The sequence below is a fragment of the Adiantum capillus-veneris genome, chromosome 30 (genome assembly GCF_014529385.1).
Source record: "Adiantum capillus-veneris isolate H3 chromosome 30, ASM1452938v2, whole genome shotgun sequence".
Taxonomy (NCBI): Eukaryota; Viridiplantae; Streptophyta; class Polypodiopsida; order Polypodiales; family Pteridaceae; genus Adiantum; species Adiantum capillus-veneris.
This window is the reverse complement of record NC_140960.1, coordinates 98,974,149-99,118,327: the sequence shown is the minus strand read 5'-3', so window position 1 is coordinate 99,118,327 and position 144,179 is coordinate 98,974,149. Positions and strand designations below refer to the sequence as shown.

General features: G+C 45.4%; 1 protein-coding gene and 1 pseudogene across 1 annotated transcript; one reads left to right on the top strand and one right to left on the bottom strand.

The window, feature by feature from the left end:
- Positions 1–18,001: 18,001 nt before the first annotated feature.
- Positions 18,002–21,359, bottom strand: LOC147418492 (uncharacterized; annotated as a pseudogene).
- A 38,194-nt stretch (positions 21,360–59,553) lies between these two features.
- LOC147418491 (uncharacterized) lies at positions 59,554–115,235 on the top strand. Its single transcript, XM_086506761.1, has 6 exons — positions 59,554–59,689; positions 59,786–59,801; positions 60,245–60,314; positions 60,401–60,487; positions 114,364–114,454; positions 115,147–115,235. Exons 1-6 carry the CDS (start codon positions 59,554–59,556, stop codon positions 115,233–115,235), a joined length of 489 nt encoding a protein of 162 aa, XP_086362887.1.
- Positions 115,236–144,179: the final 28,944 nt, after the last annotated feature.

Genomic DNA, 144,179 nt, shown 5'->3' with positions numbered 1-144,179 from the left:
TAAAATGTTCAGGAGCCGTATGTAAGTCAGCAGGCTCTTGTCCTGACGGTGACGGAGACCTTTCTTTTAGTTCTGCCTCCTTTTGTTGTTGTGCTAACTCTCGATTTTGACGTCTTCTTATAGTTCGACTCAATTTCGGCTCTGTAACCTCCAATTGAGCGAGGTCAGTGGGTCACGATCTGCACCACATGACACTGTGGAGATGTTCACCCCAATTGTCTACTAGCTTTCGATGAGCATCACATGCCCCTAGATAACTAAGCCATTCTGCAGTAGATCTTTCCTTGTTTATCCTAGCTCTCACATTTGCTCGATATCGTCGTCTCTTATATGACCTTTGTTTCTTGTTAAGACGGTGGTCCAAAGTTTACAGGCGTGGCCCTAGGCATAGGGGGTGCCTGATATGGCATGTTATTATTAAATGGCATGGCTCCACCTGTATAAGAGCTTGGATAATTCCATTGTGGATTGTAAGCTCTTGGAATAATCGGAGGTGTAGGAGCTACATGAGGCTGAGGTACGACAGGTGCACATGATTGATACATACATGTAGGTATAGTTGGGGGCACTGTCCTACTAGGCATCGGCGCCGTGTTAACAAATGAACTCCATGGTGTACTTCTTGTCATGCTCACCATTGGGATATGTATGGTAGCCGTAGTGTCATTAAGAGAAAGATGAGCTAGATCTAGGAAGGTAAAGCTGCCACTTGTGGGCTCAGATTGTACTGAGGCTCCTGGCGAAACAACATATGGAGGATCAATGGGGCTCACTGAGGGAGTCTCCATTTGTGACAGGGTTTGTTGGTTGGCCTTTCCCGTATCCAAGAATCTCATTAGGCCTGTTGAAGGCATGTTGATCCCTGTGTTCTGTCTTTCTGCCGACAATCCTATGGAGGACATCACAGACTTTCTGTTGTTGCTCATCTATGCTAGTAGCACCCGATGTGGATTGTAGAACATCTAACCAACCCACATGATAGGTGTGTCCTGTGTATCGATCAGTTAAAGCTTCTGCTTGTAGGTCATACTCCCAATTTTCGTTTAGGAATATCCCATCTAGGCCTGGCGTGCTGGAGGTTTCCCTTGAAGTGGAAGCATTATTGCTCCCCATAGCTTGCCCCTCCGTGACTGCTACCTTGGGAGCACTCGGTTGCTCGCCTGGCATGATTGTTTCCATAGGAGCCTTTGCTTTCAGGGCTCGACTTTGTTCTAGCCTTCGTAGGTTCTCAATTTCCCTCTCCCTTGTTGCTTGCATATAGCGTTCGATCTCTTGCACTTCGGCAAGACTCCTACCATCGGGTAGTAAAACCTCAGAGGGAGATAGTCCTAAAGGATCAGGAGGTGCAGTGGATGGAACATTTCACATGCACACTCTCAAGAAGCATAGGGTCCATTTTAGGCATGAATGACGAATTTACTTCCCCACTCCCTTCATTTATTTCATTAACCGCATGTTCGGAGCGAGTAGCTCTACTAAGGGTCTCTTTTAAGCGGCTAAACACGCTGGACCCGGGCCGTGGGCCCATGGCATGCATGTCTTGACTTGAACTATCAGGGTTTGGTGTAGGATACCCCTCCATGACTTCGTAGTCAGAGGAAGAATCACTAGACGCGATATGAGGATCTTGGGTCGCGCTACCTTGAGTCCCGGCCGAAGGTCCAGAACCTAGGGTGGAGGAATAATGGGTGCCCGCATAAATGGAGGCACTACCAATATGCTCGTGCTCTAACACTCGTCCATAGCGTAGGTTCATATGACTTGGATCCCCTAGAAGTGTCAGTGAGGGCCCGTGAAGGCTGCTCACCTAGTAATTTTGGGTGTTTTGCAACCCAAGTCTTTTCTTATTTATTTATTTATTTATTTTTTGATTTTTTGGTCCTTTTTTTTTTACCCAGCTATAGAATAGAACGTATGATAGCTCAAAACGAGCATCTCGGTCAGAGGGACGTGCCGTGCTTTACAGCCCTCCGTTTGGTCACTTTATGCCCTCGGAATCCCTAAAACCATCAATTTCTAGTAGGGAACTAGGCCCAAATTAGAAAGTCTAAGGGTGCAAGTGGGAAGAGAAGGGAGGAGAGTGGAGGACTTGCCCCACATGCTCTCATTCCCTCTTGAGGGAGTAGGGTATATATATAAGAGTGAGTCTAGTATATATCATAAGACTGAGGCTTGAGGCTTGGGCTTGGGCTTGGGCTTGGGCTTGGGCTTGGGGAAATGATCTCGATCCCGATCAAAATTTTAGTGTGGCCGCCCAGTCACTCACGCTTAAATATTTTCGGTTTTTTTATTATTATTATTTATTATTTTTTTTATTTTTTTTGGTGGCGACGACCGCGCGCGGTTTTGGTGACCCTTTCTTGGCCACACACACTGTCGCCTACCTAACCTCCCAGTCAACAACTCACAGCTCACAGACAGCTCACTACCTTATCTACTTACTAACAATGCTGCTAACCACTAACTAATCTACTAACTAATCTACTAACTAATCTGTTAACTGCCTACTGACAGTGAGCTAACTGTCCACCTACTTCCTCTCTCACTACCTTACTGTGCAAAGACTGTGTGCAGGCAAACCTTGACAGAAACTGTGTGCAGACTGTGTGCAAGCAGAAATTGCTAACTACCTTCCTACTTATTCATTCACTGGAAACAAGCTAACGACTACTAATTGTGCAAAGACTGTGTGCAAACAGAAAACACAACATTATGCAGAAATCACAGAACTTGCAGACAACACAGAACTTGCAGACAACACAGAAATTAACAACTTACAGAAAAACAACTCATTCCTCTTCCTCTTCCTCTTCTTTCCTACTACAAACAACTCATAGGAGAAGCACAAAGTGCCTCTTGGGCTTAGTGCAGGGCGATTCTCTGGCAGCAGCGCCAAAAATGTGCGCTCCTTGCCGCATTGTCGAAGCAAGGGACTTGCCGATACACCGTGTGCGAGCCACAAATGGCTCCAAGCACACAACAAGACTAATCTAGCAAGCTCAAAAGAGGGCAATGGTGTGTCACTCACCGCTCTATGCTCCTGCCGTGGAGGATTCCTCGCTGCGATGAAGAAGAAGCTGCAGTCGTGCCGCGCTCAACCGCTTCGCCGCCGTCGTGCCTTCGTAATGCTCGATCGCACACACACTCTCCCTCTCTCTCTCTCTCTCTCTCTCTCTCTCTCTCTCTCTCTCTCTCTCTCACATGCACACACACACAAGGAGGTGAAGAAGAAGAAGATGGAGATGGAGATGGAGCAAGAGCACTCTTCTATTGCACAAATGAGAGAATGAGTGAATTTTAGGTTTAGTTGGCTTTTATATGAGCTCACCCCATTCACACTTGGGCGCCCATGCTTAGCCAACTAATCCCTTGAATGTCCCACTTAGAGTGCGCCTCTCATCGGCGATCACTCTTACCCTTTTTCTATTGGTCCGACAAGCCCGGTACCTGACTCTACCAAATACATAATACACGTCCGTCATAGGTGATGGGGTGTCCGTGAGCCGTGAGGGTTAACAGTTGTGCATAACCCTTTGCAGCAAGTCGAGCCTTATGGAGATTGATCTCACCATCCAGCTTGCATTTAAAATTGTAAACCCACTTCGTACCAATGGCCTTTTTGCTAGAAGGCAAATCACATAAAGTCCATGTGTCATTTTCTATAAGTGAATCATATTATGATTGCATGGCAGCCATCCAATTTTTTGAATTATGTGCTTCATCAAAAGACAGAGGCTCCTCAACATCATGTAAGCTAGACACAGCCAAAGCATAACAATCTGATGCATAAGATGCATGGCGAGAGCTTGAACAAGTACGACTAGACAAAGGTGCATCCAATTTACTATCACGCAATGTATGCACCAGCCATTTTGGCAGACCTATAGCCTGCTCATTTTCAGCCCTTTCCTTATCAAGTACATTATGTACATCTACATTAGTAATAGGCTGATCTGTAACATTTTTGGAAACCCCCATAGGCTGTACATTTGCCTCATTAGAATTTACATTTGTCTTTCCACCACTGAAAAGAGGCAACAAAGTGTCATAAATGTCATGTGAGCTTACATTATTGTCTCCAGTACATGACAATAAGGGCTAAACAGAATCTTCCACAACCACTACATCCCGTGAAACCAAAATACGCTTTGCTTGCATATGATACAACCTGTAACCTTTGCTTTCAGCAATATAACAAACAAAAATACATTTGACAGCCTTATCATCCAATTTTTTGCGTTGTGTTTGTGGCACCAAAGCATATGCCAAACAACCAAAAACTCAATAGAAGGCTTTCTATCATGCCATGCTTCATATGGAGTAATAGACTGCAAAACTTTTGTAGGACGCCCGTTTAGTACATAAGTGGTACACATGATGGCCTCAAGCCAAAAAGAATGAGGCAAAGCTTGACTTTCGACCATATATTGTGCCATTTCCGTAAGTGACCTTTTTTCCTCTCAGCAACACCATTTTGCTGAGGTGTATAAGGCACTATACATTGGTGTTTTATCTGATGACTAGCCAGAAATGCATTAAATTCATGAGACATATACTCCCCCCCTTGATCGAAACGGAGGGTACCCATAGTACATTTGGATACATTTTCAGCCATAGCCAGAAATTGTTTGAAGCACATAAAAACTTCGGACTTCGCTTTAAGCGGAAATACCCATGCATGCCTGGAGTAATCATCAATAAAAGTCACGAAGTAAAGGTAATTGCCCAAGGACGGAGTTTGCATGGGCCCACAAACATCATTATGCACGCACAAGCTGCAACCTGCATGTGGCCCGAACTGAACCATCCTTTGGAAACTTAGAACGCTGCATCTTACCCAAAATACAACCTTCACGAACATGTTTGACAGGTACTTCAAGAGGCAGCAAAGAAGCAACCATATCAGATTTTTGCAACGCAGCAAATTGGCTAAATCCAGATGACCAAAACGTGCATTCCAAAGTTTTGCATCTGAAATAGCCATTGAATTTGCAACTGCATTTGCAAAATTTTGTATACGCTTGTCATGCAAAGTGAGCTTATACAGCCCACGGCACAAAAGCCCAGATGCAACAAATTTATCACCAAAATTGAGATCATGAACTGTATATCTATCATCCATAAATTTGACTACAAGTCCAAGTCTAGCAAGTGCAGATACAGACAAAAGATTCTTCTTGATCCCACGTACATAAAGTGCATCAACAAGTGTGAAAGAACTACCATTTGCAGCAGTAACCACAATCTTTCCAACTCCTTGAACCGGATAAGAGGCATTGTTGGCACAAAGTGATTGAATTCCCATGAGGAACAGACTCGAGAGAGGTGAACAATTCACGATGTGAGGTAATGTGCTTTGTAGCACCACTGTCGAAATACCACACATGTGAATATGTAGCAACTGACATGCATGCATCATGGACAACAAGATTGTAAGTGCACTCTGTACTAAAAAGCCCATTCTGCATCAACATCAGCATCACAGTCTCCTTTCACAGAAGACTCAACAATGGCTGCATTTGTATTGGAACCAGCATTTGCAGTGGGACCACCCTCTTTCTTCTTAGCCTCTTTGGCCTTTAACTTGGGACATTGCTTGATCAAGTGATCATTAGCTTTAGAATAATGGCAACGCATCTTCTTTTTGCCCTTATCACCAGAATTTCCAGACGAAGTGCTACCAGACAGAAGCATTGGGACAAAAGTTTTGCCACTCGCAAAACCATAAGAAGTGGCTGCATTGCTATTACCACCCTTTCTTTGAGAAGCAATAAAAGCATGTTCAACTGCACGCTGTCTAGTCCTATTTTTTTTGGAAAGTGACTCTTATAACAGCAATGTGCATAATGCATCAAACTTGACAACTTCAGTTCCTCGAGTCATAAGTCTCCAAATAGTAGCAAAAGTCTGGTAAGAATTGGTAAGGCATCAAGAACAATCTGCACAAGGGAATTGTCTAAAATGACTTCACCTGTAGAAATAAGTTGCTCATTGATATCCTTGACACCAGCAAGGAAAGTGTCCATATCATCTTCCTCATGCATATTCTTCGACTCTAGCTCTTTACGCACATCAAAGCAATTTTAGCCTCATTGCGGCTTGCATAAAGACCTGCTAGAATATCCCAAGCCTGTTTTGCAGATTTTGCTGAACGAATGTGAGGAACAATGGTGCGCTTCACAGACAACGCAATCAATGCATGAGCCTGTGCATCCTTTACATCCCAACGAGCTTGTTCTGTCGTAGGCAAAACAACAGCAAGACCTGCAACATCCTCAACATAGCCTACATCCTCAGAACTAGGACAAACATCAATGCCCTACACAATATTCCAGACGCCCTTTGACACAAGAACATGTTGCATCATATAAGCCCACATAGGGTAATTGTCCCCATCCAACCTGTCCTCAGCAGCATACATCTTGAACACATTTGTGTTGTTGTCAACCATGGTAAATGTTGCACCTGATGTGAAAAATACCCGAAAAGAGGAGAAACGGAGCAAAAACAACACGTTCTATATAGCACAAACCGTAGAAGAATGTAAGGCACCTGTTATGCAGAAAGCAGCACTGACAAAAATTCTGCACAAAATGATGAGATTGCGTGTGCAGACCTGTCTGTAGTGGAAACGGAGGCCGAAATGAGCCCGATTTAGAAATCTGAGTAGACTAAGCTCTACGAACTTATCCGAAATATTTGTTGACCTGTGAACGCAACCGAAGAAAGTGAGCAGGCGTGTGCTGGAGCAGCTGGCGACTAAGCCTGGGAGGATGCAACTTGCTCTGATATCAATTGTTGGAATTAGGGTTGCAGAGAAACGCACACAGGTTGGAGAAGACGAAGGAAGCTCAAGGCACACAATAGAGAGTGTGTTACTTAGTGTGCAATGGAAAGATATATAGCCCTAGAGTGATGGGCGTATATACAATGCACGGGGGGGAAAACCTCTTAAAGACGGGAAAAATGCCCCGGTGGTCCTACTGTGTTCACACACATCACTACCACATGTATATGGTAACAAGTTCCTCATGAGAAACAACCATTTCATGTGAACAATCAACAACTATTCCTCTTTGTGAATTAAGAGAAAGCTCCTTGGATCTTACAAACCCTTGGTTTAAACTTTTTAATTCAATCAAGGTAGAGAGCAAGGTGGGTCCTAACATTGCCCATTTTGAAGCTAACTTAATTCTTTCGAGCTTTTTGTATGCTCAATAGTGGTTAAACCAAAGGTAGCCCCCTTGATCGCACTCAAAACTCGCATGGTGTTTAAGTTGCAGAATACACGAGTTAATAGATCCCAATACTCAATTACAATGGTTAATTAAAAGTTTTGAACTTTCATGCTCGATCTTAGAGCTTTCCTTCCTTAAAAAAGAACGAAATAACTTAGATATGTTATGATACCAATGCTAGAGAAGTGGGATTAAAGTGCCAAAAAAATTGATTAACTATTCAATCATTTGTGTAATATTGAGCATATATGAGCATGACAATTGCAAGGCAAGCATTAACTTAGACTTAACCACACATCATTTACATGTGCCGAGAGAGGGGAGGGGGGGGGGGGGGGGGGGACTTTTTGGAGCCGACCCCCCTCTAAAAGGACATCGTATTACTTAATTATTTCTCTTTAGAAGATCTTTTGATCAATATAATTGGCTAATAGCACTTCTAACTGCACAAATTGAAGAGATTAAAGCTCTAAAATTTGGTAGAGGTTGTGATTAGACTTTTCACTTAAAACACCTCATTGAACTCAATCCGAAGGCCCTAAATACCTCGTGGATGATAGGATATTTCGTTATGTAAGCAGTAAGAAGTAGTACCTTGTATAGTTAATTATGTAAAAGATTGAGCAACCATAGCTATGGGGGGGGGGGGGGGGGAGAGAGAGAGAGAGAGAGAGAGAGAGAGAGAGAGAGAGAGAGAGAGAGAGAGGAGATGATGAGCCTTGAGAAGAGCATGAAGATCTTCCTTTTGGCTAAGGATTTCCGAGAGCTTTAAGAGCCAAGAAGATAGAAGTTCCCTTGTTCTCTCCAATGCAATCCCGAGGAAAAACGAAGAAATCTCCCTTTTGCACTTCTCAAATGAAAAAAATTTGAACTAGAAAGTTGTTCGTCTTACCTTTTGATAATCTGAGCGGGGTTTTTTTTCCCAAAACATATTCTTTTTTAGCTATTCAAAAAATACTTACCCTAGGTCCTGTAAAAGTAGTTTTCTAATTTTAGAACTACTCTTCTTACCTTCTCGTTTACATGGAAGGCTTGTGGACCACATCCTTTATCTCCACATAGATTTAGATTGGCATGTGTGGATAATAACACCTTGGCTCCCTTTTCTACCTTTTGGTTAGCCATACTGCCCATTTTTAGAGGCTTTCAGGATCCATTTTCGACTCTTTTGGACCCACAAATATCTTGTTTTCGTCCCATAAAGTCTCGATTGAATCCTTATCGGATTTCGTTGGCACTTTTGCAAAATGCATTCAAATTTTGGAAACTCTAGTTCAAGAACACATTCATCTGTCCATTGTACATAATTTGCCCTTCTACTGTTCTTATTTCCTCTCACTAGAATGGCTAAGTCATTTAAGTAGATCAAAAAAGAAATTTGGTGATATTTACCTTCCCTTTTTTGGCTGACACCAATGCATACCTCAAAAACATCTTTAATAGGCTTTTACTCTTTCTTTGGAATCAACTCTATCTTCGCCCCCATATGTAGTGACCTCCATTACATAGATGGCATGATTGGTTGACATATAACTTCTGCATACCCCCTTTACCAAAGTTAGTTCCTATTGGAAAATCTCTCCCTAAAATGGATCTTCTTATCCTTGAAAAACACAATATCTCTTTTCAAAGCATCAATGAAGCTATCACAATCCCTTTTGTCATGGTATATGCTATCACACCGTATACATATGTGCACAAACCCTTCTTTGCTTTGGAATTTCTATCCAAAGGCATTCGTTCCCTTTGTCTTCAAGCCTCACCAGCTTTAACTTCACTTTTTGCATGCCCTTAACAAGATCATCAAGCTTAGAAATATTACGTTTGGACTTACAATAATAGGCTTTGTTGGAATTTTTGGCATACTAGAGGTAGAAGTAGCACCATTCACCACCATCTCTTGTCTCTACAACCTTGCCTCTTAGGAAGCAATGAGACCACATCCTCAAGCTCTTTTTACCCAGCCTTTAGATCATGTTATGTATCTTCAAGAAGGAGCTATGACTTTTCTTGGAGGTCAGGACTCCAACTTGAAGGAACGATTTGGTATTTTCACTTACGGGATTATTTGCAAAAGAGTATAAGGATTTGCGAGGAGCCAAGGGTGTTGACCACAAAACAATCCTCAAGGAAGGATACAAGCCTAAGGCTCATAAGCTAAGGAGATTGGGTGAAATTCAAAAGGAAGCCCTTTGGCAGGAGATCGGTCAATTATTGGATGTATGTATTATATACCTCGTGAAGTGGTCAGATTGGGTTTCCCCGGTGGTTATCATTAAAGATGGCTTAAAATCAAAGAGCGTTCATGACAGGAAAATAAAAAACCCTCTTTCTTATTGTGCTTGGAATGTGCTTGTTTTTGTAAGCGAGTTCATAATGAAAGGATCACAAAATATACTTAAAAATAGTAGTGGAAAACACTTACATTTCAGTCATGAAAGCTCAACTCGCATAAATCTCATTCAAAACCCAAATCTCTTTCATGGAACCTTGTAGCCTCACATCTAATTACTTCGTAACTTCAAACTATTGAAAGGAAATCACGAGGTCCACCTTCACATCGATCATCTTTTTATTTTGCAGATATTTAGGAGCTTTCCTATTGAAGCACACACAACATTTTGATGAAGGAAAACCCTAATTCACTCTCTCACAAACTTATATACAAGGTAGTAGAGAGGTGGGATTGCACTACACATTCATACAACAACCATGAACTGAATACACATAAGAAAATCACGAGTTCCACCTTCACATTGATAATTTTTTTATTTTGCCGAGATTTAAGGGCACGCACCATTTTGATGAATGGAAACCCTAGTTTACTCTCTCACAAACTCAAATACAAGATAATAGAGAGGCAAGATTGCACTACACATTCATAGAGAAACCATGAAGTGAAAACACTTACGTTTTAGTTATGAAAGCTCAACTTGCATAAATCCCATCCAAAATTCAAATATCTTTCATGGAAGCTTGTAGCCCCACATCTAATTACATAGTCGTAACTTCAAATTGTTGAAAGAAAATCATGAGTTCTACCTTTACATTGATCATTTTTTTTATTTTGCAAAGATTTAAAAGCTTCCATATTGAAGCCCACACACCAATTTGATGAAGGGAAACCCTAATTCACTCTCTCACAAACTTAAATACAAGATAGTAGAGAGGCAGGATTGCAGACATTCATAGAGCAACTAGAAAGTGAATACACAGAAGGAGAAACATTGGAAGTTTTAAACCATGAACAAGCAGTCCCCTTATTTAAAAATACATGCAAATTGTTGATGTGTGAATTTTTGAGCTTTTTTTCTTAAAAATGGCTATTTTTAAAACCATTTTATGCCATTTTTGACCCAAAACGACCTGAAAAAAATCCTTATTATAAAGAAAAAAATTTATTGAGCTTAATTACATACTAACCATCAATTTTTCACTTGTTATGATCACTCATCACATTTGTGATGGTCGCATGTGCTAGTTACTAGTTTGGGTAATTTTTGTCTGCATCAAACTTTGCAGATGAAACGAGTGTGCCACCATGGAACACTTGACATATGTACATTTTCAAACCAAATTAAGCATGTTATAAAGTGAGAAAACATGTAATGACATCACATCCAAAGCCACGACTCCTTAGATAGATATGTACATGACAATGATTGCAGGAAATCACTTTCGCATATATCAAAATATGTAACTTATTTGTTTTATTCTCATGGATAAATAAAAATTTATAAAAGTGATGTAAATGTTTTTATTTCACATTGTGTACGTTCCATGGCAGTGAATCATGACTATATAACACATAGCATTCAAAGGGGGGGGGGGGGGGGGGTAAGGGGATCAAGGGCAGGGAACTGGATGGGGGCTTATCGAGGGGATGTGGGTCGTGCATACCTTTAAAAACTAAACCTGGACACGGGGGGGGGGGGGCTGACCAAATTCAAGCGGGATAAACCTGAGGGATGTGCCATGTCAGCAGGGTGAAAGGGGGGACTGGGTAATTTGAATTTGGGACGCTTTTGAGGGGGGTCAACATGTGGAGAGGCCATTCTGTTGGGGTTTGGGCAGAGAGGCCACGCATTATCTCTAAGAGGCAGGAAGGTAGAGGGAAGAAGCAACAGGTATGGAGAGCAGACAAATGATGGACCTCAATGTACCTTGGGAGGCAAAAGAGTTATGCAGTCCATTAACCTAAATGTAACCTGGGAGGCAGAGGGAGATCGAGGGATGCAAGGCAGGATGGAGGCACAATTGGATGCTTTCGAGGATGGGGAGAAAGAAAAGCAATATTGTATATTTGATTTGAATGAGGAGTTGGAGGAAGGCAGCTCGTCATCAACGGGCTCAAGTAGTGCTTCCATGGAATCGGGATCCCATTCTAGTGGTGGTGACCAGGTAAAGGAGTTTACCAAAACCCCTTCAACCTTCCTTGTAGATTCAATCCATAGGAGGAAACCTGTGACCCAATCTTTTGACCTAGAGTTGCATGTTTCTCACCATTTCTTTAGCTTTTCTCCGGAGAGCTATGACCTTATGCTATTAGATCTTCAAGGGATTTGTAAGCCAACATTGGGTATGCTGCACAATGTCAGCATGCATGATGTAAAACGGTAAAACAAGATGAAGGACAACATTGTGATCCGAAAATCCCCTCGGCATGGATCAATTAGGATCTTCTTGAAGGGTGTCCCTCCCAAAGCCATTGCACCAAAGGAGGAGTGGACAACCATTACATAACAATGTCACGTCAACCAGCAAGGGGCTCACTTGAGCATGTTGGAAACTAAATTGCATGGTGCACAGATATCAAAAGGCATGGCATACCTACTTCATTCATTAGAGATGCGATTAGAAATTGTCAGGTATGTAAGAAGGATCCTATCCTCCAATCTGAATCGCTTATGTTTCAGAAGGTTGGAGGAAAGGGCAATGCCGATGAGAAAACTCCGACTGAAAAAATTATTACAGATAGATTTCATGTGTGTGATGTGCTAGAGAGTATTATGATAAACCATAAAGTCAGGCTTGTTAAGATAAGATCAGCCAAGGTAGGCAAAGGTAAGGTAGAGGACTACTATGTCTATCATTGTGGTGGTTCAAGAAGGCATCATGGAGCAAACAAGCACGGAGAGAGGAAAACAAAGAAGTGGAGTTCTCCTTTCAAGGCAGAGGTGCAATTCAGTGTGAGGGAGTTCATGAGGTCACCATTTTGCTTCGTGCTACGCATGAGGGCCATGTTCCTGGCTCTTGGGCTGACTTATATCATCTACCTGTTCATCCAAGTGTGCTTCAATGCTGCATGGAGGATTATTTTGATGTTGGAACATGTCGCCATGTTGCCAAAATGTCATTTTCAAAATAAAAATTCCACATGCAACAAGCATCCTTGTTAGATTGCACAACTTTTCGATTCTTCATGATATCAAAGGAGGTCCAACAATTGGCATATAGCCTACGGCATGAAGGTAGTAAGATAATTTTCTTTTCCTGTCACCCCTTTAATTTCTTAACCATTTTGTTTTTCTCTAGGATGTGTATCTGGGAATGATTGGTCTATGATGTACATGGAGGCTCTGAAGTTACAAGCTGCAGGGAAGGTACTTTGGAGTGCCTTACCTTCATTTTTATGTTTTCCTTTTTCTTGTGTCCTTGTTTAGTTTCTTGTTCCTTTTGAAAAGCCGCACATGTGCAACCATACAATCCAAATGCTTTGCAAGACGTCAACAAGCCGTTTGTCATCATCATTCAAGATGATTGGATGCTTCAGATGTGTATTCGATGCTCACAACATAATACGTGGGCCGTGGACAACACATTCAAGACAAACGTTTATGGCCATTGTATGCAACTGTTTTGCCAAATCAAAGCGGTACAGGGATTCCACTGTAGTTGATGATGTGCGCAAGTGACTCTGGGACATGTCAAGAGAGCGTTGCCCTTGAATTGACCATCCGGATGATATTCTCGAGAATGGGCAGCATACAACTGAATGCAATTGTGATAGACAAATGCCCCCAAGATTGGATGCCATCTTGAGAGCCATCAAAGATGATCTTGCTTGTTGGGCTGAACACAGTGAAGGACAACGAGTCCAAGTAGCATGTCATGTCCTGGTTTGTTGGTTTCAGGTAAAAAAGGCTACCTTTTGCCGCAGGTGCCAAGACACATGCAAGACCATGTTTATTCTTCAATGTGTAACTTGATGCACTCTAGATCTAGGATGACTTTGAAGCTTGCTTTCAGTGCCTCTTGCTGGACTATTCCAATCATGCAAATATTCAGTGTTATGTCTCCAATGGATGGTGCTCGAAGTCATGTGTATGGCGTGAACATTGGCCGAAGTTTGGACGCCTTTTTCCCCATGGCAATGTGGACACAACAAATCTAGTGGAAAGACTATGGAAATATGTCAAGTACACTCTCTTGGATGCAAGGATAAATAGGTCAGTCTTGGATCTACTACATGCACTTGTTGGCAATGCGAGGAGCGGAAGCTGAATGGGAGGAACTCTCTTGGAGTTCTTCAAGAAAAAGCAAGAGCTAAGTGAGCTATTGTCCCACTCCTTGGACTTTCTCTTTGATCTACCTCTTAGTAAAGTTCATGGCATGTTCATTGACAACGGATTTTGGACAATTTGCTGTGTATGGTTCAAGCAAGAGTGCAACAAAGGCACTAGTTGCTGAGGAGAAGCTATGTCAACCATACAAGACCAATCCTGAAACTCTTCGGGTAGTGAATGAATCTACATTACTCTTCAAGATTCAAAGCATGACATCGGACTCTTGGTACCATGTGAGCATGCAATCCTCGTACTGTGATTGCCCAGACTGGTCCTCCCAATGCAAGCATCTATATGGGCTTCGGCTAATACTTCAAAGCTATTTTCCAATGCTTCATGCAATTTTACCTATTGTGGATAACGTGCATGCAATGGCTGACCTTGCAACCAACGATGGAATGCAACAATGTGCCCAAGTCTTGGAAACACTGAGTGGATGTGATGACAAAGCACTGGATACTGATATGAATGGCATTGGACCAGACTGGAAATAGATTGACATGGAGATAGTCAATTGTATTGACAAATCTAGGGAGTTGTTGCGACAATTGGCTGATGTATTACCACAATGGACATTGCAGCAAAAGGAGGTTGCTCTTAAGAAATTAAAGATCTCTATGGAGAACTTAGAGAATCTCCATGAGCCAGAGGAGATCAGCTTGCCAAGAAAGGGTAGCATAAAAAAAATACAGGAAAATGTCACACAAACATGGCTTGGGCATGGCAGGCTATTGTGTATCATTGATGGCATAGGTGAGGCAGTTGAAGGCTATCCCCAACCAACAAAAAAAACAAGAAACATAGGTTCCTTGAAACGTAAGCACCAACGAGGGCGAAATCGGGTGCGCTTTGAGAAATTGCGACGTGTTAATTGCTGGCATTGTTGTAGCAAAACCCTTCTTGTTGATGGCTCAAATATAGTATGTTGCCATACATGCCATGCTTTTCTCCCTCTGTCTCAGAAGCACTTGTCTACAAATTCAACTTCCCAGACCATGAACCACCTTGTACAGTTATGGGATGGTGAGAACCCGGCCAATGGTTCTATCATAGCATGTGACCACGAGGTATCACATATTGACTGTGAACGGCATCTCACTGTGAAGCTTGATGATGGACGTATATACGAGAAGGTCTATGCCTCGCACACGAATTACTTTTATATGACTTGCGTGCGGTTTAGGGTCATCCTCATATGTCATGCCTCATTGGAACTTTGCAAGCTATGTATTTTTTGTGAACATGACTTGGATAATTACAATATATGTGTTATTGTAACATTTCGATTGATATGATGTGTAGTCCTCAAGAAGCTAGACTAGTTTGTAGATATCCTAAAGTTCATTTGGGTTGTCTTAATCTGGTTGTTTGTTCTTTATCACTCTTAAGTGGTTGCAACAATGAAGTGTTGTCTCTTTGATATCACCAGCAAAACGAAACCATAACACATCAACACAAGGCTTTTGCTAGGTGGTTGGCAACAAGCTCATGGGCTGAGTTTTCTTTAGCTTTTCCCAGGTCTTGCATCTCTATATAGGGCTGCAGGTTGAGCCCAAAAGGGTCATGTGTCAACTGCTCTTGATGGCGATTTTGCTAGGTTTTAGATGCGTGCACATCAGCCATGTACATATGCTTTTACCAATTTTGGGATTCTTATTTTGCTCTCGCTTTTGCCAGGTCTTACATCTTCCAGATCAGTCTCAGAATGGTCCTTATAGTTTCCATACACAGTGGGACCTTGCCATAATCTCGGACATGACCATAAACTGATTGCCAAAAGCTCACACACACCCAGCATGACTTCACCATAAACACACACACATTCAGTATGACAGTAAAAACAAACCTCGCCATAATACCATAAATGCAGAGTCGCCACAAACACCAATCGAACCTTGTCATAAACCCTAGGCCGCGCCCGTAAACTCGACAAAAGCATGGTAACAACTTGGCCTCGCCCATAAGCTCGAGATCATGCCATAACAACACCAACCGGACCTCACCATAACACCATATACAAGACCTGCCATAAATTCAGGAGAAAGTAATATTGAACCTCGCCATAAACATCAAATTGAGTGAGCCATTTGTGTTACATGATCATTTATAGGAGACTCGAAATGGAATGCAACCTTATTAAACTTGGAGCCAAACTAAAAACCAAAAGATTAAACCTTGACTGTCCAAACTCGCCATAAGTCATATATACATGAGTAAAAGGATAAATTTTGGTCGAAATGCATCAGTATAAACAAAGGTTGCTGAATCACTAATATGCACATAAACATTGGCTTATCAGAGAGTACCACATCCATATAATAACTAAACCCGGACCTCGCCATAAACCTGCAAACATAAATGAACATGGCAGTTGATCACTAAACGCGAACGTAGCCATAAACCTGCAAACAGAAATAAACATGGCCGCTGACCATACATCCAAAACTAAACCCAGACATAGCCCTGAACATGCACTAAGCCAGTAAACCTAGACAACACACGGCCGTATCTTGGACATAGCCATAATGAACACGCCCAAAACTGATGAGCACCTAGACGTTTATACTTGGCTCTCGGACATAGCCATAAACCAACCCAAAACCGAGCACATAGACCATAAACGTGGAACATTGCACCAAATACTTGCCACAAATACTTTAGTCGACACAAACTGAGGACATTGCACCAAAAATTGGGATTATTGCACGTAGGCATCCGATACAAAACCACCCCAATGTACGTAGGCCAATACAAAACCTCGCATAAACCTGGTCATAGATAAAAGTTTCATGCCATAAAAGACTGTTACAAAACTGAGCCATGGCCATAGACGTGGTTCCCTTTACAGCAAAATGCAACACATAAAACCAACCATCATCTCATTCCAACTTCATAACACCAATAACGAGTCGCCATAGACACAACCAGACTATACAAGACTGCTCAACAAAAAATAGTAATCGAACCTCGCTATAACACCAAAAATCGGGGAGTTGCCATAGACACAACTGGAACTTGCCATAAACTCAACAGGAAATAATAATCAAACCTCGGCATAAACATCGCAAAAATCATGACCATAAAAATTGATTGAGCCATTTGTGTTACACAATCCGCTATAGGAGACTCAAAATGTATTGAAACCATAAGCCATACATACAAACATACAAGCTTGCACAAAGGTTGCTAGATCGATGATGAAAACAAAACCACTAAAGCTAGGGTTGTCGTCGAGGAATTTAGCTGGACTAGATGCATGTCCAGAAATGGACGAGGAATTTGGGGTTCGAGCTCAAGCATAAAACTTTGATGGAAACAACCCTCCTACTGAAAACACTCCTACACAGACAATCCCGTGACGGATCAAATATACGTCCCCTTACAACATAAACACTGGCCACTCTCCACATACATCTAACTAAACCCATACGTGAAAATAAACCTGCAAATATAAACAAACATGGCCACTGGCTCCACATCTAACTAAACCCGAACGTAGCCATAAACCTGCAAACATAAATAAACCCAGACGTAGCCATAAACCTGCGTGTATACATAAACATGGCCACTTCCCACGTACATCTAACTAAACCCAAACAATAGTCCTGAACCTGCACATAGCCATAAACATAGACAAAACATGGATCTCGGATGTAGCCATAAACAAGCCCACATAAACATGGTCACTAGCCAATGGTTTACTTTCTTTTGAACATTGCACCAGAAACGTCAACATCGACCTGAGGACATAGACCATAAACATGGAACACAACATTGCACCATAAAGCTCCCCATATAAACTTTAGTCAACACAAACCCCGGACATTGCATGTAGGTTGATACAAAACCATTGTGCGTAGGCTGTCACAAAACCTCGCCCTAAACCCGGTCATACATAAAGTGTCATGCATTAAAGGTTGTTACAAAACGGGCCATAGACCTGGCTCCCTTTAGCGCAAAATGCAACGCATAAAACCAGCCATAATCTCATCCCCCCCCCCCCCCCCCCCACTACGTGTTTAAGCACCAACTATGGAGGCTTTGCTTCAATGCCAGCACATCATCGTGTATGAACCATGTCTTCTTCACCTGCACAACATCGACAAACACAAGAGGATTGGAGGAAATTAGAAAGGAGATGAATATCTAGATGCATATGGTAGAAAGCCAGCACTCGACACACACACACTAGCATACCTAGCTTTTGCTCTTCTGCTACAAGCAAGACTGAATTATGTAGCGAATAAAAACCATGACAAAAAACCCACAATCAATCGCATTTGGTTGAATTGGGCCCTGCAACATGAAACCATTAACATGACTAACATGCCCTAAATTTTCCAAGCATGAGAGAGCAAGACATACTTTCAACACTTTTAACTCAAATTCGGTGGTAGGTTCAAGCAATGCATGTTGGACATCATGAGCTTTTACTCCTTGGGCCATCGCCTCCATAGCACTGCATTCATAACATGCAAGATAAAAAGCCATTAATAGCCATATCGACTTGTTTCATATACCGACCTCCCCAAGCTGTGATGAACAAAGTCAACCCATGTACCTGTGCAAAAAAGGTACAATATCCATCATGGTTATGCACCCAAGTGGGTCATAGTAGAGAATGTGGCTCTTTCTCCCACGTAGCCCTGCAATCTTTGCATGTATGGCAAGATACATAACACAACATGTCCAGTGTTCCCTGTTGCAAAGGGAGACAACATCATCATGTCAATGAGAAGCCACAATGTAGCAACCTAGCAGTCCTTTGTCCTCTCCTTACAAACCACCTGCAAATGATTGGAAAAAATGTAAGCACGCATTCACCAAAGTCCCTCTCCCCGAAGAAGTTATGTAAGACCAGCATGGAATCTCGCTTGCCCATAGTAGCATCCACAACAAAATACCACATAGAGTCCACAAGCATCACTTGCATGAGGACATCTGAGCCTAGTGTGTACTCCAACCACCTGTAAAAGTGTGTATGTTAAGCATATTGCTGCTCACCACAATGCATACCAACTCAATAACAAAAACATGGCGGTGATTACATTGCAAAAAGATTCATCGTGCGCATGGATTCTTTATTTGATAAGATGAAGCGTAGAGCCTGATCATCAATGTCCACTCATAGGCCAAAGCGAAGAGATTTGAGCGACATAGGCACATGTGAAGAGAATCTACATCCAACATGCCACAATCATGAACATAGTGAGTATCAAACAATCAAAAAACTGTGAACATAGGGATGGTTGACAAAATCCACTTGTACAAGGCCCAATTACTACGTGTCGGAGTGGCAGGGCTGATTTCATGGCCTATTTTTTCAATTGTCAGGTGGTTATTACCGACATAAAATAGGAGAGCCGACAAAGAGTTATCATTGGGGGAGCCTATTTCAATAGCTTTCTCTCGTGTCTTCCCTCTTTGAATCGAAAGCTTTTTCTTTTGTTGGAGTTGCAAGAAATGTAGGCTAGAAAGGAATGCACATTTACTAGAACACATCAACATGCTGGAGTTTTTTTCACCGCTCTCAACACCTAAACAAAATTACTTATGCACAAAAAAGCAAAAGTTACAAATCCTAGACACATACATCCTCATGGAGCTTACAATTGCTTGCAAGTCCTGGGCCCTCTTCTCTCTTGTCTTCATAATTCTCATTGTCGTCCTCTCCTTCGGGAGCATACTGGAAAGGGTCCTCATTGTCAGTGTCCTCCAAGGCTGCCTCAAGCCAAGGAGGAATATCATGCATCCTCTTCTGTGAATGTCCATAGCATGGTAGTTAGAGAATTAGTAGAAATGAATTAATCAAACATGGTGTGCAAACATAATATAAAAATTGATGATAAAAGAAAATCGAATTAGACAAATCGGAAACTTACATGTGCATTGTAACCTTCATCAATGCGCTTTTGCATTTTTGCTAGTCGGAGAGCCTTGGCTGCCATGTAGTCTCGCATCTTCCCAGTCACAAATTCCTCAATAAAAGCGGTCTTTGACATGTGCTTATACTGATTTCCGAGGTCCTTCCATACTTGGTGAGATCCTATGCGCATATGCACATGATGCACTGATTCCTTTTACAATTTTGCCTAAACTTCCTATCCTTGTCGCCAAATATTTTTAAAGCTACTTTATGCCAAGCTTTCACTTCCGGATTGGGCATGAGGTTTGCTCTTCTCTCAGCTTCTTTGTGGAGAGGGCGACCTCAAGGGTGCTTTTCAATCTCTACAGTGATTCCATGGAAAGTCTTGAGATGAGACATCATCCACAGTCTTTTGAAGACGAAGGCCGATCGCTTTCGGCAATCCGCACTTGCATGGCATTGGTGTGCTAGCCGTCCATCAGGGAGCTCAATCTCTAGATAGACTTTTGGATCTTGGATGCTGGCTGCCTCTTCTTGCTTTGCAAGATCCTCAAATACCTCCTGTGCTTCTCCCTTTAATGCATCCTCTGCCACTTTCTTGGCCTCAACTCCACATTCCCTTGAGCCCACCAACTTCTTTCGCGGACGGACGAGGGTGTGCCCATCTGAGGCAAGGTGTGCTTCCGTGGACTTCTCCTTGGTTGAGAAGTAGCCCCTTCTACATGAGGAGATGTGGGAGGAGTAGTGAAGCTCTTCTCATGACACAAGGGTCCCTCTTCTTGTTGTTGGGCTATGTCCACCTTCTTGAACTTCTCCGCATGCTAGACCTCCTCCCCACTCTTTGCCTTTGGTGAAACATTGGACTTTCCTACTTCCCATTCACGTGTGCTTGCTCTTGTGATGCGAGAGCAACCACCCCGTTTCCATGTTCTCTTCCCCTTTTTAGCAGGTGAGCGAGCCATCCCCTAGGTACTATATGTCAAAAAATGACACAACCTCAAGACAAATTAGCTCATCAAATGTGGGAAACCATAAGCATGACAATAATAAGAAATTCAAAGTTGCAACCCATGAACTTCTGATCAACCAATTCATCCCCTTTGAATACTTTAGCTTTTGGAAAATGCAGGGAATAACCTCAACATATTGTGACAAAGATTGCTAAAAGAATGTAGGGGCACACTCATCTCAGGTGTGTGGGCTGACGCTCATTGCTTTTCCCTCTATTTTCCTCTCTCTCTCTCTCACACACACACACACACAACCACACAACGGACTCCCTTTCCCTAACTAAGGATTCACTCAATGCAATTGCAAGGCAAACCTTTTCCCCATTATGGATTTTCAAGAATGGCATGGCCAAGCTCGTGCAGGACCCCATGGTCGAGCCCATCCATGTTGGCAGAAAACATGCATGGAACCACACACAGAAGCTTGCATGCATCCAAACCTTCAGCGAAAGAAAGGATTGCGCTCACCTTCGATGCCTGCTTGTTCACTTGGGCCTCAAACGATGCCGAGCTTGAGCGATGACGGGATACCAGTAATTTGTTGCATGTAACTCGCGCAAGATTCTGTAAGGCCCTTCTCCCCGCCAACCGCCGTATCCCCTCCACTCGCAGGCTTGCCATGCAACCAACCAATACTCGCCACGCGTCCCCTGGTCCAAGTTTTGAATTTGGCTAGCATGCCCAGACCCCCCACTGTCCAGGTTTAGTTTTTAGTGGTATGCACGGCCCAGATCCCCTCGATAAGCCTCCATCAAGTTCCTTGCCCTTGATCCCCTTACCCCCCCCCGGTCACTAATTGACACCCTCATTTTTTTAGAGGGGATCTATGACTAAAAAGCGATGTCGCTTTTCGGCAAAGATCACAACCGTTCATCCCGAATGTAAACTAGATGTCAACTCGAACAAATGGTTCATCCCCAATGTAAACTAGATGTAAATCCGAACAAATGTGAACTCGTTGTGAATTTGCATGTAAACTCGAAGTAAACTAAGTGTGAACTAAAATCATGACGGACAGCTAGGACTACACATTATAATGCTATCATTCTCCACACCTTTCAAAACGCGTGGGGGAGGTGGTGAGGTCGAATCCCACCACACCCTTCTTTTTTTCCTCCATATGAATCGAACAGCTTACAATAAACCTGGGTTCGTAGATTCCCTCTTAAAAATGAGGGTGTCAAATAGAGACGTGGCCCCCCTGCCCCCCCTTTAAACGCTATGTGTTATATAGTCCTCAGGCTTGACCAGCAGTGATAAAGTTCTTCACTCGACTGTGTTGCAGCAGCTAAAGTGGGTCTCTTGGAATTGATCGTACGGGTAAAATTCTCTCTTCCTTACCCTTGCGATCGTTGGACCATTGCGATCCGTTCGAGGATGTAAAACGTGTTGGTTTCCAGAGCCGCAAGGAAGACCGTTTTGCCGCTTGCTGCTGTTGCAGCGGGTAATTGGCTCGCACGAGAGAGAGAGAGAGAGAGAGAGAGAGAGAGAGAGAGAGAGAGAGAGATAGTTTTTTTGTTTTCATTGTGCTCATTACGTGCTGCAGGTGGTGAGAGAGTATGGAGAAAGTGGTGGTAGATAAGTCTATGCGTTCCTCCACACCCTTGCACAAAGCCAACGCTAAGGAGTGGCGTCTATTCATGGTATTTTTGAGAGAGAGAGAGAGAGAGAGAGAGAGAGAGAGAGAGAGAGAGAGAGAGAGAGAGAGAGAATGAAATGTTATATTGAACGTCTTCAAAAGCCTATGAGACCAAACTGATACAATCCTTGTGGATCTAATCCAATGTCCGGGACAAAAAATAAAATGAATTGAAGTAAAGTGAAAGACTTAAACTAAAAGACTAAAAGGTCAGATTGAAAATCATCATCTCATCATCATCCATGCTCGAGGATGCTTGGCATTAGGCGTTGAGAAAGTATTGCATTGGTCGTAATCTCATCATCATCCATGCTCGAGGATGCTTGGCATCCGGCGTTGAGAAAGTATTGCATTGGTTGTACTGGGCGTCTTTCATATCGCGCTATAATAGTCGTGATTCTTTGGTGGAGCCTCCATCGATGTCTTGGTCGTCTGCGTAAACGTAGATGTCTCTCGAGCTTAGTGGCTTTGCCCACTAATATACCTCTGGTAGTAGTGGGCTTTGAAGTCTGTTGTGAAGCATGCTAGTCCAACTACTGAGTCCCTGCTCTAAAGAAGTTAGTGATCTCTCTCTGTGAATGTCTCCCACCACTTGGTGTCCTCAAGAGACTCTCCTTGCGTTTACGCAGCTCTAGCAAAAACAACCTGAGACATCTTTGATCGTGATATCTCATGACTCCAGCCAACGGTCCAAAGCCCTCTCTGAATAGACAATGGAAGTGTCCTCGTATCTCATAGTATACCTGACAATGACAAATGTGATGTAACTCTGTCTTTGGCTCTATATGAAACAACTGGCATATCCTGGCTTCTGTTGGTACTCTCCTAAATCTTCCAGTTTCAATCTCTAGCTGATGCGATGATTTGCGCATCTGACCAATAGCACATCGTATCCCATAAGATAAATGAGTGTCCATATAGGCCGGTCTGATCACATATCCATCCTCTGTTAGTTGGAGGAGATGCTCTCTATAGCAAGCCATCTTCGTGTCCAACTCTTGTACCGGCTGTATCCATGTGCTTCTGGTATCTAGTTGAATCAAATCCCGACATATAAGTCTAGTGGTCTTTGTCCGCGTGAGAGAAAGGGAGGGTGCTTCCAAGGAGTACTCGAATGGAGGCAATCTATCTATGCTGAAGCCATGCGACTGAAACCATGAAGTCATTTGCCCATACCAACATGTTGTGTCCCCTTGTAGCGCTAGCTGTCGGGATGACTCAAGGGCTAGCTGAGCATATCTGTCTCTGGGAAGGTCCCATAAATTATGCATAAAAGAAACTGATCTAGTAAGGGCCTCAACTACGAGAGAGGGGCAACTAGCTCAGCTCGAATTATCTCATGTGGCATTGAGGACTTAGTGTTAGGTGCAACGGAAGAGAATAAGGATTTTGCTCGTATCTAGTATTCCGCAGACAAACACAAGGGTTGTTGTACTTCACTTGAAAGAACTGAATGGAATTGAAAGAAAGAGAGAGACACAAGAGAGAGAGAGCAGAGACGACAGAGGGATGTCGTGTTCCAACCCTTCAAGGCCCCCTCGCTCTGTTGGCAGAGCAAGGTACTTTCTTTATTCTTGCACAGATGCTACTACAATGACTAAATGCTGAGATGTTGATGCTAATGGGTACTGATGCTGGGTACTTGGTATTGAGGTACTGAAGGGGTACTGAGGTATTGAGGTTCTATGTCGAAGACGATGATGTTGACGACGAGGTGCTGATGGTCTATGTAGAAAACGATGATGTCGATGACGGGTACTGCTGGTTTATGTCGAAGACGATGATGTCGACGACGACGACGACGACGACGATGCTGACGACTACGACGACCGTCACGGACACGACATTGTCGCCACGTGATGATGACGACGATGCGAGGCTAGGGCTGAAAGCTGAAAATGCTAGGGCTGAAAATTGAGATCGTTGGGAAGCAGCTGCGATCGGGTACTGTGCCGCTGCCCCCGCCGACGATGTCGATGACGATTGCTGTTCTAAGGGCTGAAAACTGAAAACGTTGGCTGATCTGTAAGGTTGAGAATTGGCGTTGATGTAAGGACTGAAAATGCGGTACTGTGTCGTGGTGATGACGACAATGGGATTGTGACGATGACGACGATGGGTCATCATCAAGTCCGCGACCTGCGACGACAACGACAGTGTCGACGCTGAAAAACGCTAAGGGTGAAAACTGAAATCTGTTGCGATGGATGGCTTTCCGGCGAGGATCTGCTACCGGGAATTGAATTGTGGATGTGACAAGGCTAAAGGGATGGTACTGTCGCAAAAACGCTGATGGCTAAAATCTGCTCCAAAAACGCTAGTGCTGTAGACCACCTACCGGGTGCAACACTTGGTGCACTGCCTGCTGCTGCCAACTCTGCCTCTACTGGGTTTTCTTTATAGTTTCTTAGCAATTTGCCTTATCTACTTTTCCAACAAAAGTCACTTATCAATAAATAAGTGAAAAATGTGTACTTTGGCAAAAAGGGTTCTATGCTCTGGAAAATGCTCACGCTGAAATGATTGAAAATGCTCATGCTGAAATGATTGTACTGTGCAAGAGAGGGTATGCAACTTTGAGTGGCCTGGACATGCACGTCCTGCTGCTCTCAATGAAAACGTCGGTCCACTAAAGACTACGCACCAAGATAGGTGTATGCATCTGTATACTCCGTCGTCTCCTGGCCATATGTAAAAGTAGGTGCTGACCTCATGATCCATTGTGAGCATGTAGTTTTAGGTTAGAGGAATCCAACGAGCCATTCCTCATGTCCATTGGATTTGTGGTTGGGCAAATGTGCGCAGAGTTTCACCCAAAAACTAACTCACTGGCCAAACTTATTTGTTGGGTTTGGTAGACAGTTTGCCCTACCTAGCCCTTATCAGATTTATAAGTCAATTTTCAGCCGTATAAAGGGAATTGGGCAGCCAAGCTTTGGAGCAGATTGCAGAGCACTAGAAGGAGGAGCAAGGTAACCCAGTGTTTTTGCAATTCAATCCTAGCGTTTTAACTTTTCAGCCCTGCAGACCAATGTTTTGGACAATAGCCATAGCGCTACCATCCCAACAGTAAATCAGCCAGCGTTTTCAGTTTCAGCCTAAAGTTGCTGGAAGTGCATGGGATGTGCCATTGCTAGCCTCTTCGTTGCGGTCCGGTATCTCGGCAATCCATCGAGTGTTCCCTCGGTAGTGAGTGCTCCACTGCTGTCGTTGGCATCGTTGAGATCTGCATTTTCAGCCTTACTTTACTCGAGAGATCTGCTGCGTTTACGCTTCAGATCTGCGTTTTTGCAGCCAGCTGTCAGCGCTTTATTCCTCTCACATTGGGAGCGCAATTCAGCCCATATCTACCCCTTGGTGGCCATCAGCAATCCCACATCGAGAAGGATCCAAAGGTGCATCAAATCAGCCTCGGAGGTGCCTCATCTTGAGGAGTTACCATGGCGACAATCATCATTTGAGTTAGTAGAGTCTGCACTTGAGGTATTGCATGTGTGTACATTCCATTTACCCAATCTAATACCACATCGGAGACGGTGTGGGGGGCCGTTGAGAGGGTTGGTTGGGACCCCATTGGGTGTCATTCTCTCTCTCTTTCCATCTACACATCTCTACCGCACTCTCATTCCCTCTCTCCAGGGAAAGCTAAAAGGAACCATTAATGCAAGGAAAGAAAGATATTCACCACTTCAATTCCGTGCACTTGACATCTCGTATGAAAAGCATCAAGTCTAAAAGCATCTGGTCCAAAAGCAAGTGCACTCCTTTCCACAAAACGTGGACTTTCTATACAGTTACCACGTCAGCCCCTTCTCTACGCGATTTCCGTGTGTGTGTGTGTTGCTTTATTTTAATGTTTAGGCCCCATCAGCCAGGAATCTGTAAGTTGTTGGGTGTATCCTAACCCATTTTAATTTTGGGCCACTCGACCAAAGTTCATAAGTTGGAATTGCTGCTATTTCTTCTTCTTCTTCTAGGTTTTGGGCCCTTGACGAGGATCTACAAAACTCAATCAAGTTAGGATAAGACCCGAGGGTCACTCAGATGTTCCTAGTGCCACACAAATGATTACTTATGCAAGTATAGGACATGAAAAGGAGAGAAGATCTGATCATGGCCTAGAGGATTCTGGCTCTGAGAAAGAGATTGGCATGTACCACCTTTCTAGGGAGAGAGAGTCTGTGACTAGCCAAATGAATGCAATGACCAAATGCGTCTATGACCTCGACGCAAAAACCCTAACCTTAAAAGCCATCACACTAAGTCACATATAGAGCACGCTTCAAATCTTGCGGTATTTGAAGAAGTCCAAGTCATTCTGGCATATGGTATGCAGCTGGAGGTACAGATTTCAGGGTCATTCTTTGAGGATAGAGCGATTCAGATTGGGGTGGAGATCCAGATGGATGACATTCGATCATAGGTTACACCTTTTTATTTGGCACATGAGCGATTTCATGGAGCAGCAAGACGCAGCCTACAATTGTCTTATCATCCACAAAGGCCGAGTATCAAGCTGTTACAATGCTACATGCAAGTTAGTGTGGTTACAGAGGCTACTTTCAAGGATTGGCTTGTCGCAGCAAACAACCACGATCTACTCTAACAACTGGAGTTGTAAAGACATTTTGAGGAATTTGGTTTTTCATGCCTGGACTAAGCATATAGACATATAGTACCATTTTGTTCGTGAGAAGATCATGGATGATTCTATTTAACTAGAATACTATTCTACGTCAAATAACCTTGCTGATATGTTCACCTCTACCACCGGCCACATTATCCGTTCATGCTAGCTCCCTTGGATTGGTTCCTTGTCTAGGAGCTAAGAGGTGGTGAGAGTTACATCTTCTATGCGGTGGTGGCTCCAATATCTCCTAGGAGCAGTTCACAGAGTGAGGACTGTTTTGTGGCTATGCCCGGCCATATCTGAGGTAGATGTACCTTCTTGGCGGTACTAGACATGTGTTGTGCCCACCCGATTGGCTGGCCTGAGGTGGGGACCGTGTTCCTAGAGTTTTCCGGGGTCAGTCTCTCTGTCATCTGCAACTTTCCCTTTCTGTGTCTGGTTGGGGACCAGATTTGGTCCCCTGGCTAGTTGTAACAGACTTGGACACCCCAAGTCGGAATTCTGGCACGTACACACGAGAGAATCACTTAAAAAATTTCGCAAACTTTATCACGGTTAAATAGAGTTGACACGGCCTGGCGTAGATCTGTGCCCAGAGGTATTGGCCCCAAAGTCTGGCGCCCCTTTCGGTATTTATTTTTATATTAATGCTTGAGCAAAGTTACAGAAACTTGAAAGCGCGAAGCAGAAGGTGCCGATAGGTGCACGTCGCGATGTAGTGCAGGATTGGGGCAAGAAGCAGGAGGCGGAGTGCAACAGAGAGGAAGTGCTAGGGATTGAAGCAGGGAGAGAGAGAGCTCACGTTTTTTGGGGAAAACTCAATAAGTGAGTTTTGGGGTTTCCCACTTTTATTTAGAGTTACCCGGAACGCGGAACGGGAACGGCGACGGCCCTCCCTGCGGAACAGGGAAACGGGAATGGGCCTGGAACGGGAACGTGCAGAACGGGAGGCTAAAAAAACACCCAAATATTGTTTTTTTTAGCGTTATGTGTTTGAATACAAGTAGTACTAGGGTCCTTTGACTCTAATACCCACAAAAAACACGATTCGAAGACCATTCAACCTTATTATGATTTGATTGTGATGTGCAACGCCCAGAGTACATAGCACATATACAACATTCAGCAAACACAATGCCCATACACAATGCTCTCAAATAATTGCAAGAGTAGTCGTCAGAGATAACACTTTGGAATTAATTATGGCTAACAAGCCTCAAGGGTCGCCAAGGTGCTACAAAAATTTAAAAAACCAAAGGGGGGCAAACCAATGACCACAATACCAAAAGACTGAAGGTGACAAATACCATAAAGATGCTAGTAGCTACAAATGGCAAAGAGGGCAAGGCTCAAGCAGCCATACAAAAAGGTAAGGATAAATGGCAAAGACTCAACACTCAAGAGCCACTAGCATGAGAGGCCTCCCAATCCGTAGTAGCCGGCTGTAAATCATGCACATCCTCCCATTCCTCATCATCGAGCTCTAGGCCCGCCTCGATCTCAGCCACAGATGAAGTACCTGGTGTTGATGGATGTGCATCTCCACCTGCCTGAGGAGCCTCTTGTTCCATCTCCCACTATGTAAAAGGATCTGTATGTTTGTCTGTACTCTTGCAAAGCATTTTCAAATTTGCGCTGACGAAGACAAGATCATTAGCCTTCTCCACTCCAAGCCGATTCCTCTTCTTGGAAGCAATGTGGCTAAAGGTACTCCACAATTGCTCCAAGCATGAGGTACTAACTGACTGGCTGAGAATGCGGATCACCAATCTCTGAAGCTCAGGGCCATCATAGCCATAGTCCTCCCACCATAGCACTGAACCTATCTTCCTGCGATCAATCTGAGCATCTAGATTGCCAAATGACCCCCGCATCTCTTTGTACTGTCTCAACTGATCTCTGACAATGCGTCGCCCATTTCTGTCTAGAACCATCTTGTTTAAGATCTCTATAAATTGGTTCATGACTTCCCTATCTGTCTCTTGCCCTGCACCTTGGAACTCTGGATCCACCATGTACGCTGCCCCGTGTAAAGGAGAGGCATATGAATTCCACCTCGAGCTGCAAAGCGCATGGATCTCCTCATATCGCTCTGCGTTCGGCTCAAGCTGTGCAAGCTGCTCAATCATGCGGTCCATTGCCTCATAAATCTTGCCAATGCAAGGATCCATGCCATCCAGAACTGGAAGCAAATGAACCACCGGTTTTACCTGTGCGTCTAGACTCTTGAGCTCCTTCCAGAACTCAAGATCCTTTGCCTTATCCTTGCACAAAATCCCTGCAACTGTCTTTGCATAGGGGGAGGTGGTGAACTCATCACTGATGAAGACCTGTCGGACCGCATTTTGACATTCAGACAGCTTGCGCACAAGAAGAAAGTTGAATGCGAAGCGGGTGTCTGAATACTTTAGAAGCACTTTGCCGCCCGACCTCTTGAGGTACTCACTCCGAACCAAGTTGTGATTGTTGATGAAAGTAACAATCTTCACTGCATCAGCAATAACTAGAGCGATCCAGTCTAGCTAACTGACGTTTCTAGAAGGTTGTTCAAGCAGTGTGCCATGCAAAAGCACACTGTCACATGCGGATAGTGGCCCTCTATAATAGCTGCTGTTGCCCTGTTTGATGCCTCCCCATCTGTGACAAAGGCCACCACGTGTTGCTCACCGATTGTTTCTATGGCCGCTATCCACTCTGTAGAGAGGACATCAGCGGACTTGCCACTCTCGGTGGCATCATGAGAGTGCACAAAGTACATCTCTCTATTCGAGTATGCGACGAGACCATGGATAGATCTCTTCCTTGTATCGCTCCACCCGTCGGCAATGAGGGAAACGCCATGTTTTGCCCAAAGACGTTGAATATTGAGGGTTGCTTGCTCCACGATAGCCTTCTCTCAATCGAGCAAAGTGGTTCGGAGAGCCTCTGAAGATGGCGGCACATAGCCGGTGCCATACTCTCCTATCCGTTGCACCGTGTCTTTCCAATACTCCGATCTATTTCGATCAAACATAGAAGAGGTTAGTATCAAAAAGGTGGAAACGACGATAACGGAAGAAATGAGAGAGAAGATTGATAAATCATAAAACAATGAACATACCTCGCCGCGACAAATGGGATATGGTCGTGATAGAAGAATCGGGCCGCATCCACCTCTTCCTTCTTCTTTGGGTCCCAAGAGGTGGCAAGGGTCCTTTGGCGACGAATTGGACCTCGTGAAGATGCACCAACACCTACACCAGGTAAAGAGGAAGAAGGGAAAATGAGGGTCTTTGGATCAATACCTTTGCGTGCGGGCTTGGCTTTATGGTTGAATTGCCGATCCTTTTCCTCGAGCTCCTTCCTCTTCTTGATGGTTACGTTGGTGCAAAATCTCACCTCATGTCTCGGCACTCGAAGAAAGTGTGCCCTCACTTTGTCATGCCCCCCTTTCTGCGTGTAAGAGCATAGCTTGCATGCCCATGCACGAGAACCTCCCGCCACCGACAAGGTGCCCTCCGAGGTCACTTCATCCCACCACGACCATTCCTTCGCCTTTTGAGTGTTGCCCGCATGAACGGAGGGGGTTGTACGAGAAGAAGAGGCCATGGATTATCCGTGAGAGAGAGAGAGAGAGAGCTTGAGAGAGGGCTTGAGAGAGAGAGGCTTGAGCCTTGAGCCTTGAGCAATGAGAAGTTGAAACTTTAGATAGAGAGCTTGAGAGAGAGGCTTCACCTCTTGAAAGTTGAGACCGAGAGAAGGAGAGCTTGAAAGTTGAGCCTTGAGCCTTGAGCCTTGAGGGTTAGCCCAAGAGAGAGAGAGAGGTGGAGAGCTTGGCCTTCAACCTTGATGCATTTGTGAAGAATGGGGGTAGAAGCGGCTATTATATAAGCTATGGAGGTGGGCACTGTAAGTGGACGTTGCTGCCCCAAACAGTCAAATTTTTTAAAACTCAAAAAAACAGCCGTTGGCTGCCGTTCCGGCCGTTCCGATGCGTTCCCGGTCGTTCCTACTCTGCGTTTCTAGTCACAGATTGCTTGCCGGAACGTCCGTCCGTTCCGGAACGTTCCGTTCACTCCCAGCCGGCTGGAACGCTGTTCCGGCGTTTCGAGGCCTCTAGAATCCGTTCCCCGGTAACTCTGCTTTTATTAAGTGACTTTAAAAAAATGTGATATTGATGTATCCTCCTACAATTCCTTGTGCTACCTTTTCATCTGTAGTGAGCTTAGGTTTAGCAATTGTGTTAGCCTTACCCTTAGATTCATTGGAAGAATTCTTTTTTGAGAGACTGTCGGAAGATTGGTTAGAAGAGTTACCATTCTTACCATTCTTACCGTCCTTACCATTCCGAAGGTAATGAGAAGTCTACGGGGTACTTGTGGAAGTCTTGTTCTCCTTAGGCTTTCCCTTGTTGTGCTTCATCTCCTGTGCGAGAGCAATCGCTACCGCCTTGTTGAGATCGATTGGATCGAGCACCTTGACATCGTACTTGATATACTCGTCCAATCCATAAAGGAATGCCTCTTTGCGTTCATCATCCGACTTGCGTAATTGGGTACCTAGCTGCAAAACACGATTAGAAAAAGACATAACCGGCATACCATTTTTCTTGAGAGCGCGCCAATCGTCCTTCAATCGTGCGAGGTATTGAGGTAGCATAAACCGCGCCTTGAGCTTGTCTTGGAAATCAACCCAATTGAAAGAAAGGGGCGTGAATTCGTCGGCTCCCTCTAGGTGCGCGGCTTACTGTGCCTCTTGCCATGCGTGGTACCAATTGATGGCATCACCGGCAAGGTACATGGCTGCCGTCAAAACTTTGCTATTTCCTGTCTTCTTAGTTGTCGCAAAATAAGCATTAAATTGATGCAACCAAGAATGAATAAGCGTAGCATCGATCTTACCATCATACTTACTGAAAGTTAACTTCTCTGTGACTGGATGGTTGGAATCCGCATCATGGCTTGCGCTACTTGAGGAACTCCCACGATCTTTGGCTGGTTCGGATTCGAGGCAAGTACTTGTCGAATCAATTCTTGAGTGCATAGTTCTCTTTGAGCCTCATGCTCGATCTCCAAGGCCACTCTTTGAGCTTCACGCTCGGCCTCCAAGGCTGCGCTTCGTGCTGCCGCCGCCTCCTTTCTTTGTTCTTTTCTTTCTTTTCGTTCGTTGCGTTCGCGTTCCAAAGCAATGCGAGTCTCTTCTTGTTTAGCCATCATGCTAATGCGATTTGCTTCTTGTTGTGTGGCAATTCTTTTGTTTCTTTCGTTGCTCTCGCGGTCGTTAGCTTCTCGTTGTTCTGCTTTTCTTGCTAGTTGTGCTAGCGCAACTCAATTCGTTTCTTGTTGTGCCATCATGTCCAACATCGGTCTCCTCCATAAAAGTTGGTACAATTCGTGGCGTAGATGGCGAAGGGGGAGGGTCGGAAAAATCTCTTGGTGGGGAAAACTCTTCGTCGTCTCTCTCATGCTCACCACCTGTATGCAAAGTATCCATTCCGCTCCGGGTGATTACCATGCACTAGGGTCTTGGGTTCTTGAGAGTCTTGAGGTTCTTGAGGTTTTCTTTCACTTGCAAACCGTATTTGAGAAGGATCTTCTCTTCACCCAAGTTCTACTCCTTTCCGTGGGCGCACCCCTTGGCGGCCTTGCGCTCACACCAAGGTTGCTTTTTCCCACCTCACGTCGATTGGCCAGCCACTAAGTGCACGGTCCGCTCTCAATGAGTGAAAAGAGACACAAGGGGAGGCTGGACAAGCCCTTCTTTCCTGGGATTCCTGTCACTCTTCAAAAACACGATTAGGAATCGACACGCCAAAGCGAACTTGGGTTTGTGCGACCTCAACAAGCAAAAAAAAATAAATCTGTGGCTCTTTCCTTGAGTGATACAGAACACTGCCAAAGCTCTGATACCAATGTTAGGTGCAGCGGAATGAATGTTTGCTCTTTGCTCAAGATGAGTGCTCCGAACTGTGCTCAAGGTTCCTTTTGTTCTTATGGAAGGTAGAGCCTTCCGTTCTTAATGAAAGAATGCTATGATCACAAACAAAGTGAATGGACACTGTGCGTGCAAGGGTATGAGACTGAGAGATAGAGAGAGAAGAGAGATACGACACCAGAGACGACGTAAAACCCTCCTCCAAAGGCCCCACTCTCGTCGGCGAGAGTGGTCTACTTATGATCGCACAATCTGGTACAAATGGAATCATGAGACTGATGCAAGTCTAGGCTATGTTGGCGATGATGACGTTGAGGACGAAGTCGACCTAAGGGCTGAAATCTGCAATCTTTCTATTGCTGTCCAAAAACGCTATGGGCTGAAATCTGTGACTAGTCCAAAAACGCTGATTGGGGGGCTGTTTCTGTGGGTCTTTGTCGCTGAAAATCTGCAGGTTTAGGGCTGAAAACTGAGGTTTCTTTAGGCTGAAAACTGATGGTCTTTCCGGGCTGAATCTGCTACTTATGGCTGAACTTGAAGGTCTTTCTATTGCTGAAAATCGCCAGGGCTGAACTTGCAAAGGCTGGAATCTGCAAACGCTAGGAATGTCAAAACGCTAGGGCTGCAGACTTCAGAAAACGCTAGGCTCTGGGATATCCAAAAACGCTAGCTGATGGGGGGTTCCTGTGGCGATGGTTGCTGATGCAAAAACGCCAGGCTTGGGCTTGCTTGCGTCGAGGATCTGTTGTTGCAAAAACGCTAGCTGATGAAAAACGCCAATGGGGGGAAAGGTTCTTCTTACTTGGAGGGGGAAACCGCCAAGGGGTCTTGTTGAGAAGTTGCCTGTTGAGCTTGGCTCCTATTGCCTCTTCTGCCATTTAGTGCTAGTCTAGGTTTGCTTATATACAAACTTACTCAATTTGCCCTACTGTCACAAAGTGATGACGTGGCTACGGACAGCAGAAACCCGAAAAAATCTGCAAACCCTAATTTCTGCCACAAACCCTAATTTTCGGAAATTGCGGAGGCGGATTTTTTTTTTTGAGCGACGCAAATCTTGCTTTTTTTCTACGCAATGAGAAAGAGAGAGAGAATGCTTTTGCTTTCAAGTTTTGACTCTCTGTGAGAGAGAGAGAGAGCAGTTGCTTTTGATTTGAAGCTTTTGGGGCTCTGCTTTTGGCATCCCTTGTAAACATTTAAATAAGTGGTTTGGGCCTTCACTTCTCAGAGCATCTGGACGCAGAGTCTGAGAGTGAACCCCGAGCCACTCTCTTGTACTTTGAATTGATTAATACAAAAAGAAATACCGAAAGGGGCGCCAGTCTTTGGGGCCAATATCTCTAGGCACGGAACTCCGCCGGGCCAGTGCAAATCTATTGTGATCTGTGAATTGTTTGAAGTGGTTATTTGGTGCTGTCGCGATTGATTCTTGACTTGGAGTGTCCAAGTCTGTTACATTGGTATCAGAGCACGGCCGATTTCTCTTCTACGGGAAATCCGATCCCCAATTTTTTTTCCGCGGCACCTATGGCTTCACGCAAGGATCAGTCGACTCCCTCTGCATCTGGAGATGCGGGCAGGGATCACAACGAAGATTTTGATAGAGAGTATGGCCCGCCTCAGCCTACTTAGGCGGAGCAAAGAGAGATGAAGCGTCGTCAATTGATCAGCGATGCAACAAAGATGATGCTCAATATTGCGAAGGATCCGAAATTGGCAAAATATATGAGCGAGACTTCTTTTCAGGAAGTGCATGCACAGTGGCAGAAAACCACTCCACCACCCCTGAAACCCGCTCTCAAGAAACCTTCTGATCACAAACAGTACTCAGAGAAGGAATTACAAGAGGTGGTTGACGCACGGATTGCTCAGCTTTTTGACGCGCAAAAGAAAGCCAAAAAGCACGGCAAAAAGCAGAAGAAAGGCACTGACTTCCCGGGATATTTGGGTGGTCAGTCGACATTCGACAAGGCAAAGAAACAGAAGAAGGGTGTTCGATTTGAAGGAGTACCCAGTTCTTCTTCTTCTTCTTCTTCTTCTTCTGACAGTTCTTCTAGCTCTTCAGATTTGAGCGAAGAAGACAGAAAAGGTATAAAGCGAAGCAAGAAACAAAGCTTCGGAAAGGGCAAGAAAAAGGCAAAGAAGGCTAAATCTCGCCCAGAGACTGACAGTTCTACTGAGGACTTGTCTACAGACAGCTCAAATTCTGATGATGGAAAATTCTATGCGAACAAGAAGAATTTTCACAAAGCCAACCACTATGACTTTCTCGAAGATAAAAGCAAGAAAGTCTAAGAGTTTAAGGAAGGTGGCCACTCGATCAAGTTCGATACTTTTTCAGGATACTCAGATGCTTCGAAGGCTTTGTCTTTTATACAACAGTTTGACATTGCTTTCGCGGGAGGACGCTATTCAGAGCACTCCAAGATTCGGAGAGCTACCTCTTACCTTAAGGGGAATGCTCGTACTTGGTGGTCCACGCTTCTTTTAAACAAGACTGCGCCAGTTAAATGGTTGAAATTTAAAAAGCTTTTTATTTCTTCTTGGTCCACCTTTTACGGGTCACCGCGGCATTGCTACCACCATGAAGGGGTAGAGAGATACTTCTTTTGGCCGAGACTCAACAAGGATGTGAAAGAGTTTGTGCGCAGTATGCCAGAAGGTCAAGTTTGACAGGCATAAGGCACAGGCATTGTTACAGCCTTTACCCATACCCACCCGTCCCTGGGAAAATATTGAAATGGATTTCATTTTTGATCCCGAGAACACAGAATGATCACAATGATTTTCCGATTACATGCCACGTATGAGATGATTGTCTCCGACAGAGACCCCAGATTTATGAGTTTGTTTTGGAAGGCAATTTGGGAGAACATTGGCACGCGGTTGCAGTTCTCGTCATCGTTCCACTTGCAGACTGACGGACAATCTGAGATTGCCAATTCAATGGTTTTAGATTATTGAAGTCTTGTATCTCGGATCAGAAGACTCAATGGGAAAAGAACTTACCTTTGGTGGAATTTGCCTACAATAACAAGATACACTCTTCGACGGGGAAGACGCCATTTGAGATTGTTGAAAGTGCTGCGAAGGTTCCATCCTTGCTGAGCACAAAAGATTAGATATTTGAAGCGGATGAATATTCACGAGATTTGGATACGGCTTTTGCCAAGGTTCGCGAGACTTTGCACGAGTCTCAAGAACGACAGAAAAAGGCAGCGGATCGCCATCGTCGCGACTTGAAATTGAAGGAGGATGATTGGGTGCTCTTACGTTTTGAGAAGGCACGCCTAAGAAAGAAAAAGGGAAAGGAGAGGCTTTTTCCAAAGCTTAGTATGCGATACTACGGACCTTTCCAGATTACTGAAAAGATAAATGATGTCTCCTTTCGATTGAAACTGCCAGATACTTGGAGGATTCACAATGCATTCCATGTGGGTCTCTTGAAACCTTTTAAGGGTGATGTGCCTGATGATGGGGACCTGATGAGCAACCCGAAGTGGAAGAAAACGAGGAGATCCTTGTTCCTGAATAGATTTTGGCACATAGGGATACGAAGAAAGGTAAAGTCCGAAGGCGGTTCTTGGTTAAGTTCAACAACTTTCCTACATTTGATGCGAAGTCGATGGAGGAGGAGGACCTAGTAGATACTCCTCGGATTGTGAAACCTTACCTTGATGTTTTGGTTTAGCATAGTCTACTCCAAACGGAACCCAGAAATTCAGCTTGGCCGAAGATCTGGTGCAGTGGGATGCAGAAGAGGGGAGTTACTCCGCTCCTTTGTCAACAGATGCCTTGATTTTGATACTAAAGTCATTGATGTCTCTTTGAGCTTCAGGGATACTGAGAGCTAACAGTATTTTGCTGGATGACTTTATGAAATGGAATTCCTGATAATGATACCGATTTGTTCTTGACTTCTTTTGAGTGCAGGAACTGATAGACGAAATGACTGCAGCATTTTGGTCTGATTGATCTCGAATAGACATGGTTGCAATAGGGGTTAGTCAATCGGACATCGATGAGGTCCTGATTGGACCTAGATGTGATTGCTAGCTACATTGCCGATAAATCATGGTCTAAGATCCGAATGAATGTTGAATGTCATGTGATGTCCTGTGATGTGACAGTCGATTTTGTACATGTGCTAGATGTGTGTTCCTAGTACGTAGGTACTAACAGTCAGTGTCTGCTAAGACGGTTTATGGCTTTTGTTGGTTTTGCAGGCGTAATGGCGGTCGATTACAATGCTTTCAAGAGGGGGGTAAGTGATGACGTAGCTACGGACAGCAAAAACCCTAATTTCTGCCAGAAATCCTAAAATTCCTGTAAACCCTAATATTTGCCAAAAACCCTAATTTTTGGAAATCGCGGAGGCGGATTTTTTTTTTTTGAGCGACGCAAATCTTGCTTTTTTTCTACGCAATGAGAAAGAGAGAGAGAATGCTTTTGCTTTCAAGTTTTGACTCTGTGAGAGAGAGAGAGAGAGCAGTTGCTTTTGATTTGAAGCTTTTGGGGCTCTGCTTTTGGCATCCCTTGTAAACATGTCAATAAGTGGTTTGGGCCTTTACTTCTCAGAGCATCTGGACGCAGAGTCTGAGAGTGAACTCCGAGCCACCCTCTTGTACTTTGAACTGATTAATACAAAAAGAAATACCGAAAGGGGCGCCAATCTTGGGGGCCAATATCTCTAGGCACGGAACTCCGCCGGGCCAGTGTAAATCTTTTGTGATCTGTGAATTGTTTGAAGTGGTTATTTGGTGCTGTCGCGATTGATTCTTGACTTGGAGTGTCCATGTCTGTTACACCTACATACTTTCCAACAAAAGTCACTTAAAAATAATAAGTGAAAAATATCAAAAATAGATAAAATAGTCTAAATGCACTGAAAAATTCCCCTAACTGATTTTAATGGATTTTGATGGGAATGCTTATGATCATGCTGTGTGCAACCAGAGGATATGTATCTACACTAAGTGACTGGGCATGCACGGTCTACGAATAGACTCACAAAAGTGCCAGATCACTTCTAAATCTAGACTGACTGGACTGATTGAACCCTGATCATGCTGTAGCTCGTCCACGGACACATAGGGTTGGATGTGTCACTGATATCTCAGCCACATTATTAGAAGACGGATTATAAGGGGCTGTCAATTCCCTTTTAATCCCATTTTCATCACAAAAACGTTGAAATTCAGCAGATACATACTCTCCATTATCAGATCTGAGACATTTAAGCTTAATACTCTTTTGCGTAGTGACAAAAGTATGAAACTTCTTAAAAGCATTAAAAGTCTCACTCTTACTTTTCAACAAATGCACCTATCCTTTCCTAGTACAGTCATCAATGAATGTAACAAAATACAATGCACTACCAAAAGACTTAACATGCATAGTGCATACATCGGAGTGAATAAGATCAAGAGGATTAGCTTTGCGAGAGACACCAGAGTAATAAGAAGATTTCTTTTGCTTTCCATAAAGACAATCATTACAAAAATCCAAGTTTTTGCCTTTTACATCAACCCTCTTCAGAGAGGAAAGCACATCAATACCCTTTTGGCTCATATGGCCAAGTCTCTTATGCCACAATTCCGTGTGTGAAGCAACTTCAGCAACAGCAAGAAACTTGCTAGGCAAAGCTTTGCGTCGAATGTCACGTGACACATCCAACCCTATGTGTCCGTGGACAAGCTACAGCACGACAAGGGTTCAGTCAATCCAGTCAGTCTAGATTTAGAAGTGATCTGGCACTTTTGTGAGTCTATTCGTAGACCGTGCATGCCCAGTCACTTAGTGTAGATGCATATCCTTTGGTTGCACATAGCATGATCATAAGCATTCCCATCAGAATCCTTCAGCAGAATTTTCAAGTGCATTTAGCCTATTTTACCTATTTTTGACATTTTTCACTTATTATTTTTAAGTGACTTTTGTTGGAAAGTAGGTAGGGTAAATTGAGTAAGTTTGTATATAAGCAAACCAAAGCTAGCACTAAATGGCAGAAGAGGCAGCATGAGCTCCATCGCTCAACTGGCAACTTCTCAAGCAAGACTCCCCAAGTGCTAGGCGATTCCCTCTTGCAGGCATCCTTGGCGTTTTTCAACAACCCCAGACCAACATAGCCCTAGCGTTTTTACCCCAAAACGCACCAGCATTCCCTAGCGTTTTTACCAACAAAATGCAGTAGTTCTCCTAACGTTTTCAACAGCCTGCAAACACCAGCGTTTTCAGCCTTGCCATCGCAACAGAACCCTCATGCCTAGCGTTTTTGGTCATAGCAAGCTTCAGCCCTAAAGAGTAGCAGATTCAGCCCGGAAGGACCAGTAGTTTCAACCCTTAAGAAACCTCAGTTTTCAGCCCTGAAACCTGCAGAATTTCAGCGACAAAGACCTACAGAAACAGCCCCCAAAATCAGCGTTTTTGGACAAGCCGCAGATGTGATCATAGCACTCTTTCATTAAGAACGGATGGCTCTACCTTCCATAAGAACAAAAGGAACCCTTGAGCACAGTTCGGAGCACTCATCTTGAGCAAAGCGCAAACATTCATTCCGCTGCACCTAACATTGGTATCAGAGCTTTGACAGTGTTCTGTATCACTCAAGGAAAGAACCACAAGAATCACAAGAATTTTTTTGCTTGTTGCGGTTGCACGAACCCAAGTTCGCTTGGGCGTGTCGATTCCTAATCGTATTTTGAAGAGTGACAGAAATCCCAGGAAAGAAGGGCTTGTCCAGCCTCCCCTTGTGTCTCTTTTTACTCATTGAGAGCGGACCGTGCACTTAGCGGCCGGCCAATCGACGTGAGGTGGGAAAAAGCAACCTTGGTGTGAGCGCTAGGCCGCCAAGGGGTGCACCCGCGGAAAAGAGTAGAACTCGGGGGAAGAGAAGATCCTTCTCAAACACGGTTTGCAAGCGAAAGAAAACCTCAAGAACCTCAAGACCCTCAAGACCCTCAAGAACCCAAGAACCCAAGACCCACAAGAATCCAAGTTCCTCGTGAACTTAAGAACCAAAGATCAAAGTGCATGGTCCTCACCCGAAGCGGAATGGATACTTCGCATACAGGTGATGAGCATGGGAGTGGCGAAGAAGAGCTTTCCCCACCAGGAGGTTTTCCCGACCCCCTTCCCTATCTACGCCACGAGTTGTACCAAATTCTATGGAGGAGATGGTCAAGTCGATGATGGAGATGATGCCATAACAACAAGAAACGAATCTAGTTGCGTTGGCACAACTAGCAAGAAAAGCAGAACAACAGGAAGCCAAGGACCGCGAGCGCGAAGAAAGAAACGAAAGAATTGCCATACAACAAGAAGCAAATCGCATTGCTTTAGAACGCGAGCGCGATGAACGAAACGAAAGAAAAGCACAAAGAAAGGCCGAGCGTGAAGCTCAAAGAGTGGCCTTGGAGGTCGAGCGTGAGGCTCAAAGAGAACTATGCACTCAAGAATTGGTTCGACAAGTACTTGCCTCGAAGTCCGAACCAGCCAAAAGATCGTGGGAGTTCCTCAAGTGGCGCAAGCCACAATGCGGATTGCAACAATCCAGTCACAGAGAAGTTGACTTTCAGTAAGTATGATGGTAAGATGGATGCTACAGTTATTCATTGCTGGTTGCATCAATTTAATGCTTATTTTGCGACAACTAAAAAGACAGGAAATAACAAAGTTTTGATGGCAGCCATGTACCTTGCCGGTGATGCCATCAATTGGTACCACGCATGGCAAGAGGCACAGTAATCCGCGCACCTAGAGGAAGCCGACGAATTCACGCCCCTTTTCTTCGATTGGGCTGATTTCCAAGACAAGCTCAAGGCGCGGTTTATGCCACCTTAGTACCTCGCACGATTGAAGGACGATTGGCGTGCTCTCAAGCAAAATGGTATGCCGGTTGTCTTTTTAATCGTGTTTTGCAGCTAGGTACCCAATTACGCAAGTCGGATGATGAACGCAAAGAAGCATTCCTTTTTGGGTTAGACGACTATATTAAGTTTGATGTAGAAGTCTTCGACCCAATCGATCTCAACAAGGCGGTAGCGATTGCTCTTGCATAGGAGATGAAGCACAACAAGGGAAAGCCTAAGGAGAACAAGACTTCCACAAGTACCTCGCAGACTTCTCAAAACCCTCAGAACGGTAAGAATGGTAAGAACGGTAACTCTTCTAACCAATCTTCCAATAGTCTCTTAGAAAAGAATTCTTCCAATGAATCTAAGGGTAAGGCTAACACAATTGCTAAACCTAAGCTTACTCCAGATGAAAAGGTAGCACAAGGAATTGTAGGAGGATACATCACGTCGGAAGAGCAAAGCACTTATTTTTCTAAGGAAGGTCGTTGTTTTCATTGTCACATTAAGGTCACATAAAAAGAACATGTCCTAAGCTTGAATCGAATGAATCTAAAGAATCCACAGAACCCACTTCCTCTGTCAATACAATTACTGATAACACGAGTGTGCCCCACGTTTCTCTTGACCCTCCCATTGATGATTCTCTCATTAAATGTTATGGTCAGGTGTCGGGGCAGTGTTTTGTCATATTGTTTGACTAGGTAGTATGCATGATGTGATCTGTCCCTCTCTTGTTGAGAGAGCCCGCCTAGAAGTTAGTCAGAAATCTCCTCTCGAGGTCTCTGGCTTTGTTCTCGGTATGGACTCTCTCATCACGCAGGAATGTCTTGGTGTGTTGTTTAGAATTCAACAAGCTGCCTTCACTAGAAGATTTTTTGTCTCTCCTCTCTCAGGATGTCATATGATTTTGGGCATTCGATGGTTTCGTGATCTTAACCCTCTCATTGATTGGGAGGCTAACACTTTCACTCTCTATGCCAAAAGTAATTCTTCCATTGTCATTCGTGGATCATTCTCCCTCTCTCATTGCTAATATGCAGGACAAGATTGAAAGGATTCAGGAGAAGGAGACTCTCTCAGTCTCTTCTTCTCCAAAGCATGACACACAGGATTTGCATGATTATGAGAAGCATGATGATTTGGATGTTCATGATGAGCATGATGATGTGCATGATCAAGATGTGATTTCTCACAAGCATGATGAGTTGCATGAAGAAGATGTGGTTGTTCACAAGAAGGATGAGTTAGTGGATACTTTCTCTAGTAAAGCTAACCTCATTGCAGATTCGATCACTCACGAAGAACCGATCTTGGCTCTCGAGCCTAGGTCCAAAGCACCCTTACAGGAAGTATTATGTGTTTGCATGATTGATACGCACGCATTGTTCGAGTGTTTCATTCGTGATCGTTTCTTGTATTTTAGTCAACGTCTTTATGTGATCCCTTTTCTTAGGTATGACATATTGTACGTTGAGCATGTTTCACTCATGAATGAGCATGAATGTATGCGATTGTTCATGAAAAGCTGAAAAGTATGCATTCAAGGAAGTCACATTCCCTGTCTCTTCCTTGGCACGACACAGTGGTAGAAAGAGCACATGAAAGTATGAGCACCAAGCATGGGCATTTCCGTTGTGAATTGCCACAGTTGATTGCTCTAGATCAAAAGAGGAAGATTCGATCTCATTGTTTGCATATGTTTGGTGAACGGTTTATCACTTCGTCTCTATGTTCATCTACATTGCATACACAGTCTTTGGAGGAGACAAGATTTTTTCCACTCACTTTACATGGAATGGGTATGTTCATGGTTTTGTGTTGGAAATTGTTTCAAGAATTTTTCAGCCATGGAGATTCTTGAAGAAGAAAGAAGCATGACTCTCAACGAAGTTGAAGCATCAAAGGAGCCACAAAAGACTGTCGCTTTCGGCACGGCCCAAAGAAGCAAGCGTTGTAGACCTTTATGAAGTTCAAGTACCGCACGACCCAGACATCAGAGTGGGCCGGCGAAGAGTCCCTTCCAGGATTCCGGATGCTATTGGCGATCTCCCTCGACGCCATACAGTTCGGTACCAGTACCTCACTTTGAAAAGGAGGGGATGTCACGTGACACATCCAACCCTATGTGTCCATGGACAAGCTATAGCACGACAAGGGTTCAGTCAGTCTATATTTAGAAGTGATCTGGCACTTTTGTGAGTCTATTCGTAGACCGTGCATGCCCAGTCACTTAGTGTAGATGCATATCCTCTGGTTGCACATAGCATGATCATAAGCATTTCCATCAGAATCCATCAGAATCCTTTAGGGGAATTTTCCAGTGCATTTAGCCTATTTTACCTATTTTTGACATTTTTCACTTATTATTTTTAAGTGACTTTTGTTGGAAAGTAGGTAGGGTAAATTGAGTAAGTTTGTATGTAAGCAAACCAAAGCTACCACTAAATGGCAGAAGAGGCAGCAGGAGCTTCACCGCTCAACAGGCAACTTCTCAAGCAAGACTCCCCAAGTGCCAGGCGATTCCCTCTTGCAGGCATCCTTGTCGTTTTTCCCCTTGTCGTTTTTCAACAACCTTCGACCAGCATAGCCCTAGCGTTTTTACCCCAAAACGCACCAACATTCCCTAGCGTTTTTACCAACAAAATGCAGTAGTTCTCCTAGCGTTTTCAGCAGCCTGCAAACACCAACGTTTTCAGCCTTGCCATCGCAACAGAACCCTCATGCCTAGCGTTTTTGGTCATAGCAAGCTTCAGCCCTAAAGAGTAGCAGATTCAGCCCGGAAGGACCAGCAGTTTCAGCCCTTAAGAAACCTCAGTTTTCAGCCCTAAAACTTGCAGAATTTCAGCGACAAAGACCTACAGAAACAACCCCCAAAATCAGCGTTTTTGGACAAGCCGCAGATTTCAGCCCATAGTGTTTTTGGACAGCAGATAAAAGATTGCAGATTTCAGCCCTTAGGTCGGTCTCGTCGTCCCCGTCGTCATCGTCGACATAGCCTAGACTTGCATCAGTCTCATGCATACAGTTTGTACGAGTTTGTGCAATCATAAGTAGACCGCTCTCGCCTACGAGAGGGGGGCCTTCGGAGGAGGGTTTTACAACGTCTCTACTGTCGTATCTCTCTTCTCTCTCTATCTCTCAGTCTCATACACTTGCACGCACAGTGTCCATTCACTTTGTTTGTGATCATAGCACTCTCTCATTAAGAACAGAAGGCTCTACCTTCCATAAGAACAAAAGGAACCCTTGAGCACAGTTCGGAGCACTCATCTTGAGCAAAGCGCAAACATTCATTCCGCTGCACCTAACATCGAAGATAGTACAAAGTACCTCTTTTAGACCCTTTTGCAACAAGCATAGAGCCCTTAAGCAACTTCCATGAACCCCCAGCAAAGATGGTAGTATAACCATGTGCAATTGGCCAAGAGATAGCAAACTTTTCCTAATGCCTGGTACAAACCTGACATCATTCAACACAAGCTCTTGACCATTGTTAAGAGCCAAACGCATAGTACCCATTCTCTCAATATTGCAAGCAAAATTATCACCAAGGTGCACCTTGCCATAATTGCCTGCAGCATATGTAGCAAAACACTCCAAAGATGGAGTCACATGGAATGAAGCACCAGAATCGACTATCCATGATTGGGATAGGCCATCATTAGCACTGAGCAATGCATCAATGACATCTTTCTTCGAGATAAGCATGTCTTCTGCATTAGCTATCACCAAATCTGAGGGGCATGAAGCCGCAACCAAGATTTCCTCAATGTCTGACAACTCTTCAATGACCACACTAGAGGATACATTGCATTCTCAGCATCCCAGGAGGAATCACCTGCTGATTCTTTTCCTTTCTTCTCATCTTTCTTCTTCTTATCTTGCGTTTCCTTCTTCCTTTCCTGCTCTTTCTTGAAATACCTGCAATCGGGTTTCTTGTGACCCTATATGCCACATTGATAACAAGTGACATCCTTATCATTTGTCTTGCTCTTACTTTTATTTTGAGTCTTGTTGCCCGCATTACGCTTTTGATTTCTACCTCTTGCATTGTAGGCAGAACTGCCATCTTCCCCACTAGACTTGCGTCTAATCTCTTCATTGAGAATAGACCCTCTCACACCGTCATATGTGAGGGTGGGACTGTTGCTCAAAGAGACAACCAAGGTTTCCCAAGTATCTGGCAATGTCATAAGCAAGAAAATAGCTTTCAACTTATCATCGAATTGCTGAAGCCCACTGTCCTGCAATTGACTCAACACACCTGTAAAAGCACTCAAATGCTCAGAAGCTGACTTCGAGTCATCAAGCTGCATATTCACCAACTTTCGCATCAAATGCACCTGGTTCACAGGCGTGGTGTTTTCATAATTGGACTTTAGCTTTTGCCATATTGCATAAGCAGAATCCAAACGCTTGATGTCCGTCAAAATGTCATCATTGATAGCCATTTTGGGTGGACCAAGCCGTTGCCCCCTAAGTGTACTGTCGAGCCGTGGAGAGAGCAGGCATCAGCCGAAGAACTCGTAGCCACACCTGCTGGGCCGAAGGACAGTCCCAAAGACAGTGACACTGGCTCTCCACCAACTGGTCACAGACCACTATGCACAAGCCAGCTCCCTACTGCTGTGGCTCTGTGTGCAACCAGCAACTGGAACAAAGTGACGCGCCTCGGCTGTCTGGAGTCCCACAGCCTCTGCCAAAAAGCTGCCAAGAACTCGACTGTGAGGCCCTTCTCCTGCCAATGATGTGCTGCAGCGGGGCGGGCCTCTCTGTGTGCTGCAAGCATGTGACGTCCAAGCCGAACAGTGTACTGAAAGAAGGGGACTCCTGGGCGGTCTGCAGAAGAGAAAGGGTCCCTCCATAGCCACTCACCAAGATCCCACTGTACTCATGCCAGTGGACAATGCTCCCAAGCCCATAGCCTCCAGTGTCCAGTCTCAAGAGCTGCTGGGTTAGGGTCTATGACGCAAGTCCTCCCATAGATGCCCACAACTCGGATCCTCTGGAAACAACACTTTGCTACCTGCGGGGCCTCTACTGCAACTCGCTGTAATCGTCCCCCACCATGAAGCTCGAAGAAGAGGGCTGGGACAGTCTCTGAGCAGGCCCTGACTGAAATGAGAACCTCCAGTCGTGTGAAGGCTCCCATCCACCGGGGTGCTACTGGCTCGAGAGGCGTGAGCCACTCAATTGGAACTGACTCTGAGATGTCCTGACACATGCTCTGCACCCCTCTCATGCCCTGTAGCTGGACACCTTGCACCTCCTCTGACAAACCTGTGAACTCAAGCCAGTCACCTAGAGAGCGTGCTGGACCTGCTGCCATGGGACCCCAAGAAACATTGGACCGACTCCCAACCAAGTGGCCTCTCTGAGTGCTAACCATGGGGTTCCAGACGAGGGGCTGCCGTAGGCGCTCCTCCGTGCACGTCGGCTGTCCCTGCTCTAGGCCACGCCGTAAGAGCTCCCAAGATTGAAGCAGACTCACAGCGAATCGGTCCTCCAGTCTCGTGCTCAAACCAACTCGGCGCAACTCTGTAAAGATCCATCTGGTCGAAGGTTGCCAAGGGCCTCCTGACAGAGGCACCCTGGCACGAAGCCTCTGCAGCAAGAACTCCTTCTAGGGCTCCTCACCTGGAAGAAGTCCTCTCCAAGCCCTCCCTGAGAACAAGGAAGTGTGATGACCGACCAAGCCACCTTGGCTCGGGCAATCTGAGTGTCATGACCTGACCAAAGGTAGTTCCTGATCAGCCTCTCTACCTGGCTGATACAAGAACTCGAGAAAATCCAGCAAGAAGTGATGTACCACATAGTCGCCAACAACACCTGGTTGGCAACTACTACTCTACCAGCCAGCGAAAGTCGTGCTGAGCTCCAATGTAACAGCTTTCTCCTGATGGACAGGAGAAGAGGAGCAATCTGCTGCTCGGGGGACAAATCCAAACCAACCTGATAACCCAAGTACCTACCTGCAATCCTTGGAGGAATCCACCTGAAACCCTCTCCTGGCATCCAATCTGGCAGAGGAGCACGGCCAACCGAGAAAGCCACTGTCTTTCTCCAGTTGATCAGTGCGCCCGATGCACAGCAGAAGGTCGCCAAAGCCTGCTCACATCTGTGTAGATTGGCCTCCTGGCCCTCTAAGTACAAGGCCGAGTCGTCGGCAAACTCAGCGTCCAGAAGCTCATCTCCCCGTATAGGGAGTGCGAGGCCCCTCAGACCAACCTGCTGTGACACCAAAAATCTGCCTATTGCCTCCGCATAGAACAGAAAGAGAAAGGGGGCAAGAGGACAACCCTGTCGGACCGAACGTGTGAGCATGAAGCGCTCTCCTCTACCTCCTGCCAAAAGCACCTGACTGTGAGCCTGTCTGTACAAAGCTGACACCCCTCTGATCCAAGCATTTGAGATGCCCATCCTGTGTAGAGTGCCCTCTAGAAAGTCCCACTCAACTCTGTCGTATGCCTTCTCAAAATCGAGAAGGAGAATCACAAGGTCCTCCCCACGGAGCCGTGCTAGGGCAAAAGCCTCCCAAAAAGTGAAGATGTTGTCAAGGATACTGCGTTCCTTGACAAAACCTGTCTGAGTCCCATGTATAAGGCTCTCCAAAAGTGGCTGAATCCTCAAACTCAGAGCCTTGGCAAGAATTTTGTAGGCTGAGTTGAGGATGGTGATGGGGCACCACTGTCGAATCTCATCCAAGGAGCCACCCTCCTTTGGAATGAGGTAAATCAGGCCCTCACTCATGCTATTCGGCATCACTCTTGTGTGCAAAATGTACTGAAAGGCACTACAAAGATCTGGGCCAAGCAGGTCCCAGTAATCCAAGAAGAAACTGGGAGTCAGCCCATCCTCACTTGGACAGCTACCACGAGGTAGGGCCCTAAGAGCCGTGTGTAGCTCCTCAAGCTGAAGAGGCATCTCTAGCCTCTGGTGCATCTCCTCAGTCACAAGACAAGGCATCTGTGCCCAAACCTGCTCTCTGCATGCATCCTGCCGCTCTGACTGGGGCTCAGCTGACAGTAACTCACGGTAAAAGTTAGTAGCAACTGCACGCATATCCTCGGGCTCACAAACAACTGACCCATCGGGTCTCCTCAACTGATTGACCTTGGCATGCGAGTGCCGAGGTCCCACTGTCTCAAAAAAAACACCTGTCACTCTGTCACCCACCTGAGTCCACTGAGATGCCTGTCGGTGAAAGGCAAACTCATGACGCCTCTCCTCTGTGCAAGCAAGCTCCTGTCGAGCCTGCTGTAACTGCTCCTCCAACCATGGACTGTCTGGATGCTGCTCCTACATCCTCTGTAGTGAAGCAATGCCTCGTTTGAGACGTTGCTCCTCCTCTCTCGCTGCAGCCCGTTGAGCCAGAGACTCTTGGAGAAAAAAGTGGCTAAGCTGAGCTAGGCCTAAGGCCACTCTGTCTGCTGGTAGAGCATGGCTCTCCATTCCCTTTGTCCAGAGAGCCTCTACCCTCTCTCTGAGTGCTGAGTCCAACAAGACCCGCTCTGGGATGTGAAGCATCGTGCTTCCACTCCGCTGCCTGTCTGCCACTGTGAGGATCACTGGTGCATGGTCCGAAAAGGATGTCTCTGCTAGAATGCCCACTGATCCCCCCAAGTCACTGAAGTGGTCACTAGTATAGAAGCGATCTATTCGCGATAGATTCACTCCTCCCACTCTGCGGTCCGACCTAGAGAAGGCAAGACTCTCTGGAGGCCTCACAAAGCCAGAGTGCTGCCATGTATCCGAGACAGTCCAACCATGGACTGTCTGGATGCTGCTCCTACATCCTCTGTAGTGAAGCAATGCCTCGTTTGAGACGTTGCTCCTCCTCTCTCGCTGCAGCCCGTTGAGCCAGAGACTCTTGGAGAAAAAAGTGGCTAAGCTGAGCTAGGCCTAAGGCCACTCTGTCTGCTGGTAAAGCATGGCTCTCCATTCCCTTTGTCCAGAGAGCCTCTACCCTCTCTCTGAGTGCTGAGTCCAACAAGACCCGCTCTGGGATGTGAAGCATCGTGCTTCCACTCCGCTGCCTGTCTGCCACTGTGAGGATCACTGGTGCATGGTCCGAAAAGGATGTCTCTGCCAGAATGCCCACTGATCCCCCCAAGTCACTGAAGTGGTCACTAGTATAGAAGCGATCTATTCGCGATAGATTCACTCCTCCCACTCTGCGGTCCGACCTAGAGAAGGCAAGACTCTCTGGAGGCCTCACAAAGCCAGAGTGCTGCCATGTATCCGAGACCCTCAGAGTCATACAAAACCTCTCCCAAGCTGCCAACTCGACTCCATGCATAGTAGCATGGCTGCCACCAATCCTGTCAGAAGGGTCCTCCAACATGTTGAAGTCCCCCCCTACACACCAATGGTCAGCCTGTGGCAAAGACTCAACAATCTGTGACCAAAACTCTGCACGAGCACTCGCCACATTGGGCGCATAGATGTTCAGGAAGCCCACAAGGCCACCCTGAACCTGCATAGTAATCCACTGAGTCCTGCCTGGCACAATAATCCCTCTGCCCACAATGGCTTGCTGCAATGAGTCTGCAATAGTCATACATACCCCACCCTGGATGCCTCCAGGTCCAAAAGCAGCTGACCAAAAGGTATCATATCGTCCACGCAAAATCTGACCACATCACCGAATGCGGCTCTCAGACAGATGGTGCTCCTGTAGCATAAGGAGATCAATCTCTCCTCCCACAAGGCAACGCTGAAGCTCCTGTCGCAACCGGCCCGGCTGTCGCTGAAACTGGGGCCCACCTAGTCCCTGCACGTTCCACGAGACGATCCTCATGGGGAGCGAGAGAGAACAGATGCTGCCGCAGCAGCAAGACGGGCTATCTTCGAGGCTGGCTTGGATGGGGAGTAATCCGCATGTGAGCGTCCTCTAGATAGGCGAGACTGTAGGGAGTGCCTAGTCCAATCCCAAGCAGAGCGAGCCATACGTGAAGCAACCTCCTCTGTCCAGGAGTCCTCATGAATGTACACATAGCAGGGCAAACACTGCGTATCAGCAAAAAAGTACACCACAATGTGCCTACATCCTGCTGAGTCTAGGGGTGTCACTGCAAACTTGGCCAGTGGCCACAACGTCTGCAGTAGATCTGTAACTCCAAGTTCTCCCATGTGGTGAGAGAACTCGAGAACCTGTGTATGCAACCATCCCACCACTGAGTTGAGGGACCACTCTATCTCGGGCCTACCACAGAGGGGAAAGGAGAAACCAACTGCTGAGTCCAAGGCCTCTGTCCCCCTAGCGGCGAGGAACAAAGCATGGACCCTGAAGCAGGCTGCCTCGTGGTCTGCGGCGGAGTCGCCGAGAAAGCGAGTGAACCCGTAGTCGAAGAAATCCCAGCGGTGTCGGAGGTCAATGCTCGTCAGACCACGAGGGATAGCTGCAAGGGAAGATGTCTGAATCTGCAGAGGGGGCTGCAAGAAGGGTTGACCCTCTCTCGCTAGGCGACTCGTGGCAAAGGCGCTGCCAAGAGATCTCCTAGCCGCCGGCGAGGGACCAGTCTCCCGAGTCGACTGTGGAACTGGAGCAGGAGGGGGGGGAGAAGGAGCTGGAGGGGGCGGGGGGGAGGAAAAGAGGGGAGGGGCGAAAGAGGAAGAAGGGTGAGGAGGTGAGTGGACGGGAGCAGAGGGCGGGGGGGGGGGGGGGGATGAGGAGCAGGGGAACTCCGAAGGGGGGGCGACTGGCGAGGGTGAAGCGGAGGTGGAGGCTGGTGCAGGGGGCTCCTCCTGCTCAAGAGGACCAAAGCGGTTCCCCGTGGGAACCCACTGCTGCTGAGTAGGCACCTGAGGGCCACTCTGAGTGTCAGGCTGTCGCTGTGGCCCTTGGCGTCGACGACCCCGGGCCTGCTGCCTCCCCTCCTCCGCTGGAGCCCCAGGCTCGGAGGGTGACTCTGAATCTGTGCGCTGTGCCGCTGGCTGTGGCTGCGGCCCAACCTTGGCAGACTGAGGCTGAGGCTGAGGTGCAGGTCGTGGCCTCCTCTATGGGCAGGCCTTCGCTATGTGGCCCATCTGTCTCCAAATGAAGCACTGGTTCGGAAGACCCGAGTACTCCACACTCTGTCTAAACCAACCCCCATTCACCCGAGGCAGAAGGATGACCTTCGGGAGCGTGTGGGTATCTTTGACCAAAACTCGAACTGAGGGGATGCCAGCCGCCTTGGCAGCTACTGATGCTGCCGTACGAGGTGTCTCCAGGACAGTCCCGATGGCGGAGCCAATCCTAGAGAGAAGTGGTAGGTACTCCCTCCGTAAACCCGGAAAGCAGACTGAGATGGGGATGTCTGCCTCCTCTACTAGCACATCCGAAGACGGGTCAAAACCATGACGCCACTGTCGAAAGTGGGCGCGTGATGCTCGGATGGCCAGTGGACTCATAGCTAGGACCTTGGAAGCCATCTCGGAGGTCTCGAACTCAATCTGGTAGTACCCTCGTCCGAGAATCTGGACATCCAAGATCTTGCCCACCTCTGCGAGAAGGCGGGCCTGGAGAAGGTCACGCAGCTCTCCTCTGTTGGGTCGGGTGCCGAGAATCTTGCAAATGACCGAGGTCGCCTGCAGACGCTCTACCTCTGCGGCTAGGCTCGCTTGCTCTGTCGGCGAAAGAGCAAGTCGAATGGTGGGCTCAGCGGAATCGGGCGAGGGGGCTTCGGAGGAGTCCCTCTGGGGCGGAGCATGAGACTCCATAAGTGTCTGCTGCTCTGAAGGAGAAGGGCGGGCGTGAAGGCCAATGCTTGAAAGCTCGGCAAGGAGAAACCAAATGAGAATCCACTGCCAAGCAATTTAAACGAGGCCTTCGGAGGAGGGGGGGGGGGTGAGGATATGGGGCTGGAGCGGCGAGGGCAGCGGGCAGCGAACAAGAGGGGTGGCAGTGGGCGGGGCTGCGCGCAGGCTGGGTGCAAGCACAGCAGCGCGCGCAGACAGACAGCGCGCAGGCAGGGGGCAGCGCGAGGGCGAAGGCGGAGGGGGGGGGGGGGGGCTATGGCGCAGGCGGGGGGGGGGGGGGGGGGGGGCTATGGCGCAGGCGGGGGGGGGGGGGGGGGGGGGGAACGCGCAGGAGCAGCAGCGAGCCCACGACAAGATCGGACCACAAATGACTTCCTGAGGGAAGAAGCCATTTTAATTCAACCACAAGTGTGTATACAAGAGAGATGCAATAGGCTGAAAATTTCAGCAAATATGAGCAACCACAAGACTTTGCATATGATAGACCACAATTTCTTTACATGAAACTGTCCAAATCTGAAATTTCAGCTGAAAAGTGCAATTTCAAGCACTTGTACTCAGCGTTTCACTCAATTTGTCGCGACAAACATCAATACATGTGATCCCACAATTTTGGTACACCTGCGTATTGCTGTTTCGACCTGTTATAACTTGTAAATCACCTGTTTTGACCTAAAAACAGCCTTTTTTGGGTTGTTTTGGCAGTTTTGGTGACCTTTTCGAATCCGGAAGCAAGGGGCTTCGCGATGGAAGCGAAATTGATCGCGGGAGAGCAATTTTAACTCGTTGTCCAGTAGACTGCGCAGGGCTGTTTTGAAACCCTAAGGCTCTGATACTAGTTGAAAGCGCGAAGCAGAACGTACCGGTAGGTGCGCGTCGTGATGTAGTGCACGATTGGGGCAAGAAGCAGGAGGCGGAGTGCAACAGAGAGGAAGCGCAAGGGATCAAAGCAGGGAGAGAGAGAGAGAGCTCACGTTTTTTTGGGAAAACTCAATAAGTGAGTAAGTGAGTTTTGGTTTTCCCACTTTTATTATAAGTGACTTAAAAAAATGTCATATTGAACCTGGACAAAGTATAAAAATGTACAAAAAGGGGTTATTTAGGCCTTTAACCCAACAAAACCGAGGGTTCTCTTTGCTCAGTGCTCGTCAGCCAATTTGAGTGCAGAAGGCCCTCTCGATACATATTTAAAGACCCCAACGCGGAATTCCGCACGCTGTCACGTCAGCACCTGTCAGCGTGATATGCGGAATCCGTATAGCCAACAGTCAACACGTTTTGCGGCGTTCGTATAGCCTGCCATGAGGGGATTTAATTTGTCTTGTGTCCCTTGGGCAATGTCGGAAGGTACCCATAAGTTGGAACAACTTATAAAACGATTTTCATTTGCTAGGAGGTGTTCGGGTGGTCATGCCACGTCATCACTTTGTGACATACCCCCCTCTTGAAAGAATTGTAATCGCCCTCGATTACACTTGCAAATTTAGACATAGGCCATAAATAGTTTAGTAGACACTGACTCTAAGACACAAATCCAGCACTTGAATAAAGAGGACAGTCACTGAACATTCACATCACATTCAAATTGTATCACATAAAAATCCATCGAGATCTAGGACCGTGATTCCTGGCAACATGTTTAGCAAACGCATCTAGATCCACACCATCGGACCTCACTGATGTCGAATTAACTAATCCTTATTTCGATCATGTCCATAGAATCTCAAGACCGAAATGCTGCAGTCATTTCGTCTTTCAAACTTGCACTCAAACACAGTCGGATGAGAGAGCGCCCACAATTCAGATTCATTTTCGGGAATTCCCATTTCAAGGTACTTCATTCATAAAGTCATTAAGCAGAATACTGCCAGCACATCAGTATCCTTGAAATTCAAAGGAAAATCTGACTTTATTCCATCTAGGAATCTGTGACGAAAGAGCAGAGTGACTCCCCTCTTGTGCAGTCCCGTCTGCACTAGATTCAACCCTGCTGATCTGTGGGACCTCTTGGAATAGATGTAGCTAGACCGAAAGCCTCAAGGTAAAGTTCTAATATTTGAAGAGTATAGCCTCAGTATCTGCTAGGTCCTCCTCCATCCATTTCGCATCCAATGCCGGATAGTTCTTGAATTCCACTAAGAACCGGTGTATCACTTTACCTTTCACTTTCCTTTCCTTGTGAACCAGTATGTGTTCTTGAACGAGTATCTCCTTACTCTCTTCTACTTTAGGTTGCTCCTCAGGCTCGCTATTGACTGGCACCTCACCCTTGAAGGGTTTCAAGAGACTCACATGAAAAGCATTGTGAATCTTCCAAGTATCAGGCAACTTCAGTCTAAAGGATACTTTATTTATCTTTTCTTGAATCTGGAAAGGGCTATAATATCGCATACTTAGCTTTGGAAAAAAAGCCGCTCCTTTCTCTTTCCTTTCCTCAGGCGTGCCTTCTCAAATCGTAAGAGCACCCAATTATCGTCCTTCAACTGCAAGTCGTGTCCATTTTTTTTTTCAGTTGCCTTCTTATGCTGTGCTTGAGACTTCTCAAGAGCTTCGTGAACCTTGGCAAAAGCAATGTCCAAATTCCTCGTGTATTGATCCGCTTCAAAAATCTCGTCTTTGGTGCTTAGAAATGGAGGAACCTTCGTAGCACCCTCGATTACTTCATTTTGATCCGAAATGTAAGACTTCAATATATCCAAAACCAATGAATTTGCTATTTCAGACTGCCCGTCTTTTTGTGGGTGGAATGAGGACGAGAATTGCAACCGCGTGCCAATGTTCTCTCAGATTGCCCTCCAAAACAAACTCGTGAATCGGGGGTCTTTGTCAGAGACTATGGACTCAGGCATGCCATGTAATCGACAAATCTGTGAGATGAACAATCTCGCCAAATGGTCAGGCTTAACTGTCTTCTTTACTGAAATGAAGTGAGCCTGCTTGCTAAATGTGTCAATGACTGTCTAAATGCCATCATACCCACTTTGGGTCTTGGGAAGATAAAAAATGAAATCCATAGCAATGCTTTTTTAGGGACAGGGGGAAATGGGTAAAGGCTGTAGAAATCTTGGTGCTTAATGCCTATCAAACTTGACCTAAGCAATTGCGTACGAACTCGTCGACATCCTTTCTGAGCCTCGGCCAGTAAAAGTAACGGTCAACACCCTTCAAGGTGGTATCTGTGCCACGGTGGCCCGAAATGGTGGACAATGGCACTTTGTCAAAACCTTTTTCCTCAAAGGTTGTGTAATGCACAACATTGTTTTCCTCATCAAATAGCCGTCCCGTTTCACCCCAGTCTGTATGTGGTGAAAGATGTCTGCAAAGTCAGAATCCGGGGCGTACTGATCTACCATATCCGCGAAGCTTCGATGTATCGCGGAAATCGCTAGAAAAAAGGGTTTTCAAGACAATGCATCTGCCACAAAGTTTTGTCCCTGAACATGGACTATCTGGAAGTGGAACTGTGACAAGATGTTAGCCCACCGTATCTGCTTTTTCGAAAGCTGCTTCTGCGACAAGAAATAGCATAAACTCTGATGGTCTGTGAAGACAGTAAAGTCGGCTCCGAGTAGATAGCATCGCCATTGCATAAGAGCATGGTTCACTGCCAACAGTTTTGTCTCGTAAATCTGTAGTCAACTCAGGACCTAAAAACATCCTGCTCTTGTAAGCAATGACATCGCCTTCTTGCATCAAAACTGCCTCCAGACTGTGACCACAAGCATCACAGTAAACTTCGAATGGCTTTTGCAAGTCTAGTAAGGCCAACACTAGTTTAGTAGTCAATTTCTCCTTGAGAGTCTGAAAGGCTGCAATTTCTGTCAGTCCCAAAGTAAAAGGAACTCCTTTATCATTTAACATATGCAATGGAGAAGCTATCTCTGCAAATATCCGAATGAACTGCCGATAATAAGAGCATAAGCCCAGAAAACTTTGGACTGCATGAAATTTTTCAAATCAGGGCAATCGTGAATGGTCTCGACTTTGGCCGGGTCCATCTTTACCCTTTCTGTTGAGACAATGTGTCGAAAAAGTGTATCTTTGGCAAGAAAAACTCGCTCTTTTTCGCATTTATAACCAATCTATGTTTTCGCAGTGCTTGGAAAACCTATAACAGATGGTGTTGATGTTCTTGGAGAAGACGATGATGTCATCAAAGAAAGTGCCTACAAATGAGTGGTGCTCTCTAAAAATTTTGTCCATCGTACGGTTGAATGTAGCCGGTGCATTTGTGAGGCCAAATGGCATCACCACTATAGCAGACTTGGAGACCCCAAGTCGGAAATCTAGCACGACACATGAGAGAATCACTTAAAACAATTCACAAACTTTATCAGAGTTAAATAGAGTCGACATGGCCCGGTGTAGTTCTTTGTCCAGAGGTATTGGGCCCAAAGTCTGGCACCCCTTTTGGTATTTATTTTAATATCAATGCTTGAGCAAATTGACAGAAACCGAGGGTCCTCTTAGCTAAGTGCTCGTCAACCAATCTGAGTGCAGGAGGCCCTCTCGATACATATTTATAGGCCCCAAGGCCTCTCAAAAGCAATACATGAAAAGCTTCAAACTCAAAATCTTCTGGCCCAAAAGCTGCCAGCGGAAAACGCGGAAATTCGTACGCTGCCACATCAACACTTGTCAGTGTGATATGCAAAAATCCGTACAACCAGCAGCGAGCGCGTTTTGCAGCCTCCGTACAGCCTGCCACGTCAGCCACCAGGTAATTTAATTTGTCGTCTCCCTTGGCCCTGTCGGAAGGTACCCATAAGTTGGAACAATTTATAAAATGATTTTCATCTACTAGGAGGTGTTCGGGTGGTTATGCCACGTCATCACTTTGTGACACCAGTCTATTATCACTTACGATGATGTGCCATATCTATTAAGGGCGTCCCCATTTATCCAGGTCTTGGGGTGTAGGGAGGTGAGTAGGGCAACTTTGGGGAGTCCCTTTCCACCCCCTCACTTGAGTCTATTGCAGGTTGTTTCTGCACTATTTTCTTGCATGTGTTGCATTGGAGGCCCATACAGTGGGTGGTTGTTGCATGGAGGATGATACAAAGGAGATTTATCGTGGAAGATTGAGACCCAGAGGCGACCCGCTCTCAAGAGGAGGTTGGCTCGCAGTAGCAGACTTGATCATCACCTGATTCTCCTTTTGAGTTGCATCTTTGACACTTCCTATTTTGAGAAATTCGTTTGAGAGCCTTCTCTGCCATTGCGCTATGTTCCACACCCCTTGGATTTATGAAAGAAATTGGTTAGTAAGCCTTCTCTGCTTGCGCGCTGTGCTCCACACCCCCTTGGTCACCTTTTTGGATTTATGAAAGAATTGGTAAGTAAGCCTTCTTTGCCTGCACGCTGTGCTCCATACCCCCCTTGCGCACGTCCTGCATGTGCACCCATTGCACACCCCTTGCATTGCTTCTGAATACACCCTGCATCCTGTTAAATTATGGTCTGGATTGACCTAATATATTAAATGGGTGGCGATCACGCTTAAGACTCTGGCCTTGCACATGTCATCAAGAGGGTAATTTGTTGCTGCCAATGCTTTATACATGTTCCCATAGTCATCTGGGCATTCCCAGATGCAATCTTATGTGGTCTTGTATGCAAAAACATTATATTGTAAAAACATCTTCATTCATTTGCTCAAACTATTGTGCAAACTACAATTGCATCTTGCTTGCTACTATTCTTCCCATACTGTGGAATATTCTTTACTAAATTTTATCAATAGTTCAGTGCTTGAATTCAGAATCAATATTTGATCAGCTAAACAGCTATCAGAAAATAGCTAAATAGATGGTGTTTACATCGAGGATATGTTTTTGAGCATTTGTAAAATTGCTCTTTCTCCAAGTAAAATTAAGACTTGGAAGATATTATGCAACGTACTATCTAAGCAAGAGGAAATTCATTTATGTACGAAACTGGTGGAGGTCAACTTTTGTTTATTTTTGATATGATCGGTTCCATGCAACACTTAACTCTATTTCAAAAGTAGACGGCAAGTTGTTTGCGGTCTTTAGTGGTGATCTTGATTCTAGTTTTTGCTGCAATCTTGTGCATAATGTAATGTGCAGCAGAAGTGATTGATGGTGAATGCTCAGTGTGTACTCAAAGTTCCTTTTACTTCATGAGAGATGTGCAAAGTCTAAAGAGTGAAGAGAGAATGATACTGTGAGTGAAGGAGAAAGAGAAGACTTACAACACATGGGGTCCCAAACCCCCCTCCAAGGGCCCTCCTCTCTATCGCTATAGAGGTATTTTCTTAAGATTGCACACATGTTGATATAATGGTCCTAAATGCTGAGAAGCTGGTGGGATCTTAGTGTAGATGCTTGGATCTACAAGGCTAAGGGCTGAAAATGCATGCTAGGGATGCTGAATGGGATCTTCAAGCTTGATGAGGCTATGGACTGATTTGCTATGGCCGACGTCAAGGATGGGCTGAAAAAACATTGACTGATTTGCCGTCTTGGGCTGAAAACTGAAAACGATAATGCTGATGGGGTCCTGTAGGCTAATCTAGCGCAAAAACGCCATAGACCTCAGTGCTGAGGTCTATGGCTATTGTAACAAACTGATGACGTGGCAGTTTCCGAAAATTGCGTTGACATGATGACATGGCAGGCTGTACGGATTTCCGTAGATTGCGCTGGCAGCTTTTTGGCTTTGCTTTTGGACCAGATGCCTTTGAGTTTGAAGGCTTTTCACTGTAATTGCTTTTTAGGCCAAGGGCTTTAAATATGAGGTTAGGGCTCATTCTCTAGCATGCTTCTTGGAGAAGGTGCAGAGTCTGGAGTATCGGCTTGTATTGTGTTGATGCAATATAAAGAAATACCGAAAGGGGGGCCAATACTCTCTGGGTGGAATTCCGCCACTCCGTGTCGCGTGTCGTCTCTCTCTTTCAGTTCAGGTGTTATTGAAGTGCTAAAAGTCTGTTTAGTCTGTTCTTTTCTAGTGGCAGGTGGTGCCCGTCTTGTGACAGCTACTTGGTGCTGGTACTGAGGGTTCTGACTTATGCTGAATTATGCCTTAGAAGTGATCCGTAGGGTCACTTATGTATGGAATTGAAGTTTGGTCGGGCAATGCCACTAAAAACCCACGATTTGGTAATTGCTGGCTAAAATGTCACTTATTAATAAGTTGGACTACTAATAAGAGGTGCTTCACATGCAGATAAATACCTAGGCAGGGTACCAATGCAACTGTATGGGAACACTCTTTAGTGCCTATCCCTAGCAGACACTGGCTGTGGGTATGCAGCTACTGTAAAGTGCCTGGACATGCACGTCCTACGTGTAGGCTCACAAGGGTGCTAGAACCCTTCCTAGGATGTCCTAAACCGTAGAGATAGGAGTTAGCTTGTCACATGCACATAGGGTTAGATGTGCACGTGACAAACTCAACAACATGGAGAGCTGTCTATGTGGGTGGCATAGTAACAAGAAATGGAGTTTTTTGCCCAAAGAAATTGACCTCTGTTTTCCATCATTTTGGACCAGGAGAAACGGTGTTTCTGACCTCCTTTTTTTTGGGGGGGGGGGGGGGGGGGGGGGGGGGGTTGTCCCCTTTTATTCTGCAATCAATTATCTTTTGGCGTGCATATCATTTTTATGCGTCTGCATTTCTTTGTATGCAAACTCTGCACTAAGTGTGTACTGCTCTCTCCTCTGGCTCTGTGGGTGCCTCTCTACATGTTTTAAGTCTTATAGTAGTTTGTACACCAAGTTAATTTCTTAATTGAAAGAAACGCCGTTTCTTGACCTTCTGACAGTCCAGTTTTTCCTTTGCTGTTTCTGCCGTTTCCATTTCTTGAGGTGACTATGGTGAGTGGTTGTGTGACTAACTGAACCTCAGTGTATCAAACCATTGGAGACTGTGACTAGGTATCAGGGTTTGGGCAGGAGAATGTACTCGCCACTTGCATTTTCTTGTTTTTGTTGAAGGATCTGTGGGGCTTATTATGTAGAACGTCTATGTCCTTCATTCAAGTGGCAAATCTTCTGTTTTGGGCTAACTGAAGCTAAAACTCACTGTGACAAATGGCTGCCTGCTAGAAAGCTCTGTTTAAGCTGTGGCCATGAACTGTGTGATTCCTGTTTTGATTAATATGGAAAAAGACATCTTGAACATGTGCTTGTTGGCTCTTAGGTTAGCCCTTGCTGTGCAAAGATCTTGCTCAGGATTGTCTATCTTTATGCTTGCAGTCTCCAAGAGTTTCAAATACTCTAAGCAATGTGAGTTCTCAGCGATCTGTGAGCATGGATAATGAAGAGAAGCTTCAAAAGGAGGAGTTTGACAAGATTTTTAAGGAAGTAGAGCAACTAGGTAATTTCTAGAACACCAACTCAGTCATATGTAATAAATATGAACGATGCCTGAGGAAAGGATCTGTCTTCTGACTATATCGTTTCAAACTTTCATTAATGCTGTCTTTTTTAAAAATCTTTGAGACTTTTTAATATAGTGATACTCTTGAGGAAACCGCATTCTGAGTAGAGGTCCAACATCAGTAATAACAACAACAGAGTCTGGAAAAACCATGATTTGCCAGAACTTAATTTGCATTATTTATTGAGCAGAAGCAACTCACAATGGGCTGGCTTAGACAGACATTTAAATTAAGCTCATTTGTTTTACACGTATACATGAAAATGGAAAATATCTGATTTAGGAGTCAGCAACAAATGAGGTCCTAAGTTTATCCTGGTTGTGGTTTTCTCCTGAGACCTTACAATTCATAGTCGCAAACATTTGTTGTTTTGGTGTAGGAACTTCTCAAATGAGTTGGAAAAGAGAAAGGAAATTGAGACACAAAAGATGATTGCTTTGGGATCCAAGGTAAAGGATTTTTACTTGTTTTCTCTTTCAGAATCCAAATACTGTTGGTCTGAACTCTAAATTCCTTTGTGTTGAATGTTTGTTAGCCAAAGAAGGGTCAAAAGATGCCTATTGCCGTGGGCAGGAACATCAAGAGGAAGAGGGATAGACTGGAAGAGAAAAAGCTACAAGATGTATGTATGATTGTAACTAGGTTCTTCTCTTTCGAGCCCACACAGTAATGAAATGCTTATTTACGTCTGCAGAAATTTATATCATTGTTTTATGAGTTAAATGTCCGTATAGAAAATTTAAGGTAAAGCCTGCTAAAATGTGAATTAGTAGAGCCACAGCTGATGGCCTGTCTGCCAAAGCCTTTTGGAGTTCTTCTTTAAAGCATCCCTTTTGGAGTTCCTTCTTTCTGCTATTTAGTGAACAAACCATATAACACTGGATGTATAGTCAGATGGCGCATCACACATTATTTGTGGAGCTTTGAGACTGCTGCAGCCCACAAATGTATGGGCCATAGAAACAATGAGTTGCTAGTAGCAAGACTGTCATCTTTGGAAACTGAGATTACTGCATATATGTGTCGATGAGAAATGTTGTGGCAACGCAAGCAGTTTTTATTGAAACTATATGCTCAGGTATGCAAATGCATGAGGAGGGGACAATCCTACGTTATGCTTTTTATCTTCAGTTAGCATTGTGGTGGAGTTAAGGTGGGAAGGTTTTTAGTTAGGCAGATGCTTTCTCCAAAGAGCATATGCTCCACCTCATTACTGTACTAGATTTTTGTATTTAATGCTTCGTTTAGTGCTAGGCTTCATTATGGCTGAGTTTGCCCTGCTTCTCTAGAGTTATGACTGAAACTCAGTACAAAGATCTTCGTATTGAAGTATGCTTGTGTGTGTGTGTGTGTAAACCTGATAGCGTGAGCTCTATCTCCTCAAGCTTCTTTGCAGCGCCCACTGTGTTGCCAGAATGTGCGTGCGGGTGGGAGGGGGGAGAGAGAGAGAGAGAGAGAGAGAGAGAGAGAGAGAGAGAGAGAGAGAGAGAGAGAGAGAGAGAGAGAGAGAGAGAGAGAGAGAGAGAGAGGGGAAAGCAACCCGCAAGCCCTCTCTAAGATATGGTGTCTCATTGCACCAATTGCAGACCTCAGCTTGTTTACATTGCATTACCGATGCTGCAGCTTTGACACCCCAAATGCGCATAGACATAGGAAGCACCACATCTGAGGATACATGAATGACCATAGGCAATGAATAGCAAGCATAAACATCACTCCACTCCATAGCACCAATACATGAAGGGTAGTGAGGAGACAAAACATTAGGAGCGGAAGTAGACAACCATAAATGAAGCTAAGCCATAGTCTGTGCGTGCACAAAATGTAGAACCTGATCCTCGGACCATTCCTTAGCAGCGTGGAATGGAAGGAAAAAGGAATGGGTAGGCTGAGAGCGACTGCCTATTAAAGAGGGAACACAACCTGTCTTGTGATGCATAAGGTAGAGCTGCACCCACAATGGCCCTTCTGAGTCACTGCACATCTCAGCCCGATGAGTGCCCCAGGAAAGAGGGCAAGAGCTGAGAAAACTGCGTGGGACGTAAGTATGAGCTGCTGAGGGAGGGGGAGGACCAGAAGGTGGAGGGGGGAGAGTAAGGGCGAGAGGAAGAGGAGGAGAAGGGAGAGGTAGTAGCGGTGAATGATCCATCTGCATGGGAACAGGGACCTCGGGAAGAGGGGAAGGAGCGGGCGGGGGAACTGCAGGTGAAGGAGGAGCTGGTAGCAGAGGTAAGTGATCCTGTGTCGAAGAAGAAGAAGAAGAATGGCGAGGAGAAGCAGGGGGTAAGGGGGGTGGTGGAAACTTGAGAGGGAGAAGGAGAGGTAACATTGGGGGCTGCATGCGTTGTTGGTTGCTGACGAGGACGGAAGGAATGGTTACGACCCACTGTTTGCCATGCTGCCTCAGTGGGAGCTGAAGCGGAGGGAGGAACATGGAGGGTCGGAGCTCGAGGAGCACCTGTAGGCTGTTGAGGTGCTCGAGTAGTAGTAGGAGGAACCGGTTGTTGACGCTGACCACGTGGCTGAGCATGAGTGCCACGAGCCGGCTGTTGTTGCCGCCGATGGCGTGGCAGGGTGGGGCAATCACCCCAAGTGTCCCATCTCGTGACAGCGTAAGCACTGTCCTGGGCGGCCAGTGACTACCATTCGGAGAGAGTAGTCTCGATCGCGCACAGCCACAGTAACTGTATCTGGTAATGAAGTATCCCCAACACCAAGACCTGAATGCGAGGTGGGCCAGATGAGAAGATGCAGGATCCTGGAACTACCGTGCCAAAATGAGCAGCAATCATTTGAAGGAGATGCTCATCAATAAAATGGAGAGGCATATCCGGGAAGGAGAGCGTCAGAGGGAATCTGGGAATAAGGTGTTGACTGTCAAACTCCTCAGTAGTAAATTCGGGATACCACCTCGTCAAGTATATCATCCTGCGATCAGAGAGTATCGGAGAGCGAGCCAGGAGAGCTGAGGCAGTAGCGGGATCTGAAAGACGTACCATGAATATGCCCCTGCCAAGGAATGTAAGCTCCGAGATCCGTCCCTGAGTAGTGCCCAATGCAGTCTGACACCAATCACGTATAAAAGATCGAGGTGGAGACTGTCCAATCATCCGGCCAACCAAGGCATGCTGTGCCAAGTGTTGTACTTTGGAGTCAATGCGTGTCAACAGGTCGCCAGTGCAGTCCACGCGACAGGCAAGTGGTGACGGAGCGCCGTGTGTAGCACTCGAGACTGGCAAAGCCGCCATGAAGAATGGGCGAGACTGACAAACGGTAAAAGCAAGACCCGAAGTGAAGCTTGGACTCTCTCTTTCTCTCTCTCTCTCTCTCTCTCTCTCTCTCTCTCTCTCTCTTGCAGACAGTAGAAAGATGCGCGCAGAGCACAATTAGGGATTCTCACAGTTAGGGTTTCGGACAGTTAGGGTTTTTCGGGTTGTTAGGGTTTCGCGCAATTAGGGTTTCACAGCGTTCATTTTTCGGGCTGTTAGGGTTTCGTTGCGGCAGCAGCAGGTACGCGCAGGCTGCAGAAGGTACGTGCAGGCTACTTGCGACTTTTAGGGTTCGCGCAGGCAGCGTAGACAGGCAGCAGCAGGCAGGTACGCGCAGGCAGTAGTAGAGGTCGCGCGTGGCAGCAGGGCGTAATCGCGCAGCAGGGCAGCAGGCAGGTCTGCGCAGGATTTCTCACTTGGGGATCTGTCTCATGGTTGATGCCGATGCCCGGCCCGCATCTTTTCTACGAGGGCTCAGACACAGATCCAGCCTTTATGCTTACCTCGACTGGTTATCGGTGAGGGACTTTGGCTATGCTACCACAGATTGCTTGGCAGGGGGATCCTCAGACACGTGATGAAGTTTTTTCAGTCATCACTAGCATTACACTATGGAATGTTTGGAGAGCTCGTTGTCTTCACATTCTAAGTGCGGCTCCACAGCTCCTTCAGGATACCCTCACTGCCATTTGGCTGGACATCATTCACACCCTGATATGGCAGTGGGATTCTTCCTCAGGTACATCTCGAGCAGCCGAGGCTCGTCGATTTGCCTTCCTTCGGCGTTGGGTCCGATCCCCACTCTTCTTCACCCTTACAGGTGGCCAGATTACATGGCATTATGCCCCTCCTTGGTGGTTTCTCCTCCACTCATCACACCGACCACCATGAGATTGTTCTAGTCGAGTTGTCACTATAGTGGCTCTCATCCTTGCATTCAGCTTGTACACCCCACGTGATAGGCTATTTTGGCATCCGCTGGGGATTATATTGTACTCAGTAATATATTGCCCTGACTTTTCTCAAAAAAGAGAGAGAGAGAGAGAGAGAGAGAGAGAGAGAGAGAGAGAGAGAGAGAGAGAGAGAGAGAGAGAGAGAGAGAGAGAGAGAGAGAGAGAGAGAGAGAGAGAGAGAGAGAGAGAGAGAGATGAAATGAAATGTTATATTAACGTCTTCAAAAGGCCAAAGTGACCTATGAGACCAGAAAGTTACAATGCGGTGTATGTGATACAAAGTCAGATTAACAAAATAAATTAAACTAGGATAACAAAATATAAATACTGCGGAAACCTAAACTAAGCTGATAGGTGTGAAAGGTGAAAGGCGTGAAATGTTTTAACTAAGCAGTACAATGTGTAGACAATATGGGAGGGAAGTGGAGATCCATCTTCATAGAGATCCATCTTCATCTGCACTCTGGACGACGAAAAAGTATGGCTCGAATCCTTTGCTGTAGCCTCCTTCGAAACTATGTAGCTCCTCTTCTCCATCGGGGTCGTTTAGATCTCCCTAGCTCCAATGCTCGGTCTATGAGAATGCCAGTAGTGCGGGCAGACCTCTCCACTGTTGGCTGCTCCTCTGTCTGTTCTTCTGGGTGTACAATATCTAGTGTAAAGAAATCTGTGATCTGTCTCTTGGGTTGTCTCTCTTTAGCTCTCCTCAGTAAAGTTTCTCTATGCCTGTGTAACTCAAGTAGATATAGCCCAAGACATCTCTGATCCTCATAACTCATGACCCTAGATAGAGGCCCAAAACCTTCTCTGAATAGACAATGAAAGCGGCCTCGTATCTCATAGTACACTGTGCAATGACATATGTAATGTACCTCTGTCTCTGGCTCTAGATGGCATAAGCGGCATATCCTGCTATCTGCTGGTGTCCCTCTGAATCTGTCAGTCTCAATCTTGAGCTGATGTGAGGACGTGCGTATCTGGCCAATGGCACAACGCAAACCATGAGAAAGATGCGTGTCCATATAGCTAGGTCGAATCACAAACCCATCCCCCGTGAGGTGGAGAAGATGCTCTCTATAGAGAGCCATCTTTGTGCCCAACTCCTGTATCGGCTCTATCCATGTCCTCCTCGTGCCTAGCTGGATCAAATCTCGACTAATGAGTCTATTAATCTCTACCCGCGTCAGAGACCTCAAGGGTGCCTGTAGAGAGTATTGAAAAGGAGGCAACCTGTCCATGGTGAAACCATGTGTCTGAAACCATGATGCCATCTGTGCATACCAGCATGATGTATCCCCATTAAGAGCTAATTGTCTGGAGGACTCTAGAGCCACCCTGACATATCTGTCTCTGGTAGTATCCCACAGACTGTGTGCAAAGGAGACTGATCTGGTAAGCGCCTCAATCTCCATAGGGGGGGTAGCTAATTCCGCTCAAATGATATCATGCGGTACGGAAGCCTTGGCTCTGTGAGAGAGAGAGAGAGAGAGAGAGAGAGAGAGAGAGAGAGAGAGAGAGAGAGAGAGAGAGAGAGAGAGAGAGAGAGAGAGAGAGAGAGAGAGAGAGAGAGAGAGAGAGAGAGAGAGAGAGAGAGAGAGAGAGAGAGAGAGAGAGAGAGAGAGAGAGAGAGAGAGAGAGAGAGAGAGAGAGAGAGAGAGAGAGAGAGAGAGAGAGAGAGAGATGAATGAAATGAAATGTTATATTAACGTCTTCAAAGGCCAAAATGAGAGAGAGAGAGAGAGAGAGAGAGAGAGAGAGAGAGAGAGAGAGAGAGAGAGAGAGAGAGAGAGAGAGAGAGAGAGAGAGAGAGAGAGAGAGAGAGAGAGAGAGAGAGAGAGAGAGAGAGAGAGAGAGAGAGAGAGAGAGAGAGAATGAAATGAAATGATATATTAACGTCTACAAGAGGCCAAAATGACCTATGAGACCAACTGATTACAATGATGAGTCTAGTACCAAGTCTGGGTACAAACAAGAAAACTACAAACAAAGAACTGATAGGAGTGCTACCGACTCCTATGGGTGGCTGGTAGGCTGAGCAATGGTATCATGCCATAAAGGTACAAAGTGGGGATAAGTGTCACCATGATACAATATAGTAGTAGCATGAAGCCTATCCCGATCGACATTTTGGGTGTCGTGCTAGAATCCTGTGGATCCTCTGCCGCAATCTCCGCCGGTGCTGCGTGGCTCCCCTCCTCAGTCGCGGTCGTCTCGATCTCCCTAACTCTATAGCTCGATCAATGAGAGTACCGCTGATGTGTGTATGGGTGGGAACCGAGCTCTCTGGTGGTGGTGTCCCCTCTAACTCTGTGGTACTCAGACTGAAGAAATCTGAGATGCGTCTCTGGGACTGTCTCTGTCTTTGCCCATTCAATAGAGCGTTTCTATGTCTCTGAATCTCAAGTAGGAATAATCCGAGACATCTTTGATCCTGATATCTCATGACTCTGTCTAACGAGTCAAAACCATCTCTGAATAGACAATGAAAGCGTCCCCGTATCTCATAGTAGACTGTGCAGCGACATATGTAGTGAAACTCTGTCTCTGGCTCTGCATGGCATAACTGACATATCCTACTATCTGCTGGTATGCCTCTGAATCTACCTGTCTCAATCCCAAGCTGGTGTGAAGATGTGCGAATCTGGCCAATAGCACATCGTAACCTATGAGATAGATGTGTGTCCATGTAACTGGGCCGTGTGACAAATCCGTCTGTCGTGAGTTGAAGAAGATGTTCTCTATAGAAAACCCTCTTCGTACCCAACTCCCGTGATGGTTCTATCCATGTCCTCTTGCTATCAAGCTGAGATCCTGCCGAATGAGTCTAGTAGTCTCCATCCGTGTAAGAGCCAAGGATGGTGCATCAAGAGAGAGAGAGAGAGAGAGAGAGAGAGAGAGAGAGAGAGAGAGAGAGAGAGAGTTGAATGAAATGAAATGTTATATTAACGTCTTCAAAAGGCCAAAATGATCTATGAGACCAAAAAGTTACAATGCGGTGAATCTGATACAATGTCCGAGTACCAAAAAGTACCAAAGATAAAAGGTATTGAAATATAGAATCCTAAACTGCTAGATGCGAACTAAGTAGCTAGCTGGAATTATGTAGGATTTTAATAGGGGGGTGAGAGTAGTGAATGAGGGCTAATACAACACAATGTGGGTGTATCCTCAAAAAGAGCTAAATTACAGGAGATCCATCATCAGTCGCTGGCGGATCTCATCAATCTCCTCCATGGTCAGTAGTTTGACCGTGTGGCCAAAGTGATCCGAATCTCTGATGCATCCTCCGTCGATACTGTGTAGTCCTCTGCAGTCGTGGGAGTTTGGATCTCCCTAGCTTGGTCGCTCGATCGATCAGTGTGCCTCTGGTGTGAGGAGAATGAGCTCTGCTGTGGTGGCTGCTCTTCTCGGTGCCTAGTGTCTGCTCTAAAGAAGTGTGTGATCCGTCTCTAAGGCTGTCTTTCCTCTCCTCTCATCAGGCTCTCTCTGTGTCTATGCAACTCGAGCAAAAACAGTCAGACATCTCTGGTCCTCATACCTCATGACTCTGGAGAGGTCCAAAACCCTCCTTGAACAGGTAGTGAAAGCGGCCTCATATCTCATATTAAACTGGGCAGTGGCATGTGTGGTGCAACTTTGTCTCAGGCTCCATGTGACATAGGGGACATGTCTTGGCCTCTGCTGGTACTCCGCTGTATCTACCAGTCTCTACCTGAAGCTGGTGTGAAGATGTGCGTATTTGGCCAATAGCACATCGTATCCCATCAGATAAGTGGGTGTCCATGTATCTGGGCCTCATCAGGTAACCATCCTCAGTAAGGTGGAGAAGATGCTCTCTATAGAAAGCAGTCTTCGTGCCCAGCTCTTGTGCTGGCTGTATCGAGGTCCTCGTGGTATCTAGCTGAGTCAGGTCCTGGCGGATGAGCCTGGTGATCTCAGACTGTGTAAGAGTCAGAGAGGGTGCATCCAATGACTACTTGAAGGGGGGCAATCTGTCAATGCTGAACCCATGTACTTGAAACCATGATATCATCTCCCCATACCAGGATGGTGTATCTCCTTGCATAGCTAATTGTCGAGAGGACTCAAGTGCTAGGCGGGCATATCTATCTCCTGGGAGGTCCTATAAGTGGTGTATAGAGGAGATTGATGTGGTGAGCACCTCAACCACTAGTGGGGATCAGCTAGCTTTTGCCATGACCCCCCAAATCAGCTCTGTGGGTACTCCCATCTCTTGTAGTCTGCGCATCATCCGTCTCCCATATGATCTGCCCTCTTCAATGATAGCTCCGAGTGTCAGAATGTGGTCAAGAGTAGAAAAACTTCTCCTGAACCCTGCCTGCTGGCTGCGCGTATCTTCCTCTTTGTCCATCTGCCCAACTGCTGCTCAAGAATGGATGTGTACAATCGTGCCAATGTGTGTCTAATCATGTTAGTGTGATAATTCCCAAGCTCCATTGGGTCTCCTGACTTGAATATAGGTACAATAGTAAAAATCCAAGCATCGGACAGACCCTCACACATGGCACGGGTGAACATCGCTGCCAGAAGCTTTGCAAGCAAATCCCTGGCATGTAAAATGCTCAGCCACTAAGCCATCATGATCATATGCTCTCCTTGTCCTCATCCTATCAATGGCCTCCTTCACCATCTCAGCGGGTGTAAAAAGCACGTGTGTGGGCATGGCTCAGGGGGGTCTGGAAGAGGCAGCTGTCCAGGAATTGTGTACAGAGATGATGCATATTGGCCCCAGGCCTCTGTAGAAGTAATGGCAGGAGGGGCGGAGTGCTCATGAAGAGTCTCCATGCCTCACCTGAGTCCTGATACTCAAGAATAGCTGATATAGATCTTGCTCTAGTCGAGCCAAGAATGCCCTCTTCTTCCGCTACACTAGGCGTCGAAAGGCAATTTGATTGTCTGTGAGTGATGTCTTACAAAGGCACCTATCTTTGAAGTCTGACTCTCGTCTCGTGGCACTCCTCATCATACCGGCTATTTTGGGGCATGCTCCCAGAACGCCGTCTTTGCTCAGGCTGGGTGTGTGGGTATGCCTTTGCTGCTGCATCATGCAATGTCTGTGTCAGTATAGTAGTAAGCTCCTCCAGAGGTGCACAGGCGTCTACAGATCCCATCTATGTGGAGAGAGTTCGTCTCTCGTGTAAAAGTGTAGCGAGTAAGGGCTGCTATTCGTGGCATGTGTGCTATACTAACGTGGAAAGAGATGGTCATCGACACAAGGGCATGATCTTCTGCCACACCAACAGGTCTGGGTCCAACTGTGAGGTCGTGGATACTAGAGATAAAGCTCGATTGTGCCATGACATAATCCACTGTGCTGGCTCCATGTCTGTGTGGAAAACATGTAAAACCTCCCGCAGTGGGAAATCTCTTTAGGCCATTCAAAATGGCCAATCCATGTGCAATCTCCATGTCTATCAAGTGTACTTGGAGGAAAGTAGCAATTAGCAATGTAGAGATATTTGCCTGTCTCTGCCCTCAATCTCACCCACATGTACCTAGCCTGCTTAGCACTGTGCGGCTATATGTATCAATGGCTGCAACTCTTCCTTGAATAAAAATACCCCCCCCCCCCCCCCCGTCCATCCAGTCTCGTAATCAGGGTGTAAGACATGATGCATGGGTGGGTGAGGTGTGAACAATCCCCGTAGGATGGCGGCTGGATCTGCAAAAGCTCGGATGCGTCTCTCCTCTAGAGATCTGTAGTAGCGCTCCTGGATCTCCTGGATCTCTCTCTGGTGAAGTCGGGGTGCCCTACGTCCATGGGGACGTGGACGTCTGTGAGCTCGGACCTCCTCAGCCTGTTGTAGAGTCACTCCTCTCTGAGTAGTCTGGGATGGTGGTACTACTGCGCCCCTCTGGAAGAAATCTGGAAGCTGTGTCTGGCGCTCGTCCCTCATGACTGATGATGTCTGAAGGAGAGAGTCCCGGTGCTGCTGTGCCTCTATGAGGAAGCGGCCGAAAAGTCGTTGGTCTGTGGACTGAAGAGCCAGTGAAAGTCACCCCCAAATATACATATGAATCAACTACCTCAACTTGTCCACCTTCTACCATGAGCACTGCTCTACTCCGGACTGTCCCGGAGGTGTGGAAGATCATGACCTTGGTCTTGCCAAGGTTCACTGTGAGACCTCCATGTGTGTAGAAATCATCCAAGGTGTGTAGGTGGCTCTATAGTCCCTCCTGTGTCTCAGAAACTAGAATAATATCATCTGCATAGAGCATAATATGGACTGGTGTACCTGCCAAGTCGGAGCCTGCCCCGCCTGCTCGTAGGATGTCATCTGCTATCTCGTCGATGTAGAGGCCAAATAGGGTCGGGGAGAGGGGGCATCCTTGCTTCACACCAATGGTGCTAGCAATGGGGTCCGATACTCCACCTGGGCACCGCACTCTACCTATGACCTGTGCATACAAAGAATGAATGGCCCATATCATCTCAGATGGTATCTGTAGCTCCTGGAGACGCTGAAAGAGTCTCTCCCTAGGGATGGTGTCAAAAGCCTTGCGGAAATCCACAAAGCAGCAGTAGAGTCGTCTCTTCCGTGCTTTCGCTCCGTCGATCAAGCAGCGAAGCATGAAGATGTGATCGATGGTCGAGAAAGTGCGTCGAAACCCTGCCTGTCCTGGTGCACGTAGCCCTGATGCCTCTGCGTATGTGCTGAGCTCTGCCTCAAGAACTGCCCCATATAGTTTGGCCAATGTGTGGCCAATCATGATAGTCTTGTAGTTCCCTGGGTCCAAGGTGTTGCCAGATTTGTGGATCGGCACAATGGTGTGCATGGTCCACTCCTCTGGTAGTCCCTCAACCAAAGCGCGGTTGAAGAGACGTGCTATCAAGGGGGAGAGGGTGTCTGCTGCAAAGATGAGGTGCTCGCTCTGTAGTCTAGTGTGGTCTGCTGAGCGGCCACGCTGGAGGCGTCGAATAGCCCTCTTCACCATACTAGATGTGAAGAAAGTCGAGGTGGTAGGTCGAGGGTCGGGTGGCTCCAGGATCAGTGGCTGCCCAGGTATTTGGTATAGGTGCTCGGCGTAATCATGCCAGATCTGAGGATCCTCCAGGGGGGTGGTAGGACGTGGCTCTCTGAGAATCCTCCATGTGGTGGCACAGTCTGTACTCATGAGAAGGTGGTATAGCTCAAGCTCCTGTTCCTCTTCGAAGGCCCGCCGTTTACGGCATGTGATGGCCTTCATCTGTCGCCGGACCTCGCTCTCAGTGATCTCCTCCAAGGCTCGTCGAGCCCGTAGCTGCCTGTATAGATCCCTACACTCCTTGTCGTACCACCGCTTCTGGGGCATCGTCCCAGAGGGTGGAGGTCTACCAATGTGGGTAGTATGTGGAACGCAGCTGAGGGCTGAGGTCTGTAGAACTACGGAAAGCTGGCTAGTGAGTGTAGAGAGTGGTGTATCTGGGTTGAGAGTGTAGATCCCCTCGTAGACATGTGATGAGTAAACTCTGGCTAGCTCATGTGTGAAATGTATGGTGGTGTGTGGTGTGAGTGTGGGTGGTGTGTGTAAGATGGGTGAGCCAGTGAAAGAGAGGGCAAGATATGCATGGTCAGCCCCAATAGGTAGTGGTGGGATGGTGAAGGATGTGAGCAGGTGAGCTGCCTCTCTGAAGCTGATGATGTAGTCCACTGTACTGCCGCCGCTAGGTACTGATGGTGGTATGCAAGTCAGGCCTCCAGATGATGGCCATTGCGCCATCCCGTTGTAGATAACGAGATGGTGTTGTGATCCCAAGCGAAGTAGATGTCGCCCGTATGGTGTCGGTGTGGTGGTGTCTTTGGAAAACCTCTCTGCCTCTGTGTTCTCCATGGTGGAGAGTAGCTCTGGGTCGTCAAAGTTGTAGATGTCACACTGTCTACTCTGTGTCCTGGCGTTGAAGTCTCCCGTGAGGAAAACTTCTCCAAGCCTGGAGTATTCCATGATCTCCTCCCTGAGACATGCATATGGTGAAAGTGTATCATCCTCCTCCTCTCCGCCCTGCGTATGAACCTCATCTGTCTCTCCTCCGCCTGTCTGTGCAAATCTAGAACCACTGGGTGCGAAGTAGCAAATGGAAATGTAGAGAATGTGTTCATCAGAGAGCTCAATCCGCACCCACATGTAGCGTGCTCCTGGGTCACGGGCTACTATCCGTATCTTGCTATTGAGTGAGCGGCGGTAGAGGACTGCTACTCCACCAGATCCTCTAGTGGTGTTGTGCTGTGTGCACTTCCTGTGTGTAGACTCCCACTGATAATCTTGTACTCGTGGTAGACCTCTCTCTGAGCTCTCATGTGTCTCTGTGAGTAGAATGATGTCTCTGTCATGCATCACCTCCTCCAATCTCCCTGGGTGTGTCCACAGAGAGCCGTTGCAGTTCCAAACTGCCATGTGTATCTCCTCATATAGTGTCCCATAGGCTGCGAGTCCCTATGCTACGGCCTTGCCATCGATGATGACCCGGCCGTTGCGATAGGAGGCTCGTTTTCCTTCATTGCGTGCTTGTTGGATCCGGGGCATGCATGCTCTTCTATGCTCCACTTGCATTTTTGTGAGGTCGTCATCTAGGTAGATGGGGGGGCCCGTGAGACCGCGTAGGATTACCCTCTTTCGGATGAAAAGGGTGCATGCTTCTTCCCATGGGAATTGGAGTATAAGAGGCCTCTTCTTGGTGAGGTCTTTGCCGGCTCGCCAAGCTTTGGTGAAGGGGGTTGGGTCTTCTACTTTGTAACCAAGTGTGCTGCATAAGGTTTTACCATCTTCCTCGGGGGTGTTTTCCTTACCTTCTTCAATGCCCGTGACTCGTATATTGGGGCGACGGGCATTCCGCATCTTCTCCTCCTCAAGGGTGGTGTGTACAAGGAGAGATTCTTCCTTGTGGGCGTCCTCTTTCGCTTCTTTCTTGAGGTTCTTCTTGTGGCTTCGGGCTTGTCTTCCAGGCTCTCGGTAATGGCTTTAGTGAGTTCTTCTTTGATGGCCTCCTTTGTGTCCTTATTGATTTCCCCTTCCTCGGGGGTAATGGATGCGATTGAGGCCTTGAGGATGGCCATTTGCTCATGCATCTCTTCCTTCTCTTTCTTCCATCCCTCAAGCTCCTTTTTGTCTTCCTTCTCCCTTGCCCATTCTTCTTTCTCTTTGTTCAAGACTTCTACTTCTTTCTCAAGTTTGGAGAGGCGGTTGATGATAGTGGTGATGGCGGAGTCGGTCAATTTCTTGTTTTCTTTGATCGTGGCGTGTAGCTTGTCCTCCATCTTGGCCATTTCATCCTTTGTGGCCCCTTTTGCCATAGCCGTTCAGGGCAATTCAAGGGGAGTGACTCAATGGGTGAGGTCCTTTTGTATTGAAGGTTGAAAAAGGTGAGCCGTGGGAACAGGCGGGTATGCTGGGTGGGGGGTATCTGTTAATTGCTGGCAGATTTGTTTGTGGGCAGACCTGACTGGTTCAGGTGGGCAGACGGGAGAATACCTGACGGGTAGGGGCAGTGGGAATAGACTCCAGTGCGCAGGCAGGCCCAAAACGAAAGCTAAAAAAAAGGCTGCGCGCAAGTAATTAGGCGCGCAAAACAGGCTGCATGTAGGTAGCTGGGCGCGCGCAGGCAGTGCAGCAGGTCATGGCGAGGGTGTAGCAGGGCATGGCGCGGAGAGAGAGAGAGAGAGAGAGAGAGAGAGAGAGAGAGAGAGAGAGAGAGAGAGAGAGAGAGAGAGAGAGAGAGAGAGGAGAGAGAGAGAGAGAGAGAGATGAAATAATATATTAACGTCTTCAAAAGGCCAAAATGACCTATGAGAGAGAGAGAGAGAGAGAGAGAGAGAGAGAGAGAGAGAGAGAGAGAGAGAGAGAGAGATGAAATAATATATTAACGTCTTCAAAAGGCCAAAATGACCTATGAGACCAATCTGTTACAAATTGGTGAATCTGATTTCATGTCTGGGTACAAAAAAGAGATAATAAATTACTAAAATGAGTCTAGAAGTGTTACGAGCTGGAAGTGTATGGGGTATGTGTGACCACTAATACATCAGGTTCCCAATACAAGAGGGTGCTAATGAATGATGAATCCGTCTTCATTTGTATTCTCAATGTCGAGATAGTATGGCTCGAATAGCTACGTCCCTAGACATCAGAATGGGTGCTTGCAACTATGTCCGGCCAATGTGAACTTGGCCCTTTAGTTATGAAGTCCTATAAATAGGACTTGAGCCTCATCTTGTGTGATCTTCACACTTGGACTCTTGGCCCTTGGTAGCTCTGCTCGCACACCCGTACTGGTGTGGGCTTGGTGGTATGGGACACCGGCCCTTGTGGCAGAGGCTAGCCCGCTTGGCTGCATGCTCCCAAGCTCGGGGGTGAGCCTGCATTGGCTCTATGGCTCGGAGGTGAGCCTGATGTTCGCTCACTACGTGTCTGTGCCATGTCATGTGTGTAGGATGGATTCCGGCCAAGGACTAACGTTGGTATGGGCGGACCACCATTCTTTGAAATATATCTGTGATGAGAGATATTTCAAAGAATGGCCTTGAAGGTTTGGCACCATTACCCCTTTGGTGCCCACTTCGTGGTATGGACGGACCACCATTCTTTAAAATATCTCTGTGATCAGCCTGACCTTCGTAGTGAAAGGCAAGGTGGGCGAACTCATGCAGGAGTACGACTTTGAGACACGCTATCGTAAGGGTGCTACCAATATGGTAGCCAACGCCCTTAGTAGAATTCTGGAGGTCAAAACTCTTTCGTTTGTTGAAATTTCGACTGACTTCTTTCTCTCAAAGGGCGTTGCCGAAGTGATCGTCACTTTGGTGCAATCTGGCAACGAGTCCAAGAGGGAATGCGTAGCTCGGGAAGCTATGGCGGTCTGGACGCCTCTGAGCTGGCTATGGAGAGAAAGGTAGCGGAGGAGTATTCCATTTGTAACGAATTACTTTCCAAACAAGGCAAATTGTGTGTGCCCGTAGATGAGGATATCTGCAAGCAAATTTTGTTCGAGTGTCATGATGCACCAAGTGCAGGGCGCCCTGGCATACACCGTACTTTGGCCGTGGCTGGCCGGTATTTTTATTGGCCGCACATAAGCTTTTGTTGGAAAGTATTTGCGGGAATGCGCACAATGTCAGCTCAACAAAGCTGAACGACAAAAACGCGCTGGGTTGTTACATCGTTTACAAATTCCCGATAGCAAATGGACAAGAAATTTTTTGGATTTTGTAGTTGGATTACCCCGAACCAACCGTGAGCACGAAAATGGCGCGATTTATCCCTACACATTCCACCGTAAAGAGCCGCGAGTTAGCTTAGCTTTTTTTTTTCTCCAAGAAAAAGATCCTTCTATTAGTTAATGAAAACTGCCCATAGGGCTACAACCACCTCTGCAAGAGAGGGCTACAACAAACATGATGGGGAGACTCTCCCAATAAAAAAACAACATATATACAATGAGGCTAAATCAAGAGATGGGAGGAGGGAAGAGCCACACAGGTGGACGGTCGTGCCATCTGAGCACACCCTGGACTATGGTGTAGAAAGGCCCAGGGCGCCAGAGTCGAAGGAAAGCCTTCCGGCGCTCTCGTATGCGGTCGGAGCTGCCCTGTAGTCCCTCAAGCTGTCCTCTGAGAGTATGGATGAGCTCTAGCCAAAAGTCACGAACAGTCTCTGCTGGTGGCACAGGGCGAGCCTCAAAGATGCGGAAACAGCGGGCCCGCCAGATGAACCAAAGTGTCAGGCCACTGATGAGCTCCCAACACTCCTCTCTCTCACTGCACCACTCCTGTGGAGTAAGCTCTGTAGCAGGCTGGAGTGTAGGTCGACCCTCCTGCATCACTATCATCCTGCTGGTGGAAGATAGCTCAAACTGAAGTGCCGGGCCCGTGAGGGTGGACCAAGCCGCTGCCCCCCAAGTGTACTGTAGAGCCGTGGAGAGAGCAGGCATCAGTCGAAGAACTCGTAGCCATACCTGCTGGGCCGAGGGACAGTCCCGAAGACAGTGACGCTGACTTCACCAAATGGTCACAAGCTGCACATGCGGTCGAGAGACCACTATGCACTAGCCAGCTCCCTACTGCTGTAGCTCTGTGTGCGACCAACCACTGAAACAAGGTGATTCACCTCGACTGTCTCGAGTCCCACAACCTCTCCCAAACGGCTGCCAAGCACTCGACTGTGAGACCCTCCTCCTGCCAATGACGTGCTGCAGCGGGGCAGGCCTCTCTCTGTGCTGCCAGTATATGACGTCCCAATCGAACAGTGTAATGAAAGAACGGGACTCCTGGGTGGTCTGCAGAAGAGAAGGGGTCCCTCCATAGCCACTCAACACTCCCAAGCCCACAGCCTCTAGTGTCCAGTCTCAAGAGTTGCTGGGTCAGGGTCTATGACGCAAGTCCTCCCACAGATGCCCACTACTCGGATCCTCTAAAAACAGCACTCTGCTACCTGCGGGGCCTCTACTGCAACTCGCTGTAGTCGTCCCCCACCCTGAAGCTCGAAGAATAGGGCTGGGACAGTCTTTGAGCAGGCCCTGACTGAGATGAGAACGTCGAGTCGTGTGAAGGCTCCCATCCACCGGGGTGCTAATGGCTCGAGAGGCGTGAGCCACTCAGCTGGAACTGACTCTGAGATGTCCTGACACATGCTCTGCACCCCTCTCATGCCCTGTAGCTGGAGCCCCTGCACCTCTTCTGACAAACCTGTGAACTCTAGCCAGTCACCTAGAGAGCGCGCTGGACCTGCTGCCATGGGACCCCAGGAAACATGAGGCCGAGTACCAACCAAGTGGCCTCTCTGAGTACTAACCATGGGGTTCCAGACGAGGGGTTGCCGTAGGCGCTCCTCCGTGCACGTCGGTTGTCTCTGCTCCAGGCCACGCCGTAAGAGCTCCCAAGATCAAAGCAAACTCACAGCGAAGCGGTCCTCCAGTCTCCTGCTCAAACCAACTCGGCGCAACTCTGTAAAGATCCATCTGGTCGAAGGTTGCCAAGGGCCTCCTGACTGAGGCACCCTGGCACGAAGCCGTTGTAGCAAGAACTCCTTCCAGGGCTCCTCACCTGGAAGAAGTCCTCTGATGATGAACTTCCCAAGAAGGGCTCTGCTCTGCTGTGCTGGATCAATGATCCCAAGCCCTCCCCGAGAATAAGGAAGCGTGATGACTTGCCAAGCCACCTTGGCTCGGGCTATCTGAGTGTCACGTCCTGACCAAAGGAAGTTCCTGATCAGCCTCTCTACCTGGCTGATACAAGAACTCGAGAAGATCCAGCAAGAAATGATGTACGACATAGTTGCCAACAACACCTGGTTGGCAACTACTACTCTGCCTGCCAGAGAAAGTCGTGCTGAGCTCCAATGTAACAACTTTCTCCTGATAGACAGGAGAAGGGGAGCAATTTGCTGCTCGGGAGACAAGTCCAAACCAACCTGACAACCCAAGTATCGAACTGCAGTCCTTGGGGGAATCCACTTGAAACCCTCTCCTGGTATCCAATCTGGCACAGGAGCACTACCAACCAAGAAAGCCACTGTCTTTCTCCAGTTGATCAGTGTGCCCGATGAACAACAGAAGGTCTCCAAAGCCTGCTCACACCTGTGAAGGTTGGCCTCCTGGCCATCTAAGTACAAGGCTGAGTCGTCGGCAAAATCAGCATCTAGTAGCTCATCTCCCCGAATAGGGAGTGCTTAGGCGTGTAGACCAACCTGTTGTGACACCAATAACCTGCTCATCGCCTCCGCATAGAACAGAAAGAGGAAGGGGGCAAGAGGACAGCCCTGTCTGACCGAGCGTGTAAGCATGAAGCGATCACCTCTACCTCCTGCCAAAAGTACCTGACTGTGAGCCTGTCTGTACAAGGCTGACACCCCTCTGATCCAAGCATTTGAGAAGCCCATCCTGCGTAGAGTGTCCTCTAGAAAGTCCCAGTCAACTCTGTCGTATGCCTTCTCAAAATCGAGAAGAAGAATCACAAGGTCCTCACCATGGAGCCGTGCTAGGGCAGAAGCCTCCCAAAAAGTAAAGATGTTGTCAAGGATACTGCGTTCCTTGACAAAACTTGTCTGGGTCCCATGTATAAGGCTCTCTAAAAGTGGCTGAATCCTCAAACTCAGAGCCTTGGCAAGAATTTTGTAGGCTGAGGTGAGGATGGTGATGGGGCGCCACTGTTGAATCTCATCCAAGGAGCCACCCTCCTTGGGAATGAGGTAGATCAAGCCCTCACTCATGCTGTCGGGCATCACTCCTGTGTGCAAAATGTACTGAAAAGCACTACTGAGATCTGGGCCAAGCAGGTCCCAGTACTCCAAGAAAAAGCTGGGAGTCAACCCATCCTCACCTGGACAGCTACCACGGGGGAGGGCCCTAAGAGCCGTGTGCAGCTCCTCAGGCTGAAGCGGCATCTCTAGCCTCCGACGCATCTCCTCAGTCACAAGACAAGGCATCTGTTGCCAAACCTGCTCCATGCATGCATCCTGCCGCTTTGATTGGGGCTCTGCAGACAGTAACTCACGGTAGAAGTCAGTAGCAACTGCACGCATATCCTCGGGCTCACAAGCAACTGACCCGTCGGGCCTCCTCAACTGACTGACCTTGGCATGCGAGTGCCGAGGTCCCACTGTCTCAAAGAAAGCACCAGTCACTCTGTCGCCCACCTGAGTCCACTGAGATGCCTGTCTGTGGAAAGCAAACTCATGTCGCCTCTCCTCTGTGCTAGCAAGCTCCTGTTGAGCCTGCTGTAACTGCTCCTCCAACCAAGGACTGTCTAGATGCTGCTCCTGCATCCTCTGTAATGAAGCAATGCCCCGTCTGAGACACTGCTCCGCCTCTCTCGCTGCAGCTCGGCGAGCCAGAGACTCCTGAAGAAAAAAATGGCTAATCTGAGCTAGGCCTGAGGCCACTCTGTCAGCAGGAGAATCCTGCCTGTCCATGCCCTCTGTCCAGAGAGCCTCTACCCTCTCTTTGAGTGCTGAGTCCAACAAGACCCTCTCTGGTATGCGAAGCATCGTGCTCCCACTCCTCTGCCTGTCTGCCAATGTGAGGATCACTGGTGTATGGTCCGAGAAGGAGGTCCCTGCCAGGATGCCCACTGACCCTCCCAAGTCACTGAAGTGGTCACTAGTGTAGAAGCGATCTATCCGCGATAGATTCACTCCTCCCACTCTGTGGTCCGATCGAGAGAAGGCAAGACTGTCTGGGGGCCTCACAAAACCAGAGTGCTGCCATGTATCCGAGACCCTCCGAGTCATACAAAACCTCTCCCAAGCTGCCAACTCGACTCCATGCATAGTAGCATGGCTGCCACCAATCCTGTCAGAAGGGTCCTCCAACATGTTGAAGTCCCCTCCTATGCACCAATGATCTGCCTGCGGCAGAGACTCAACAATCTGTGACCAAAACTCTGCATGAGCACTCGCCACATTGGGCGCATAGATGTTCAGGAAACCCACTAGGCCACCCTGAACCTGCATAGTAATCCACTGATCCCTGCCTGGCACAATAATCCCTCTGCCCACAATGGCCTGCTGCAATGAGTCCGCAATAGTCATACATACCCCACCTTGGATGCCTCCAGGTCCAAAAGCAGCTAACCAAAAAGTATCATATCGTCCACGCAAAAGCTGACCACATCGTCGAATGCGGCTCTCACACAGATGGTGCTCCTGAAGCATAAGGAGATCAATCTCTCCTCCCACAAGGCAACGCTGAAGCTCCTCACGCAATTGGCCCCGGTGACGCTGAAACTGGGGCCCACCTAGTCCCTGCACGTTCCATGAGACGATCCTCATGGGGAGCGAGAGAGAACAGATGCTGCCGTAGCAGCTAGACGGGCTATCTTCGAGGCTGGCTTGGATGGGGAGTAATCCGCATCCGAGCGTCCTCTAGATAGGCATGACTGCAATGAGTGCCTAGCCCAAGCCCAAGCAGAGCGAGCCGTGCGTAAACCAACCTCCTCTGTCCAGGAGTCCTCATGAATGTATACATAGCATGGTAAACACTGTGTATCAGCAAAGAAGTAAACCACAATGTGCCTACATCGTGCTGAGTCTGGGGGTGTCACCGCAAACTTGGCCAATGGCCACAAAGTCTGTAGCATGTCTGTAACTCCTAGTTCTCCCATGTGGTGAGAGAACTCTAGGACCTGTGTATGCAACCATCCCAACACTGAGTCGAGAGTCCACTCTGTCTGGGCCCTGCCGCAAAGGGGGAAGGAGAAACCAACTGCTGAGTCCAAGGCCTCTGTCCCCCTAGCGGCAAGGAACAGAGCATGGACCTTGAAGCAGGCTGCCTCATGGTCTGCTGAGGGATCGTCGAGAAAACGAGTGAAGCCGTAGTCGAAGAAATCCCAGCGGCGCCGGATGTCAATGCTTGTCAGACCACGAGGGATAGCTGCAAGGGAAGATGTCTGTACCTGCAGAGGGGGCCGTAAGAAAGGCTGACACTCTCTCGCTAGGCGACTCGTAGCAAAGGCGTCGCCAAGAGATCTCCTAGCCGCCGGAGAAGGCCCTGCCTCCTGGGTCGACTGTGGAGCTGGAGTAGGAGGGGGGGAAGAAGGAGCTGGGGGAAGCGGTGGTGAAGAGGGGCGGGAGGGGGCGACAGAGGTAGAGGGGCGAGGTGAAGAGGCGGCGGGAGCAGAAGGCGGGGGGGAGGAAGAGGAAGAGGAAGAGGGGGGACCTCTGGGGGGGGGAGAGGCTGTCGAGGGTGAAGCTAGGGTGGGGGTTGGAGCAGGGACCTCCTCCTGCTCAAGAGGACCGAAGCGGTTCCCCGTGGGAACCCACTGCTGTTGAGTAGGCGCCTGAGGGCCACTCTGAGTGCCAGGATGACACTGTGGCCCTTGTCGTCGTCTACCACGGGCCTGCTGCCTTCCCTCCTCCGCTGGAGCCCTAGGCTCGGAGGGTGGCTCTGCATGTGTTCGCTGTGTCTCTGTCTGTGGCTGCGGGCCAGCCCAGGCAGGTTGGGGTTGAGGCTGTGGTGTAGGTCGAGGCCTCCTCGTGGATAGGCCTTCGCTAGATGGCCCATCTGTCGACAAATGAAGCACTTGTTCGGGAGGCCCGAATACTCCACACTCTCTCTAAACCAACCCCCACTCACCCGAGGCAAAAGAATAACCTTCGAGAGCGTGTGAGTCTCTGTGACCAAAACTCGAACTAAGGGAATGCCAACCGCCTCGCAGCTACTGATGCTGCCGTACGAGGTGTCTCCAGGATAGTCCCAATGGCTGAGCCGATCCTGGAAAGAAGTGGTAAGTACTCCCTCCGCAAACCCGGAAAGCAGACCGAGATGGGGATGTCTGCCTCCTCTACTAGAACATCCGAAGCAGGGTCGAAACCATGTCTCCACTGTCGAAAATGGGCACGTGCTGCTCGGATGGTCAGTGGACTCATGGCGATGACCTTGGACGCCATCTCAGAGGTCTCAAACTCGATCTGGTAGTAGCCTCGTCCGAGTATCTGCACGTCCAGGATCTTGTCCACCTTTGCGAGAAGGCGGGCCTGGAGAAGGTCACGCAGCTCTCCTCTGCTAGGTCGGGTGCCGAGAATCTTGCAGATGACAGAAGTCGCCTGCAATCGCTCTACCTCTGCGGCAAGGCTCGCTTGCTCTGTCGGCGAAAGAGCAAGTCGGATGGTGGGCTCAGCGGGGTCGGGCGAGGGGGCTTCGGGCGAGTCCCTCTGGGGCGGAGCTGGAGCCTCCATCTGTGTCTACTGTTGTGGCGAAACGAACGAGCGGTGGAGAAGGTCTGCAGACGAGTGCCGAGCACTTGCCCAAAAGGACAAATGCTACACGAGCCAATGTGCAGGAAAAAAAAGGGGGGGGGGGGGGTGCGGGGAGTATGGCAACGCGCAGGCAGGCAGTAGGCGGCCCGCAGGGCAGCGCGATACCAAGAGGGGGGACAGCGGGTGGCTGTGGGGCAGCGTGCAGGAGCGGCGGGAATGGGGGGGCAGCGCGCCGGGGTAGGCGGGAGTGGAGGCAGCGCAGGGGCAGCGGGGAGGGAGGTCAGCGATGGCGCAGCGAGGGGGGGGGGGGCAGCAGTATGGTTTGCCCAAAGTGATCGTGATCCAAAATTCATAGGCAATTTTTGGCAAACGGTCTTCCAAAAATTGGAGACCCGTCTGTGCATGTCGTCCTCAGATCATTCTGAAATTGATGGACAGACCGAACACACGAATCAAACTATGGAGGACATGCTACGAGAGTATGTCTTCCGACGCCAATCTGACTGGGAACTCTATGTCCCATAGATTGAGTTCGCTTATAACAATACAAAGCACTCAGACTCCTGGCTATAGCCCGTTTATGCTTATGTATGGTTATGAACCGAAACCGCCAATTCCCTGGATTCAAGGGGTCCGGGGATCAAGATGTATTCGGTAGCCATTTTCTTACATGATATGCAAGAAATGCTTCAGATTGCAAAGGAGAGCATCAAAACGGCTCAAGATCGTGCTACTTTTTATGGTAATCAGAATCGGCAACCCCGCGAACTCTAGGAGGGCATGTGGGTGTACCTTAGGGTACCGAAAGATTCTGAAACGATCCGAACTGGCCAATGCTCGAAATTGGCTTCTCGTTATTGTGGTCCGTTTCAGATCAGAAAGAAGATAAGTGGGGTGTTTTATAAGTTGGACCTGCCTCCAAGCATTGCTTTTCATCTTGTGTTCCACGTGAGCCGTTTGAAAGAACGACTGGGGCAGGATGACTTAGTAATTCCTCTTGAGCAAGTCCCGAACATAGCAGACACAACCCATTATATTCCACTTGAATCCAAATCGGTTCTCGATTAAAGGGTCCGCAAGTCTCGCAAGTCTTCGTACCCCGAATATTTGATCAAGCAGAAGCATCATCCTGAATCCCAAGCTACTTGCGAGTCAGTTAGATCGTTAAGGAATCGTTTCTTTGGTTTTATAATTGAGGATATTGCTGAGAACAACAATTAAAATTGAGGGGGGAAGTGTTACGTCCCCAGACATCAGGTTGGGCGCCTACAGCCATGTCCGGCCTGGGTGAACTTGGCCCTTTAGTTATGAAGTCCTATAAATTGATTTTGAGCCTCATTTTGTGAGACATCTTGTGTGATCTTCACACTTAACCTCTTGGCCCTTGGAAGTTCTGCCCGCACACCTGAATTGGTGTGGACTTGTTGGTATGGGACACCGGCCCTTGTGGCAGAGGCTAGCCCGCTTGGCTGTAGACTCCCAGGCTCGGGGGTGAGCCCGTATTGGCTCTATGGTTGGGAGGTGAGCCTGATGTCTGCTCACTACGTGTGTCTAGGACCTAGGTGTGAGTTTGGCTTGTACCATGTCGTGGGTAGGATGGATTCTGACTAGGGACTAACACGAACCCTATGCTGTGGTCTCCGTTGATGTTGTGAATGTAACAAACTGCTGACGTGTCAAAGCCTAAAGAATGGAGCCAACTTACAGATGCCGGCCGAGGGGCCTAAACCCTAAGAAGAACAAGTAACAGAAGAAGTGTCACAAAGTGATGGCGTGGTTGTCCGAGAGCAGAAAACCCTAACCCTAATTTCTGCCAGAAACCCTAGCTGCTGAAACCCTAATTCTGGAAACCCTTACCCTAAAACTTGCAAACCCTAATTTTGCAAACCCTGATCCTAAAAATTGCAAACCCTAATTTTGGAAACCCTAACCCTAAAATTGCAAAAACCCTAACCCTAACCCTAACCCTAACCCTAACCCTAAGGACAGCGTGGTAGATTCCGAAAATTGTGCTGGTTGATGACGTGGCAAGCTGTACGGATTTCCGTGATTTACGTTGATAGCTTTTTGGCTTTGCTTTTGGACCAGAAGCTTTTGAGTTTTGAAGGCTTTTCACTGTAATTACTTTTTAGGCCAAGGGCCTTTAAATATGAGGTTAGGGCTCATTCTCTGGCATGCTTCCTGGAGAAGGTGTAGAGTCTGGAGTACCGGCTTGTACTTTGATGATGCAATATAAAGAAATACCGAAAGGGGCGCCAAGGTTTTTGGCCAATACTCTCTGGGGTGGAATTCCGCCACTCTGTGTTGCCTGTCGTCTCTCTCTTTCAGTTCAGTTGTTATTGAAGTGCTAAAAGTCTGTCCAGTGACCAGTCTGTTCTTTTCTATTGGCACGTGGTGCCCGTCTTGTGACAGTGATATCAGAGCATCAGGCGTGTGCTTTTCTGAAAGCATACCGGTCCTACAAAAGAGCAGACAGAGCTATTGGAATTTTTATTTGGGGTATTTTCGCCCTTCAACCCAAACTTATTAGCCACTCCCACCCTTACTTCATCGTGCATCAGGCGCGCTCCCGTCTTCACCGCTCATGTCTTACAGGGCATAAGCCAATTGAGATCACTTGCAAGAGAAGGATCCAGATTTGTTTGAAGTCACTGTTTTTTTTCTCGGAAGCAGTGCCATGCAGATGTTGATGTCTACAGCTACCAAGCAGCATACTCCAAGTACTTGGCAAGCTTTGAAGAAAATTTTTGCCCGAAGTTATATGGTTTCTGACATCTTCCTTCGGAGTGCAACTTCTGGCAGAGTGGGGTATCCTGAAATGCTTGCCATGGAAACCCTAGCAGATTATAACTTGAAGTTCCTCGACATCTCCCAGTAGATGTCTCTTCACGATCAAATAACCTTGGAGGTCCAGTGCGATTGCTATCTTGGGACTACCATCGCCGCCAAAGAAACATTGTCTGTCCAGGAGCTGATGGACCATGTTGTGCTCGGCTACGACCTTATGGAATGAACCTAACCCTAATTTTTGGTGCAGGTTTCAGGATGGAAAGTCAGTCGACTTTTCGAGCTCAACTGATGTCGAGATTGCTTTTTAAGTTTGAGTTCTGTTTGAACTTGTTTGGTGATCCTGTTTGGAATTTGTTTGAAATAGATGGTATCTGTTTTGAACCTGTTTTGGTGCCGATTTAAATTGTTTGACTCTAGTTTGATATTGGTTTCAATGATTGGTGATTTTACTCCCGGGTGGAGAAGTGAGAAATACTGTTTTTGGTTTGAACCTCGGAACGACGCAGGCCGATGCCTCGGGAGCGTTTCGTTGTATGTTTGAAAACCTCTGAACGACGCAAGCGGATGCCTGGGGAGCGTTTGGTTGTATGCTTGTAAAATAATTGTTGTTGTGACTCCCGGCCCGGACTTGCATGGTTATTTACGGGGGGAGTATTAAGAAGTCTGAGCAGTGGTTACTCTCAGTACCTCTAAACGACGCAGGCTGCGGTCTGGGGGGACGTTTGGTTGTAAAAGGCCTCTATATCTCATGGCCCGGACCTTTTAGGTTATTTGCGGGAGGAGTGATGAGGGAGTCGTTGAACAGCTCATGGCCCGGACCTGGATGGTTATTTGCGAGGGGAGTGTTCATCGGCGGCCTTATGTTTCTATGTCTTGTAACATGCATATGTGAGCATTTGTGCTGCATTGTGATGTGCCAACCACTGAATATTCCTAATTAGATGAGATTGCCTGGGGCATCAAGACACCCGTGGAAGATCAATACGGTTTGGGTGTGATGGCTAATTTTACTATGCCGGAATATCAAGAGTTCCGATCTGGTCAAAAGGAGAAGCTAACTCCTTGATCAAAACAGCAGAAAGGAGAAGCTAACTCCTTGATCAAAACAGCCGAAAGGAGAAGCTAACTCCTTAATAAAAAGAGCAATTTGATTGTCCCTCGGAATGACCCTCGGAATTTTTGAGCTAACTTGAGTTGTTTTGCAGATATGCTGTAATCGCGGACGATTACTCTCTTTCAAGAAGGGGAGATGTAACAAATTGCTGACGTGTCAAAGCCTAAAGAATGGAGCTAACTTACAGATGTCGGCCGAGGGGCCTAAACCTTAAGAAGAACAAGTAACAAAAGAAGTGTCACAAAGTGTTGACGTGGTTGCCCGAGAGCAGAAAACCCTAACCCTAATTTTTGCCAAAAACCCTAACTAATGAAACCCTAATTTTGGAAACCCTAACCCTAAAACCTGCAAACCCTAATTCTGGAAACCCTAACCCTAAAACTGCGGAAACCCTAATCCTAACCCTAAGGGCAGCGTGGCAGATTTCCGAAAATTGTGCTTGCTGATGACGTGGCAGGTTGTACTGATTTTCGTGATTTATGCTGACAGCTTTTTGGCTTTGCTTTTGGATCAGAAGCTTTTAAGTTTTGAAGGCTTTTCACTGTAATTGCTTTTTAGGCCGAGGGCCTTTAAATATGAGGTTAGGGCTCATTCTCTGGCATGCTTCTTGGAGAAGGTGCAGAGTTTGGAGTACCGGCTTGTACTTTGATGATGCAATATAAAGAAATACCGAAAGGGGCGCCAAGGTTTGTGGCCAATACTCTCTGGGGTGGAATTCCGCCACTCCGTGTCGCTTGTCGTCTCTGTCTTTCAGTTCAGTTGTTATTGAAGTGCTAAAAGTCTGTCCAGTCTGTTCTTTTCTATTGGCACGTGGTGCCCGTCTTGTGGCAGTGAAGCTCCTCTCCTCAGTCGTGGGCGTCTCGATCTCCCTAGCTGCAATGCTCGGTCAATGAGAGTACCACGGGTGTGAGTATGGGCTGAGCTTTCTAATGGTGGTTGCTCCTCTATCTGTCCAATGTCTGGTGTGAAGAAATCAATAATTTGTCTTTGGGATTGTCTCTCTTTAGATCTCCTTGGTGTTTGCGTAACTCAAGTAGATATAGTCCATGACATCTTTGGTCGTGATAGCTCATGACTCTAGAGAAGGGTCCGAAACCCTCTCTGAATAGACAATGAAAGCGCCCCCGTATCTCGTAATACACTATGCGCTAATGCATCTCTATCTCTGGCTCTGTATGGCATTGGCAGCATATGTGGCTAGCTGTTGGTATCTCTCTGAATCTACCGGTCTCAATCTAAAGCTGGTGTGAAGACGTCCGTATCTTACTGATGGCACACTGTAACCCATGAGATAGATGCGTATCCATATAGCTGGATTGAATCACAAACCCATCCTCTGTGAGTTGGAGAAGATGCTCTCTATAGAAATTCATGTGCGTGCCCAATTCTTGTGTTGGCTCTATCCATGTCCTCCTGTTGTCCAAATGGGTTAGGTCATGAGACGAATGAGTCTAGTAATCTCCACCCATGTGAGAGACAGCAATGGTGCATCAAGGGAGTACTGGAAGGGAGGCAAGTTGTCCATGTGTAAGGTGCAGCGGAATGAATGTTTGAACTTTGCTCAAGATGAGTGCTCCGAACTGCGCTCAAGGTTCCTTTTGTTCTTATGGAAGGGAGAGCCTTCCGTTCTTAATGAGAGAGTGCAATGATCACAAACAAAGTGAATGGACACTGTGCGTGCAAGTGTATGAGATTTAGAGATAGAGAGAGAAGAGAAATACAACACCAGAGACGTTGTAAAACCCTCCTTCGAAGGCCCCACTCTCGTCGGCGAGAGTGGTCTACTATTGATGCACAAACCGGTACAATGAGGATGCATATGACTAATGCAAGTCTAGGCTAGGTCGACGTCGACGATGGAGATGGCGAGACCGATCTAAGGGCTGAAAACTGCTGTCCAAAAACGCTAATGGCTGACTTCTGCTGCTGTTCCAAAATCGCTGATGGCTTAGATTTATTGTAAGGTGCAGCGGAATGAATGTTTGCACTTTGCTCAAGATGAGTGCTCCGAACTGTGCTCAAGGTTTCTTTTGTTCTTATGGAAGGGAGAGCCTTCCGTTCTTAATGAGAGAATGCTATGATCACAAACAAAGTGAATGGACAATGTGCGTGCAAGTGTATGAGACTGGGAGATAGAGAGAGAAGAGAGATACGACACCAGAGACGTTGTAAAACCCTCCTCCGAAGGCCCCACTCTCGTCGGCGAGAGTGGTCTACTTATGATTGCACAATCTGGTACAAACGGAATGCATGTGACTGATGCAAGTCTAGGCTATGTTGACGATGACGACACCGATCTGAAGGCTGAAATCTACAATCTTGTATCTGCTGTCCAAAACACTATGGGCTGAAATCTGCGGCTAGTCCAAAAACACTGATTTTGGGGCTGTTTCTGTAGGTCCTTGTCGCTGAAAATCTGCAGGCTTTAGGGCTGAAAACTGAGGTTTCTTACGGGCTGAAACTGAGGGTCTTTCCGGGCTGAATCTGCTCACACCAAGGTTGCTTTCTCCCACCTCACGTCGATTGGCCGACTGCTAAGTGCACGGTCCGCTCTCAATGAGTGAAAAGAGACACAAGGGGAGGCTGGACAAGCCCTTCTTTCCTGGGATTCCTGTCACTCTTCAAAAACACGATTAGGAATCGACACGCCCAAGCGAACTTCGGTTCGTGCGACCTCAACAAGCAAAAAAATTCGGTGGTTCTTGTGGTTCTTTCCTTGAGTGATACAAAACACTGCCAAAGCTCTGATACCAATGTAAGGTGTAGCGGAATGAATGTTTGCGCTTTGCTCAAGATGAGTGCTCCGAACTGTGCTCAAGGTTCCTTTTGTTCTTATGGAAGGGAGAGCCTTACGGTCTTAATGAGAGAATGCTATGATCACAAACAAAGTGAATGGACACTGTGCGTGCAAGTGTATGAGACTGGGAGATAGAGAGAGAAGAGAGATACGACACCAGAGACGTTGTAAAACCCTCCCCTGAAGGCCCCACTCGTCGGCGAGAGTGGTCTACTTATGATTGCACAATCTGGTACAAACAGAATGCATGTGACTGATGCAAGTCTAGGCTATGTTGACGATGACGAAGGGGATGACGACACCGGTCTGAAGGCTGAAATCTGCAATCTTGTATCTGCTGTCCAAAAACGCTATGGGCTGAAATCTGCGGCTAGTCCAAAAACGCTGATTTTGGGGCTGTTTCTGTAGGTCCTTGTCGCTGAAAATCTGCAGGCTTTAGAGCTGAAAACTGAGGTTTCTTACAGGCTGAAACTGAGGGTCTTTCCGGGTTGAATCTCCTACTCCTTAGGGCTGAATATGCAGGTCTTTCTACTGCTGAAAAACGCGAGGGTTGAAGGTTGTAAAGGCTGAGATCTGCAAACGCTAGGATCTCCAAAACGCTAGGGTGCAATCCGGAAAACGCTAGGTGTGCAGGGACTTCTGCTGGTGATTGTTGCTGATGCAAAACGCTAGGGCAAGGCTTGCTTCTGGCGATGATGCTGATGGAGGAAACGCTAGGGGGAGATGGTTCTTCTTGCTTAGAGGGGAGAACCGCTAAGGTCTTGTTGGAGAAGTTGCCTGCTGAGCTTGGCTCTTGTTGCCTCTTTTGCTATTTAGTGCTAGTCTAGGTTTGCTTATATACAAACTTACTCAATTTGCCCTACCTACTTTCCAACAAAAGTCACTTAAAAATAATAAGTGAAAAATGTCAAAAAATAGTAAAATAGGCTAAATGCAATGGAAAATTCCCCTGAAGGATTCATATGGATTTTGATGGGAATGCTTATGATCATGCTGTGTGCAACCAGAGGATATGCATCTACACTAAGTGTCTGGACATGCACGGTCTACAAATAGACTCACAAAAGTGCCAGATCACTTCTAAATCTAGACTGACTGGATTGACTGAACCCTTGTCGTGCTATAGCTTGTCCATGATCACATGGGGTTGGATGTGTCACGTGACACCATGATAAAGCAATGTATCTGGAACCATGATGACATCTGTGCATACCAGCATGCAATGCTGACCAAAAACGTTTTTAGCAACCAATGGAAAAAAGGAGAGCATGGAAATTTCCCAGTCTAACTGAAAATTTCGGTTTTTATCGGTTTTTACACTAAAAGCCTTCAAATTTAGCCAGTTTCCATCAAAGTCATCCTCCAAACTAACTGAGAATTTTCCAATTTTTGTGAATACCGCTACCATGATGTGTCCCCCTGTAAAGCTAACTGTCTAGAGGACTCAAGGGCCAATTTGGCATATCTGTCTCTAGTAGTATCCCATAAGCTATGCATAAAGGAGACTGATCTGGTGAGCGCCTCTATCTCCATAGGGGGACAAATAGAGTAGGAGACAATGGATAACCTTGTTTCACTCCAATAGTGGAATGAACTAAATTAGATATCTCCTCTGGAGTGGGTACATGTCCCATTACTAAATTGTATAGAGCCATGATTCCCCAAATCAACTCAATGGGCACTCCCATCTCCTGTAGTCCGCACATCAATCTGGCTCTGGGCACTATGTCAAATGCTTTGTGAAAATCCACAAAGCTACAATAAATCCGTCTCCCATGTGCCATACCCTCCTAATGATGGCTTTGACTGTCAAAATATGGTCCAAATTGGAGAAGCCTCTCTTGAAACCGGTCTGTCTCGCTGCTCATTTGCCCTCACTCTCTGCCCATTTGCTCAACTACTGCTCAAGGATAGATGCATACAACTGTGCCAATGTGTGCCCAATCATAATAGTACAGTAGTTTCCAAGTTCAGTAGAATCACTTGCCTTGAAGATAGGAACAATAGTAGACAATTTCCAAGTCTCAGGTAGACCCTCACACATGACACGATTGAACAACACTGCAAGAACTCTGCCAGCATATCTCTAGCATGTATAAAGTGCTCTGCTACTAGACCATCACGATCGTATGCCCTTCTGGTCCTCATCCTGTCAATGGCCGTGTTTACCATCTCAGTGGTAAAGAAGGTGCTCATAGATGGGCATGGCTCAGGAGGATCTGGCAGGGGTGTCTGTCCAGGGACCATATATAAGGATGTTACATATTGACCCCACACATCAGGATAAGTAATCACCGGGGGAGGGGAGTCTCATGAAACAAACGCCATGCCTCTCCTGAGTCTCTACTCAAGAAAACTGGTACAAGTATCGCTCCATCTGAGCTAGGAACGCTCGCTTCTTCCGTCACACAAGGTGCCGGAAGGCTATGCGAGACTGTTTGTGATTGATGATCCCTAGGAGAAGATCCCTTTGAAGCTGTGCTCTCGTCTCTCTACACTCCTCGTCATACCAATTGTTCTAAGGCATGCTCCCAAAACGGTGTCTCTGATCAGGCTGAGTGTGTGGGTATGCCTCTGTTGCTGCATCATGTAATGTCTCGATCAGTAAAGTGGTGATCTCCTCCACAGAGTCCTGGCCTGGCTGTTGTACATAGACGACTATAGATCTTCTCTGTATAAACAAAGTCGGTCTCTGGTGTAAATGTATAGCAGGTATTTGTCCTCCCTCTTGATACCTGGGCTGCACTGTACTGAAAGGAGATGGAAAGTGTCAAGAGAGCATGATCCAGTGCTACACCCCTGGTCTGGGTCCTACTGTGAAAGCCTGAATACAGGGGATGAAGCTCGGCTGTGCCATGACATAGTCTACTGTGCTGGCCCCATGCCTCTGTGGAAGAAAGCATGTGAATCCAGCCGCTCTAGAAAAACGCTGTAGGCATTAAGTATGGCCAGACCATGTGTAGTTGCCATCTCCGTGAGATGTCTTCCATACTTTATCTGCGTGAATTCTGTCAAGCCCCAAATCTCCTATATCCAGCTCTCTAAACATCTCCTTTGAAGTGTCAAATCTCCTCTGAGCATTGCCCGTCTGGGCATTGAAGTCCCCTAGGAGGATGGTGTCCCATCCTTGGAAAACTCCCATATGTCATCATCTAGTACAAAGAAAGGTGATCGCCCTCTAGGCCCAGCATAAACTGATGTACTGGGGGGAAAGTAGCATATGGCAATGTATAAAAATCAACCTGTGTCAGCCCTCAGCCTCACTAACATGTATCTAGCATGATCATCTCTTTGTACAATGTGTAGAAGTGGCTACAACTCCTCTTTGAATAACAATGCTACTCCCCCCGATCCAATCTCGTATCAGTCCCGCAAGCTATCTCCCATCTATATCCCGTCACATGTGGCATCATCTGTCCAAGGGCCGGATGAGTCTCATAGAAGAATATAATGTCCCCGTCTCGAAAGCTATTCTCAAAGGCGCCCACATCCAACTTGTAAGATCCATCACAATTTCAGGCTGCCATCTTCAATATGGTCCATAGGTCTTTACACCATCATGTAGAGCGTCACTCTACAATCACCATCCCACCATCTCTATAGAAGGCTATCTTTCCCTTCTCCTTTGCTGCTGTAATCTCTGGCATCACCTCTCTCATGTGAGCCAGCTATGAGAGAATGAGATCATCACCGAGAAAATTAGTTGTCTTCTTAAGAGTTGGCCTCTTCCTCAAGAACTCCTCCTCCTCCAAGGAGGGGAAACGTAGTATGAGTGCTCTGTCCTTTGAGGACTCTCCCAGGCCTTCACTCCTCTTGCCCACCCTCCATGCCTTTGTGTGTAAAGGCTTCTCCATCCCCATCATAGACATGAGGCTTGTGAACTCTTTTTCAACACTGTTGACATCCTTGAGGCCGGTGACCCTCACATGTAAGTCACGTACCCGACTTCTTTGCTCTTCTTCAAGGGTCGTGTGTGTGTGTGTGTGTGTGTGTGTGAGTGAGGCATGTATGCTACTCTTTCCTACTCTTCCTCTTTCAGTGTGTGTGTACCCTGTGTGTTCACTCGAGTTACGAAATAGATGTGTATTAAGAGGGAAAGGTGTGTCAGTGTGTGCTGATATATTTCCAGAAAATCAGAAAATCTCTGGGTTCAATTCTCAGGATATCTCCCTTTAGTGTATGATGGATTCCACCACGCCGACCATCTCCTCTTACAAATGCAGGAAACAGATGGCCGCAGAGTTCTCAAAATCCGAGCTTGCTTATTGGAGAATTTTCAAGATGCGCGGAGTGCCTAGGAAGGTCAGGAACCCACCACTGAGGTGCTCATTCAGTTCAAGCCCTCAAGCCTGTCGGCACGTCCGCTTTCCATCGGCAGTTTTCCACAAACGGTTTTGGGCTTTTGGCATTCTCCCAACTTCCCTTCAACGGTTTGTGGTCTTCTTCACATGGGCCAGATTCTGGTCTCTATGGTCTTTGTGGCTCCAACGCAATTTTCGCATGTTCCATCAGCATGATGCGGATCTCTTTCCTTCGTTCAAGATTTCGCTTAGTTAATCCTTACATTTTGCCCTCTTATGTTGGGGACATATCCCGATTCCCTGGATATCCTACAACTCTCCTATGTTTGCTTTTAGAGCTGTCACATGTCTTTGTTCTTCCCTTTGTATCGGATCTTTGTGATGGGTTTTCATCACCTTTCCCACTTGTAAATTAAGAAAATAAGATTTACAAAAAAGATGTGTGTGTGGGTGTGTGTATCTTTGGTAATGTTCATGCTAATGATTTTGTTTTCTCGCACGTGTGTGTGTGTGTGTGAGAGACGTTTACACCTTGCCTTTGTGTGTGTGTGTGTGATACGTTTTCTACACCTTGCCTTTGTGTGTGTGTGTGTGTGTGTGTGTGTGTGAGAGAGAGAGAGAGAGAGAGAGAGAGAGAGAGAGAGAGAGAGAGAGAGAGAGAGAGAGAGAGAGAGAGAGAGAGAGAGAGAGAGAGAGAGAGAGAGAGAGAGAGACCTGCTTCTGATTGCTCGCGCGAGCTGTAGCTCTTCATCGTGTTGTCCAGCCTTCGTACATACGTTTTTAAATCCTTCGTTATTTTTAAGTTAACTAGCTTAGTTTATAAGTATTTTGATCTCTAGAAATCCATCGCCATCGTTGTGTCCTCTGTTTACTTGTTTTTTGCTTAGTGAGTTAAACTGGTACAGAGCTTGGTCGTTCTCTTTTTGAATGTGTGTAATCGCTTCCAACGACGTGTCGGATGGAAATCAGAGAGATGAGTGCAACTTCACACTTTAATACTTCAAACACTTAATATCTGAGAAGAGACGACACGGTGCGGCGGAGTTCCAGGCCAAGTCATGTTGGCCCCAAAGACTGGCGCCCTTTCGGTATTTCTTTATTCATTGATCTGCAACGGATACAACTCCCGCCGGAACCAATTTTTCGGCTCTGCGTTAGGATCCCTGGAAGAATGGCCCTCTAGGCACTTATAAAGAGTACAAGGATTGCTAAAAGCAGAGCTCACCTCAGAAGCATAAGGTCTAAAAGCACTTAAAAGTATCTGTCCTCAAAAACTAGCGCTAAAACTTGCTAAAATCAGCCAGCGTGATTTGTGGAATTCCGCACAGCAGTGCCATGTGTCACTTCAATGCAAATCGCGTAGATTCGTACTGCTGCCACGTCAGCACGTTAGCGCAAATTGTGGGATTTTGTATGATCGCCACGTCATCAGCTTGTCACAATATGTGTATTTTGTGTGCACATATCCCAAACTTAAGAAAATCAGAGTGCTCGGTTTTCAGAACATCTCCCTTTAGTGTATGATGGATTCTGCCAAGCCTACCATCAGCTCTTACAAATGCAAGAAATAGATGGTTGTAGAGTTGTCGGAAATGGGTGAAATCCGAGCTTGTTTATTGGAGGATTTTGAGGATGTGGGGAATGCTTGGGAGGGTTAGGAACCCACCATTGAGGTGCTCATTCCAGTTCAAGCTCTCATGGACTCAGTGGTGCAGTATGCTCTCAATGTCGTTATTTTATTCTTTCTGGGGTAGATGCCTAGTGCGCAAGACGTGGGCGAGTGGGTAGATTTTCTTCTTAAATGTCAGGTTGTCAGAGGGGTCTAGGTTGGTGCCAGATTCTATGAAGTCTTGTTGGCAGACACTGACGCCCGCAATATGTTGCTTGAATTATCCCCATCGTTTTTTGGTACTCAGATGACACTGGTATTGCTCTGGGCTCTTACCAAAGACTATCAAAGCCTCATCCGCCACATGTCAAGTATGGGTGGAAATAGTCGACTTTCCGCAAACCTAGCGACTTTTTCTTTCTATGCTTTCTTTTCACATGAGGAAATTGATATGTCCTCCCAAACTTGATGCCTATACAAATCGGTTTTGTGTGCTTTGGGACACGGATGTTCCCACCCTTGAAGGAATTCCTGTTAACTTGGGGGACTCACTCATTGGGAAATGCCCCTTCAAGCTCAAATGGGGGGAATTTGCAACTTCAGGCTTTCGCTGTGGGAAATTTGGACAGATGCAATTTGAATGTCCTGAACTTAATTTGCAACCTCCTCCTCTATCTGTTTCTCAGCTTGCTATTTCCAATGAGAAAGAGGTCTCTAACCCTAGATCAACCTCTATTGGGGCCTCTACCTGTAGATAAAGGCAAACTCACATTTGCTAGTTTCCGAAACACTTCGAGCAAGGGAAAGCTTGTAGCTGCACATGGAACGAGGAATAAGGGAAAGAATGTGGATTTGGGGGAAGGATCATATACAATCATATACTTCTTGCTGTGAAATCTGCAGTGCAAAAACCTCTTCCTTGTAACGATAATTGCACACTTGTGGAGGCATGGAACAAGGTGATACATTCTTACAAAGATGCAATGATTCATGGGGCTTCTTCATCACTTGAAGGCTTTACCTCCTCTGATGTGGGCATGCATGATGCTGTAGTTGTCACAAATTGACGACGTGGTAGTGCCTGGACACACACTCACGGACGTGCTGACGTGGCCTGATTGTATGGACGCCCGGAATATGCGCTGGCAGACAGTACGGAGGCCCAAAAAAAACAACGCGCTGATTGGTTGACGTGGCAGTTGTACGGATTTTTCGCGTTTTCCGTTGGCTGCTGACGTGGCCTGCCTATACGGATTTTCGCAATCAGTGCCGAGTGCTTTTTATGGAAGATTTTAGCCAAGATGCTTTTGGGAGCTCATGGATTTTGAGTTTAATGCTTTTGGGGCTTTGCTTTTAGCATCCCTTGTAACCTTTATAAGTGACCCAAGGGGCTCATTTCTCAGGGCATCTGGACGCAAAGTTTGAGAGCGAGCACCCGCGGGCGGTTGTACTTTGCTCAAAGGTTAATATAAAAGAAATACCGAAAGGGGCGCCAGTCTTTGGGGCCTATCTCCCTTGGCATGGAACTACGCCGGGCCGTGTCTACTCTTAAATTTGTGAAGTGTTTTGAAGTGAATCTTTGCTGTGTCGCGACAGAATCTTGACTTGGGGGTGTCCAAGTTTGCTACACTGGTATCAGAGCACGACCGATTCCTCTTCTACCGGGAAATTCGATCCCTTTTCTTGCGACACTTATGGATTCCGAAAAGAACCAACCAACCTCTTCAGCAACCGTTGAGGCGGGAGGAGGCAACACAGAAAATTCAACGACTTAACAGAAGATGAGTACGGGCCACCTCGGCCTACACAGTATGAACTTTTGGAGATGCAACGTCGGCAATGGGTTGACGAGTGCACAATGCAGATGCTTCAGTTTGCTAAAGATCCCCAGTTTGCAAATTTTTTGGCTCAGCAATCCATGGTTGAAGTATATACTCAGTGGGCAGAAAGCCACTGAACCACCAATCAAACTGGCAATCAAGAAACCTCCTACTCCGAGGATGTTTACAGAAGAAGAACTTCAAGAGGTGGTTGAGAACCAGATCAGTCAGCTTTTGGACACAAAGAATCAATCAAAAAAGCAATTAAAGAAGCGCAAGAAGGGGACTGACTACCTTGGTTACTTAGGCCGTCAATCTTCTTTTGCATGTGCGAGAAAGCAGAAAAAGCGTGTACGTTTTGAAGGACTACCCAGTTCTTCCTCCTCTTTTTCTGACAGTTCTTCTAGCTCTTCCGACTCGAGTGAGGAGGGCAGAAAGGGCAAGAAGAGAAGCAAAAAGCAAAGCTTCAGAAAGAAGAAGAAAAAGGCAAAGAAACTTAGATTCTGACCAGTTTCTGATAACTCTATGGAGGAGTTATCCTCTGACAGTTCGGACTTCTATGACCGCATGTTTTACACGAAGAAGAAGCATTTTTATAGAGCCAACCAATGTAGGACTTCCTCGAAGATGAGAGCAAGAAGACAAAGGAATTTAAAGAGGGTGGACTATCAATAAACTTTGAATCCTTTTCTAGATTCCGAGATGCTCCGAGGGCTTTGGCCTTCATCTAGCAGTTTGACATAGCCTTCTCTGGAGGGCATTACTCAGAGCACTCCAAGATCAAGAGGGTTGCATCTTTTCTAAAAGGAAATGCTCGAACATGGTGGTCCACTCTTCTTCTGAGGATAGAAGCCGCGGTCAAGTAGTTGAAATTCAAACAGCTCCTTATTTCTTGGTTGACCCGGGAGTACGAGATGTAGAACCGCTTGGAACCATCTTCGGATGACCAAGGGAGATTCTTTGGATGCATATTGCGAGAGGTTTTGGGATTCTTTTCTACCGACCTCTTTGTTTAAGAAGGTCACCTTGAAGGAACAGATTGAGCGGTTTTGTTGCGGACTCCCTACAGAGATCCAAGATTAACAAAAGTCGGACTCTTTTCAAGAATTAATGGGTCATGCGAAACGGGGGTTCTCGATACATTTGGGGAATTTGACTACCCCACTGATGAAATCTTGAGTCAAAGGACCAGACAGACTTCGAACAATGAAAATAGAAAGAAAAAGAGTCCCCACAAAAAGAAAGATACACAACCTTGAGTGACTCTTAAAGAAAGGGCTAACTATCTCAAAGAGGGGAAGTGTTTTGGTTGCGGGGAACAAGGGCACATCTTCGTAAAGTGCCCCAAAAAGGCACAACAAGAACAGATTGAAGACAGGCCAAAGAGTTCTAGAGCAGCAGAGGAACGTGGCAAAAAAGGCAAGATGAAAGCAGGACTGGTACCGGATTGCATGGGAATTGACCCAAGCGAGATAGATGAAAGTACAAAACTTTGCCGAGCTTGGGGCAAAGTGAAAGATCAGGAAGCGCTTATCTTTTTCGATGGAGGAGCCAAGGCCAACTTCATTTCACCTGAATTGGCGGCGCGCCTCGAGATTATGGCCGACAGGATGGGGCCACCGGCAGAGGCAGTTCTAGCCGCGCCCGGACAGGATGTAGCCATTACGCCTGTCATTGGCAAACTTCGTTTGCATTGTCAGGAGTATTTAGGGCATGAGGACTTTTACATCATGCCTTTGGAAGGGTGTGACGTCCTCCTAGGAATCCCTTGGTACCATAAGAATAACGCCGTGGTCAACTATCGGGCCAAGAAAGCGACTTTGACAAATGAGAAGGGCAAAAAAATTGTACTAGATGTAAAATTGAAGGGTGAGTCCATCCCTATTGTATCGGCTTCGAGCATTTCAAAATTAATGAAATCCAAGTCTTTTTGTTTACTCGATCAATTTGAAAGAGTTTAATGATGAACATCAAACGAACATGTCTGAGCTAGACAAAGAACGCTAAGATTTTCTCCTCACACATGCTGATTGTTTTTGTTTCTTTGAAGGCCTGCAAGGCGAGCTAGTAGTTACCCTCATCTCGTCTTGAGGATCATACTAGGTAAACACTGTGAGTGAAGGTGCTAAGACTGAGAGATAGAGAGAGAAGAATACGACACTAGAATGTTGTCAAACCCTCCTCCGAAGGCCCCACTCTCTATGGCGAGAGCGGTCTACTATTGATTGCACAAATCTCTACAATGCTATGGACTTGCCGACGATGAGGACGACGACTAGACATGCTAAAATCTGAAAACGCTAATGGATGAAATCTGCAAACCTTGTATTTGCTGAATTTTGACTCTTTGTCGGTGATGACGGCGATGATGACGATGCAATGATGACACGATGAAAACGCAGATGCTGAAATCTGCGTTTTCCGGGCTGAATCTGCAAATGCTGGCTGATCTGACCGTGCGGTGAGGAACTGTTGCGGGAAGGTGAGGTCTGCGAGGTTCGGGACTTGATCTGCGGTGTCTAGATGCTAAAAACAGTTCGGTACCAGTACCTCCCTTTGAAAAGGAGGGGATGTCATGTGCACATCTAACCCTATGTATATGTGGACAAGCTACTTCATGACATGGATTCAGTTCAGTTAGCTTAGGAAGTGATCTGGCACTTTCGTGAGTCTGTCCGCGGACCGTGCATGTCCAGGCACTTAGAGTAGATGCATAACCTCTGGTTGCACACAGCATGATTATTAGATTACCATTAGAACCCATCAGGAGCATTTTTATAGTGCACAGACCTATTTTCCCCTATTTTTGACATTTTTCACGTATTATTTTTAAGCGACTTTTGTTAGGAACTAGGTAGGGCAAATTCAGTAGCCAACTATATATAGAAACCTAGCGCTAGCACTTTCTGGCAGAAGAGGCAGCAGGAGCTTCGGTTCAACAAGCACCTTCTCAGCAGGACCCCAAGCAGACCTAGCGTTTTTCATCCACATACCAGCCTTGGCGTTTTTGCATGGCAGATCAGCCTCGGCGACAACAAGACACAGCAGATCAGCCCTAGTGTTACCAGATTCCACAGCGACAGCAGATCAGCCCTAGTGTTAGCAGATTTCTCAGCAAGGATAGTTTTCAGCCCTAGCGTTTTTGGTTTGCAGATCAGCCTCGGCGTTTTGCAATTCCATCGCAACAGAATCAGCAGTAGCACCAGCGTTTTCAGTTTTCAGCAGTCAGACATCGCAGTAGCACCCCCAAACCTCGCAGATCTCACCTCCCGCAGTAGATCCTCGCCGCACGGTCAGATCCAGCGCAGTTTGCAGATTCAGCCCGGAAAACGCAGATTTCAGCATCTGCGTTTTCAGCGCGTCGTCGTCGCATAGTCGCCATCGACATCGTCACCGACATAGAGTCAGAATTCAGCAGATACAAGATTTGCAGATTTCAGCCATTAGCGTTTTCAGATTTCAGCTTTTCTCGTCGTTGTCCTCATCGCCGGCAAGTCCAAGCATTGTAGATATTTCTGCAATCAATAGTAGACCGCTCTCGGCATAGAGAGTGGGGCCTTTGGAGGAGGGTTTGACAACATTCTGGTGTCGTATTCTTCTCTCTCTCTCTCTCTCTCTCTCACTCTCAGCACCTTCATTCACAATGTTCACCACTTTGTTTGTGTCCATTGCACTCTCTCACTAAAGGAATGGAAGGCTCTTCCTTCCGTAAGTAAACGGAACTTTGAGCACAGTTCGGAGCACTCATCTTGAGCAAAATTCAACATTCACTTCCGCTGCACCTTACATAGGTACCATGGAGGCATAAACCACGTCTTGAGCTTGTCTTGGAAGTCGGCCCAATTGAAGGCCGTTCGTCTCTCTTCGACCGCTACTCGTTGGGCTTCACATGATTGCTCATGCTCACGCTCAATAGTTGCCTTTCTTTTTGCTTTTCTTTCTTTTCGTTCCTCGGCCGCCAAGCGCGCTTGTTCACGCTCGCGATCCGAGGATGCCTGTCTGTCTTGGCGCTCACGCTCGAAGGTAACGCGTTGCGCTTCTTGTTGTAACATCATCTCCATCTTCGACTTGACCAAAGCCTCCATAGGATTTGGTGCAATCCTTGGCGTAGATGGGGAAGGGGGATGGTCAGAAAAACCTCCTGGTGGGGAAAATTCTTCTTTGCCACTGCCATACTCATCACCTCCATGCGAAGTATCCATTCCGCTTCGGGTAATGACCATACACTGAAGTCTTCGGTCCTTAAGTTCACGAGGAACTTGGGTTCTTGTGATTCTTGGGTTTGTGGTTCTTGAGTTCTCGAGTTCTTGAGTTCTTGAGGTTCTTCTTTCGCTTGCAATCTGTGTTAGAGAAGGATCTTCTCTTACCCGAGCTCTTCTCTTTCCCGCGGGCACACCCCTTGGCGGCCTTGCGCTCACACCAAGGTTGCTTTTTCCCACCTCACGTCAATTGGCTGGCCGCTAAGTGCACGGTCCGCTCTCAATGAGTGAAAAGAGGCACAAGGGGAAGCTGAACAAGCCCTTCTTTCTTGGGTTTCTTGTTACTCTTCAAAAACACGATTAGGAATCGACACGCCCAAGTGGACTTGGGTTACTTGCGACCGCAACAAGCTCAAGATGAGTGCTCCGAACTGTGCTCAAGGGTTCCTTTTACTTATGGAAGGGAGAGCCTTTTGTTCCTTTAGTGAGAGAGTGCAAACGATCACAAACAAAGTGGGTAAACACTGTGAGTGAAGGTGCTGAGACTGAGAGATAGAGAGAGAAGAATACAACACCAGAATGTTGTCAAACCCTCCTCCGAAGGCCCCACTCTCTATGGCGAGAGTGGTCTACTATTGATTGCACAAATCTCTACACTTGCCGACGATGTCAACGACGACAAGATGGGCTGAAATCTTAAAACGATAATGGCTGAAATTTGCAAATCTTGTATCTGCTGAATTCTGACTCTATGTCGGTGACGATGACGATGCAATGACGATGCGTTGAGAGGTTCGGGACTTGATCTGCGGTGTCTAGATGCTGAAAACTGAAAACGCGCTGATGCAAAGAAGGTTATGACGCCGGAAATCTGCAAAAACGCTAGGCTAAAATGCTGGTCCAAAATCGCTACGGTTGATCTGTTGTTTCTGCTAACGCTAGGGCTCATCTGTCGCTGGGGAACCGATGCCGTGAAGATCTGCTACTGCAAGGATCACGTCGCAATGTCGTAAGGCTGAAATCTGCAAAACGCTAGAGCTTGAGGCTGATCCAAAAACGCTAGGGCAGATGTGGTGTGTGCTGCAAAAACGCTATGGATTCTGCTGTCGGGGGAGTGTTGTTGAGAAGGTGCTCTGTTGGACACTTGGTCTGTAACCGGCCTGTTAACTTCAAAAAGGGCGGTAGACTTTAAACTTAAACCTTATTTGCTTTCACCCATTTAATTTGTCCTCCACTTTACCTATACTTTCAAGACATATCAAAGGGGAGAGGGATACAGGCTGCTAGATTGCACTTGTATGAGTAGACCGACACCAGATTGGCCCCTAACTTAGGCGCCCCTTTCGGTATTTCTTTATTGTTCAAAAGAGGGAATAAACGTTGTGGTTCCCTACAAGCTGCCCCGCACAAACTTGGCTGAATTTCAACTGTTCCGGCCCAATTTCGGCAGCATAACTGACTAGGACCCTTCACAGTCAGTATTCCCACGCATTGACTGACTTTCCCGACGCATATGGGCACTTTGCAAAACCTGGCGAGAATCTGCAGCACGCTGAATTCTCTGTTTTCAGCCCCGAAAATGCGCCTAATCACCTGTACAGCAGTCCCCTCGCGTCCCCGAACCTCCTGGGGGTATTAGGGACCGTTTAGGGCCAAAACCCTAAACCTGCAAAAATACACAGCAGGCTGTAATTTACTGTTTCGGGCTCCGTTTCGCGTGCCGGTCGCATCCGTAGCAAGTCCTCGAGCTCCCGCACCTGTAGGGCTACTTGCCCTTTGAATCGGACGAGATTTCTGGCGTGAAACCTCTCCGAATTCACCTGTACCTACGGGGGATTAGCCGCTAGCTAATCCAGTACCTGTGCAAGAGGCTCTTGCCTCGGCAATCGCGCATGAATCCACACAACTATACATTGGTCAAATGAAAAGCCCACTAGAGGGGCATAACATACTGCCATAGGGGAGAGAGAGGGCAGTGCGTAGCGTGCAGGGCATCGCTCTTGGCACCGCACTGTACATAGGAGGGAAAGGAAGCACTCCATAGCTCTTAACCTGTGACAAAATCTGAAAATGAGCCTCTCCCAGCTTAAAAATCAGCGCCCATTTTTCTGCATGAGGAAAGTGCACCAGAATGTGCCACTTGGCGCATTTACAAGCATTTTCCCGTTTCGGGGTTGCCGCCTAAAAATCTCCCAACCGGTTGCCCAGTTGACTTCACGGCAGAGTAAGAAAATGTTCCCCTTGTCATTCCGGAGGTAATGACGCAAACACATTTTCAGGTCCCAAAATAGCAGTTCCCTAAATTTTAGGAGATGCTGCCATTGTATCTTTCTAGGTCATCTGACCCCCTTTGTACACTGCAGCCACACCCAGAACTGAAATGTAGCCTCTGTAGCAAAGAATTCCACTTTGGCTAACCATAGTCCTTGTCCAACCTTAGTGCTCTCTTGCCCTCAGGCCTGGACTCCCTCTGGACAGTTCCACACTAGCTATGCAATGCAGGGCAGTTAGATTTCTCGAGGGGTGTTTCCAAGAAGTGAAAGTAAATCAATAATAAGAAAGAAATCAACAAAAAGGATAGTAGTCACACGTTGGTGACATACCCCCCTGTTGAAATCTCTAACGTCCTCGTTTGCATCTATGTCGTACATGTTCCTAGTCAACACTGATGTATTCAACACCTGTCGACACATGTACGACACATACATGCTCATTGTCAAACCTGGTGTATTCAACACCTCGTCGACACATGTATTGCCTGCGTGTGAACCCTGTCCCAATGACATAGTGGTAGCTTCGCACTCTGCTATTGCTTTGAGTCACTAACTTTCCAATGACAAAATGGTAGCTACGCATTTTGCCAGTGTCTTATAGTACACGTTGGATCCCGTAACACTTTCGAGCATATCCAAACCGACAGTTTAAGAATGCAGTTACACATGTGCTCTTTAATAGAAGCAATTACTTTATTCTTGACAAACTGACAAGAAATACTCACTTCTATAGCACTAAGCACACTTTTGGACATTCCATAAGAGCAATTGCCAAACTGACAATTTGTACAGCTCTAACATTCATGTAACAGGTATTTCATTTGAGCTCACTTTAAATACCATGTACATCATTTGTTTCAGAAGCCATTGTCACACTGACAATCCATGTAGCTTTGAAACTCAAGGGGTCAAGGTAGGTTGCAAATCGAAGGCTTCAAGGTAAAGTGATAACACAGTTGGTGACTCTGCAAGTTCACCTTCTTCCATCCACTTAGCATCCATTGGTGGATAGTTTCTGAACTTTACCAAGTAACGCCTAGCAACCTTGCCTTTCACTTTCCTTTCTTTGTGTGCCAAAATCTGTTCGGGGACCAAGATCTCGTCAAGTTCCTCGACTTCCGGCTGATCTTCAGCTGGCATATCTTCTGGCACATCACCCACATAGGGTCTGAGAAGACTCCCATGAAACGCATTGTGAATCTTCCAACTCTCAGGCAATTTCAGCCTATATGCAACATCATTGATTATGTCGCATACTTGAAAAGGCCCATAGTAACGCATGCTGAGCTTTGGAAACAGTCTTTCCTTGCCCTTCATCTTCTTTAACCTTGCCTTTTCAAAGCGTAGAAGCACCCAATCACCAAGTGAAAATACCACTTCACGACGGTGACGATCAGCTGCTTTCTTTTGCTTTGCCTGAGTCTTTTCTGAGGCCACTTTGACCTTCTTATACATTTCATCCATGTCCTGAACATACTTATCTGCTTCAAATATCTTGTCCTTTGTATGCAGTATGGGAGGAACTTTCTTGCCACCTTCAACTATCTCAAAAGGTGCCTTGCCAGTTGATGAATGCACTGTATTATTATATGCATACTCCACCAATGGCAAATACTGCTCCCACTTTCCTTTATGCTCTGACACATAGCACTTCAGCAGATCTAGGACAGTAGAATTTGCCTCTTCTGACTGCCCATCTGTTTGAGGATGAAATGACGAAGAGAATTTGAGCGTGGTGCCCATATTCTCAAACAAGCCTCTCCAGAACAAACTTGTCATGCGTGGATCACTGTCGCTAACAATCGACTGTGGCATGCCATGATACTCGAAAATATTGCTCATGAACAAGCGTGCCATCTGATCTGGCTTTATCTTCTTCCTGACAGGAATAAAATGAGCCTGCTTGCTGAATCTGCAAATAATGGTCCAAATACCATCGTTTCCTGTCTGCGTTCTCGGAAGATCAAAGATAAAATCCATAGCAATACTTTCACATGGTTTGTCTGGAATATGTAGTGGTTGCAATAACCCTGGTGCCTTTTGCCTGTCAAACTTGACCTTCTGGCAAATTAGGCATTCTCGCACAAAGGCATCCACATCTCTTCTCAATGTAGGTCAATAGAAGAATGTCTCAATCGCTTTAACTGTAGCATCGATACCATGATGCCCTGCATACGGTGGGACATGACTCTCTTCTATAACTTTGCGTCGCAATGGCTTTGTGACACACAATCTGCCATGCATCATCATGAACCCGTCTTTAAGAAGATAGTGTTCATGACGTTGTCCATCCATTAGCTGCTCGAAGACCCTTGCAAAATCTTCATCATTTGCATACTGTTCTCTCATATCATCAAGTTCATGATGATAAGGAATTGACACAGCTGAAATTTGTGGCTTCCTTGACAAGGCATCAGCCACAACGTTCTTCTTGCCTTCCACATGTACAATCTGAAAATGGAACATGGACAAGATATTTGCCCATCGCATATGCTTCTCAGATAATTTTGTCTGTATCAAGAAGTATCGCAAGGTCTGATGGTCCGTTTGGACAACGAAATCTGTACCTAGCAGGTAGTGTTTCCAACTTAAGAGCGCGTGAATCACAGCCAGTAACTCTTTCTCATAGACCTGCATGGTCATCTTTGGCCCTTGCAAAATTCTGCTCTCATAGGCTACTACCTTGCTATCTTGCATTAGCACTGCACCAATGCTACTACCACAAGCATCACACTGGACCACAAATGACTTCCTAAGATTTGGCAACACAATGACTGGATCTGAAGTCATCTTTTCCTTTAAGAGATTAAAAGCTGAAATCTCTTTCTGTGTCCATCTAAAGGTGACTGCCTTCTTTTGAAGAGCATGTAAAGGTGAAGCAATCTCAGCGAAATTTCGGATAAACCTTCTGTAATAGGAGCATAGTCCCATGAAACTTTGGACATCGTGCATCGGCTTCAAATCTGGCCATGACTTGATTGCTTCAACTTTTGCAGGATCCATTTTGACACCATCCTTTGAGACAATGTGTCCCAGAAAGTGGATCTCTTCCAGAAAAAATTCACTTTTCTTTGCATTGATGAGCAACCTATGATTGCGTAGCTCTTCGAACACAATGGCCAAGTGATGCCTATGCTCCTCTTCATTCTTTGAGTAGACTATCATGTCATCAAAGAATGTACCAACAAACTGCTGGTGTGGACGGAAAATTCTGTCCATCATCCTATTGAACATAGCATGAGCATTTGTGAGACCAAAGGGCATCACTAAAAATTCGTAAAGGCCAAACGTTGTTCTAAAAGCAGTCTTGTGCACATCCTCTGATCTAATGCAGATCTGATGGTACCCACTCTTTCGATCTATCCTGCTAAACATAGCTGCTCCTTCTAATTTGTCCATAATATCATCAATTCTAGGTATAGGAAACCTATTCTTGATGGTATTCTTGTTTAGTGCACGGTAGCCGATGCACATACGCCATGAGCCATCCTTTTTCTGCACCAACAACATTGGAGAACAGAATGGAGATGAACTCGGCTGAATCAGCCCCTTTTCTAACAGCTCCTGTACTTGGCCCATTATCTCTTTCTACTGAGCCGCACTAACCCTGTACGGAGGCTTATTTGGTGGGCTACTGCCTGGCACCAAATCTATCGCATGGTCCTCGGGTCTCTCTGGCGGTAATTGAGACGGTAATGAATCGGAAAAAAAGTCACTATACTGTTGTAAAAACATTGACCTTTATTTATCTAGCATAGATAAATTTGATTCATCACAATCTGACACTTCACGTGCAAAAACCAAGTACGCAGAAAGATGCTTTTTCATTACAGAAGTAATAGCAAAAGCTGATACAGTGGGAATAGACTCCCCTTTAAGCTTTACATCCAGAATGTGAGTCTTTCCCCTGCTCTGTACAATGATCTTTTTGTTGTAGGCATCCATGATTCCCTGTACACGAAACAACCAAGGAATACCTAGCAACACATCACATCCGTCCAGTGGCATGATGTAAAATTCTTCAGCATCTACATAGGACTAGATATGTAGGCGCAACTTTCCAATGATGGGTGTCACAGCCTCTGTATGGCCAGGACATGCCAAACCTGCCTCTGCTGTATACCCCATCTCTTCAGGTCTAATTCCCAACTTGGAAGCCAATTCTGGGGAAATGAAGTTGGCTTTGGCACCTGGATCAAAGAAGATAAGCACTGTTTGATCCCTGACCTTTCCCCATGCTCTGCAAAGCTCACTTGCATCTGAATTTGGCTTGTCGCCCACCATATCTGGCACTAGACCAGCCATGGGCTTCTTTCCTTTCCTGTCCTCCTTGTCTTCAAAATCAGCTGGCCTTTTCTTTGTAGGACAATTGTAAGCAGTGTGGCCAGGCTGCTCACAGATAAAGCATTTGTTCTTTGACCTCAGGACCTTTTGCTCTTCCGACTTGCGAGGAAAGCGTCTTTTCCATTTCTTCGCTGGTCCCTTTTTTGATTGAGCCGTAGCTTTGTCTTTCCCTGCGTTGGCCGGCTCCTGATTCACTTTTGGAGCCTCCTTGGGAACATACTGCTTCGCTGAATTTTTCTTGGCTGATCCTTCCTTGACGCCAGTATTGAATTCACAATCTTCTCCCTTGAGCAAACCATTGCCAGTGTTTGCTACCTCGATGAGCTGCGTCAAAGTAGTGACTTTGGTCTTCGTGCAGTACTTTCTCAATCCTTTGGGTAGGCCACAACAATATTTTTCAATCTGTTCTGTCAATGGCACAAACCTATAGGAAGTTACTGGAAGTAGAGCTTTCCAAAACTTCCGATTGTAATCATCCAGATTCTTGCAAGTAGCAGCATTAAGCTGGTGCCATTCTGTCATGACATCTGCTTCAAAATCATCAGATAACCATGCTGCTGCAAAAATCTGCTTGAAATAAATCCATGTGGACGGAGCTTGCCCTTGAAGCAATAAAGTTGTCCACCATTGTCCTGCATTCCCTGTCAAGAAAGTGGCTGCCTTGCGGACCTTTGAAGCCTCTGTAAGTTTCCCCCTGCATAGGCCTTGTTAAACTGCTGGAGGAATGAGAGAGCCTTCTTCCTGTCATCAAACCCTGTAAAGGTCGTGAAAGTCACACCTTTGCCACCTTCTTTCTACGGAGTTGGCCTCTCCAGTAGCGTTAAGTTGTCATATGGAAGTGACTGAAACATGGGAACACTGTTAGGGTTCATTTGTGTTCCCTGACCGCAATTAAGTTGACCTGGAAATGCCATATTTGGCTGCTGATTTGTAATTCCAGCCATACCAAAATTTGCCAATGGCATCCCAAATTGGCCCTGAGTGCTTTGAAACCCTGGTAGCATGCCCGTGACACCGTACATGGGGTTAGGCATCATCGTTTGAGCACCCCCGAACACTGTTCCTGGCGTGTAAAACTGATTTCCAGGTGCATGACCAGCCATGCTCTGGAATACCGATCCACCTCCAAATTAGCCAGGGTGTACTAAAGGTGGTGGGAAGACTTGTTGCATAGCCTGTAGGTTGCTTCCCTGCCCATTAGAACCAGCTATAGGCTACTGAAAGGTGGCGGGCTGATCTGGTACAGTTTGAAAGACTGGCATTTGAGCCACCTGTTCTTGCACCTTAGGCACAGGTTGTGGAGACTGCATGTTCTCCGTCAAGTGTACGGGTGTTTCCGTTGACTCTGCTGTATGAATCACGTGTGCTTGAGCCTTAACAGGCTTTTGAATATGATCCAGTGACCCAACTTGTTGAGACGGAACAGGAGGTTGCAGAAAAGCTAAAAACCTCGGGTTCTGCATTACTTGTGTGAACATAGCCACAGCAGTAGCCAACTGGGTTCTGAATATATCATCATCCGTCTGTGGTGGTCTTGAAGACTCACCCACTTCATGTGTCTGTTGACCTTGTGAAGAGGAAACCTCTTCAATCACATCATCTGGTCTGTCAGCCATAATTGCAATTCCCTGTGTCTGGTCTATGATCCCTTTTGTCTTCAAGCCCAAACTGACCAAGGCTCACTTCTATGGAAAAAAAAGATTTAATCCCGTCGATGGAACCATGTAACCGGCCTGTTAACTTCAAAAAGGGCGGTAGACTTTAAACTTAAACCTTATTTGCTTTCACCCATTTAATTTGTCGTCCACTTTACCTGTACTTTCAAGACACAACAAAGGGGAGAGGGATACAGGCTGCTAGATTGCACCTGTATGAGTAGACCGACACCAGATTGGCCCCTAACTTAGGCGCCCCTTTCGGTATTTCTTTATTGTTCAAAAGAGGGAATAAACGCTATGGTTCCCTACAAGCTGCCCCGCACAAACTTGGCTGAATTTCAACTGTTCCGGCCCAATTTCGGCAGCATAACTGTACTAGGACCCTTCACAGTCAGTATTCCCACGCATTGACTGACTTTCCCGATGCATACGGGCACTTTGCAAAACCTGGTGAGAATCTGCAGCACGCTGAATTCTCTGTTTTCAGCCCCGAAAATGCGCCAAATCACCTGTACAGTAGTCCCCTCGCATCCCCGAACGTCTTGGGGGTATTAGGGACCGTTTAGGGCCAAAACCCTAAACCTGCAAAAATACACAGCAGGCTGTAATTTACTGTTTCGGGCTCCGTTTCACGTGCCGGTCGGATCCGTAGCAAGTCCTCGAGCTCCCGCACCTGTAGGGCTACTTGCCCTTTGAATTGGACGAGATTTCTGGCGTGAAACCTCTCCGAATTCACCTATACCTGCGGGGGATTAGCCGCTAGCTATTCTAGTACCTGTGCAAGAGGCTCTTGCCTCGGCAATCGCGCATGAACCCACACAACTATACATTGGTCAAATGAAAAGCCCACTAGAGGGGCATAACATACTGCCATAGGGGAGAGAGAGGGCAGTGCGTAGCGTGCAGGGCATCGCTCTTGGCACCGCACTGTACATAGGAGGGAAAGGAAGCACCCCATAGCTCTTAACCATAGTTACCGGGGAACGCCCCCTAGCCCCCGTTCCGGCGTTCCGGGGGGCAGTTCCCTTCCCGAACGTTCCGGAACGTCCTGGAATGTCTGACGTTCCGGGTGGCCAATGCAAACCGGAACGGCCGTTCCGGAACGTTCCGAAACGCCCCCGGACCATTCCGGAATGCCCCTGGAACGGCCAACGGCTACAAACAAATTTGGCAAAAATTGAAAAAATTGAAGTAAATGTTTGGGCTTCTTTTGAAAGTGTGCAAGGCCTCAAGGACTCATAAAATGCACCCCCCTCCCCCTTTCTCTTCACAAGCTAATCCTCAAGGCTCAAGCTCTCTCCCTCTCACTCTCAAGATCTCTCCCTCTCAAGACTCACTCTCTCAAGGCTCAAGGCTTCAAGCCTTCAAGCTCTCTTCCTCTCCTTCCCACTCTCTCAAATCTCTCCCTCTTCATCTCACTCTCTCTCTCTCTCTCTCTCTCTCTCTCTCTCTCATCATCTAGTCATAGCAAGGTTGAATGGTCTTCAAAACGAGTTTTTTGTGAGTATTAGAGTCAAAGCACTCTAATACTCCTTGTATTTAAACACAAGGAGCTAAAAATTGCACTATTTGGGTGTTTTTTATACCTCCCGTTCCGCGACGTTCCCGTTCCGGACCCCTAGCCGTTCCCTCGTTCCGCGGGGATCCCGTTGCCGTTCCCGTTCTGCGTTCCGGGTAACTATGCTCTTAACCTGTGACAAAATCTGAAAATGAGCCTCTCCTAGCTTAAAAATCAGCGCCCATTTTTCTGCATGAGGAAAGTGCACCAGAATGTGCCACTTGGCGCATTTACAAGCATTTTCCCGTTTCGGGGTTGCCGCCTAAAAATCTCCCAACCGGTTGCCCAGTTGACTTCACGGCAGAGTAAGAAAATGTTCCCCTTGTCATTCCGGAGGTAATGACTCAAACACATTTTCAGGTCCCAAAATAGCAGTTCCCTAAATTTTAGGAGATGCTGCCATTGTATCTTTCTAGGTCATCTGACCCCCTTTGTACACTGCAACCACACCCAGAACTGAAATGTAGCCTCTGTAGCAAAGAATTCCACTTTGGCTAGTCAATGACCCCACGTTGGCTAACCATAGTCCTTGTCCAACCTTAGTGCTCTCTTGCCCTCAGGCTTGGACTCCCTCTGATTCCACACTAGCTATGCAATGCAGGGCAGTTAGATTTCCCGAGGGGTGTTTCCAAGAAGTGAAAGTAAATCAATAATAAGAAAGAAATCAGCAAAAAGGATAGATAGTAGTCACACGCCGGTGACATGGTCCCTGTTGCCTCTTGTGCCAGAAAGTGCTAGCGCTTTATCTTATATACTTGCTTGTCAAATTGCCCTACCCAGTTTCCCAACAAAAGTCACTTAATAATAATAAGTGAAAAATGGCTAAAATAGGGAAAATAGGTCTATGCACTGTAAAAATGCTCCTGATGGGTTTTGACGGTAATCTGATGGTCATGTTGTGTGCAACCAAAGGATATGCATCTACTCTAAGTGCTTGGACATGCACGGTCTCCTAACAGACTCACAAAAGTGCCTGAACACTTCCTAAGCTAGGCTAACTAAACTGAACTGAACCCTTGTCATGAAGTATCTTGTCCACGTACACATAGGGTTAGATGTGCACGTGACAACGACTTTGTTTGGAGTTGTTTAGTATGCCAGAAGGTCAAGTTTGATAGGCATAAGGCACAGGGATTACTACAACCTTTATCCATTCCCACCCGCCCCTCGGAAAGTATTCCAATGGATTTCATCTTTGATCTCTTGAAGACATAGAGTGGGCACAATGGCATTTGAATTGTCATTGACAGATTTAGCAAGCAAGCTCACTTCATTCCAATGAAGAAAACAATCAAGCCGGACCATTTAGCAAGACTGTTCATTGCACAAATATTTCGATTACATGGAATGCCTAAGACAATAGTCTCCAACATAGATGCCCGATTCTCGAGTTTGTTTTGGAGGGCTATTTGGGAGAACATTGGCACACGGTTGCAGTTCTCGTCATCATTACACCCGTAGACAGATGGGCAATTTGAGATTTCAAATTCAGTTGTGCTGGATTTATTGAAGTCTTACATCTTTGATCAAAAGACTCAATGTGATTTTTTTTGCCTTTGGTGGAATTTGCCTACGGTTCTTGTACAGAAGGCTCTTCCCTTGGCAAATGCGCATAAAACCCCTAAGAAGCCCAACTAGTGGAGCATTACCATATCTGCAAAGGGGGGAGAGAGATGAGCGAGAGCAAATCGTTGCGCTACATAGAGCAAGGGAGAAAGCAAGCTTTCCATTAAAGCTGTGATGACCTGCACCCACTACTCACACACACACACTGTAGCACTCTTCTCAAGTCAAATCAGCCCCCCTCTCTTGAAATGGGCGCCTCCTCTTGCTGATGCTTTTTGCATCTGGAGCGGCCATGTGTCCCTTATGCCGCTTTTGAATTAATTTCCTAATACCCACCAACTTATAAGTGTCGCGAGGGGCCTAAATGACTTTGAACTGAGCCTAGACACCCTTTTACTACTCGTATTCCAGTGTCGATTGGCCCGACCAACTCGTGGTGACCTGCCCTTCCCAACTGCAGGTGAAACTCTTGGCCGTCAGCCATTTCACACTGGCTATACAATGTCCAATCATTTGCAACTTCAAAAAGAGGGTCCCAAAAATTAAACAAAAATCATCGGAAAGAAACCAACAACTCAAGTTAGCAATTGCCACGTCCTCGTGACATACCGCCCTCTTAAGATCGCAAACGTCCTCAATTGCGTGCCATATATACATACCATAGATGATTTAGTGTGGTAAGCACCCTTTTATCATCGCATGTATCCATAAGAAAGACTGTCAAAACATGTCTACAAATGACTTAATGAGACCTCCATACTTTTGTCAAACAATGTACATTGCTATTGCACTGAATCCATGAACACATTTGATGTGCTAGTTCTATCATTACCCCTCCTTTGCTGACGTTGGGTTGGGGCATACGTAGGCTGTAACCCAAAGGTCTCAAGGTAAAGGTGCAATACATTTGGTGACTTTGACAGTTCGTGCTCTTCCATCCACTTTGCATCCATAGGTGGATATTTCTTGAACTTCACCAAATAGCATCTTGCAACCTGTTCCTTAACTTTTACCTTTACCTGTGCAAGAGGCTCTTGCCTCTGCAAACGAGCATAATTCCACAACACTGTAGCGTACTACCCACGACCAAGTAAGCTCAAATTTCGATTTACCAATGCGTCAAAGAATCCAAGCAATCCCCTCAGAGAATCGGCGAGCAGCGTGCCACCTGGTAGACCCACATCACTCCCGCAGGAGATCTAGTGGCCAATCTACCACCGTGAGACCTCTCCCTATCTCATCTTGGTTCATACTTGCAAACCCTAAAAATGCAACAGAAAATCAGCCCTAATTTGACCACTTTTTGGCAGGGCGAACGCTGAAAAGGTTATGTAGGAACATGCAGAATTTCCTGTCTGTCTTGTGAAGAGGAACCCTCTTCCCTGGTGTCGTCTGTCCTGTCAGCCATAGTGTAATTCCAAGTTCCTGTGCTTTGTGTCTTTGCTCAAAAACCAACCGAGGCTCACTGCTTGAGGAAAAAGTGATTCTGTCCCGGCGACGGAACCATGTAACCGGCCCGTAGGGCGGTAGACTTTGGCTTTCACCCGATAACTTTAATTTAACTCTATGACACAAAGGAACTTCACAAAGAAGCCCGTGACTGGAATTCAACACTTCAAGATATTTCACGACTTGGTAGCTAGAGTGCTACCAAGCAAACACGACACCCAGTTGGCCCCAAAGATTGGTGCTGATGTCATGGGGCATACGAGACTCTGATGCATTTGCTTTGGGATTTCCGCTGCTCTCGGACTTTCATCAGACAAGTGTCCTTTGCTCTGCGCCTTCATTTCCCCTCCGGAGTCTTTCATAGACAGTTCTAGATTTTTGGAGTCCTCCGACCTCCACAATCTCCGTTTGAGGTCTTCTTCAGTTGGGTCAGATTTTGGGCTATGTGGATCATATGGCACCAATGTAACTCTTAGATGTTTCATGCCATGGAAATTGATGGTTTCCCTTCAATTTTTTGCTTGGACAAGAATTACACTTTGCTTATGATGTGGAGACATCTCTCTTGAAGCTTATAGGATTGACTTTGATTGTTTCTAGTTGTGAGAGCATTCTGCCGGTTGGTCTTTTGTACCTCTTATTTACTGTGCGTTTTCCTCGCTTTGAGGTTTCCCACTTGATTTACCAAAAAAAAAAAAGTGTGTGGGAGCATTGGTACCTAGTTTTACACCCACTAATGGGCATGACGAGGTTTGTGGGTATGTCATAGTAATTAGTCAGTACCATGCATGATGGAGCTGATGGTTATATTGTCTTGTGGATGAGTATCATGGGTCTATACCTTGCACTTTCCATTAGAGGTGACTCTGTGCTTATCCTGGATTCATCTACGTATATGCAGTAAATGATGACTACACAAATTGCCCTCCCTCAATTGTGTGATTGCTTTTAGTGATTATGAAACCTTTGGCAGTGGAGGAAATAGAATTATGGAAGTCGATGTAATCTGAAAGCTACTTAGCAATCTGTTCAGCAAGTGGAATCAGAATTTTGATTGAAACAATGAATAATCTTAATTGGAGAGAGTTCAGGGAAGTTTGGTTTCTGCAGGAACTGGCCTTGGGACTCCTCACAAACAAGAGGGCAAAAAAGAGCGTCGAGAAGCCAACTGCAAGTGATAAGGGTCTTAAGGCTTCAGAAGGTGTATTCAGAGGCGGAGTTCTGTATGTGAAGCCACTAGCAACGAAAACGGAGGAGAAGACACAGCCAAGCAGAGGCAAGAGAAAGTCTTTCAAGAAAGGTAAAAAGTCAAAGCATAAAGGCAAAAGAAAAAAGAGATGAGCAAGCATTCGGATCTTCAGTACGTAATGTGTAGGCAAGTTTAGCATAGTACCACTGCTTATTTGTCTTGTGTATTATTGAAAGCCTCCATTGTCTTGCTGCTTATTGTCGGCACTGCACTGAAATGAAAGTGCTTTGTTTTGTTCCTCTTTTTTGACTCAATTGGATATAACATCGACTTTTCTCCAGAGTGACACTCTTTGAGCCTCTCTCTCTCTCTCTCTCTCTCTCTCTCTCTCTCTCTCTCTCTCTCTCTCTGTGTGTGTGTGTGTGTGTGTGTGTGTGTGTGTGTGTGTGCGTGCGCATATCACACACACACAAAAAGAAAAGTTATTCAACCTGGCAACTGCTTTTAACTTGTTAATCAATAAGATCCTCTGTGGCCTTCTATTACCTTGTCAATGTAATGATTATTTCCAACTCCTGGTGGTAATGGGGTACTTTTGCAGCTGTGTGTTTTCTTTCTCCTTTTCAGACGCGGGCACACACACTTGCACACACATACACTTTCCTAGGCAATGTGCTAAGCTGTAGATTGTTGAATAAATTCAGCAGTAGAGAACATGGGCATGAACAACCACTTGGTCCTTGAGATGGGACGGATTGCATGTGAGAGAGCTTTTCTTGTGTTAATCATGTAACATTGGAAGTTTTTCAGCAGCAAGGGGAAGTCTTTGGATGCAAAAATGAAATATGGGGCTATTTGCACTCTCTCTCTTCTTCAAAAACTGTAGTGGATACATGGAAAAACAATGGATGCTTGTGTTCTAGCTTGTTGACCTTTCAAAGCTACTCTTGAATCCAGAGTAAACAAGATAGTGTTTTAATGGCAACAGCACACATGCAAGCAAGGGGAGGGCTTTGTTTATGGTGCTGTTATCACCTTTGGAGGGGACTTACAGAGATTAGTTAGATGGTTGTCAGCAAAAAGAGAGGGTGTATGTAGAGGGAGTTTTAGTCCCAAGTACAACATTTTAACTTCTCCCTTTTGAATCTCTCTCTCTCTCTCTCTCTCTCTCTCTCTCTCTCTCTCTCTCTCTCTCTCTCTCTCTCGTTCAACTCTCCTCGTCGGATAGATCTTTAAGGTCTCTTGGGATAGTTTCCTACGATGTTAAAATATTACTATTCTTCTTCTTCTCTATGGAGAGGGAGTGCCTGCTTCTATTTGCAAACATTTTGTCAGATAGGAGCCTCAACTTGAGGCCGGATTTTTGAGAAAAGGTACGTTTGTGATGGACAATTTATACTATTCTAGCCAATGGATGGTATGAAACTCTAAAAGCAGTGCTCACATATCCTAGTGTATTGTGTAAATTTCATGGTTGATAGTGAAAATTCCTCGTCGTTTCATTGGACCTTGATTTTCAAGGTTAAACAATTGGCAATTTGGTTCTAACCCTTGGCGGATACCTTACCTTTAGGCATAGCCTAGTTTGTGGATTGTGTAGGGAATGATAAGAGAATGGCCAGGTTACACTCAAGTGAAGCTAGAGAGGTTTGGAATGTTCAAAACTCATTTTCACTAAAAAAAATACATGATTCAAGTATGAATCTCTCTCACTATACTATAGAGGGGCCCCAAAAAGCGTGAGAATGGCAACGCTAGTGCCACACGTTTAAAGAGCTTTGAAACGTTCACAAGCTGCTCCGGATAGAGTGTAAACAAAAATAAAATGCCAGACACTAACAAGGTTGTGGAAAGGATTTTGGAATATTCACAAGCCACTAAGAAATCTCCTAAGTATTTCATTTACCTTGCACGAGTTCAGGATGTTCTAAGAAAAGCCCTTAGACTAGTATTTCAAATTGAGTCAACAAAGTTAGAAAGGATTAAGGGACCCTCAACCACCTATGCATATTCAACTCTCAGAAAGGATCCTCTTTATGAGGAAAAGCAGAGGAGATGGAGAAAGGAAGTAGGATTACCAGGAAATAGGCCAAGTGAGAATATTTTTAGAATATCTCACAAAAAGGGCGCTTTGCAAAACCAATCTCCTATCCTATTGGAAACATTGGAATGAACAGCTTGTGCTCCGAAAAAATTTCATCAACAGATTATAAGAGGGAGTTTTGTTGTGCAGTAGTATGTATTTTTAGAATATCTCACCGAAAAGGGATCTTTGCAAAAACCAATCTCCAACCTTATTGAAGACTTTGAAATTAACAACTTGTGCTCAACGTTTTTCATTAACAACCTATAAGAGGGAATTTTGTTCACATTACTATTACAGGATAGGGTTTTTGTAATGAAGACCAAGGGCTTCCTCCTCTTACACAAGTCTTATCGTTCTCTATTTAGGTAAACTTAGGTTTTTTGGAGAACTCTCTTCTTGCATACACCACAAATTCTTTGCTGTAAAGAAGAATCAAGGGTTTCTATGATCCCATAATGGTTTTTGCAGGCAAGGGTTGCCATTATATATGTTTATGTATTGTTCGTGCATGCATCTCCCCGCCCCCCCCCCCCCCCCCAAAACCACAGTAGGGCTACTTGATTTGCCCAATTCACGGAATAGGATGTCTTTGAGAGCAACGCTCGGATAAGACACGCGGTTAGGAAAAATTGGGCATATAAATGTTTTATTTGTGAAGTACTCATCCTTCATGATCCGTAAAAATTATGAAAAAGATCTACAGATTTTGATTTTTTGATGCATGTAATCATGAGCAAAGCTATAAGGAAGATTCCTTTTATGGGTGGCCTAAGAAAATCTAACCCTCTATGCTGTGATGATGTTCAAGTTAACTTCATGTTTTTTGAAAGCTAAATTCCATTGATTCAAATGATTGCCTGATTGAAATTGTCAAAGGAAATTGTGTATAAGTGCTAATTATGTTAAAATTAAGCCTCTAGATTCCCCTAATTTTGGGTAAATACTTCACTAGTTAATACAAATCCTAGCTATCACAATTTTCTATAAAAGGCTCCTATCTCTACACACATTTTATGCAAGCATTACCTTGGATGATGAGTTAGTTGGTGCTCATAAGTGTGATGAAGTTATGTCATCATCATTATTGATGTAACTTTGTTCTATTGACCATAATTCCCAACAACCGGTAGCAAAGCGTTAAATGAGTTATTATTTCCTAAGTCTTTTAAATCTTAGGACACCCCTATGCTCGATCATTAGGGGTATCCTTTGGTCTCTGAGGGCTGTAATCAATTGCCTTTAGGTTACCATTAGGTCCGATAAATTCAGATTAACTATAGGCCAAAGGTGTCCCCCACAACCTCTCCTACTTTGTAGGAAAAGGGACTATACTCTTAGTGGACAATAGGAGACTTTAGGGAAAATCCTTCTATACTTCCTATTGTGGAATTACGATATCTCTAGCCCATGTTTTCATGATGAGTGACACTAAGCACTATTGCAGACCAACAAGCAATTGAGTTTTCTTACTCTGGATTTGTTATGCATTATTCCACCTCTTAAAAGAATTCTTGCACATCTATGGCCTCTACATCCTCGCCAAACTTCCCCAGGGTGTTGATTCGTTAAAAACTCCCTATATCTCGTGCATTCAAGAGATTACTAATAATACCCCAAAATCCCATGTTATATTTACACGATGGGCCTGTTTAAATAAATTCCACCCCCTCTAATGTATACATAAAAGTGTACATTTCAACTTTTAATAATCCTCTCCAGTTAACTCACATGATATATACATATTTTAAAAAGTGACCAGCAAATTTCATCCTCAATGGTGATCCATGCTACCTACACTGAAACATATAGTTTTTTTAATTTATAATTGCAACAGAATGTTTACAAATAATGAGCTATGAATGTGTAGCTATACTCTTAATTACTCATTAATAAGTAATGGCTATAGAGCTTTGTTATTGTGCCTTGGCCGTAATTTTTTGGCTAGCATTTTTTGACAAGCGCTTTTTTGGAATCTGATGAGCAGATTCCAAAAAGATTCTCTCTCTCTCTCTCTCTCTCTCTCTCTCTCTCTCTCTCTCTCTCTCTCTCTCAGGTGTGTGTGTGTGTGTGTGTGTGTGTGTGTGTGCGCGCGCGCGCTTTGTCGGTGGTTGTATGTGTGCTAAAAAAAGGGGGGAAATGGTTCAACCTTTCTACCAACCAAGCTTGGTAGATGTGTTATGCCATTTCCATCTTGAATAACCTGTCTTGAGTTCAACTCTCCTCGTCGGAAAGATCTCCAAGGTCTCTTGGGATAGTTTCCTACAATGTTTGATGAATTTGCTTCTTCTTCTTTATCATCATCTTCTCTCTCTCTCTCTCTCTCTCTCTCTCTCTCTCTCTCTCACACACACACACACACACACACACACACACACACACACACTCACACACACACACACACACACACACACACATTTGGCAAACAATCCTTAATCAAACATTCATCATTTATAAATTTCTCCCTCTCTCTTGCCTCTCTCATGTACACTCGTACAAGCACATAAATGCACCCGAATCATTGCACATGTAGTCTTCTCAAATGTTGTGATATATGTTGGGCAACAAGCTCAACCATGAATGTGATAAGTGTCCTTCTATTTCGTTACACTTGTGTGCACTCATACACATGCACATCTATATACAAACACGAAAAGTATACCCATAGCAGGGTACACACACTCTTTTCAAACATCATGATATACACTTTGCAACATGATTAGCCATCAACTGGACAATGATACATGCAAAAAAACGTTTGCAACAAGCCAATTTCAACAATTAATACTATAAAAGTCAAATTTGATTTTGAACAACATTTAACGAATGCAATAATAAAACCACATACTAATATTAAAGATGGTTTCAAGGGCTTATTTCTCTAACATTAGCGAGGAAATGTGAAATCTAGTTCTTCTTATCGCTAGTGTCATTGTTGTCATTGATGGCTTCGTTGTTGTTGTTGGCTCCATTGGCTTGTCCTTGTGCAACAATGTATGTCATTCACACTTCTACCCAATCCTCCACATGTCATTCGAAGGCTGCACACTTCTGAGGGGTGCAAAAACCATGTTCTCCCCAAATCATGATTGCATTATTGGTTGGAGCGACAACTTACTTGATATCCCCTTTGGTTTGTTGTGCATTGAAATCAAGGTCTTGCATGGCATTGAATATAGCGCATGTGGCCTTGTTGACTACACGGAGAGTTTCCATGTAGTTGTGTGCACTTTGTGCTATACATACAACATTCATAGCATATACATTGTTGATAATGTAATTAGAGTGCCTATTGTTGATGGGGTCAATAGGGAGGGTGTTTGAACATGCTGATTGCGTTGTCCTCGATTTCCCCTGGGCATGGTAAATATGTGAATGAGAGAAAACTAAAGGAATAAGTTTTAAAAATAAATACTTAGAGAAACTTTTGAATGAATGAATGAATGGAACTATTGTTTTTTTGGCTATTTATGAAGAACTTCGAGCGTCTTTACTTCAAAGATCATTCGCACCATGTTCTCCGTAATATTTTCACATAAAATAAAGCGGAAAAAAAATCTCACTAAAAGATTAACCACCTTCGATTGACTTGCCTTTAGAAAATAAACATAGTTACAAAATACAAAACATAGTGGCAAGCACATAGCACATGATGCTCAGAAAAAATGAAAACATAGTACGACCAACTGATAAGTTTTGGTGTGCCATTACATAGAAAATAAGTTCATATAGAGTAATCAATACAAATCGGGATTTAGGTTCCCGATGACGGAAAATCTTGTGACGTTTGCGGTATTGTGGCGTGTGCAGGTGGGCCCCCCATGAATAGTATGGGAAATAGTGGCCGATAGAGTGGTTGACCATGCCTTGGTCAACCTGGAACTATAGGTGGAGGTCTACTCGGAGGAAGAGCAGATGGCACAATCGACTCTTGGTGACGTTGTAAAGGAGACAGAGATGGTTGTGACTGTGCTCAATGTGATACCTCGCCCACATGAAGAGTCGATCCTAAACCACTAGGAAGCCTCTGCTATGGTTGAACACGTGCCAAAAAAAATTTGTGATCCCGGTTAATGCTGATTTAATGTTGTTGTAGACGCTCACACTCCATTGTCAAGCCATCACAACCTGCAAGACAATCTAAAGCTGCATCCCCAACCTTTGTGAAGGTACCCAATAACCTTTACGATAGCACAAACATTAGCGGACATTCCAATGACACATTAGCATACTTTTTAATGGAAAAAACTAAGCATAATGGTGCCCTCCTCGAATTGCCGAGCAAAGAACTTGCTCTTCCCACTCCATGCCAAAAATGGTGCTCCAAGGACATCTAGCGTCCATGGCAAGTCTCCTAGTGGCTCTCGGATCATGTCACTATCAAACTTGAACCCATCGTTGTCAACTGCAACATCTCTTGCTTGACGATCATATAATGGAATCACTGGGAGGCCTTCAATTTTATGTATGAACATGGCCAGCAACAAGGTCTCGGCCAGCAATATGGCTACTGTTAAAAATGCAAACACACCAATATATACCAAGAATGAAATTCACGGAGAAATGGTTGAGAACTTACTAGATCCATGAAGTCATCTATCACAGTGTATGTGCATGACACCATTTGAAGAAAAATGGTGCAAAGATGGTGAAAATTGCATAAGAGGCCCTCCTCGGTGATGAGTGATGGTGCAAAAGATGGTGAAAATTGCACAAGCAGGCCTCTTCGGTGATGAGTGTCAAGTGGTCTGCTCGACACGCCATGACTACTGCGCCATCCAATAGTAAAAACTCTGCAGATAGGGTGAACATATTGAAAACGAGCTGGGTAGAGAATACATTCTATCGGGATATGCCACCAATGTCGGCATCAAGTTTGCAATGTGCGAGAAGGTCTGCCTACACAAGTTGCATCTCTCCAAGCCACTGATCAGGCTCTGCCGGAGTGTGAGAAAAATCCAATCAAACGTTGGATCACTCGAAGGTTCATCATTACAAAATACCATGCAAAAGAAGATTGATTGAGTGCTTTTTAAGTTCAAAATTGAAATTAGATGCCAAAGTGTTTTAAACTTACTCAAAAGAGTTTTTTGAATCCATGAGATCCTTCCATAGATGGTATAGATCAATGTAATGCGAGATGTACTGGGACTACTCCAATACTTATTATTTTGCCATTTTTGCATCAGAGTGAGCCAAAACTCTGTCAAATGCAAACTTTAATCAAATATTAAGTACCACCAAATATTTTTTTAAACATCCTGCTCATAAGTTGACTTGCCACCTTGATGCTCGCTCCTTTCACTCTGAAACTCCTTCGAGAACTCCGAGAAATCATTGATTATTGGTCATCCTCTCTTCTTCTCTTGTTTAGGTCTGTCTACTATAGTTTTTGGGCTTCGACATCCTTTGGTCGTGCTATGGGAAAATGGCATACATTGGTGGGAGGTTAATTGATGGTGACACTTCCACTTTTGCCATTTCCCTTAACCTTCTTGTGCAATGCTGCAAGTCCAAAAAAAAGTGAGGACACTATAGCAAACCAAACACATTAGTTGAACAAGAAAAACATTACTTACCGTTGTATGATTTAGCTTCGTCTTTGGGAACTCGCCATCCACATAGTCCAAAAACCATGGGCAGTCTCTCCACGTTTCCTTACCATGGAGCTTCTCTATCCAATCATCGGGATAGAGACAACTCTCCTCTCTCTTAGACTCGACACACACGTCGCTAGGATGCTCGAGGTATGGACTGCAGAGACCTATCTTAAGGACGCCCAACCACCATCTACAAATAACAAGGGGAATAACTCCATCATTCAAAATACACAATTTTAATAATACATCCTAATAAAACTGTATAGTTCAATACTTGTATAGCAAGCATTGGACAGAACATGCAAAATGCGTCTCCTTCTCTGCATTGTGTGTGGCTCGTATGGCTTGCTTCCATTGCACAAAAGCCTTGCCAAAGTGCTTTTGTCGAAAAGCCTGTAGTGCCTCACCAAGAGACATGTCACAATCGTGTGTGTGCATGTAGCTTCTTCAATGACACAGAGTTCTCAACCTCCATCTTCTTCGCCACACTCAATACACCCCTGCACTCTAAGTATTAGTAATGTGGCAATACTAGATAAGACCCCGTACTCTAATGTTACTACGCTCACCTTTCAAGATTCCACCAATATACATGCATTCTCAATCATTGCGAGATGGGCTTCTCCTGCGTTAAAATATATGCCTCCACCAATGACACATCGTCCTTGATCAATATATCGATCAGGCAATATTTTTTTCAATTCATCACTGGATAATATTTTTAATAAATTAAGGAGAACAAAAAGTGCTTTCAAAAGCAGAAAGTACTTACTCCGCGTAGCACTAATGCGTGCATGTGTAACCTCGAAGACTCTGAAGGGGATCATTTTGCGATTTCTGAAAAAAAAAATCCATTCTCAGGATTGGCTATGAACACTATCTCAGTCCCCTACGCTCAAAAAAGTTATGTGTCTCTTTCATAGTCAAATCATAGCTTCCCTTGTAATCATCTTTGTGCATGTGGTACTCTCTACTCTCCTTGGTTGACAAATCTTGTGTTTTTAGTCGATATATTGCATCGAACGCTTCTTGCAATTCAAATCACCAAATCAAAGTGATTTCCAAGAAAAAAACCCATGTACTTACCTAATGCATGTGTAATATAAATTTAGGCTTACCTTCCACAATAGTTGCGGTAGCAAAAACATAGGTAGTCTAAGTCATTTTGAAGGGTTCATTGCTGTCTCATAAAATGCCCTCTCAGCTTTTGCACTATCTTCTTCATTGAATTTGTCCAATAAGGAACGTGGGTCGGCAAGCGTTAATTTTTGCATCATAAATATGTCATGGGCAGTGGTGCAAGGCACATGGATTTGTGTCATCCTTTTCTTTAATGTAACATTATATTAATAATTAATAACTCAAGTGCACCAATACGAGTATGAAGAAACTTACTTGTTGATCATGCCGAGCACCAACAGAAATTCCATCATCTCCGCAAGGTCGCACTTCACAATCGTGCACTCAACCTTCATTGTAGAGAGTTCATCCAACCGTTCTCGTAATGCCCAATCTTTCCACGCATGGAGCTGATGGTTGTCATCCCATACAATGAACATTTTCTCCTCCATGTGAGAGAGCTGTAGAATGTCTCTAGTTTAATCATCAATTGTGGCCGACATCACTAACTCTCTTACATAAGTGCCACACCTACCGAATGGTATGGGATCTTGTCCAGGAAAATCTTCGGACACAATGAAACGCGCCATTGTGGGTTGGTAACCTCTTTCGGCTATAGAGGTTGTTAGTTCTGCCACACAATCATCATTCGTTCTAATAGCCGGGTTGGCCAAAAGACGACAAAGGGGGGTGCAAGGCAAAAAGTGATTGTGTGGCACAACACGTGCATCAATCCAACCTGATGAGATGTGGCTATCAACCACGGATCCAAAGAGATTATTAACAGGATCTTTATCTGTGTTTTTGCTTCTATGGTTGTTGAGTGACTGCACCCGTCGAAGGAGGTATGTGCATTGCCGTCAACAGGGACGCTTCAACCACGGAACCATTCTCTTGAGTGGTGTGCATAGGAATTTCTTCTTGGCAGACCACGCCTTTGGACGAGTAGCTGGAAAATGGACTTTTTTCTTATTAAAATTTGCATTTTGTTTGTTTATTCGGGTGCTTATTAGGGATTCCGAGAGAAAGGTGAAGAGTGAGAGTAAGAGAAGAGGTTTGAGGCGGGGAGAGAAGGTTTGAGAGAAATGAAATGAGAGAGGGTGTGAGGGGAGAAGGTTTAAGAGCGTGGAAGGTAATAAAATAAAAAAAAATTGTTTTTATAAAGATCACTAATGCTAAAGAGAGAGTGAGAGTGAGAAAAAAATAAAGAGAAGAGAGAGCGCTTTTATAGGTGGGGGGGGGGGGGGGGGGAGAGAGAGAGAGAGAGAGAGAGAGAGAGAGAGAGAGAGAGAGAGAGAGAGAGAGAGATTATCGTCCTTGGAGGTCAGATATGACCTATGGGACCAAGAAAACATACATGGTTGGACCTCTTACTAGAGGAGTACATGGAGAATCATGGCTAATGTGGATACAACAAAATTTGTGACATAGGTCACTTAGGGGAGGGAGAAGGGGAAGATGGCTTGGGGGTTTTTTGGAACCTAAAATTCTTCGATCATGGCTTTGCCGCCTCGATAGATAGCCCATTTTTCGGCTGCTCGTGCCTCTCGAACTTTTTGGAGTTCTTGTTTTTTGACTTTAAGTTGGGACGGTGTCAAGGCCTCGCTTATCCATACTGTGGTGCCCTTGAGGAGCCGTGTTTGTTGTAGAAGTGTTATGAGCACCTCTTTAGTTTTGAAGACCAAAATGCCTTGGTTGGTGCGGTTGTCACGGTGAACCTTCTCAATGTGTTGGGGTCAAACTTGGTTGGGTGGATGGCTTGGTTGAGGTTCACTAGGGTTGAAGTGTAATCATCGTTCTCCCCCCACCAAGTAGAGGACAGGCGGTTGATACGAACATATAGTGCTAGTCCTTCTTGTCGGCGACGTTCTTGCATGCACCTTCTACTTTGGAGGAGACTGCAATGGTTGCTTCTTGAACTTGGGTGGCAAGTTTGGCCATGCTTGCGGTGAAGGTGTTTTCAACTTCGTTTGCTTTTGCGAGATGATGCTCGCTATCATCTTGCTTTTGAGACTCCAAGGAGGAGAAACGTGCCTCAAGGGCTGCAAGACACGCCTTGAGCTCTACGTTCTCATCCTTGAGCTCTCGAATTTGAGAGTGGAGGCGGTCCATCGGATCCACTCGTGGGTTGGGCAGAAGAGCCGGGTCGGCTTGATTGAGGAGAGAGAGCCTCCTCGTTGCATCGTACGCAGATTCCCTTGCACTCAAAGCACTGAGTTTTTCTTTGTGGGAAGGGTTGCTTAAGTTAGGTTAGGGTAATGAAAAAGGGTAATAAAAAGGCATTTTTTTTCAAGGGGCCGTGGACATCGTTTTTTGTAGCGGCTGTGGACGGCGGCTGGGCTAGTCTGGTTGAGTGCGCATGGGGGACGGCGACGCTGGATTGGATGAGCGCACAGAGGGTGAAGCAACACAAAGGACTGGACTGATCGGTGCAATGGGTGAAGCATGCGAACTGAGTAACTCGAAGACAGAGCGGCGGAAAGCTGTGGCCTTGCGAAGGGTGGCAAGGGCAGAGGCTAAGGCTGCTGGGTGTGACCTCCCGCAGGGCTGTCCCTCGCCCCCCCAGGGAGGCCAACAACGTCGATTCCGGCTAGGGTTTCTCCACAGAGAGAGAGAGAGAGAGAGAGAGAGAGAGAGAGAGAGAGAGAGAGAGAGAGAGAGAGAGAGAGAGAGAGAGAGAGGAGAGAGAGAGAGAGAGAGAGAGAGAGAGAGAGAGAGAGGAGAGAGAGAGAGGGGGGGGGGGGGGGGGGGGGGGGGGGGGGGGGGGGGGGGGGGGGGGGGCAATTTTTTTTAAAAATTAGTTTGAATTTCATAAATTATTATATAGTACTAATAACTACTATAATTAATATAAAATGCTCTTAACTCTTCTAAACACAATTATATACTTTCACTCTCATCTTTTCAATCTAGTGCTTATTTTTTCAACTCTACTATCAGGTCATGCATCATAGTCTTCCCTTCTTTCGAAAGGGCTTTTCCTTCATCAATGGAAATATTATTTTTGGAGTTAAATATCTACAAAAGCATGTTATGCCACAAACATTTACTGCTTTGCATGCAATTTTCATGGTTGGGAGTGAAGACTTGGCAGCAGCAATGGAGAGAAGAAGCAGTTGTTACTATATACATGTTGTAGTGATGTGTGTGAACACACTACAACCGCCGGGGCATTTTTTCCCTCTTTAGGAGATTTTTTTCCCCGTGCATTGTATATACTCCCATCACTCTAGGGCTACCTATCTTTCCATTGCACATTAAGGAACACACTCTCTATTGTGTGCCTTGATCTTCCTTCGTCTTCTCCAAGCTGTGTGCGTTTCTCTGCAACCCTAATTCCAACATTTGGTATCAGAGCAGGTTGCATCCTCTTGGGCTTAGTCGCCAGCTGCTCCAACACACGCCTGCTCACTTTATAGTGGGTTTGGCGAGCGTTTGCAGGTCGACAAATATTTTGAGAAAGCTCGTAGATTTTAATCTGCTCAAATTTTTGATTCGGACTCATTTCGACCTCCGTTTCCACTACAGGAAGTCTGCACATGCAATTTCATCATTTTGTGCAAAATTTTTGTCAGTGCCGTTTTCTGCATAATAGGTGCCTTTCAATCTTCTACGGTTTGTGCTATATAGCACGTGTTTTTCCCGCTCTGTTTCTCCTCTTTTCAGACAATTTTCACATCAGGTGTAGCATTTACCATGGCTGACAACAACAAGATGTGTTCAAGATGTTTGTTGCTGCTGAGGACAGGTTGGATGGGGACAATTACCCTATGTGGGCTTATATGATGCAACACGTTCTTGTGTCAAAGGGCATCTAGAATATTGTGCAAGGCATTGATGTACATCCTAGTTCTGAGAAAGTAGGCGATGTTGAGGATGTTGCAGGTCTTGCTACAAGGATTGTTGCTATTAGAGTTGTTTTGCCTACGATAGAACAATCTCGTTGGGATGTAAAGGATGGTGCAGGCTCATGCATTGATTGTGTTTTTTGTGAAGCGCACCATTGTTCCTCACATCCGTTCAACAAAATCTGCAAAACAGGCTTGGGATATTAGAGTTGTTTTGCCTACGACAGAACGATCTCATTGGGATGTAAAGGATGGTGCAGGCTCATGCATTGATTGCATTTTTTGTGAAGCGCACCATTGTTCCTCACATCCGTTCAACAAAATTTGTAAAACAGGCTTGGGATATTTTGGTTGGTCTTTATGCAAGTCACAATGAGGCTAAAATTGCTTTGCTGCGTAAAGAGCCGGAGTTGAAGATTTTGCATAAGGAGGATGATATGGACACTTTTCTTGCTGGTGTGAAGGATATCAATGAGCAACTTATTGCTGCAGGGTGAAGTCATTTCAGACAGTTCCCTTGTGCAGACTGTTCTTGATGCCTCGGCCACAAAAATGCTCACTATGTCCTAGTAAGTCACGGTTGAGGGAAAAGCCATGCAGCGCCACATCGATCTGATCTTTTTCAGGTACATTCATCGGCCTTGGTAAGGAATGATCCACGACGATGCAGGGTAGTATTTTCCGGTACGCACCATAATGTGCAAGGTCGACAAGAAATCGTTCCCTAGAGGGTGCCGCATTTTGAATTTCCAATACACTACAGCACGGTCGAAAATATTGTTCAGAGTTAGGCATACCCTGTTCTTGAGGTCGTCTACACCGTAAAGGGTATACAACTCTACGCCCTTGTTGATATCATCAATAGTGACATTGTGAGTCAGCTTCTGGAAGTGCGGCTCACCTTCATCCTTCATGCAGTAGCCTACCATCCCCTGGAAGGTATGCATATTTTTCTGCTTTAGAGCTCTGCATAGGATGTTCGCACCTGCCAGACCTTCCTTGTCCCAACCCAAGTATGACTTTAGCTTCTTGTTGATTGCAATAAGAGACGACGACAGCATACGAACCATTAGGGGAATTTTGAGGTCATTTTTGTGCCTTTTAGCGTGTAGAGAGAGAGAGAGAGAGAGAGAGAGAGAGAGAGAGAGAGAGAGAGAGAGAGAGAGAGTGGTCTCAACCAATGGTTGAAGAGCTTCCGTTACGGAACCTCTATTTTTAAAAACTCACAAAAAAAGCAAATATTCTATCTTTACCGCAACTTTGAGCTGGTAAATAGCAATGTAAACAAGTAAAAGTGCAAAGGCATTCAATAGCTGTCGCTTTTAGAAAGACCTACTTCTCATATTATATTGTTTTCATTTTGAACCGTTTTTTGCAAATTCTGCTTATTCTTCTCTTGAACTCAGACTAGACTTCTCTGCTCATTTCTTTTTTCACCATGGAATCTTCATCACGATCAAAACGACCAAGAACTTCCATTGAAGCCATTGTCACTTACAACACGACTGATAAAAATGGATAATGGATTCCAATAACTATACACAAAGGAACGTGGATACTGATGCAACAGAACAAGAGAATAAAGTCTTCCACCAAAAACTCTTTCTTGGTGGGATGGAAGGGTATTGTTAAAGATTTCAGCTTTGGCGACAACAAAAAATCAATCAAAGAGGTGCTAGTGCAGCATGTGTACATGCATAAAGATCTGCATATTGACTCAGAGAGTTCTGCTTTGCAATTACATAGACCAAACTGTAAGTCTCTTAACTTAAATCCTTATTTATAATGCATGTTGTATAAGGTTATTTGTTGTACAGATTTGTATCCTTCAAACATTATGGAATGGAAGCTAGTAGAATGTGTTATAAATATTCTGGATGTGTGTCATGGATCAATTGGTGAAGAAATATACAAGGGAAGGACTAAGGGTTCACTGGAAGAGAATGGAATATTCTTCTTTGATCATTATTATGTTCCACCTAGAAGGACTGGAGAACTTGGATTTGACCATTATTATGTTCCACCTAGAAGGACTGGAGAACTTGGAGCCACAACCAAGCTAGACTTGCCTGATTTTAAAAGTGGAGAATGGTCACTCTCTAGCTCAAATACAAGTGAGGGCTACAGGTGAAAACTGTTTTGTGAGATTCGAAAGTGTTTGAAAGCAAACATAGCAAGCAAACAGAGTAGAATTTCTATATTCATGCCCATTACAGTTTTTGTAGACTTCTTCTCTAATGCTGAAGTCAAAAAATCTAGAACAATGTTTTCAGTGAAGACTTTAGACTCAGCAAATGTACTTGAATTTGTGGATGAGGGTTGGAACACCAAAACAGTGAATGGAATCACTTGTAATGTGCAAGCTGGCTCAATTGCTTGCAAATACATGATAGGGACACAAAACTTCATTATGTCATTTTATTACAGAAGATGGCACTATGTTGGTGGTCAACTAACTCCACTTGATCAAGACATGGAGGACTTCATTGACAGCCCAATAGAAGACATTGATATATGGGTAAACAATGAGCATCTGTCAATTGTAAAGATAAGAGGCATGTGTAGATTACAGCAATTGAGATTGGACCTGCAAAATGATGAAATTGAACTGCCCACAACATTCTGCTTTCAAGTAAATGGTGGAACTGTAACTGTTATGCCTAAAAGTCTCTTGTTCTCTTGTTGGTTCTTTATTTAACTTGGACTGTTTTTGTAGGTATAAAAAAGGAATGAAAAGAGGCTACAGTGCAAGGACATCTTGGATGGCATTGTACATTTGGTGCCTTAAACATCCTTCAAGGCAATTTTGTAACACATGCCCTGCAAGGATCTTATTTTGTATCACATGACCTGCAAGGATCTTATTTTGTATCACATGATCTAAAAGGATCTTTATTTTGTTATTGAAATGAAACTTTTCCAAACATACAATGATTTGATTTTACTTCAATGATTTGATTTTGTAACAGAGTCTTAAAACAAGGTGATCAAAATGTATTCAATTTCAAATATTTGCACTTACATACAAGGGTCCATACAAGGGCCAATTGGTTACAAGTGGGCTATAGAATAGACAATTGGATGCAATAGAGAACTGGGAAGCTTGATACAAGTGGGCTACAATAAGCTAGAATAGTTTTCTGCCAGGAGTTTTCCTGTCCCTAGGGGACTTCCTTAATGGGGTTGGTGCTTTTGCAGGAGATTTTCTTTTTGAAGTGGGCTCTTTGGCAAGAGGGCTTGAAAGCTGCTTCCTCTTTCTCTTATCATCCATCTCTTCACTTGCCTTTTCGTGCTCACCACTCTCTTCTTCCTCTTCCAGCTTTGATTTCCCCTTCTCTTCAACATCATCATCTTTAAATACCTCTTGCAGTTGTCCATTTGCTTCCATCATATACTTGATAATCCTTGCTCTTGTCAACCATACATGGTTTTGACTATAACACTCTCTATTGATCTATACAAGGCAATAGAAATCAAGTTTTAGGAACAATAAAATGAGAAAAAATACAGCTGGCAAATATGAAATATGTTATACTTCTATATCCTGATTGTCATTGCAGTATATGAAGTCCAAGAGGAGCTTGGCATTTGTCACTACCCTCCATCCACATGAATGGATTTCAGGCTGGATTGAAACCTGCAATTCATTACATGTATTTATGGGAAAAAATCTTTGAGGATAATCCATTGAAGTGAACAAAGCATAAAGAATTCCAACCTTCACAACTGCAAATTGGATTTCATTCAGCATTTGTGGCATGGGTGGACAATTTTCCAGTGTCTCTATAAATCTTGTAGCAGCACTGTCCAAAATTCTTTATAAATGAGGTTCTGCTTTACTAAAAGTATGTGCTTGTGGTTTACAAAATGTGTCTGCTACTATACTTACAATTTTGCTTGACCATGTACTCTAGCAAGAGAATTGACAAAGTAGCATTTTCTTTTCACAATATCAATTGCAAGTAAACTCCAATGTGAGCTATAAAAACAAGCCTCAGTTAACCTTCTAACATGAATTAGAAAATTCTTTTCACAAGGTGTAGGTAGGAAACTTTCCTCTCATGATAAGGAATCAAGAAAAATTCACAGATTTCCAAGTCCACATGAGTCAACCACTTTGTGAGCTCTCTAATGTTTGTCTCTGTCCTGAGAAAGTGGGAGATAGAGAGTCTAAAAAGTCCACCTTTTGTTGAAGGTTTGGCTCATATATATGCATCATTAACCTGGTACAGGATATTGTTATATAAAGAGTTCTTGCTATAAACAAAAATACAGAGGAAAACAAAAACAACCTGAGGCATGTGATAAGGAGTGGAGAATTGATCTCCTTGGTCCAGTCCTTGAGAATTTCCAAGGTCTCAGAGTCAAGTGAAATGTAATCCTCCCTAGGATCCTCCTCACTGAATAGAGTGACAACAAAACCAGTAGGATTGACACTCCTCAAGAGGGGCACTAGCTGAGGTTCCAACAGGTCAAGCTCCTTTCTCTCTGCAATTTCCTTGTCTTCCTTGGCTCTCTTTTTCCTTTTCTTTTCCTCTTCTTCAGTAATATCAACAACTCCTACTTCAGGCTCCTTGGGCTTCCTCCATGGAGGAATGTTGAGAATATTGAATGCCTTTATACCATGCATAGGGACAGGCTCCAAAATTTTTGAAAACCTGTATCTCAGCCTCCTGAGAGTGATCATGTCTTTTTCCATCAAAGTAACCCTATGGACATGAGCTGCACAGATATAGGCATCTTGGAAAAGCTCAATCATAAAGTCCTCAGAAGCCTCATGGATACATGCCAATGCAGTTCTAGTCCACCTCATTGAAATATTGTACTCCTCTACAACTTGTCTGCAGAGTCTCTGGAAGGGCAGTTTGGGAATTGCAAGATGGATGGCCTTTATGGCCTTCCTTATCTCTCTTAGACATTTGACCCCCTGCTTGAACTTTCTCTTTGTAAGGAGAGGCTTAAGCTGCACAGGCTTGGAAGCTTTCCTCTGATGTGTAGCTTTCCTTTTGCTTGGTTTAGGGTCAGGTAGAGAAGAATCCTTCCTCTGAGATGTGCTCTTCTTTGTGCCAGCAGAGGTTGGTTTGCCAGGAACTTTGGAAGTGGAAAGTACTAGCTGAAGCTTTGCTAGGCTGAGGAAATTCTTCTTCATCTTTGGATAGAGTCTCATCAACCTTCCTTGCAGTCTTCTTGGTCCTTGCCATCTTCAAAAGGAATAGGAATGATTGTTGCACAACAAACAACAAACATTAGTAATAAAAGTAAAAGATGTATATATAATTTTTCCTATTATGAGAAAAGTAAAAGATGTATATATAATTTTTCCTATTATGAGAAAAGTAAAAGATGTATATATAATTTTTCCTATTATGAGAAAAGTAAAAGATGTATATATAATTTTTTCTATTACTTTCACAAATAACAATAGAAAAGGCTCTGGCCGTGTTGGCAATGGATGGTGACACCCCGTGCACGATAACCATAGCATTGGAAGCTTTCAGCGTCCAAGCGGTGAGAGGCGGAAGTGAAAAAATAGACCCGGTGGCCTCTACACCAAGACTATGCACAATGGCCTCATCATGGGGGATACACAATAGGGGCACCACCTAGCAAGATATGCGGCAACACAATAAAACATGCCATGGAAAACAATTTCAAGATCCACACCCAAATGTGGAATGGGGTGGTCAGAGAATAAGGTGAGAGGAGTGGTGAGTGAGTGAGAATGGGCTCGCTACTCGTGCATGTAGTAAGGAAGATAACGAGGTCAGGGATACATGCAAGTATGCTCACTTCTCATACAAAAGGTGGCGAATCCGCACACCTCAAGATGGAAGTAGAAAGATGATAGGAATATGAGAGGGAGAGAGAGTGTGTGTGTATGGTGGCGAATCCGCACACCTTAACATAAGCAGGAAAAAAAATGGCAAGGAACAAGCATATACCATACTCACAATGAGATGTATCCAAAGCGACACAAAGTATGGCACCAAGATGGAGTGTGTTGATTGCTTGCAAAAGATGAATACAATAGGTAGCGTATGGTAGGAAAATGAGAAGGGAACAAGATCGTAGGAGGCATAATGGAGAGATGGGAGTTGATGGCGAGGAATATCATGAGTGTGTCCACCCTTCTTCTTCTTGAAATTGTGCCTTCAACCCTTAATTACAAGTGGTGTGGAGGTGTGGTGCTCATCTTTTGTGCATGGTGATGGTGATGATGATGGTGTTGTGATTATGTGATTAGGGTTCATGCTACAAGCATGTAGCACAAGAGTGTGTATAGATAGGTGTGTGTGTGTGTGTGTTCTTCCCTTTAGTGAGCTCTCATGGCCTCCTTATATAGGGAAGGAGGGGAGGATTTAGCAATATTTCTATTTGAGGTGAGTGTCCCACTTTGGTGACTAGGAACATGGGGTGCATGTGACTGTGGCTCCCATCTTGTCTCCTCATTATTTAAAATACCAGAGTCAATAGAGAGAGAAGATGAGATAATGTGGGTAGGATGTAGAGGATAGGAGATATTTACAATAGTCTAGCTTTGGCTAGACATAAGCTTATTAGGGAGAGAAGAGAGAGGTAAGAAATTTACAAGAGAGATTATCAAAGGTGGATAGTTGTTGATGAGGATGGATCCTCCAAAAATGGTGATAGAATCACTCTAGACTTGCCAAGACCTCATTAAAAGAGCCTTGTCTCTTGTATTCATGCTTGAAGACTTGTAGAACCATAGCCATTCTAGACGGAAGAAAATTGGGGATGACCTGTGTCACCATTACACGAGAAAACTGATGTCCACTACAAAAATCATATCTCCGTGTTCATAACTCCAAAAATTCTGAAAAAAATTGAGCTAAAAGTTGAGATCACGAGCTACATCTTTCATGTTGAACGCTCCTTCAGATTCGGGGTTCTTCTTTACTTAAAAAATTCAGCCAAATAATGTATTATTTGTGGTTGCAAAAGTCTTTTGGTGGTCCCCTTTGAGTGGACTTCTCTCTTGCCTTCAAGTGTAAGCTCCTTCATGTGTATGAAAGCATGACCTAGAGTTTTGAAAAGATTGGCAATCATCTAGATGGAGGTATTATTGAAATTTGAAAGTGGGGTTGAGGTTTGAAAATGAAAACTAGTGAATAAAATATTTGGTAGGGTGGAATAATATACATACATGAAAAATATATTAGAAAATACTAAAATATATAATGTAATTTAAAATATATATATTTAATATTTAAGGTCAAAAGAGAGATCAACAAAGAAAGCTTAATTATTTATGCTACAACGTGATTGATTAGCATAAGTCTTATTTATTTAATAAAGGCTAAAACTTTTGTGAAAAAGGAAGAAAAAATCAAAAGTAACTTATATAATAGGAAATATTTTGGTAAAAGGGAAAAAATATATGGGGGGTTCCCATACATGGAAAAGCTTGCTTCATTAGCCCTCCCTCTAAGGCTAGAGGTATTCATGCCTCTAGTGTTGTACTTGATTCTTCTTCAATTGAGGTGGAGGAGTCTCCCTCCTCGGGGATTTCCATCATAGGTGCTTGATCAAATCTCAAAAAGTATTGCTTCAACCTCCATCCATTGACACGTGTTTTGTGGAGCCTACCATCTGCATCCATCAATCGGTAACTGCCATTGGTGTAGCGCTTTCTAATGACAAATGGCCCCTCCCATCTGGGTGAAAACTTTTTATCCTTCCTAGTGTCAAATCTGTTATCATACCGTAGGACCAACATACCTTTCTTGAGACCTTTTTCCCTAAGTCCCTTGTTGAAGGTAAGTCGACGTTGCTCTGTCTGTGCTGCATAATAGTTGATAGCATCTTCTTTGTCTAGTTGAAGCCTCTCTAGATCAAGAATGTGGTTGTGGAGATGAGCATTAGGATGTTCCACCTACCCAGCTAGCACCCTGAGACTAGCCAATTGTACTTCAATGGGTAAAATGGCTTCCTTACCAAACACCAAGTGATATGGTGTGAACCCAAGGGATGTGCGAAATGAAGTGCGATAAGCCCAAAGTGCAGCCATAAGATGCTTGTCCCAATCACTTTTGTGATTGTTTACATGTTTAGTGATGATCTTGCAGATCATACCATTTACCTTTTCCACCAAACCATTGCATTGTGGGTAGTAGGGAGTTGAGTGTCGTCATGAGATACCTAACTTCTCCATTAGCTCTCCTACAAGGTCTCCTCTAAAACCTGGTCCCCTGTCAGAAATTATTTCAAGAGGAGTGCCAAAATGGCAACAAATGTTTTCAAATACGAACTTAGCCACTTCCTTAGCTGTAATCCGGGTGGTGGCAACTGCTTCAGCCCACCTGGTCATGTAGTCCACACCCATGATGATATAAAACTTACTTGATTGGCTCCTTGGCAAAGGCCCAATAGCATCAATTCCCCATTTCTCAAATGGTCCATATGAGATTATAGGAGTTTGTGGCTCATATGTGAGCCTCCTATCCCCTGCCTTTTGACATTCCTTGCATGTTTTACACCAATGATGCACATCCCTATGTAGACTAGGCCATACAAACCCGGCTTGTAGAATCTTTCTACTAGTGATGTCAAGTGCAATGTGTCCTCCGCAAACACCATCATGGCAACTTGAAATGATTTCAGTGATCTCTCTAGAGAGAGGTACACGCCTAAGAATTTGATCCTTACCCTTGCAGTAGAGGTCGTCATTGATAAGGCGGTATTTTGTTGCCTTGCGCACAAGCCACTGCTTTTGTCCCTTAGTAAGATCTTTAGGACACTCTCCTGTGTCCAAGAAACTCATGATGTCAGGCATAGCATCGCTACCTTGGAAGAGAGGCAGCTTCAACTTGATAGCACCCACCACTGAAACATCTTGCAACTTCTCTCTAGCTAGAGCATCTGCTTCTTGATTTTCTGTTGGAGGGACATGATGTAATTGTACAACTTGAAATTTCCCTAAAAGTTCCTTGACTTTGCGCAAATGGCCTAGCAAGCTATGATTTTTACAAGTCCAAGTTCCTTGTATTTGTTTTATTAAAAGCATGGCATCACCAAATACATTTAACCGTTGAATGCCCTGTGTCACACACCACTCTAACCCAAGAGTTAAGGCTGCATATTCTGCCTCATTGTTAGAGTGAGAATCCAAGAGATTCCCAATGGAGAAAACCTTATCCCCTTGCTCGTTGAAGATGACAATGCGTGCTGCAGCTTTGTCCACTTTCCTCTTGTAGGCTCCATCAAAGAAAAGAAAGTGAGCCTCCTCTACCTTAGGGACTTCCAACACAGGTGTAATATCTTGATCATTTGGCTTTATCTTTAGCTTCTTTTCATAGTGGCGATGAGTGAGAATACCTCCTAGACTGGCCCTTGTGGAGTTCTCCACTTGCATTGTGTAGTCAAACTCTTGCAGCCTTGTGAGCCATTTGGAAATCCTAGAAGAAACATCCATGTGCTGCATTACATAAGGAAATACTTCTTCCATTGTTAAGATTATGAATGGTCTAGACAATAAATAAGAGCAAAATTTGGTGGTAGCAAACATTAATGCAAGCACCATGTGCTCCACTGCCGTGTATCCCTTTTCTGATGGAGTCATCATTCGACTAGAGAAGTAGATAAGATGCATGAACGAAGTTTGAGGATCCTTTTGCATCACTACAGCCCCAAGAGTGTCATTGCCCACACTAGGGTTTACATAAAATGGCTCGTCCCACTTTGGAGGTGCTATGGTGGGAAGTGAAGCTAGAATTTGTTTTACCTCATTGAATTGTTGTTCATTTTCTTCACTCCAAGTGAAGATCTCTTGATGGGTAACTTGTTGTAAAGGAAGAACCACTTGGGAGAGCAAGTGAATGAACCTACTCAAATACCTCACCTTTTGAAGAAAAGAGACCAACTGCTTTGTTGTGGTGGGAGAGGTCAAAGCCAGCAAGGCTTGAACCTTGCTTGGGTCAGCTTCAATGCCATTGGCCGAGATCACATGGCTAAGAAGAGTAACCTTGCTTTCACCAATGTGGCATTTCTCCACATTGAGTTGGCCCCCCAAAGCTTGTAGCCTAGCTAGACCTTCATAAACTTTCTCCAAATGAAGAGAGCGAGAGCTATAGATACAAAAGTCATCAATAAAAACACGGATTGATTTTCCAAAGAATGGATGAAAAACAAATGTTACATGTCGCTGAAAAGTGGCTAGAGCATTAGTGAGACCAAAAGGCATAACTCTGTAAGCAAAACATCCCCATGGTGTGATGAAGGTTGTCTTCTTTTGATCTTCTTCAGCGATGCTAATTTGGAAGTAGCCTAAGTAGCCATCACATACCGTGTAGCGCTCATGTCCTGCTACCTCATTGAGTATTTCGTCTTGAAAAGGAAGAGGAAAATGGTCCCTCTTTGTGGCTGCATTAATAGGCTTGTAATCAACACAAACCCTCCACTTACCATTCTTCTTTGGTGTGACTACCACTGGAGAAACCCACTCTGAGTCTTCAACAGGATAGATAAAACCGGCTTCTAGCAATTTCCTCACCTCTTTGAGTAGGGCGTCTTGTTGAATTACTCCTAGCCGCCTGAGCTTCTGCACTACAGGTTTACTTTCCTCCTTGAGCTTAATGTGATGTTGAACTACTGTGATGCCAATGATTTTATCATATTCATCAATGAACAATGTGGTAAAATTACTTAGCATCAAAATATAATCTTCACGCTCCTTCCCACACAACTTACTAGAGAGCATTTGATGTAGCTTACTTGCTTCTACCAGAGGTTGTATACCTGGTGTCTCCCCCTGGTTTGATGATGAGGCATCAGGTTGCTCCATCTTCTTAGGGTCCTTGAGAATGATCCCCATCACCTCAATGCTACTGTCACTTTCTTCACTCACTGTTAACTCCTCCTCTGAAGTGGTTGAAGAGTCACCACTAGAAAACTCATCCATAGAGGTTTCTAGATCCATGTCGCATTGCCGACCTTTCTTCATGTCGTAAAGTATTGGCCTCCCTTTTGCATCCTTCATCTGGATTATGCCAGTGTCCCAGTCCTGCTTAGCTCTCATAGCCATAAGCCAAGGCCTCCCTAGAATGATAGGATAGCCCTCCCCTTTGTGTGGCATGACAAAGATGTCCACATCTACCTCGGTGTTGAATGCCTTTATCCTAACTGCATTTATGACACCAACACATTGAACTTTTAAATTATTTGCCATTTTGGCTCGGCATGGTGCCAACCGACTCACCTCTAAACCCAAACGGTGTATCATTTTTTCACTCATGACGCATATTTGTGCACCACCATCGATGTAGATATTGGAGATGTGTTGCTCTTTGATGTAAGCATCCATCACTGGTAGTATGTCATCTAGATTCCTCCCAGAGATAGCCCCAGCTATCTTTGGCTTTGGTCGTCTCGTGCTAACCATCTTTGTCCATTGTCTCCTCGCCCTAGGTGCTAGGTGGAGTAACTGGGGCCAGGTGATTTTTGGGCCCTGCACACAAACATCTTGAACCAAATCATATGGTTTAGAACATTCACCCAAAGAGAAATCTACAATGTCAATACTAGACACAGATTGAAATACTGGACACAGACAAATTCCTTGGCAGGGGGAAGGGTTCCAGAACCTTAAATTTAGGAAGGAACCAGAGCTTGGGACACTTTATTGGGAAATTCAACAAAGAGACTGTCATTATATTCCATAACAAGTTTACAAGAGAACCATTGCTGCCAATGCTTGCAATTAAAGCACTTGCAAAGGTTGTTGGTTCATATCAGCTTCCTCCAGGGTTAGAGAAGTTAATATTGGTAGAAAAGGAGGAAGCCATCAGCATTTTTGGATTCTTCCCTGGACTTACTGGCTCTAGAGTTGGTTATTTTGCCACAATGGCATCCTATGTGCTTGCCCACTCTGGGGACCTCAAGAGACAAATGGTAGGCTACAATAAGCAGAAGTTTCTGAAGTTTAGGGGTGAAGTTGATGTACCTTCATCAGAAGACTGACTTTGCTCAAACCTGTACTTTGGCCCACTTTCGACCTTGTCTCTCTCTTGTAGCTAGCCATTGTAAGAATTTTTCATTTGCAGATGAACTATTATATGAATTTTGTCTTTTTTGCTTGTTCCTGTGTAAGGCATTTGCTAAATCTGAGTTCAGTAGTGCTTTCTTTGTCATTTTTGATCTAGTTCTATGCCATATTTGTCTATAGAACCATTGGAAAACCTCAAGCAAGTTGTTTGCCTTCATTGCACCTCCCCCATGTCTTGTATGCTTGAAAAACTTGGTTCTTGCTTGATAATGGGATTTCTCCATGCCTTGTGTAGACCATATGGATAGGGAGCCCCATCTCTTTACAAACCAGGGAGTGTGATTGTAAATTATATGCTGGCAAAGTAAAAGTGTGTCAATAATTAGTAAGTATGAGATTAATCATATGCTGCCAAACTAAAAGTATGTACATATTAAAAAGGTAAGAAAATAAATAAAAAACTTACCATGTAATGTGTGAATTCCTGATCCCAAGAATCTTTCATTGCACTTCTGAAGTTATTGAGCACTTTCTTGAAATTTGGCAGATCATTTTTTCCCCAGGATGTCTTACCACAGTAGGAAAATACTTTGTCTAGTGATTCCCATACCTCTGCTTTTTTATTTCTTGATGTACCTTCAAGACCATGATCTTTGATGCCATTGTGGAGAGCTTTCCACTAGTTATACTTCACATTGGATGAACCCTTCTTGGCATTTACCTTTCCTAGTTTTCCATGAAACCCTAGGAAAGCTCTGGCCTTCACACCACCAACAGAGACCTTTCTAGGCACATTGTTTCCATTTGAAGACCTCTTCAGGTCTGTTTCAATCTTAACCTTACCACTGTGAAGGCCAATTTCTGATAAAACCCTTTCAATACATTTGATTGCAGCATCTCTAGCTGCTTTTGGCTGTAACTTCCAGGCAAACCCCACATACAGATATACAATTTTCTCCACAATTCTGCAAAGAGCATGCAGAGTGCATATGTGGACATTAGCAAGTGGAATATTTAAAACTGCTTTGAAGTTTGGATCTTGAGTATGCCTATTGGGTGCTTTGTTCCAATTTGCAAGATTACATTCTTTTGCTGATGCCATACAATACAGACAAGGGCTCTTTGCCATAGCTCCTTTGGAGACATTGTACATACATTTAAGGGTTTTAAGGTCTCCTCCCATGTGCCATTCCACCCTGTAACTTCCAAACCCTTCAACTTCAAGCTCTTCCCCTAATTCTTGTGCATTAATGACTTCGGGTATTTTTGTTTGATGGAAAACCCAATCCAGAACATCAAAGTCTTCACTCTCTACTTCAAAAGCACCTAGCCACCAGACATTCTTCTCCGATTGCACGCTGAAGTACTTGGTATCCTTCGGTTTCAATGCTTTGTTCATTAAAGTTATGGAAATCCTCTCAATTTTTATGTTCTTAACAATCTCGCATTCATCAAGCTTTATCACAAAACTGACAACACCATTTGCTTCTGTATGCTCCAGCTCATAGAATCTGATCATTTCCTTCTGAAGTGTCTTCAAGTCAAGGAAAATATTATTGAACTCGTCAAATTGAAGATCCCTCTTTTTACCATGATAGGTACCATGAATGTGGTGAGCCTCACCCAACATCTCCATTATCCTCTCATTGATCTTTTTCCTTGCCTGCTGCACAATGGATGGGTTTGGAAGCAAAGAGGACCTGACTTTACATTGCTTTAACCTTGACTTCATATTTCTGAACAGATTGCTATAACCATCTCTGCTAATGCCTACCTTATCCATAGTATATTGCACATCCTCCTTGTCCAAGCAAGAGCTCTGCAAAAATCCCTCAATGCACTGCTCCTTTGCCTTTTTAAACTTCTTCTCTGTGAAAATCTTTTTGGCAACCTTGGGAGGTAAAACATCACAATAATGTTTAGCTGCCATTTCCATGTTTGATGCAGAGTTTGGTTGTAGCAAAGTCCTAAATCAAAAGGTACAAAATTAATTGATTATTGATCTTGTCCAAATGACACCAACAAAATAAACAAACAGTGATCAACTAAATTAAAGTTAACTGAATATTAATCATTTAATAAAGAACAATAGCAATAGGGTCATAATAACAACCTAACATAAGCATAATAATGTGGAGCAGAATCATAATACAACTTAACAAAGAAAAGTGACCTAAGCATATTAACAAAGAATAGTAGCAACTTAACAATATAAAATAAGCATATATACCTTGCTGCTCTGATTCTCCTGCTGCAACCTCCTCCACCACGTCTCAAGGCTTCAATGTTCTTTAACTTCTTTTCTCTTTGTTTGTTTCCTAACATTATATTCTTTCTTCTAGCTTGTTTGAGCTGAGTTTGTAGCTTTTCGTTGCTCTCTTTACATTCCTCAAGCTGTTGTTTAAGAGTATTTATCATTTGTGTGGCCAAATGATCTTCTAACTTAAGAATATCTCTCTCTGCCGTAAGACTCTGTGTATAACCCAGCAACCCTCTTTGACCATCACCCACAAATTTTATCAAAGATGAACAATTTGAGAATGGGGGAGTGCTCTTTGTCATTGGGTCCACTGGATAAAATCTTCCATCAGTCCAGAGATCAATGTGTTTTTTTTTTCTTGCCGCATTGCTTCAAATATGGACGAGGACACCTCTGCACATTTGTTTCTCTTGCGCATTGGACAATATTCTTCATTTAGCTCAATGTGTAGATGGTATAAGCTTCTCTTCTCCATGGAAGTCTGTTAACAGTATTTGTCAGAGATAGTACTATAGGGAAAAGCTCTGCAGATATGAGGAAGAAGACGACATAGAAAAGGTTTGTTTCAGCTTTTGGAAATTTTGAGTTTTGGGCCAGAACTGACGTTTTCGTTAGTTTTGGAGGGAGTATTTTTTAGAATACTAAAGATCCTAGAAAGATTTGACAACGACATGTTTCGGCGGAGGTAAAAAGAACGCAAACTCACCTTTTTACAAACATTTCACTATTTTTAAATAAAGTATATATTCTCTCTCTACATATTCTTACAGGGCACAAAAGTGACCTCAAAATTCCCCTAATGCACCATCTGAAAGTGCAAATGGAATACACTGCCTCCTCTTTCCACTGCGCACATCCCCGCTAATGTCTCCTTCTGCGAGAATTCGCCAACGCGTGGAAGAAGACATGTATCTATGTCCTCCCCTCTCACGGAGATTGTCACACTCGCCTCCATTAACTTTTTCGGCCTCTTCGACTCGTTTGCGGACCTCTCCTCTGCGGTCATTCGAGGATGCCCCCTCCTCTTAACGGGGACGCCTTCTTCGCCTGCGCTATTGGCCGCACCTCTCGCACTATTTTTCAACGAAGCCATCGTGTAAGCGTGCTCTCTCTAACTAAAGCAAAAAAAAAAAAAAGATCTTTAAGCAAGCACACACATAAAGCTTTTTACGGAGCTGCTGTAAAAACCAATTTCTCTCTCTCTCTCTCTCTCTCTCTCTCTCTCTCTCTCTCTCTCTCTCTCTCTCTCTCTCACACACACACACACACACACACACACACTCTGCAATGGTACTGCTGTTGTAAAAATTGATTTCTCAAACTCTCTCTCTCACTAACACACACACACCCACTCTGCACACAATACCGCTGCTGTAAAAATCGATTTCTCCCTCTCTCTCTCTCTCTCTCTCTCTCTCTCTCTCTCTCTCTCTCTCTCTCTCTCTCTCTCGCTCTCTCTCTCTCTCTCTCTCTCTCACACACACACACACACACTCTGCGAGTAAAATTTGATTTCTCCTCTCTCTCTCTCTCTCTCTCTCTCTCTCTCTCTCTCTCTCTCTCTCTCTCTCTCTCTCTCTCTCTCTCTCTCTCTAACACACACACACACACCCACTTTGCACACAGGGCGAACTGCATAGGTGCCGTAAAATTTGATTTCTCAAACTCTCTCTCTCACTAACACACACACACACACACACACACTCTGCATAGGTGCTGCAAATTTCTGTTTGACAACAAATTTCTGCAAATTGTACGTACATACCACCCTGTCAGAGAGAGAGAGAGAGAGAGAGAGAGAGAGAGAGAGAGAGAGAGAGAGAGAAAGGGCACCTGCGATGGGATAGGAAGAGACAGAGAGAGAGAGAGAGAGAAAGCACCTGGCGATGGCTACACTGTTGTCACCCTTGCCTTCGACCTGTAGACCTACGATTTGTCTTTCATTTGTAATGCACTGGAGCTGCCAGACGTCACAAAGCTTCCATGCAATCACGGGCAGTCACATCTATTTTTGGCTGCGCTGCCTGAATCACTGGCAGTCTTCGACTTTTGCTACGCTGGCTGCGCTGCCTGCGACTTCCTTCTTTTGCTGCGCTGCGTGGAATCTCTTTCGATTCCACCTAATCCACGATTTTTTACAAATTGTGGGCACATACTTCTCCTTTTGTGTGTGTGTGTGTGTGTGTGTGTGTGTGTGTGTGTGTGTGAGAGAGAGAGAGAGAGAGAGAGAGAGAGAGAGAGAGATACCGATCCGACAAAGGATATATATATATATATATATATATATATATATATAGAGAGAGAGAGAGAGAGAGAGAGAGAGAGGGAAAGAGGCCGATGGAGGATCAAGAGAGAGAATAAAGTTGAGAAAAGAGGAAAATAATCTTTTTGAAATCTGCTCGCTCGATTTCAAAAAAGTGCTTGCCAAAAAATACTCCTCTTGTGCCTTAGACCCTCCTTTGATATGTTACACTATCTTATATATAATGAGTACCTTGCACTAATCTTGTTGTGCAATGGATAGACACCGCCCCATACTCTCAGGTTTGGGACATTCACTATATGTTAACCTACTATATCACGAGTGTCCAAGGGATATTATGAAGATCCCTCATCTCTATATTTCCAAAATTACAACACACACTTTTCCTATTCAATCTTTAAATTTTTTTGCTTAAAGATCCTGAGATCATACCCCCTTTGTAAATAGCAATGTGAAATTTTTTGGAATTGAAAATATCTTCTATTGAACCCATGTGATAGGTATATGCATTTATGTAGACCTCCTTGCTCTTGGGTGAGACCTCCCTTCACCCCCATTGGACA

What these genes read in the sequence shown, in the direction of transcription:
- LOC147418491 (XM_086506761.1), top strand. Translation starts at nt 59,554, where the DNA reads ATGAACTGTGTGATTCCTGTTTTGATTAATATGGAAAAAGACATCTTG. An exon ending in AAGAGAAAAAGCTACAAGAT is followed by an intron (nt 60,488 to 114,363) that starts GTATGTATGATT and finishes TGGTTTCTGCAG; the next exon opens with GAACTGGCCTTGGGACTCCT. An exon ending in GGGTCTTAAGGCTTCAGAAG is followed by an intron (nt 114,455 to 115,146) that starts GTGTATTCAGAG and finishes GAATAAATTCAG; the next exon opens with CAGTAGAGAACATGGGCATG.